Source organism: Sinohyriopsis cumingii, unplaced genomic scaffold (assembly GCF_028554795.1).
Source record: "Sinohyriopsis cumingii isolate HCF-2022 unplaced genomic scaffold, ASM2855479v2 utg001176l, whole genome shotgun sequence".
In the NCBI taxonomy this organism is placed as follows: Eukaryota; Metazoa; Mollusca; class Bivalvia; order Unionida; family Unionidae; genus Sinohyriopsis; species Sinohyriopsis cumingii.
The window spans coordinates 82,714-226,892 of record NW_028315968.1 but is presented as its reverse complement, the minus strand read 5'-3'; the positions used below and the strand labels follow the sequence as shown (position 1 = coordinate 226,892).

The 144,179-nt window shown below is 36.5% G+C and overlaps 1 protein-coding gene across 4 annotated transcripts; it reads left to right on the top strand.

Moving 5' to 3' along the window:
* The first annotated feature begins 25,309 nt into the window (after positions 1-25,309).
* Positions 25,310-137,626, top strand: LOC149772747 (caspase-3-like). 4 transcript variants are annotated; one of them, XM_089947342.1, is made up of 11 exons: positions 25,310-25,429; positions 35,916-36,054; positions 53,071-53,233; positions 58,013-58,129; positions 69,404-69,460; positions 88,714-88,808; positions 111,950-112,123; positions 116,295-116,517; positions 129,446-129,493; positions 130,186-130,295; positions 132,823-137,626. In XM_089947342.1, exons 1-11 carry the CDS (start codon positions 25,419-25,421, stop codon positions 132,949-132,951), a joined length of 1,266 nt encoding a protein of 421 aa, XP_089803468.1. In that variant the 5' UTR covers positions 25,310-25,418; the 3' UTR covers positions 132,952-137,626. The 4 variants fall into 4 exon arrangements, with proteins under 4 accessions (XP_089803468.1, XP_089803467.1, XP_089803464.1 ...); XM_089947341.1 differs by having other exon boundaries at positions 57,659-58,129; positions 130,254-130,295; XM_089947338.1 differs by having other exon boundaries at positions 57,659-58,129.
* The last annotated feature ends 6,553 nt before the right edge of the window (positions 137,627-144,179 follow it).

The following is a 144,179-nucleotide window of genomic DNA, read 5'->3' as shown; positions in this document are numbered from 1 at the left end:
TCTGTCCATTCCATTACTTCTTCCAAAAAACACCTTACTTCTAGCACATTATCCATGGCTTCTTTCAAGTGACCAATCTTTACATATTCTGGATCTATAAAGCCTCTTAGTCTTTTTACTTCTTCTTCTATCATCTCTGCCACCAGATCCATGGCTGATTTTAGGTTTGTCACTTGCCTTCTTACAAAATCCCTGGTTACTTCATACTTCCATTCACGTTCAATCCTTTCCACTGCATAAGCTCCATCCACCATCCAATACCAAATGTCCTTTAACTGGTTAAACAATTCTGTTACAGCTACCATTTTCTTTCCTTTATTCCTTAGAATGGTGCGAACGAATGAATGAATAAAAATTATAGACGCTTACGCAAACTAGTGCTTTTGCGTCTTGTTAATGCCTAATGACTAGGCTACTTAATTGGTCGGTTGTAGGTATTAGAGCCACTACAATCCCGTGTTTACTGTGCGATGACCGCACTTTTTAATTAGTCTGGACTTGGTAAAGTGAAAAAATTGTCCAAGCAAGGTTAGAGAAACCAAATTTGATTAAGACCGCTATTAGTTAAGTGTATAGATTATAATTAATCAAGTTGTTAAATTTTACAATATACAGGTATAGTCTATTGAGTTATATGCCAATCAAAGCCGCTAAATGCAGTTTGTTTTCCCAATTTCAATTCAATTGTTCTCCTGTTAGTTTAATATCCAGCATAGTTAACTACCAATCAGAACCATGTTTACATTCCTGGTTATCCCGCGCAAAGTTGCTAGACCAGTTTTTCAGTTTTCAATCCGTTTTGTTTCAATCCGTTTATCAAGCTTCAATGTAAGAGTTTGCCCTAGGATTGAAATCCAACCGCCAATCAGAATCGAGTTAACAAACATAGCTGTCCCGCGTAAAGTTGCGGGTCCAGTTTTTCCAGTTTCAATCCGTTTTCTAATCTGAGTTATATGAATTACCTTAGGATTGAAATTGTATTTGCTGATACCCAATCAGATCCATGTTGTTAATTCGTCGTCCTTCCCACGTCTTGCTATTGCTGTTGTTTACGCTCCAAAACGCCAGGTCGCATTTATTTATTTATCAAATCAAGTCCAGTTGTGCTAATGGATAAAAATAATTTCCCAATAATGTGTTAGCCACCTCTGTAATTGTGTCGAATTGTTCAAGTTTCAAAATTTTCCTATTTTCTATTTCTTAGGTTTTGCCAATGTTCTAGTACAAAGTGTACGTTACTTTTTCCCTAGAAATTTAGCGTTCTGTCTTAGCGACTTTCAAAGTAAAAATAAGTTAATGAATTTTTGTAGTCATTGTTAGGTAAATTTTGGTTGTATTTAGCAGCGGTGGTAAAGGATCAAATTAGTTCAGCTAGTTGTGTCGAAACGGGGTTCCAAGCCAAAATGAAACCCCTTGGTATTAGGCACTCTTTAAGCCCTTAAAAGGGCTATTTTATTCAGGTCGGCAGCCTGAATGTGTTGCGGTCTTTTTCATAGAATCAGGTTTCTTCCGCTGTGTGAGTCTCTTCATACTCTTGGTAGGGAATGCCTCGTATTCATAGTATTCTGCTAGGGCCGTAGCGTAGTCCACTAGGCTGGTAAGTTGTGTTTCTACGTAGGCTTTGTTGTAGTGATGAGTCAGGATGCGTTGAGCGAAGAGCCATTGTTGTGTGTTTGGTTTTTTCCTTGGTTTAAGCGACCTCCATGCCATATATTTTATCGTGCTGATAAAATTCTTGGCCTTTTTTGGGTCACCTAAAGTTTCTTCTAGTCCCCAGAGTTCGGCGAATTGCTCAATCGTCATTCCTTGTTCTTTTTCCTCATCTGTAATTTCTTCTTCCGATGTTGTCGTGGTAGTGTTAGTAGCTGTTTCATCCAGTGTTTGTTCTTGGATTTTCGTTTCAGTATTAGTTAGGGTGGTGGCATCACTTGCGGGTATCTCCGTTTGTGTTTCCACGTCACTCTGTTGCCGATCGATGGTCTGGGTTGATGTTGTAGCTGTTGTTACTGCTGTTTCAATTCTCAGGGGAGCCTTTGTCGAGTGTTGCTGCTTTTGTATATTGCCTTGGTTAGTAGCAGGTGTATCACAGCGGTTATCTGTTACCTTTTGGTCAGTTTTCCCTCTCTGTTTGTACTTTCTGCTATTTTTCCTTTTGGTCATACAGTAGCTTTGCTCATTTTCGACACATAGGTCCTCACCCTCGTCATTGGTAGTCCAGACCAGTAATAGGGTTGTCATGGTGCGAACGACGAACGTTGTGGGTTCTTATACTTAAAGTGCGGACGTGAAGGAAAACATCCTCCTGAAACAAAATTGATCTTATCTAGATCATGACCAAAAACAACGCGCGGACGTGAAGGAAAACATCCCCCCTACTTTCTCATTTCGTATAATAAAACCCAAACTATACTCTTCACATACGCTAAGAAACAATAAACAAACCCATAATCTACTATTCACACAAACTTACGTGAGCAGTTACAAACACAAACACAAACACACATACACTCACACTATGAAAAAAAAGAGTTAGTGTTTATATTCACACTACTCTACCTACACACATTGGCAAATTGATGTTTATTTCTTTTCTTGAGTATTGGGTAGCCCTTAAAAGGGCTGTTTTTTTAAACTCCAGATGCACCTATCTAATGATGGCACCTTCCTGGCCTGGCGCCACACACGCATCTTCTTCACCAGTCTCCTTTCACCTTTCTTCTGGGGAGCGAAGAGGGAGGATGATTCGCTTCAGCACCCCAATCCTCTGTCTCGAGAATATTGTACGACATCCTCTCTCCTATTTTCTTTTCCTCCTCTTCCCTCTGTCTTCTCTCCTCCTCTTCCTTCTTTATTCTTTCCTCTTCTACTATAGCCTCCGCGGCCAGTTCATTTAACAGGCACCTGACATATTCCAGATGTATCTGGAGTTCAAGAAGTTTGCTTATTCTGCTATTCATTCTTGTGTTGATCAATCAACAAGGGTAGCTAGACTGCCCAGCGAGTTTCAATTTATAGTGAAAGAGCGGACGTGAAGGAAAACATCCCCCTAAAAACATAAAATTGATCTTACCTAGATCATGACCAAAGAAACAACGCGCGGACCTAAAAGAAACACTCACTTACTTTTTTTATGCTACCCATTCCTATTCTAAAATTTTTTTCATTAATCACTTCAATAGACTATCCACATACGCAAAGCAATCCAATCCAACACCCAAATCTACTCTCCCCACACCTCAAACAGCCAAAAAAACAAACAAACATCATATTAATCTACTATCCACACCTACGTACGTGAGCACTTACAAACACACAATCTTATACACCAACACATACCTTCACATTTTTTAAAAAAAGAGTTAGTGTTTATTTTCACACTACTCTACCTACACACATTGGCAAATTGATGGTTATTTCTTTTCTAGAGTATTTGGGTAGCCCTAAAAAGGGCTGTTTTTTGTTTTTTGTTTGCTATGGCAATCTTTTTTTAGTTTCTAAGAATGCGATGTCCTCTGAGGATAGACTTTCTGGCGATAGGTCTGCTTCTTCGGAAAGAGAAGAAGAACTCTTTGGTGTCGATACGACAATCGACAAAGCCTCTGTCAGCTTCAGGTTGCTGCTGCTGTTGTTGTTGCTGCTGTTGCTGCTGTCTCTGAAGTCTGTACTTCTCTGTCCATTCTTCTTTCTCCCTGTTCACTTCTTCTCTGAAGAGCTCTTCTATCAGGTCTTCAGTGACTTTTAACATTCTCACATTCTCTATTTCTTCTGGCTTCGGTATCAGACTGTGTCTGACCCTATGCAAATTCACGTAGGCTTCGTTGAGTTTAGCTAGTTTGGAGCACATCTTCGTAGGAGGATGAGTCGACAATGGATGGTTAGACTGGAAACAACCCCAGTTCTTAAAGTCAAAGCGCGGACGTGAAGGAAAACATCCCCACACGGTTTTCGAGCCGCAACGTTCAATGAGTGTCATGAGAGGAATAGAGAGAAGTCAAAGAGCATCAATGAAACATTCTTATAGCCAAACAAAAGACAAAGGCATTTTTTTCAAACCACAACATTTTTATTCAACAATCACTTAACACTAAACAACAACTCAAACATATTTTAAACAATAATCCAACATGATAACATCAAACATTTTTTCTCAATTTACAGTCTACTTTAAACAAGGCTGACAACGTTGTGAATGAAATTGTGATTTCCACTGTTGGAAATCATTAGGCCATTGATGGACACTACGTTTCCTAGCTTGAGACAAAAGATAAGCATAATGGTCACAAAACCATCGATCTACTTTCACATCATTTCTTGAAGAAGAACGAGGATCAAAATGAGTCATTAAATGTTCTAAGGAATAGCCCAGGCTGCGATGATGCAGAAAATGCACACAATATTGTCCACACACCAAGGAATCTGTGCCTTGTAATTTTACATTATTGAATCGGGTGGTCTGAGCATTTCTTCTCATAAAGTCAATGATATCGTCTTCCAAAGGGGGCAATCCGTACGAATCGAAATATTCCACACATCCTTCTTGAGGAAAGTAAACGGCTACCCAGTGGGTTCCTGGGAGATGACTGTCGTCCGTGTTGATCACGTAAGCTTGATGGTCTTTAGGTTTGCGATGAGGAAGTTCATCTTTAGCACAGACGACAGGATTCCAAGAAGCCGTATACGAACTGTGGTTCAAAAGGTAATAAAGTTCCCAGGTATCCATTTGTGTGTTTTTTTTCTTCACAGGTAATAATACGTCGTCAATTCGATCCTGACTTTTTGCTTGAAAATGTCTGACAAGTAACCGTTTCTTCGTTTCGTCTCCTCACTCTGATTCAGGAGAGCTTCGATACGATGGATCTCTTGAGTGGTTAATAGTGGACAAGAATGTTTACGCAAGTCTTTATACCACTGGTGCAACACGTCTTCGTCCGAGATGAGACTCCAACCTTCGTCCAGATACTCGTCCAATTTTTCTTCTTGACTCAGCATCAGGCATTTATCGTGTTGAATTTGACTGGGATGATCGTTTTGACATCCATAGCAATTTTTCTTGATCAATTCCGTCATTTTTTTGACCAAGTGTTTGGCAAAACAGGAGACTAAATGGGCTTCTTGTTCTGGCCATCTCGACTTCATCATGATCACTTCTTCTTCCACAGTCTCCTCACATTTCATGTCCAAAGTTTCTCCACTAGGTAAAGAGGGACAACAGTCTTCCATGGTTTCTAGTAATCTAGGATGACTTCTCTCAAACTGTTGATTTCTATCGTATTATCGAATTCTGCATACAGGATGACGTTCACCGTTTCATCAGGGTCTCGGTCTTTAAACTGAATTTCCACACGAATCTGGCCGGATTTTATAGGGTGGAAATGTCCCTCGTCGCTGCCTTGGTCTGGAGTGAAATCAAAAGCCCACAAAGCGTAGCCTCCTGCATAATCCTCGTACGTAATACCGTGACTGGTATTGGTTCCTAACTGTCCGGTGGCTTCGTACAGGGACAAGTACGATCTCAAGTAATTCTTCTTGGTAAAGTCAGGTTCAAACGGTCGGGTACACAAGGTTTTGCCATCGCGACTGACTTCGATTTTGGACACGCCAAAGTGTTGAAAGTAGAAAGGATTTTTTTCGGCCGCTCCGTTGAAGGCTGTATTCTCGACGATACCAACGATCAAACGTTTGGGTAACTGTCCTTGGAACAGATGATCTTCGATCATGGATCGCTGTCCCTTGGGAATGGTGAAGGTTTTCACTTCCACGCGTCGTATGGGATACTTGGCGGTCGTTCTGCTCAACGTCTGACTGATGTCGTTTCCCACTTTAGGTAACACTTCCACACGGCGTACGTAGAGTCTGGCTTCTTGGATTTTGGTTTTGTAACCGTCACTATCAGCCAATAAATGGAAAGCGGTACTGCTACGATTCAGTCTCAGGCGGACATCCACCCCGTTCAGCAAATACTTTTCTTGCAACCACATGTCCAAATGCAAACGATCCATCAGTTCTAAACTTGTGTCGACTCCCGTGATTCTCTTTCTTCGTTCTACAAATCCATCATTGTTGTCTTTCTTTTCATCAGTTTCCAATATTTCAAACTTGGTAGGTTCGTCAGCTTCCCATACCACACAGGCATTGAGATGAGTGTTCTTGGCATCTATTCCGTACGTCAAGAGATTTTCCAGGTAGGCACGATAAGGGTAAGTATCCATGCTGCTACTGACCAGTTTGTTATTCAAGTACAAGTCCACTCCACTGAACAAGGAATGCATGAAATTGTTGACGGGAGCTACTGCTTCATCGTCTATAGCACCTCCAGTCTTATCTAGAATTTTGACTTTCAGGTACAAGTAACTGCTATTCAGATCGATGTAATCTTCGGGCTGTCCTTTGATTTCAAACTCGATGGGAGCGGAATCCGTCAAAGAGGAGACGGGGTGAAATTCCACCCACTGGGATTCTTGCATGGTCATCATGGTGGGGGGCATAGCAAACAGATCCAGTTCCGACTTGGAACAAGCGCAAGACTCTCGGTGCATAATTTTTGTGTTCTTTCTCAATAATCGAAAACGTCTCAGTCTCGAACGGTTCTTCTTTTCTTGGCCTTTCTAGCTTGAAGTCTGGTGAAAGGGTGTTTTCTGCCTTGTCCTTGCTGAATGCCTGACTCGGTAGCGTGCAGGACATTTATAGGTGTGTCTCGTCGGCCTAAAATGTCTTTGCCCGTTTGCAGCAAGACATTTTTGCCTGCCCTCATGAAGGCTTCTTTAGGGTTTTGTTTGTCGATGATGACATTTTGGAGAAATTCTTTGCCTTGCGTCAGTGCCGCATCTTTCAAGGCGTGCAATCCGCGTGTCACCATCGGTTTCAACACCGGGGCCACCGAACGAAAGGCCGATTTTAACATATCTCCTAAACCGTGTCCTCGCTGTCGAGCAACCCCTCGGTACACTGGATACATGACTTACGAATCGTGAGAGAACCGTTTTCGAAAATGGAGTTTCACCGTGACTTTTCCTTTGGTAAATGGAATATTTTGTCCCAAATCTCCTTTTATAGTAATGTTGACCGTGTCCAAATACGACTTACTGACAGGCAAATAGTGAGGATGGACAAATTCGCGGTGAACGTGGTAAGTGTTTTCACCCTCCTCGTCAGCCTTCGTGGCAGAATCCGCTTTGAAAGGAATGACACGCAGTAACGGCACAGAGGTGTGTCCCACCACGTTGTACTCCACCACATCGGAATACACGAACATTAAATTCAGTCCTTGATTCAGTTCTACTGGGGTACGAAATAACTTGCTAAAAGACTCGTTGTCGTAAACGATGGGTAATTCGTTTTTCTTCATCATGGCCATTCTCATGTTCATGTCTCCGCCCAACATGTCGTACAATTCAGGACAAAATAAAATGGACATGATTTTACTTCGTTCAAATTTCATCGAGAAGCGACGAGCTGCTTTGTGGTACTCCATGGTGACACTTTTGTTGACATGCTCCAAAGCTTTCAGAAACACGCCATTAAACCTGGTGGCTATGGTGCTGACCAAATGTTGACCACTGAAATAATAGCCTGGGGTAATGAACAAGTGATAGGTGGTGTACTTTTGATTTTGTGTACGGGTTTTCTTGTCATATTTGACATTGCTATCCATCCACTGTTGCAATTGTTCGTCATGAACTTCCACATCAAAAAAATTTTGATTGGGAAGGATATGGAGGACTTGGGTCGGGTGAATGATTTCTACTAAAGCCACTTCCCAATGGGCTTCGTGATCTAAGGGGATGGCCTGAGGTAATTTGGCCGTGTAACAGCACAACGTGTTGTGGGGAAACACCTTCATGGAACTGTCACTGGGTAAGGTTAAGTAAAATTGGTTTTCGTGACTCATAATTCCAGAGTTCTGTGGCTGTCCGAGGGGTTACTGGACGTCAGAGTCGTGTCTCCGCCCAAAGTGGGGTTCTGGTTGTTGTTGTTGGAGTGGTGACTGACACTGGCACTGGACACAAGGTTCCCGTGGTTCCCGTTCGAGAAGAATTTCAGGGAGGGATTGGGAAGCAGGTAACCGATGCAATTGCTCAATAAAATGGTCCACAATTGTTTGTCTCCTTGTTGCAAACTCAAATTGGCAATGGCTGCCCCGATGACACAATACACCACGAAGATTTGGCAGAAAAAGACGATTTGCGTTTTAGGCACACGTTCTCCACACCACACCCACAAGGGTTGTTTTTGTAAATCTTGCACAGAAGAACTGGGTGAAGGAGGAGTGGTCGACGTAGCTGCGTCTGTGTGAAAGGGCATGATGGTCACTTCTTTTTATAGTCGATGACTTGCGAAGCGTCGATCCAAGAATCAAAACTGGGTGGATATCCTTTCCAACGTACATTGACTTCTTTGACACGTCGTTTGCCCACTTTACGGGTTCTGCGTTCGAGAATGCTTTCGATGTCGTACACGTCGTCTTCTTTTTTGGTGACACGTTGTAACTCGGGCAAATAAAACGTTCCTTTGAGCACTTCTCCGTTCATGTCTTCCAATTTATAGACGGCAGGATGACGGCCATGCACTCGTCCAGTGACGCGAAACAATTCGGTCGTCCAGTTAGGTAAGTAACCTTTGTCGAAAGTGCGTTTGGATTTGCCAATGCGCACCCAATCTCCTACAACCAACATTCCACTTTTCTCGGGGACAGCCCTCGTCGGGGACGTACCAAACAGACGCTCAAACACCAACACTTCGTTGTCGGGAGTCACGTCTTGCGGGGCACGTCCGATGCTTCGATGGTAAGATTGGTTGTACGCTTGCACCAGGTGCGGTAAGATGTCGATGTACTTCAGAGTGTGGTGATGCGTAAAATATTTCCACATGCGTTCTTTCAAAGTGCGTTGAAAACGTTCCACGATGCTGGCTTTGGTTTCGGGATTATCGGTGGTAAAAAAATGAATGTCACGTTTCTTTAATTCTTTTTGGAAAGCTTGGTTCAGAAATTCGGTGCCTTTTTTCCGTTTGCCATCGAAGAGGGTGACGACCACTTTGTTTCAACACCCGTTGCAGGGCTCGCACTAACTCGCTGCTCGATTTGGAAGTCAAGGGCACGACCCAGGCAAATTTGGAAAAGACGTCGATGACACAAAACAAATATTTGTAGCCACGATTGTAGCTGGCCAAATGAGAGACATCGGCTAAATCGGCTTGCCATTGATAATCGATGCCTTCCACTCGGGTGCGACTTCTGAAAAACTCGCTTCGAATGGGTTTGTGTAAAGTGTAGGTAGCTTGTTCTTGTAACCATCGTTGCACTTGAGGTAAACGGAGACTTTTCAGTCGCGTTTTAGCAGCACGATACAATTTTTGAACTCCTGCGTAACCTGCAGGATGAGAGGGATCGTAGTAAATGCTGGCTAAGACTTTTTCCATTTTTTTGTGTTGGTTGGTGTGTTAATAAGGCACCCACTCTTGGAAGATGCTACTCTTTTTCTCTTGGGGTACTTTCTTGGATTGCAATGCTTTGCGTGTGCGACCGGCAATAGGTGTTGAAGAGGAGGATATCTGAGCGGGGGATATCGGTTCTTGTTTCACTTCTGTCTTCACTTTCTTTTTCTCTTGTGATGAAGAAGGGGTGGCCATCATCTTTTTAATCCATCCAATTCTGGAGGTAGGTGGTGTTGTTAACTTGCGTACTTTTTCTGGTGGAGTTTGAAACCCTTCTTCTTCTTCTCCTTTTTCTGTCTTGGTCACGGGTAGTGGTGGTACTGGTACTGGTACTGGTGATGGTGCTGGACTTTTCATCAAGGTCTTAAAATCTTTCAGAGTGGGTAGAGCTGTTTCGTCTAAAGCTTTCTGGTGAAAGAGTTGCAGTCGTTGCAAGAGTTGACCGTACTTTTGCGATTTTTCTGTTTCGGACAAATCTTGGCGATCCATCAAGGACTGTAATTCGTGTTGTAACTGGGACATTTCGCTCAAATTGGGATTGGGAGGTAAATGCGGGGTGCGTTGTTCTTGCCATCGATGGTATTCCATCCATCGTTTGTAAGGCACTAAAGCTAGTTTTCGTCCTTCCATGGGGTTGTCAGGGGTCGATTCTGAGATCTTGGGACTTCCGAAGGCCTTTTTATCTTGCTCCCACCAGTCCTCCCAACATGGTTCCCAAGACTCCTTTCAGTTTGGGGCCTAACAAGAGAGGCAAAATGCCTCCACGTTGGACCAACATCTTCTTTTTTTGACGAATGGGAATTTTCTTTCGAACCATTTGGCGAAGAACGTGACGATGTTTGCTTAAGCATTGTTTCTGGTGTTTGGACAAAGGGATCGTGCCTTTCAAGACGTTCAAACAACATTCGCACACGGTATCGATGACCTCTTTGGAGGCCGATTGAATGAGATTTTTTCGTAGAGGTGGAGAAGCTTTGGACAGGACAGATAACATGTCCCCATGTTTGACTAAACGTGGTGGTAGTCCTTTTCTTTTCTTTCCTTGGGGTTTTCTGGAGGGTGACATCTTTGAGTCTTCAGGAGCACCAAAACAACACTGATACCCTACTTGGTCACAGGCCTTTTTTATACTGGAACGCGTCGCCACTGATTGTCTTTACGTCGTATTAGTTTGAGGACAGGCATGACACGTCGTGCAGGGGTACGTAACGGACTAAATCGAGCCAGTTCTTGCTTGGACAAATCCAGTAAACTTTGTAACATGCCCGATCTTTCTTGAACTTTGATTTTGGGAGAAGGTACTTTGTGAGCAGCAGCCACTGCTACTAAATTGGAGGGTCCTGCCACTGGGGAAGTTCTTTTGGGGGTCATCAACGGAGAAGTTCTTGGTGTGATCAACGTCTCCAAGTACTCTTCAGTTCTTGGTGTCATCAACGGAGAAGTGGATAAACGTGAGGCTGCAGGAGACGCAGTCACCGCCGTGGCAGGTCGTGGTTTGCGAGTGTAAGGTTGCGTCCTGGCCGAAGTGCCTCTCTTGCGACTAGTTTTCTTCTGTGGACTTTTCTTTTTCTGGGGACTTTTTTTCTGTTTCTTTTTCTGGGGGCTTCTTTTCTTTTTCCGGGGAGTGAAATGAAGTCGAGGACGGAGACGTGTACAGGACAGGCCCTCCGTCTTGGCACCAGTGGTGAAACAAGTGGGTACGAAATCGCAAATCCTCGGGAGTCGTAGGTTTCAAATCGACGAGTAAATAGGCGTGTGGTGTTTGAGTGGCATCGTCGTACGCCTGAGTCAGCCAAGGCGTTCCTAACTGTTTGGCTAAGACTTGCACTTGCGATTTATCTCGAGGGCTTTTAAACAAGACCACGTAATGCGTATTGAGACTGATGGTGCGATGGGCTTTACTTTGTTGAAACAAATTTTGGGTGATGTAAACGACACTGACATTACGGTGATGCCCTTTGCGCGTGAACCACAATTTAATTTCTTCTTCGTCTTCTCCTAACATGTCGTCGAAAATGACCAAATGGGTTTGACGGGAGTCAGAGACGATGCTGTCGTCTTCTTTAGGAATGCCTTCCACAAACACGATGGAATCGCCTTGACTTTCTCGCAAGAGGTTGTACGCCGATTGCCACTCTTTGTAACACCACACGATCCGTTGAGGTGGCCGATCGATCAAATGATGTTTATGTTCGATCAAACGTTTGACGAATTCGGTTTTGCCTGAACCGCTAGGTCCAGCAATGAGCATGTTAAAGGGATGGCGAAGATACAAAGCCTCCCAACTGGCACGATCTAAGTGTTCGTCGATGACTTTGACAGTAGAGGAAGAGGGAGCAGAGACAGTAGAGGTAGCCATGGTGTGAGAAATGTCACTTGTGACACGAAAACAAACAAGACTAGAGTTTATATACTTTTTCAGAACACGTTTATTGAATGTTTTTTTTCAAACATGAATACGAAAGACAAAAATACATAAAAGCCAAAGGCTTAAGTACAAGAATAAAAGGCACATGATAACCATTAACGTGGAATAAAAACAAGTGTCTGTACAACAACATGTTTTGGGTAATATTCTAACCAGTTCTATAGTAGGGGGTAAGGTCACACAAGTGTCCTCCCGAAAGGGTCTTTCAGGCCTGTCCACGACAGTCCTGTCCTGGGTGACGGGTTCTTCTGGCACCGTCACTAACACGGGTTGAAAAGTAACTTTTTTCCTTGAACAACTCTCGTGCATACTGGGCCACTTCTTGGGTCCAAGCCTCAAAACCCCATTCTTTCCAGGCACGGACATCTGTCTAATGGGGATGTAAGTCACAAGCTACACACACATCGTCATACACGTCTTGGGTAGCTAAAAGTTGACGAATCTTTTTTTCCTGTTGAGGTCGAGAAGTATCCAGATGAAAACGCAAGGCTTTGAGCAAAAGGAGTTTTTCGTGACCATTTAAGGCCATTGAGGTGGTAAGTACTGATCGTAAAGAGTCCACAAAGAATCGGCTGGTAAACGAAATCCCAGAAAACAAGTCACTAAGACACACACCACTTGTCGTCCCAAATTGAATGGATACAGTTCTTGTAATAATCGATGGTAATGATCCACGGTTTGAATATGGTCATTGAGTTCCTTCCACGGAATCTGTTCAATAATATGTGACATAATCCGTGGCATGGCAACTTGATTTTATAGTGACTTTGTTTCGGAAGCAATAAAGGTAATTTCTAACCAAACATGTTCGTTCTCCAGTAGGGAATTTAAATGTTACATACTGTAACTGAAACGTCAGAGTTTGTCTAGATGTTTCGTCTTTTTCTAAGCAGATTCCATGTAACAAATGTTGGTAATCCTTTAACTCGTCTTCCTCAATACGTTGCAGTAAGTGAATCTCGAAGTAACCAAAATTACGAACGTCTAGTCCATCATCATCCCCAAACTGAAAGTGTTCAACAAGGCCTGACCACTGAAAAAATTTCTGACGAATCAGTCCTCTTATACCATTCAGGTACCAGTGGTTAAAGATCTGGTGACGTAACGGATGCAATTGTTCTTTACGTTTGACTTGTATTTTCACCAGCTCTCGGTAAATCCTTTCTCTCAACTCCTCAGGCAAGCCCAAAATGTTCCCTTGTAAAGTATCCATAAGTATATACACTGTTTTTGGAATCGTTGGGTGGTGGCCAATAGCCTCGTTTAACTTTGTGCCTAATGTAATATCCACTCATAATCAGTCTTCTTGTACTTTGGAACAGAGCATAATTTAAAAACGGATGAATCACTTTGAGTTTGCGTTTCACTTGTATTTTGATCAGTTCTCGGTAAATGCGTTCTCTCAACTCCACAGGCAAAGCACGAATGTTCTCTAGCAAAGTATCCATGAATAGGTCATACTAAATCCTCTTTGGTCTGACACAAGAAATGTACTGTTTGCACAAACATGGTTTTACTTCAGTGTCGAATTTAAATCCTTTAGTTACTAATTTGCACATTACAATTCGTTCAGAAGTTTCCTCTTTCACTAAGTTGACATTGTGTTCAAGATGTTGGTAATTCGTTAACTCTTCCTCTGGAATTCGATGCAGTAAGTTTACAATGATGTAGGTAGAATCGTCCATAACAAACCAATCCTTTTTAAAACTAGAGGATCGTTCATCAATGTCTGTCCGATGGAACACTTTCAATTGAATCAATCCTTGTATAGCCTTCAGGTACCAGTGGTTCAAACACCGGTGACGTAACGGATGCAATTGTTCTTTACGTTTCACTTGTATTTTGACCAGCTCTCGGTAAATGCGTTCTCTCAACTCCACAGGCAAAGCACGAATGTTCTCTTGTAAAGTATCCATGAACAGATTATGGTAAGTTACTTCAATGTCTCGGTCCCACTAAGGGTAAGTAATAACAATTCGGTGACCATCGAGCATGTTCAACGTAGGCCGAATCTTGCGGTTCCCAGTTGTGAAGTGACACACCGCAACTGAAGCACTTGACTTTATCTCCTTCGCCCAAGTAGAAAAATCCGGCTCTGGCTAATTCTTCGGGGGTCGGTCCTCCCAGATACTTAGGCCATTTTCCTTTGAACGATTGAAGACGATTTTCAAAGTCGCAGTATTCCGACAAACGCACAGGGAACGAATATTCGTCTTTCACAGGTTCGTTTCGATGAGGGTTGAGTGACATGGGCAGGAGTTTGCTCAGGGCTGGATGACATCCGTAGGGGGGTAGACGTGAAGGTGAACATTCCCCTTTAAACCCAGTAAAGTGTCCAAGAGGACGAGCGGCATCACTTTTGCATCCCGCAGGTTTGACACGCACAGCATCCCTTTCCATGATAGGGGTAGTGACACTAAAGTTCCCATGATGCTTTACGGCATCGCTAAGGTCACAGCGTACAGCATCGATCCCATCGCAAGGCTCACAATCGCATTCCACTTCCGAAGCCTCACACTTGAATTGTGCCAATCTAAACAACTTGTTCTGTGTTTCTCTGAAAGTATTCATCTTGTTCGCTCGGTCTTGGTAGTCACAATGAACTATCGATCTTGACCATAGCCCCCTTTTTAAACTAGTCGCAATGCAGTCTCCAGCTTGTACATCTTTCCTTTTTTACGTTTTTTATGTCTTGTTCTGGAAGGTACCGTCTCTAAGGTACCGTCAACATTGTACCGTAGTGTGATGGGTGGAAAGGCCATAGAAAGGTAAGGGCAGTGCGGAGACCATCGAGTATGTTCCAGAATAGCTGAATCTTTATAGATACATAGATCCATTCGTAACTTCAGTGCGCAAGCGAAACACTGTACCTCGTATCCCAATCCTGACTCAGGTCCCAAGTAGACAAATCCTGTTTTAGCTAAAACATGCGAAGAAGGTAATCCTTCCCTATCCGTAGGCCATTTCTGAAACGTGTCCAATCGACGGGCACAATCACAATAGTCAGGTAAGAAGACTGGAAAATGGTAGGGTTTGAACTTGGAGTTCTCATCGGGTTTCTCACTCGATTCTTGCTGTGGCGAAGTCATCCTTCTAGCGTGTGACTATCCTCTCACAACCAATGTTTTATACCAACGTGTCCATACCGTAAGGTGAAATGATTGGGAAGTCGCACTCGCTTCTGGTACACGATTTGATAGACTTTTTCCAAGGGCCGACTGACGATGTGGTGAGTGGGTAAACGTACAATCTTGTTCGGTTGGTGAGTGGTCACTTTAAAGTTTCCATCCTCTCCCGATTGCAAGGCTTCTTTCAATACCCCAAAGTTGACCACTCGACTGGTACGATAATTCAGAGTCAGTCCTTTCACTTTGCACGTCGTGTGCACTTCTCCTTGTTTGTCCCGGTATTCGTAGCCGTAATTTTTGGGACCTCCACTGACGAAACTTAGAATCTTGTCGTCGGGATGCTCGTCTGTCCAGGCTCCTAAACGGTCTCCTTCGATGTTAGGGTGCTGTTGACTCGGGTGATGGATGTAAATGCAACTGTGTCAAAGTACAGGACGCGTTCCCCTAACAGTTCTAAAGCTTCGTACAATTTTAAGCGAGCATGGGCTGTCACGTAAGCCGCAATGATGACATTTCCAAAAGGGTCGTCTTGTACAAAGTCCAGATCTTCTTCGTAATTGACCAAGATCAAATTCTCTCGAACGACGTCCACGTGTTTCATGTATTTGGTTTTGTCGTGAATCATCTGGAAGTAGCGGGAAGGTTCTGTCAAATATTCCGTCTTGGGTAGACGCGGTCGTTGTGCCATTTTACCCCACAAGCAATTTAACATCACTTTGGCAAACGATCGCCTGCCTTCGTTTTTCTCGATGTGGTCTAAAGAGATGCCTTCTTGTTCATAGTATTTCTCTTTGAATTGTATTTGGTCTTCGGGAGTGTGACACCAGGACGGATAGCCGCTGGCTTCTTGCTTCAGTTTCAAAAAGGCATCCACGTAGTCGGCGAAAATGCCTTTCTGCGTGGGGTCACCCTTGTGGTATTGTTGTGTCTTGGGAAAGTGGCAAATTTCGTACACTTCTAACAGTTGGTATCCCATGTCCAGAGGTTTGAACAATTCTATGCTGACTCATTATCCCGTCAAGGCACGTTCTTCCTGGGTGTGATGGCAAGGCTGGTCTTGGTTGCACGTTTCGGCACAAGTACGGCACAATGGAAACATCAGTATGCCTTGACAATGGTGAGGTAAGACGTGATGGTATAGGTTCGTGGGAGGGAAAACTTTGCACTTGATTAAGCCTTCGTATTGTCGGATGTTTTTCATGTCGATGTGTTCCGTCACCAATTGTGGGTGCCCTACAGGAAAACAACAATATTTGCACACGTAGGGATACAGCGAACACACGTCCAAGTATTTGATTTCTTCTCCTTTCTCTTCGTCGGCTTGGTACAGCAAACAGGTGGCATTGGTCCTTCCTCCGTACAAACTATCCCTCGGGTTCAGCGGGTCCATGAACTGGTAACTTTCCACGAGACGTTTAAACTCGGGATCGGTTTTCATACGGTGATCGTACTCGTGTTCCCACATTTCCACCACTTGGTATCCTTGCTGTTCTAACTTTAGGCGTCGCTGACAAGTGTCCTGGTACAAGTCTTCCATGGTTCGTTGCAGAAACTGATTTTTAGTGCCACGGTCAGGGTAACAGACGGGACATCCGTGAAATAAGCAACCGTTAAACTTGTACACGATCTTGGGGTTTTCTAAGTCCCAGCCATCGACCGAATACGTTCCGATGGTCTTTTCGCCTCCTCCGTTACGGGCATGCTGAATCCACTTGTCTTCCTTGTCGCACAAGTAATGTAACCAACGTAGGCCTTTGACCGAGTATTGACGTTTGACAAAGTGGGTCGTTTGAGGGCTGATGACAGCCACGGTGTTTTCAGGCATGAATCGTTGTCGATACACTAAGGAACACGCTTTGGCAATGGTGCAAGCTTCTTTCAAAGGATCGACCCCTCCGTGTTCCATGAACAGTTCTCGAAATTTTCCACAGCAACGCCGTAAAATGTCCACGTCGGAACGACAATACTTTAGCATTTCTTCCTGAAAGTCGAAAGGGTCGGAGGCGTGAGCCTGGTACCAAGCGTAGAAAGCTTCTCGTTGTTCGGTACGCATGTTGTCGGGGTCGTAATAGTGAGCCTCAGGTAAATGGGGTAGAACGGCGTGTTGATTGGCTTCCGTATTGAAAAAGTGTGGAAAGTACCCTTTAGCCATTTCTGTCATTCCAAACGTTTTAGGCATTCGACTCAAAGGCATGGCCAAGTAGCTTATCGAATCTTTAAACTGTACTTGTCCCACTTGCATGAAAATGATTTTGGCTCCGTTCAAAGTCACTTTAGGACGCTCGGTGCCTTGTTCCGTATAGTATCTGAGAAGAAACTGTCCATCGTATCCGGAGAAATTGTGAGCCATCACCGTGGCATGACGATGACAATCTCCGTAACGTTCGATGTCCTCTTGGCTCCACGTCTTGTCGATGGGGTCTAAGACCCATTGTGCAAAATCGGCTAACGTGTTCGGTCCCCGAAAGATTTTTTCACGCCCTCCAGGAATCTTGCTGCAGTGAGGGCAATGACTGAAAATAGGTTCTTGAATGCACTTCTCGCACGCTCGATGAGCCACGCAGAAATTAGGAATGTGAATGCCGGTCTCTTGCATGCATTCGAAATCGAAAAAGATGAAATTGCCTTTCTTCTTGTGACCGTCCTCTTTCTCTGGTGGGGGTTGGTATTTTTGCACGTAGCATTGGTGTTCCAAGTCCACGATGTGGTGACAAATGTGACATTTTTTCTTTCCTCGACATACGTGTGCCTTGGCAGTATTTTTACTGTGACGTTCTGTCGTATTGGGGTGGGGTTCTCCCAATATAATTTAATTAAATTAAATTGAAAGTTCCACCCTGGCTCGTTAGGTTAGAAAGTTAAATTAGTGATGATGTAGATTTACAGCTCTGAGCCCCAGTCAGCGATGCCGACGGTTAAATTATAGAGAACACGAAGATGAAATTCAATCAATAACAATTAATAAATGTGATAATTTAAAACGATAACTTCCAATCACTGGTCTTTCCCTCGACCAAGTGACAGTCTAATTCATCCCGTGATTTACAGTGTGAGTTCGATTTTCCCCCTGTCATTGCATCTACTCATCTATTTCTTCCCGCTGATTCCTTCCTTCTTTCCGTTCCTCTAACTCCTTCTTTGTCTCTGTTTCCTCTCTAGTATCTCCTCCAGCTTCGCTCCAGACTTCAACTTCTCCTTTCCCTCTCTATTATCTCCTCCTCCAACTCCGCTCCCAGACTTCAACTTCTCCCTCTTCTTCCCTCCTTTCCTCCGTATCTCTATCCGAGACAACGGGACCAAACTTTAACTGGTCTGTCCCTCAAAGCTTCCTGTGAAAAACCACAAGGCGTTAACAAATGTTTTATCGAACCTCACCTCACACTATAACGACAATTAACCATCAGATAGCTGTCACTGTTTCGGCCACGCATGCATACACATCGAAATTCCCACACACTTCTTGCAGGGTAAACAATGGCGTAATAACACAGTATCAGCGAATGGTTATACAGACATCAATACATTGCGTCACGTCAGTATATACACATATATATTTAATCTCATCGTACTACAATCTGACAAAATCAGACGCATGTCTGTACATTACAAATATTCAACAATGGCAAAATCTATAATCATATGAACATATGTGTTAGTCTACTATAAAATACCCACATAGTAAATTACAATATTAACTCTTACGACGGCTGGCAAGCTATATAATTCTTTACAAATATCAACTCATTTCTTCAAAATATGCAAACATATTAACAAAACAAAGTAATTCTTCGTACTACGATTCTAGTACTAATAAAGTGTACATACGACCTACAATTAAAATGCAGTCGCATTCCACAAAGACCGAACAAATATCTACTGACCTTTTGAAGCTTTCTGTACTTAGACCTTTCCGCTCTAAGATTTTCCCGCCAATAACGAATGGCTATTCGGAGTTACGCTAACCTCTTCTCTGGGTAATTTCTCTCAGCGAACTAACTTTTGCCGGAAAACGCAGGGATATCATTCTACCCAAATCAAGGTCTCCCCCATCTCGATTCTGATTGGGTGGCGCTGTGCCCCTGTCCAATCGTCTTAGCGGCCAGTTCAACCTGTCTGTCTGTTTGCAGGGGAAAGAAGTTAGGACACTCCCACTTCTTCAGGCAATTTCTTTTGATCTTGGAAACATTTCGACACCTAGGTGATAATTGGCTGTCTGTGACTTCGCAACTCCAATGTCCGGTCCTTCGATTCTAGCCACAACAATCTTACGTAACGGATTAGTGCTAGTCTTCGGCAGTGTTCGACATCAAACAATGACCCGTCAGAATTGCCTTGATTATACATGTTTCAAACTGGGCTACTCTGGGTCGGGGTAAACATGACAGGTACATATGCCTTGTCCACAGGTAGGGCACAATCTCAGCAGTTGACAAGCACATTTCTTCTGTGAACCTTGTGTCTTCAAATGTTGTTGGTAACAGGCAGGGCTGACAAACGTGCGCTGACAAGTTGAACAAGGCACTGGTTCTTCGCTCAGACAGGGTGGAGAGGCCAAACATCCTGGGCATTTCGATCCACAATGCTTGTGTTGCTCTCGATTGTTATAACCATAATCACGTTTCTCACTATCATAACTGTATCCCAGGAATCCGGTGATACTGGTAATGGTATCGAAATGGTCATCGTGATAATAAACATGAATGTATTTTCCGTCCTTAAAAGTTTGGCCTCGAAACAACAGAGGTCCGCGCATTTCTTGAGGGTGCACTTTTAAGGTGTAGCGTAGAGCTAGGACATCTTGCAATTTTTGCATCTCAGGAATGCCACAGGGTGTGTCTTTGGACAGGCCGGCTTGTTGCAACAGGAGTTATGCTTCGTTTCGTTGTTTGGCTCGATAGGAACGTTGAATAGTGTTCCAAGTTCTTTTCCATTCTGCCGTGTCGTTCTTGTTGGCATAGGTTCGTCCCACCACGATGGCACGGGCTAAACACATCTGGTCATGAGTGTTGTTAATTCGGACGAGACTTGTTTTGGTGCTGCGAAGGTCGTCCACCAATAAGACCTTTTTGCGTCCAGTCCCTTGAGGAAGAGAGACGTGAGCCATTTTCATTGTGGCTTTTCCATCGGTGATGTCAAACTGATCATTAGATTGTTGTACGTGTTGAATCTTGTCCATGACTTTGGAAGGGGTTAGTTCTGCGGGTCTGCTAAACTCGATCCAAACAGGGGATTTCAAGCTGTCGTGATCTATGGATAGTGTCAAGCGATCGTCTTCTTTGGGTTGACATTGTCGCTTGAGTGTGGTGAGCAAAGAATCCCACATCTCGGTGATAAACCCTTCTGCTTTCTCCAATGGTACGTCAGCCTTGAAATCTTTAAACTTCACTGTGTAGGTGTAAGCCGTGGTTCTAAATTTTCTAGAGGAGCGCTTTTCCGTCTCTCGAATGGAACAGTATTTTTCAGGGTTGACTAAGGGTGGCGAACTTGGTTTAGAGGGTTCGGATTCTGGTTCACTCATGTCCTCTTCAAAATCACTGGCATGAATTTGTGCCAAGACTTCAGCTCTGGTAAGAGGCGATAGATCACGTTTCTGTCTCTTACATTCTTCTTATTTCTTCTCAAATGAATAGGATCGTTTCATCTTGAGTGAAAAACGTCAAATGACTCAAGTGTAAACACCATAGACTAATTTATAGTCATGGCAGACCAGCGTATATAAAAAGGGTGTGTGTCTTGTCCTTTTCACTATTCATTTCACTCTCAAGCCGGGCACAACGATGGAAGAGACTAACCAAATCGAACGTTTCGTCAGAGCTTTGCGAGGGGTCATTAGAAAATTCTCTTCAGACCAGCCCACGGACTACTCTCCTTCCTTTCGAGATAAAAGTCAAGATACTTGCTATATCTGTCAGAAGAAAGGGCATTAGTCTTCAGAGTGTCAAGACCGTCAAAAAAGAACAAAAACAGGGGCTAAAAAAGACAAAAGTCAAGATACCTGTTATTATTGTAAAGAAAAAGGACATTGGTCTCCAGATTGCCCAAAAAAGAAACAAGAGGAGTCAGAAGAAAAGAAGGATTCTTCAGAAGAAGAGAGGGATTCTTCGGAAGAAGAGAGGGATTTTTCAGAGGAAGAAAGCAGACAGGTGAAGAAAAAGAAACAGGAGAAGAAAAGAAGAAGGGAAGAAAGTGAGGAGGAAGAAGAGGAAAAGAGTGTGACGGTGAAGAAATTCAAAAAACAGAGAGACTAAACAAGGAGAAAGAACAAGTCAATGAACTTTTGTTTAAAGTGTTCTGTTGTGAATTGTGAATTGGAATGTAACAATGGATAAAAGAATAAATTAATGATATAAGGTAAGTGTCTTTGAGTTATGATTTTAAAATAAGAAGCTACACTCACGCACTCATACAAAGACACGTACTATAGGGGGAAAATGGGTTGGTTTATATTTTTCTGAGTTATTGGCAAATTGAAATTGTATTTCTTTTCGAGAAATGTGGGTGGCCCTGAAAAGGGCCTTTTTATTTTGGTGTAGGGGTGAGTTTAAGCAATCAACTTTAACTGCCTTAAGCCTTTGCCACGGCCAAGGCCTACTTCTGGACTGCGTAATGTTGATGATGATGATTGGGTTGAAATCACTAAGGGTGGTACGGTAGGCTTAGTCACAGGGTTGACGTGTTTAGCTCGGGAAGGTCGTATTCTCGTAATAAAGAAGTCTGATACATTTGTTTCAGACTTCTTAACTCCGCTAAAATGTCCAACAGTACCGTGACCGTTTGATTTTCACCCTCTTGTTTCTTTGCTGCTACTTCTTCTTGCTGTTGTTGCTGTTGTTTTTTTCTTACCTCTTCTTCTTGCTGCTGTTGCTGTAGGAGAAAAGCTTGTTCCGCTTCCTTTTGTCGTTGTATAAATTTCTCCAATTCTTCTTTCTGTCTCTGTCTAAAATTCTCCACTTGCGGTAATGAAGAAGGTAACGAAGGTTCCGGAACAAATTCTTGCGAGGAAAGAAAATCCACAAAATCCCAATTCACCTCTTCTGAAGTAAGTCCGGGTTCCCTTGGGCAGTCTCTCCTGTTGGTGCACCCCAATAGATCGTTTTCTGAATTTCCGTCATGTTGAATCACTGTCGCATAGATTGACTGCACACAAGCGCTAGCGAATCTATATAGACCAACTGACGTCACAGACTACTCTCTTCGGATTGGATGTGGGCTGACTGAATTTTGTAACGCGTGTTTGGATTGGTGAATGAACTCAATCCGTTTGAATCCTACCTCTACCTATAAATAAGCGCAGTTCAGTGCATTGATTCACCTGTTCTCGTCGCTTCAAGATGTGGACCGATGTGCAATCTTCTACGCTTGTGTCTTCCATGATGTTCCGGACGGACATACCCATGTATGTCCGATCCAAGTGGACCGTTGTCCACAGGACAAACACCAGTCTGTGCATACGTAGGATCTACGTAGAAAGACAAGGATGCCTCGAAAGAGTCCTGATTTACGGTCCTACAGTGAGACGCAGCCTAAGGACAAGAAGAAGACCAATGCGGTGCCCTTTATGTTAATGGATACATTAACATAAACCCAAAGGCCCTTTTCAGGGCCACGCATATTTCTCGAAAAGAGAATGACTTTTCAATTGCCTACCCTTTTTTTAAATTTAAAAAAAAATAAAAAAAAATCCCATGTTCTATTCCCCTTGTCCCTAAACAAGCCCAAACTCTATTCCCATGTTAAATTCCCCTTGTACGTAAAGTGGCCCACGATTTATTCCCATGTTAATTCCCCTTGTACGTAGATTTGCCCACGATTTTTCGCCATGTTAAATTTCCATTGTACGTAGATTTGCCCAGGGGGGTCTGTAATGCTAATTCCCATTGTACGTAGGGTGCCCCTATTCACTACTATCAGGTAGTCAAACTCTTCACCGTCCAATGTACGACACAAAACGCACACATAGTCCAGTTCAATATTTCCCCACGTTTTCAATTCATCGTCCGAGATTTCTTGACATTTTCTATGATACCAGTTCTTACACAATGAACATTTAACACAGTCATTTGAACATCTTGATTTGCATCCACCACATGGAAACCTGGCTACGCGTTTCTTACTGAAATCTGCCATGATTCACTTTAAAAATCACAATTGAAAAAAAGAAATGTGCAGTATTTAAGCTTTGTTTCAAAATGAGAGACGAGCTCACGAAACATTAAGATTATATGCTATGTATTTAGTTGCTTGTAATTAATAGTAATGTTTTGTTTAGACTGTCATTTAGTCTATTAATAATGAATAATACAAAAATTGAAACTTACACAAATTCCAAAGAAAACACGCTGGCAATTGTCAGTACTCATTATGCAATGAAAAACAAATCGAGGCTGGTTTCAGCTGGTTGATTGTGAACTAATATGATGTTTAAATTAATTGAGTAACTGAGAACTTGCCGCTTGACCAACTTATTCGGCAGGTTCTTTCATTGGTTTCCTTTTCGTAATCGTCAACAAGAAGCAATTTACCTGTTATTATTCACATTTTCTAACTCTTATAATTAACACCTGGCCTCGATTGCCCAAAGGTCGAGTTATCTTTCTGCTATTCAACTCGCACCAAAAGTTCATAATCCTATAATTGCTAAAAAAACCAAAAAAAAAACATTAAAATTGTAGTATAATTAGCGCATATGTAATATTGCAGTTTTGTTTCTTTTTACATTCTGTTTATTAGAAAACATTAGGGTTTTATTGGTTTTTGATCAGTACAATGTGTCTCTGTCTGTTTGCCTGTTTGTATGTCTCTCTCTCTCTCTCTGTCTCTCTCACACACACACACACACACACACACACACACACCTACATAATTAACTTGATTTGTTATTACATTGATTCAATATTAAGATGGTGAAAAAGAATAATCTGTAAGTACATTTCTTTCTCCAATTGGTCATTTATAATATTTTTTAGTCCGTTCGGATGCTGGCCGTTTCCGCTGGCCTGACTTTTTTCCAACATTTTCGGAATCCTTGAGACACTTAAAGTCTAGGCTGCTGACACTGATATATCTGGATATTGTTGCTGATTTTGCCCAACAGGAATCTTTGCCAATATGATTTGAAAACTGGAAATTGTTTAAAATAGGGTTCCAAATTCTGACATTTTGAATCAAATTCCGTATCATCTGAGACAAATATTATTCCATTTTTTCTAAAATGATTTGGATTATTATTTTACGGACCAGTACACATGCCCCGTTTTCTTGAAGATTTCGTCGTACATTGTTATGAATGTGTTTGATACATAACAAAATATTTGATTTCCTCTTCGTACTTTTCAAAAGGTTTTTGAAATTTTAATATCCAATGTTTTTTTTTTCTTTCTTCAGATTACACGACCTATAGCAGTTGAAGATACATAGATTATATCAATCCGTGTTGTTGAATGGTTGAGCGTGACCTTAGAATAGATATTTTGTTGAACATGTGGCTCTGATTTTGTATAGAAATAGAACAGTGAAGAATTAAAGCATATAATTAAAACTATACAACAGTATATAATATGTGTATGTATCTTATTAAGTACGTCTTCATGCCTGCCTATACGAACGTCTTCCATACTGGTAAATAAGTCATATCAATCTTAAACAACCGCCGAATTTGCCAAATATGATACCAATTTATAGGTTTCTGGTCAGTCTAAATAGACCTAACCCAATAGAACTGTGTAAAACTGCACAATAAAAAAATAATTCGATTTGTGGAAAAAGATTTGTTTTAAATTTTTTTAAAAAAAAATGGGGGGAGGGGAGGTACTGTTGCAATTTAGAGATGAGACGACAGACAAGATGCGATTTGGTGTGGATTTGGGTGGATTTGGGTGTTTCGTAACATAATGGAGAAATCCTGCTAGTCATTAAATATTCATTTATGCAAATAACTTTGGTAGAAACGATGGTTTTCATTGGACATTGTTGTTTTAAAAAAATAACATTGACATTGAGACTTGTGATACTAGAAATTTAGTATTATGTTATCAGACCGGTAGTATATATACTTTAACCGTTACTAATAATTCATTGTACGTTTCATTTCAGCGCTGGTAATTACATTTTATTTTGTTTAATATTACAATTTTTAAAGTGCTATTTAAAATCACAGGTGCTCGACGCGATCTTTATGTTAAGAAAAAAGAACAATTATAATATATAGAGGGTGAGCGGAGTGCAACGCATGGAACATACTAAGCAGAGAACCAGACTAGATAATACACTATATGTGTGGACTGTATATCAAGTCTTTTCAGAGGACCATCTATCTATTCAATGTAACTTTCGAATGTGTGGATAAAACCAGACACGGGATATTTACTTCCTGTTTCGATTTAGAAGTCAAGATTCACCTCCAAAGTTGCCCCTTCGTATGCGCTTCAAAAATGGAACAGTTGTAAGTGTCTTCCTAGCTATTAGCTTTTTCTATACACTGTCCTGATTAGAATAAGAAGACTTAGCTATTTGCGTATGATACATACCTGTTTACTTGCGTCTCATAGGCACTCGTTTATGTCAATGAAATAAGAAAAACTATTGACAACACGAGTCTCATTTATGGTGAAGATCATGCAGATAATGTATGCATTCGGTACAAGCTATGTCAGTAACGGGTGTACTTTTTAAGAATTTGATTACACATACTTTTAAATGGCTTTTATTCACTTTATTTAGATTCTTCCTTTTCCTTTCGAATGTCATTGGTTACACACCCCAATAAACACGTACAGTAAAACTCAATGTTAAAAGTACATGGACATTTTTGGACAAAGCGAACTTAAAGGTGTGATCAAACCAGATTGAATGTCAAGCGCTGTAATGCCACAATGAAAACTACGCATATTGAAAATAATGTCATGTTGACTAGGTGTGAAACAGTTCATTGATATATCGATGCATGAATACTTTTTCTGTAATGATACACGTATTGATACAAGAGACGGATAATCGATACAGAAATGACACTTACCATATGCAAGTTATTTTAGTCTTCAGCAGTCATGAATAATTATTATTAGTTTGCTTTGTTATTTTTGAAAATTAGAATTTATCTGAAACTGCAACTGCAGTCACAGGCACTCATTTTTATTAGTAAAAATGAAAAAAAAAAATACTATTGAGAATACTCACTGCCATCTATAAATTAACACAAAATGACATGGTTCATAATTAGTGCCCCACCCCCCATTCCAGGCTAATTGTCTTAACTCAGCAGCATGTTCAGCAAATACTGTACATTCCAAATATGTTCCACATGTATAATGAAGCACTTTACAGATCATTTAATAACCAGTTTTACACGATTTTTCAGCCTTGAATTATATTATATCTCAGATCTCGGAGATGCTTAATTACGCATATTTGGACAGAATTTATTTTATCTGGATTGCAGAAAATCACCCATGCAGGAGTCCTCCATACGTACCTTTTTTGTTATAACAGAAAACTTTCACAGCACAATAAATATGTTCTAATCACTATGAAAAATGAAACAATATTTTTGTTTAAGTTTGCTGCTGACTTCCTTTGATCAAAGTTAGTTGGCTTGCTTTGATGAGGTGCATGTGTTATTGAAGGCGCAGCTAAAGGCTCTCTTTGAAGGACCAAGCAAATACCTATTTATAACTGCTGTGGCAACTGAGACAGAATTTTTTTTTATTTGCTTGTTTTATTTATCAGTACTTCAAAGTTAAACAGTTTTCTTTGAAGTTGCAGGAAAACTATTTTTTCTGGTACATTTTTTAATAAAATTGCTGTCGTCTGGTTTACTGTAGTCATTTCCTATTCCCACCTTCAGAGATGGTTGATTGTAGCTAGTCAGTTACATGGCTATTTTGGTTGTATTACAGCATACAGTACCAAGGCCAGACATCAGCATAGGCAGATTATGATATAACACTGCAATGTTATGGTGGTTTGTCAATATAAAGCAAGGATTTGTTTATGTAACAATAGATTCCAATGCATTTTTATATCCAAGTTTGCGGGTACCTGTCATTGTGCCTTTGCATTTCTCCACTCCAAATCCAAGACTGTATATACAGTTTTTATCAGCCAAAAATGTTGTCACCAAAAATATCACCAGATAGTATATTTTGTTGCTAATAAGGAAAAAAACATCACAATTTGTGACACTGGCAAAGCCCGGCACAATCCCTGTTACTGTGTTCATTTCTGATTGTAGCCATATAAATATTGCATGTGACCTCAAAATCAAGACACATCGAGAATTGGGCAAAATGCCATTTGCAAATTTGGATAAGTATTTTTCGGATTCAAAGAAAAACTGATGAAGATTTTAATGAGATTCAGAACTGTGCTAAAGTTGAAAGAACTGATATTTTGGATGGGACAGTAACCAAGCGTAAGAAAGTGCATGATGCTTGGCTTAGTGTTTGGAATAAAAAATGTTCCTTGGATTTACAAAATTTATTCTGACTGACAAACAAGAGCTATATGACAGTGGTGTAAAGAATGTGGAAAATTAAACTCGATGGCAACTACTGGTTCTTCTGATCTGCAAAGTTCCACACTTTCTTGGCATGAGACATCTAGAAACCACCTATTTGCTAGGTTATAAGTCATAAAATCATTGAAATTCCCACTGACAGATGCCTGTACAACTCTACTTCAAGAGTACAGAGATCTCCAGACTTTGCAATCTTAGCTGCAAGTGTGTTGGTGTCACCAGTGACATTTGTGGCATGCAAGAGAGGTTTCAGTGTGCGGAACAAAATCAAGACAAAGAGAAGGTCCAGAATAAAATATGAGACCTTAACAAAAATGATGTGAGTCAAAGAAGAGGGACCTAGTGTGGAGGAATAGGATCCAAAGCTAAGCATCAGAAAATTTTGTGAAATGTGACATAGACAAAAGCGAACTTTATTGTAGTTAAAGAATATGATAATTGTACATGATGATATCAACTTTAATGGATATGTTTTTATAGAATAATAAATAATTACAAATATTTAAAACTGACAAAGTTTTTTGTCTGTTTATTCCTGGCATTTTAATGGACATTTAGCCATTTCAACATGCTCCTGGAAAAGGACTGCAACTTTTGCTGGTGGGACTCCTATTTTTACCAAGTTAGGAGTCCTGGACTCCTAGTTTTAAAATCCTAGTGAGACCTCTGATGTCTGCTTGGGCTGAATTGAAAGCTGCACTACCAATTTATCTATCGCAAGGTGAAATCTGTCACAATGAATTCTCATTAGTGGTTATTGCTAGTTCCGGTTTAGGTTAAACAATAACCACCAATCAGAAATTAGTATAGCTTATTCCCTGTGTGACAAGCAGGAAGTATTGGCAAAGCAACAGAAACTATGCGCATAAGTCATTAATTGATATGTAAAGTACTTTAAGCAGAGATGGTGTCAGGGTGTGCGAATACGTGAATCGTGCAAAATTTGAAAGAACTTGTGGACATTGATGTGTGAGAGCTCCCACAAATTAGTTGAAAGCCCTGCACATGAAAATGTGCTCAGTGAAGTATACAGTTTTTGTTTAGGCTAACCATTCTTGTCGGGACATCTGTTTTTTTCGTGTAGGCAACTGTTTATACATCTGGGTTCTTCAAACATGACATAAATGGTTGTTACACTAAATTTGATTGGCATATGGTGCCCAGGAATAAGTATTATTATGGAGTAGTGTGAACCTTTCATGAAGGAAGTTTTACAAATGTGTGTTGAAAATACAGGCTACCTAGAAAACCCAAAATGTCTGATTCCTGGTGTGGTTCATTATGATTTTGTTTGGCAGATACTGGCTGATGGTAGGGATGAAGGCAATAATTTTAAAGCTATGAAGCATATCGGATTATTGGAGCTGAGAAAGTGTTAATGAAGATACCAGTGAGTGATTTTGAACCTGAAAATATTGAACTATGACCATTTCTTCCCCACTACCTCCTTTGTTTCCTCTCACTCTTATTGCTTGACAAAGGGGGAGGTCTCTAAGATAAAATCCTGGCAGTATCTCTCTTTAAATTGTATATGGGGAACCAATTTGGAATTATTTCTCTTTGTATGCAGAGATATTAAACCTGTGAATGAAGGTGTAGATGGAATAAATAAAATTAGCACAGAATCAGTGATGGGGCAGATTTCAAACTGCTCAAGTTTATCACCTTGTGTAAGTTAAAAAAAAATATGAAATAGGACTAGGTGTAATCAGTAGGATTCCTTCTTCACTAGAAATACAAGTAACACTGGCCACAGCAGTCTTTTGCATCTGCATGGAAGTACAATGTGATAGAGTGTGCTGGTTCTCGTCCTCATTCCAATGACTAGGTTTGTTATAGATGAGATTTTCTTTGCACAAGGAAATTGCATTATTTCTTTTGTTTTGAAGATAACATCGTAATGCCTTCCAAGTTTAAGTGAGACATGAAATTGGTAATAAGATATTTTCAAAGCATTCCTGCTGTGCAAAACAATGGGCCTTGTGGCTATAATGAGTTAAAAGGAGCCACCATTAAATGACCTAAAATGTTGAATAAAACTCGCTGACAACTAACAGCTAATCTGTTTTAAAGTATTTTTGTTTTTTCATCAGCGAGAATAGCATATAAATATATGATAACTATATGTCTATCTGTAATCTGCATATTGGAAATACAACCAAAAATGTCAACATACATAAAAGGGCACCACCTACCTTCCAAAGATGGAAAGACTATCAAGTTTATATGTGTATCAGTAGGTATCATATCGCAGGCTGTGTATCGTGAATCGTATCAATATGCGGTACACATGTATCGTTTCACCCCATTCTCTTTTCTTCACCCAGTTGAGCCCCTGGCCACCTGATACTAATATTAGTACCCCTACTTCATGGACAGGGCACTAACAAGAGCATATGTGTATCAACAGTACAGCCGTGTGTGATTTACACCCAGCCTATTTTCAGCCTTCTATCAAAATTTTCAACATGCTCTTCACATATACTGAAAGAAATAGTCTCAGTATGACTAATGTTATGAAAAGTTACAAAAATATTGTGAAAAGTTACAAAATGTTGCAAAAGTTGTGGAAGTTTTCTTAGATGGCGATAAGTTCATTTACAATTATATATATTAATGACTATATATTGATTTTCAGTTTCAATTAATACTTCTATTTCACAAATTAAATTATATTGTATAGTAACTCATTCTGCATTAGATTTTTAACATATCGTTTTTATGTATAAAGAATTATTAAAATGTCCCTTTAGTGAATGGTATCCTTTTCATTAATATGACTTAGCTGTCTGCGAAATGGATCGATTAAATTTTATTATCAGTTGCAATCAATATTTCTATTTCACAAATGAAATTATGATGTGTAATAACTCATTTTCCATAGCATTTAACATATCACTTTAATAAAGATCGTTTAAAGGTCCTTTAAGCTAATGGAGTCCCTTTTGCGAATATGACTTACTGTCTGCAAAAAAAGACCCAACATGCTCTTGTGCAAAGACACATGGACATTATAGTTGGGTTTCCGTTAAAAGATCACCAGGAAGTGCATGATTTTGTGTTTGGCTGAAATGCTTTTGTACTAATAACAGAAATTGACACCATCCAAGAAAGACTTAATCACTTACGTTCAGTCATTGATGACAAAGACTCGCATGCCAGTGAAAGAAAGTTCTGCACCTACGTTGACACAGTAGTATATCCAGTGCTCAAAAAGAACGTCATTGATCCAGTCAACAGCGGCAAAATTGCAAGCACACGGACAAGCAACAAATCACATCCTCAAATCGGTCACAAAATGGAAGCTAGCTGATTTACCAAAATTTGTGAAACTGCTTCAGCAATTAGTGACCATTGAGCAGGTAGAGTCATGCCATTCTCAGAGAAACATGAGCAATTATTGCCTAAGTGAAAGATATTTGCACCACCTGGTTGACATTGATCACTCTGCCAAAATCACAGAAGAACAACAAGATAAGAAAACAAAAAGATTTGTCACTGACTGTGGTAAAGACCACCAAAATATGATTTACTCAATAGATGACAGAAGAACTGCAAACAGAATTCCTTCTATAGGCCCCAAACCTAACCAAATTAGAAGAAAGCAGGCAGAAAAGTTCATAATACCATCAAAAATGCCAAGTGCAAAATGCAAACTCTAAAGTGCAGTCGATATAAGATAGTTATTTTGCCACACCAGGTGCCGACTGTCATCACCTAATACTCTGACAAAATTTAGCTAGTATTTGCATAAAATATCAACAAAATATAAGGTGCATGGATGCTCATAAAAAACTGAACATAACACATCAATACCATTAATAACAATGGAGTTCTCCATTGGCCCAGTGGTTAGAGCATCTGCCTCGGAAGTGGGAGGTTGTGGGTTCGAACCCCGGCCATGTCATGCCAAAGACTTACAAAAATGGTACTAAGAGCTGCCTCGCTAGGCTCTCAGCATTAAGAATTTAGTGTTAGGACTGGTCAGCCTGGTGTCAGGATAATATGACTGTGTGGGACATCATGCTACATGTCTGTGGCTTGATGCTCCAGTGCTAGACATCACTATAAACTGCAACACTGCAGACATCATAGCAATATGACTAATTTTTTATTAAAGCTGTGTTAAAAATCCTAATCACACACACACATTAATAACAATATCCAAAGAAAAAAGAAAATTTAAAACCAAGACAAGAATAAAAAGAACAAAAACGAAAGACAGTATTTTTACATAGTTTTTTAATCACTTATGTTTCAATTTAAAATATATATGCCGTTTGAAAGAAATTGACAAATTAAAGATTTTAGATGCACTGTAACTTTGACAAATTAAAGATTTTACATGCACTTTTTGCACCCATCCTTCAGTGTTTGAAGCCAAATTCAAGCTTTTATAGCAACTTTGAAAAAATATACTTTCACTGATGAAAATGATGATAAATAAGCATCTGTTAGAAAATGAAAAACATGAAAGGCTTGTATGTGTGTCCATAGATAATAATTTATTTATGGAATGATCATATTAATATGCTTTGTAAATCACTGTCATCCAAAATTGCCCTACTCAAGAGAATTAAGAAATATTTACCTATGGAAACTTGCAATCTATACGACAAGTTATATATTCTTCCAACAATGGATTATTGTACAAATGTATGAGGAAACTGTGATAAATCTGAGCTTGACAGGATTTATAAACTTCAGAAATGAGCTTGACAGGATTTATAAACTTCAGAAATGAGCAGGAAGCGTAATTTTAGATGCATCTATTTGATCATGCCTCAAAAGCATTATTTACAGAACTGAAATGGTTCACAATATATGACAGGATCGATTTTCACAAGGCAGTTCTTTTATATAAATGTCTACATGGAACTGCACCAGAGTATCTTCAGGACATATTCAGGTCTTTTTCAACACAATACCAGTTGAGATCAATAGCACATGGAAACCTTCTAGCACCAAAACCAAGAACAGAGCAATTTAAAAAGAGTTTTCAATACTCTGGTACAGTTCTGTGGAATAAGCTTCCACTACATGTAAAATCTGCTGAAAATATTAGAGTATTTAAGAAGAGATATCATGAGCATGCATGTGTTTCTAATAGATAATGGAATTTAGTATTTTAATACTAAACATGTTAAAATAAACACTAATTATTGCTATCTTCATATAATGTGCATTGTTATACTCTCCTTACAAGGGCCTCAGGGGAGAATAGTCCTTGACTAATGAGTCACCCTCTATAAATAAAGCATTATTATTGTTATTATTATTATTGTTATTCAATATAATACATATCATGATAGCATTGCATGTTCTATTATGATAATTATGTTCAACATACAGTGGAACCCCGCCATAACGCGAATTCGGATATAACGCGGTCGTAGCATGGCTCCCGAAATTTCGTATATTCATTCACACATGGAGAAAAAAAATTTGGAGAAAAGTAAAAAAAACAAAACAAGAAATTAACTTCATTTTGGGCATGAGATTAGTTGTGACTTTTAAAATAATATGATCGTGGCATGGTTCCTGAAATTTGAAATTCATTTACGTGTATTTTTATCGGACCGTGAAAATATTTGTTTAACGTACGAGAAATAGTGTGTAAAACGTTTATTATAATTTGGTGGAAGAATTCGCGTATGACTTTTAATAATAAACGATCGGAACTTAACAATTTATCCAGGTTCTTTAAGTGATTTTGGAGAAGTGATCGTGTATGAATTCTAAAATAATACGATATATATAACGTACGAGAAATAGTGTGTACAACGCTTGGCTTCTGAAATTTATCAATTTGAACAGGTTGTGGTGAAGCTCCGTATTCTACTCTAGAAGAGAAAACTGGTTTCATTAGGTTTTTGAATTGTTAAGCCGAAGTAAACATTATCGGAAGTGTTACTTATTACGGATCCATGAGTAAAGCCAGTAAATCGTCTTTGTGATTGTCTTCCATGAATTCTGTATACAGTCGTTGCTCAAACAATAGCCGACATGGGCTTCTTATTTAACTGCAATCACAGCCAAGCAGCAGACAAAGCTGTGGTTGATACAAGAGTCGCACAATTTAATAAACATCAAAGGACGAAAGCCGCCAACATGTATGCTGTGCTTGGCGGTGTGATCAAACAACAAACAGTTGAAAGTAAATAATATCTAATACAGACACCGTATGTAGACCCGGGAATAGCTGCATGCAATGACCGTACGATATCAGACGGCAAGTAAATGGTTTCAATATTTGTTCATCCTATATTTTACACGACGAATTCAGACTATTACAAAATTATTGAATATTTTAAATCTGTACGATTTTCAATGAAATTACATCCATTATGGATGAACTGCATGCCACGACGGCACGGTAGCATACGGTGTTGATACACTTTTCATGATATAGCGATAGTCTGGTATTATCGGTCAATCTGTATTATCGTTCAAACAAATAAAAATTAGTAAATGTTTTTAATGCACAGTAATAACCTATAAATATATTAGCCATCGATTATTTTGAATATATCTTAATTAATGCATTCCAGTTAATATTCATCTGATGATAAGCCGACTTTTGATCATTGTACATGTAATACATACCATGACAGTATTGCATGTTCTATTATGATAATTATGTTCAACATAATACATATCATGACAATATTGCATGTTCTATCATGTTATGTTCAGTATGATACATATCGTGATACTATTGCATGTTCTATTATGATAATTATGTTCAATATAATACATACATGTACATGTATTATGATAGTATTGCATGTTCTATCATGATAATTGTTTTGTATATATTTCTTAAGGATTGAATTCTGTATATGTATCACAGTAATTGCATTTAGTGTGATATCTATCACCATAATTGCATTCAGTGTGATATCCATCACCATAATTGCATTCTATGTGGTATCTATCACCATAATTGCATTCTGTGAAATATCTATGACCATAATTTCATTATATGTAATATCTATCACCATTATTGCATTCTTGTGATATCTATGACCATAATTGCATTCTATGTGATATCTATGACCATAATTGCATTCTATGTGATATCTATGACCATAATTGCATTCTATGTGATATCTATGACCATAATTGCATTCTATGTGATATTATCATGATTATTGTGTTCTAGATGGTATGTATCACAATAAAAGTGTTCTATATGATCTGTATCATGACAGTATTACATACGTGTGCGTGTGTGATTTGGATTTTTAAAATAGCTTTAATTTTTTTTTAGTCATTTGGCTATAGTGCCTGCATTGTGGCAGTTTATTATGATGTCTAGCACTGGGGCATCATGCTGGAGACATGTAACATCATGTCCCACCCATTCATATTATCCTGACACCAGACCACCCAGTCCTAACTCTAACCTCTAATTGCTGAGCACCAAGTGAGGCAGCTGCTAGTACCATTATTATAAGTCTTTGGTATGACTCTGTCAGGGTTCGAAACTGGGACCTTCCGCATCTGAGGTGGATGCTCTAACTGGAGCAGTATGTCACATATATAAACAAAAAAATGTGTCCATTTTTGCACAGTAAGCATCACTTGCATCAGTGTGTAAATCCATTGCTGGATATGTTTGATGTCTGGAACAAATGAAAACTTATGTATTTTCCAATCCTTTCTGTCTTTATTTTAAATGTTTACTAGATACTGATTAGAAGATAAAATGCTTTAGAAACACATTTATTATTACAATGCATTAAAAAGGTGTACCCAGCACATGGTAACAAGAAGTGAAACTGGACCCTAAATATAAGCTCCATTATTCTGTCATCAAAATATTTAACAATTAAAAAAGTTTTCTGTCAATATAAAAATTTAAGCCATTCTGATGATTATATTTAGTATCTGGTACTTTATTTAATGTAATCTTGTTGTATTACAGAAGAAATGTAATCTTGTTGTATTACAGAGGAAATGTAATCTTGTCATATTACAGAGGAAATGTAATCTTGTCATATTACAGAGGAAATGTAATCTTGTCGTATTACAGAGGAAATGTAATTTTGTCGTATTACAGAGGAAATGTAATCTTGTCGTATTACAGAGGAAATGTAATCTTGTCGTATTACAGAGGAAACATAATCTTGTTGTATTACAGAGGAAATTTAATCTTGTTGTATTACAGAGGAAACATGATCTTGTTGTATTACAGAGGAAATTTAATCTTGTATTACAGAGGAAATGTAATCTTGTCGTATTACAGAGGAAATGTAATCTTGTCGTATTACAGAGGAAACATAATCTTGTTGTATTACAGAGGAAATTTAATCTTGTTGTATTACAGAGGAAACATGATCTTGTTGTATTACAGAGGAAATTTAATCTTGTTGTATTACAGAGGAAATGTAATCTTGTTGTATTACAGAGGAATGAATGAACAGGATATAGAGACCTTAAAGAGCAACAGAATCAACTTGAGTGATAACATAGCAGATCCAGATTCAGTCAATGAATTTCTTTTTGTGCGAGATGTATTTACAGAGGCCATGAAAGAAGAAGTTGAGGTAAGACTGTACTTTTTAGCTCCACATTACATTGACTAGATGACCATATGAGATGGCCTATTGTCCATCATCTGTCTGCCATCCATCCATGGGCACAAGTTTGTTATCGCTACCACTCCAATATTATTTACAGGATTGCCATAAAACTTTACAAACATATTCAAGAAAATGTTGCCACTAGGAAATACAATATGGCTACTTCAATTTTTATGCTACTTCTCCCATATGAATTGTCTTATTAAAATGAGATGTTTTGTTAAAGGCTTCTTACAATGTAAAATGGTGAACTTGTCTGCATTTGCAACAAGCACAGTGAAGGAAATAAAGGCATACCGCTGTGTAACTTGTATGTTCTGGTAAACTTGTCTGTATTTGCAACAAGCACAGTGAAGGAAATAAAGGCATACCGCTGTGTAACTTGTATGTACTGGTAAACTTGTCTGCATTTGCAACAAGCACAATGAACGAAATAAAGGCATACCTCTGTGTAACTTGTATGTACTGGTAAACTTGTCTGCATTTGTAACAAGCACAATGAAGGAAATAAAGGCATACCGCTGTGTAACTTGTATGTACTGTGACTGGCATTGCATTATAAGGGGAAAAACACACTGTCTGAAAGATACAACGGATCTGAGTGGCTGCTTCCATGAGCTTAAGAAATGAACTTGAACTAGTCCAAAGCACACTCATTTAAGCAGTTATTAAGACAGGGAAATTAATTTATCTTGATTAAATGATACTAGCCTCCAAATATGCAATAAATGAGTTATAAAATATATATAAAATAAATAGAAGAAAAGATACAGGCTAGTGATTATTTTTCCCAATTTACCTCAGATGTCTAGGAAGTGGAAAGAACAACACAGAGCTAGCAGTCTTTGAAAGGTGCACACATCTGAAGTGAGGCTAATCTGTATACTCTCCAACCCAAGTTGAATCATATACCAGAATAAAAAGGATTAACAACACTTAAGATATACATGGTCTGTGTTTTATTTTTTAAAAGATAACAGGAATACCAGAGGTTAAATTGGGGAAATTCTTTTTCTTTAAAATTCAGATGCAATGCAAACTATGAAACTGTTGAGCATAACCTATTTCTAACCCCCACCCCCACCCCAACGGATGGTCATATCAACATGGGGTTTTCACCAAGTGACTTCTTATGATATCTAATAGGTCCTAAATGAAAATAGTGCCAATCCTACACACTGGCAGCCATCTAGAACAGGGATTCTCAAGCTGTGGTAAGCAGACCATGGATGGTCCACAGGCTCCATTCAGGTGGTCCATGGAAAGGCTGCAATAGTTACCTATCGGGTACACGCAACATAACAGAAGATCATTTAGTAGTCCACCAAGTCTCTAAGCAATGTTCAAGTGATCAGCGAAAATAAAAAACTTAACAACCACTGATCTAGAAAACCATTTTTTCTCTCAAGAATATCAGAGATGGTTTCCAAATACATGTACAGTATTTAGAAGAAAACATTTTGGATTCTTGCAAATTCTTTGCAGTCAGTAGAGCGTCAGCCTGAGTTATCTTCCCAGAAATTTTGTATCTTATCAGGACAAGCACCTGGCTGGTATGATCGTCATATTTCTTCAGAAACATGTGTTATCATCATAGAAGTTAAAGATTTCTAACAACAAAGAAGTACTTACATTTATATTAGTGGTTAAGGCAAAGTTTTGTTGCAAGGTATTCGAGCTGACTCTGTGTCCACGTTTCTTGACAAACTCTCAGTCCTGTTCATTGTAGAAAATTACCTCAAGGTCTGACCCCAGAAAATGGCAGATAATTTATTACTGGATGTTCAAACAGATGCAAAACTAACTGAGTCCTAATTAGGCAGATTGTTGAGGATAGATCATTAAAGAGTCAAAACAGTGATGTGTTTTCAATTAATTTTGATGTAATAACTAATATAGTAAATCCATTAACAATAATATTTCAGTGTGTTTATAATTTTATTTCTTCGTTGAATCAGTGTAAGAGAGCTAAAGGTTTCTTCAAATGTTTAAAGTGGTTTTTTTACCTCCTGTAAACACAGTTGACATCAGTGCAGCATGTTTGTAGGTTGACTGAAGAGGGTACAGTTCCTTATTGTGGTCTATTTTTAGTGGAAAATAACAACAACAATTACAGCTACTGTTACTGCTACTAATGGCTGTCAGAATAAAAAAGGAATTGCTTGCTTGTCCTTTTTAAAGGAATTTTACTAGTAACAATATACTACATGGTTAATTCCAAACCCATGTAGTAACATTACCCTATTTCCAAGCACAGAAGTTTTGTGATCTCGAAACTTAATGTAGTAACAATACTACATAGCATCCCCCCAAACACATGTAGTAAAATTACTCTATCTCCAGGCACTGATTTTGTAATCTCCAAAACCTGATGTAGTAACAATGCTACAACTGATGTACAGTGTAACAATACTACATAGCTCAAATGCTATCCCAAAACCCATGTAGTAACATTACCCTATCTCCAAGCACTGATCTGTAATCTCCAAAACCTGATGTAGTAACAAGACTACAACTGATGTAGTAACAATACTACATAGCTGTAATGTTATCCCCATACCCGTGTAGTAACATTAGCCTATCTCTGACCGCTCCGGTGGCCTAGTGGTTAGAGCGTCCGCCTCGGATGTGGGAGGTCGTGGGTTCGATCCCTGGCCGAGTCATACCAAAGACTTACAAAAATGGTACTAACAGCTGCCTCGCTTGGCACTCACCATTAAGAGGTTAGTGTTAGGACTGGTCGGCCCGGTGTCAGGATAATGTGACTGGGTGGAACATCATGCCACATGTCTGCGGCATGATGCCCCAGTGCTAGACATCACTAAAAACTGCCACACTGCAGACATCGTAGCGATATGACTGAAAAATTGTTAAAGCTACGTAAAAAATCCAAATCACACACACACACACACAGCCTATCTCCAGGCACTGATTAGTGATATCTGAAACCTGATTTAGTAACAATACTACATAGCTCTTCTAATATCCCCGAAACCCATGTAGTAACATTACCCTATTTCAAGGCACTGATATGTGACCTCCAATCTTGATGTAGTAACAATACTACATTATAGCCAGGACCCCCCAAACCCATGTAGTAGCATTACCCTATTTCCAAACACTGATTTTGTGAACTCCAAAACCTGATTTAGTAACAATACTACATAACTACCCCCCCAATCCATGTAGTAACATTACCCTATTTCCAAGCACTGATTTATCATCTCTGAAACCTGATGTAGTAACAATACTAAAACTGATGTAGTAACAATACTACAGAGCTATCCCTCCCAAGCCCATATAGTAACACTACCCTATGTCCAGGCACTGGTTTTGTGATCTCGAAAATCTGATGTAGTAACAACACTATATTGTCCATCACCAAACTAATGTACCAGTAGTAACTTTGCTCTTTTTCAAGGTAAATGGTCATTTTATGATCTTCAAAATCTGTTGAGGTAATAGTACTACATTGATCCCTAAACCCATATGGTAATTGTACCCTATTTCCAGATGACAGTGTATAAATGATTTATTTGTAATCACCAAAACCTGATGTAATAACAATCAGTGTTTCCCTTTATGCACATTTGTGCGTCAGGGACGCACGCTCGAGAAAATTGACGCACACATTTTGTTGCCGTGCGTTTTTTTGACGCAAGGGATTCGAATAATGAGATCAGGATTTATTTAATATCCAATGCGTTGTACGAAGGGTGGCATCATGTCTACTTCAAGCATAGGCATTGACTGGTTTCCCGCTTTGTTTAGTCCCTGTGTTGGGCTCTTCTATTCCTATAGCGGAGTGGAACGCAGGGAACATACAAAATAAGGAACCAGACTAGCATAGGCACTGTTATGACGGAGTAGCTTCCCCTAATCTCGCGAGCTCTCACGTGATTTCCATTGAGCTGAGCAAGATGGACATAGTACACAATTAATTTTACTATATGTTCTCTACATTTGTTTCTCAGTACTGACCTTTCCACTGTGTGACAATCAATGCAAATCATATGTTAATCTAAAATACCTTCAAAGATGACTTCACGGTGAAGTTCTTGTCAAAGGTTGACCTGCTCTTTTTTTAGATCATTGACTCTCAACATAACAGCATGTAACCAGAACACGTATTTCACTTCCGGATCATCACCAAGGCCTTATTACTCACTGTGCACTGTCGCCAAAATACATACAGACAACAACACCCTGAGCTCATATTATCAAGAATAAACAGTTACCTTTAAATCCCTACCAAAACTGCATAAATAAAACTCTTCTATCACCATCAAAATGAGAGAGGAAAAAATGTTCTAAAAATAGACTAGAACTACATTCGTGGGTACTGAACTGGAAGTATTAATTGTGATGTAATTCCTGACAGGCTCCATGTTTTACACCAATTTTAGTCAAACTTTTATATTTGCATGCTATACCTATTTCAACTTTATACATGAAGTCTTTTTGAATTTCCTTGCAAGGAAAACATGTGACACCTGTCAGAAAGTATGTAGTGCTGGTGTTCCACAGGGTGCAAGTTCTGGTCCAAGTGCTCTTGAGAAAGCAAAACTAAATTTGCTATATCTTCCTTAATTATAGGAATTTTTCAATGCAGTAAAAACCTAATTGTGATACAAGATAAGCCCTGTCTGAAAATATGTTTGAAAATTACAAATATTGATAAATTCAGTTTTAATGGCAAATTAAATAAACATTTAAATTTTAAAAACTACATTTTATTGAAAACTTAAATTTTCATACAAGTTTTAAAACACAGTTTGACAAATTTTAGACAGAAAAGTTGACTAATGAATGATATTTAAAACAAATGGTAGTTTGGGTCTGTATAACTGATAACATTTTCCCCAGGGGTAGTGAAGCATCATAGCTCATAGTGATTTTGGCAGCAAACCGCAATATGCCTGTCCAGATGCATATAGGTGTACACACTAAAGAAACACTGACAGGTGCTATGTTCCACATTTATTGTGTCAGGTACTTAGGCAGTTGTTTCCATAACTAATAGCACATTCAGATTTAAAGTTCTAATGGGACCACTACCATGTTTTATAGCAAAAATGCATTCCATTTCAATGTCGATAACAACAAAAGGTGGCAATGGGATAGGAAAATAGTTTCTAGGGAGGTTCTACCTTACTGAAAAATGGTGCTGATCTCTCTCATGAAAACCTAAGCCATGTCTTTGAGGTGCCATGTATCAGTGTGGTGATATGAACTAATCTTGGTCACTTATGGCAGTACACTGCACATGCCCTTATGAAACCATGCTATTACCACCAGACTACTCAGGAGAGCTTCCAAGCTAATCCAACTCTAACACTTTGTTCCAGATACCAGGCTAGACTTGAAAAGATACAGTATGTTTCACTTAATTCTAGAAAACAGTAAGATCTATGTAAATGAAGTTAAAATGTGTTAGATATGGTGATTTCAAATTAACATTAAGGTTGCAAGCATGGGGGAAAATATTAAACTTGACAGAGTGACACTCAGAAATGTGAAGCAATGGCCATGTATTAAAGTGTTAAATTCATCCTAAAAGTATATGAGGTTTCTAGAAGCACATTTAGCCATTTACAAGTTAAATAACTAATCAGGTAGACTATGTATCATAAAGTTTAAGGCAATGTTGGGGCGGTGAGGTTTGATCATTGGTGTAAACATTATTACATACCAGTATACAGGAAAGTCAAGTGACAATATACTAAATTAGAATGTGTTACTATAAGCATTCTTATTCATGAGGGAAATAACAATTTTGGATATTGCAAGTGAATACAGCCAAATGTGGTCATAAAAATCAACTATAAGTACCAATAAATCCTATATCATCGGCTAAATATGAAATTCTCATCCCCAAAACTTGTAAACAAGGATGGAAATTTGCATATGTGGGACATATACAATGTACTTGTTAAGATCAAATGTGCAAACATAATTCAAATTATCTATTTGAACATTTATATGGTATTTTGAAGAGTGTTGGTTACCAATTATTAAGCTCATTGATTGAATGGAATCAGATATCAGCTGATGTTTCAATACCGCACTCTGTCAAAGTACTAAATTGAAATATGTTACCATACATAGGCATATTCATGATGAAAATAACATTTTGGGATATTTTCAGTGCACATAGCCATAAATGTGCTTTACAGGTTCACTATAGGTAAAATGTCAGCCTATATGATGTACTGAATGTGAACTTTTGATCCCAAACATTCTAAAATGGATGGATATTTGTACATGTGGGATATGTAACCATGTACAAAGTTAAATTCAAATAATTTGTTTGAATGCTTCTTATGTAATCTTTAGAGTGTCAATTAACAAATAGTATTAGTAATTAATAATGCATAAATCAAGATGGATCATTAGAATTCCCATAACATCATATAGGCCACAATGCCGCACTACACCAATCAATATCTTAACCTAACTGAACAATAAAATGGAATGCATTTTGTATTCAACTTACATCATTTTGCTTTTTTCTTACATCCAAGGGTAAATATACCTGGGGGAAGCATATTTTATCCCTTTGACCTGTATTTCATTCTCAGACAGTTTAAAATGATTTAGTAGAGAACATGAGTAGGTTCTAGTATAAAGTTTTCATCGCTGTCCTCTCACTAAATACCTTATAACTATGTTTATAAACAATTACTGAAGGCTATACAAGCAGATGTTTGTTACTCAGGAAGTGACCCCATCATAAACACATAAATTAACTGATTGGACCCCTAATAAATAGTCTGAATGGCCAATACAAATTATAATTTTGTCTTCATGTATTTTTAATGAAGGTCTCATTTTGACTACAAAGATATTTTCTCTGACAAAATGTGACAAAAATCCAACATTGGAGCTTTTATATGGTGTAGGAATACATACATGCTGATAACATTTAATATGATTCCCAAAAATATTATATATGTGCATTTTAGGGGTTTTTTAATTTTTTTTTTTAATTTTTATAAATTTTATTAAAATTTTTAAAATAAAAATTAATTTTTTACTTTTAATTTCATTCTTATATTTTAAAAGTCAATATACATGACATATTAAAATTTCATGTGTCTATCTTTAATAATAAAGATTTTATACCAATTTAAACTTTGCTCAAATACTGCCCTTACAGGACATAGTACACAATTAATTTTACTATATGTTCTCTACATTTGTTTCTCAGTACTGACCTTTCCACTGTGTGACAATCAATGCAAATCATATGTTAATCTAAAATACCTTCAAAGATGACTTCACGGTGAAGTTCTTGTCAAAGGTTGACCTGCTCTTTTTTTAGATCATTGACTCTCAACATAACAGCATGTAACCAGAACACGTATTTCACTTCCGGATCATCACCAAGGCCTCATTACTCACTGTGCACTGTCGCCAAAATACATACAGACAACAACACCCTGAGCTCATATTATCAAGAATAAACAGTTACCTTTAAATCCCTACCAAAACTGCATAAATAAAACTCTTCTATCACCATCAAAATGAGAGAGGAAAAAATGTTCTAAAAATAGACTAGAACTACATTCGTGGGTACTGAACTGGAAGTATTAATTGTGATGTAATTCCAGATGTCATCTTGATGTTTAACGTCAATGCTTGTTGCACTAGAAAGTGATTTCCGAATAAAAACGTCATGCACTAAAAATCATTAACGAAGAAAGTGAAGGAAGCAGAACACAAAAGTAACGGTGAATCTAACTTTAATGAAAAATGGAGAAAATAATTCCCTTGACTGGAATACGGCACATCCATTAGGATTACCAGTGTGATTTAGTCCTACATGTAAGACATAGCACATTTTGATTTTGTTGAGGTGCTGTCTTACTATCCAAATAACGGCCTTGTATAGTGTGTTCCGATGTCGTTGACATCGGAATGAGTAATCAAAGTTTCAGGAACATCTCACACATTTGGCAGCCTATATCGACATTTTTCCACTAATTTATGTGTAATTAATATACTTACTGTGCTGTCTTTATCCTGGTGGAATAAAAATATGACACTAGCAAATGGATGCATTTTCACGTTCCGTTGACATACATTTGAATTTGTTGCAATGCGACGGTAGTCGAAGTATGCCGAAGTAAGTTCAAGTAGGTTGATGTTTGGGATATGTTTCTTGAACGAAACGAAACGTTGCTTACAGTTCCAATAGGCATAATATATTTGTTATTCGTTTCGTTAAAAAATAATGTTTCAACTTTATCCGCTTTCGGCATTCTCGGCTTTCATCGCTTTCCAGCCCACTGAAAAGTAGGCCAAAGAAACTTGAAAACGGGTCCATTTCTTTTGTGAGAATTTTGTTGTTGTTGTTGTTGTGGGGTTTAACGCCATTTTTCAGCACGATAGGCTATACATGGCGGCCAGTATTAATGGTGGAGGAAGAACCCGGAAAACCCCGGAAAGAACCACCGACCCACGAGAAGCTACTGGCAAGCTTTCTCACATGCCCACATTGGCTGAATCTTAGACTCGAACCGCCGCAGACAGAGGTGAGATGGCACTGATCCGTAACGAAGAGCGCTTTAGACCACTCGGCCACTCGTGGCCCCCTTTGTGAGAATTTGAATTTATTAGAGAAAAGGCATCATAGTAAGTAAAGTCTGACTAAAAACAATATAACTTTACTTTGTAGAAAAGCGTCATTATTTTAGTTGTCAGTTGTGTGAAATATTCTGAAAATTTTACTTTCGTAACGATGTTAGTCGGCATCAAAAACATACTACACAGCGCCATTAGTTAGGCTGTAAGACCCTGACGCCCACAACATAAATATCAGCGTCGGGTCTCTTACAGGTAGGACTACAGTGTGATTCTGATGATAGCGTGATTGCGAAGACGGCAAAAGTGAATAATCCTTTCATGACAGAGTTTAAGAATTTTAACAAATCTGCCCTCGGTCACAACAAGATATCTGGAGAACACATTATAATCCAAGAAATTCTTTCACAACAAAGAAATCAGTAAACGTCCCGAGACAGATGCGTTAATTTGGATTAAACAGTCAGGGGGTCATTGTAGCTACGATGTCGTAGCCTCAACTTGATTTGTTGTGGTTGAAGCTACGAACTGATCCCATATGTAATGGAGCAAAAAAAATCATCACTAAAGTCAGAAACACAAACAGTGTACAAATCAACTACATAAGTATAATCATGTTGTGAAAGAAGTTTGGCTTATTTTGAATTTATTAAGCCCTTACACGATAAAATAAATTGGCATGGTTACTCTAACCTTATCCTGTCCGCCATAACAGATAACGTGAGACTCTCGCCGTGACCCCATTTCTACCTAAGGCTTGCCAGACCATATTTTGATATTCTACGCTATATTATTATCAATTAAGTGCGAATAATCGCTTCTTGGTGGAATTACAAAGTTGCCGATAAACCGTATTTTCTATTAATGCGCAGAATTTCTGACCCAAATGGCGCCAAATTTTCACTATGATTTGTTTACATTTCCAAATAAGGCGTCAGTATCCTTATATAGCACACAAACAAACGAGGCTGAGAATGGAAGCAATCATTATTTGAAATAACATGGTGGATGATCAAAATGAAAATATCGGCTAAAAAAGGTAAACGAGATTTTACAACTATTTATACAAAGATTTTATATACTTCCGTAATTAAATAAGAGGACTACTCAATTTATTGGATTATATGCAAGGAATTTGTTTAAAGTGTTATTATTAGGCTAAAAGAGCGCCGGGTGTGAATCACACCCGGCTTGCTCCATTAACACATATATGCTGATGTTAGTACCCTGTCCACGAGGTACGAGTAAGGGTACTAATATTAATACTATGGGTCATTGCAGATTTTGTTGGTTTTTAACTTTGCAGCAATAAAAGAAAGACCATAAAGTTCAAGTGCAACTTATTAGAAACAAGATGAATCATTAGCCTCCTTGATTTTTGGATAAATTTGTTCTAGGACGAAGTACAATGAAACCGATGATAGTACACATTTTATGACAGGCAGTAAATTGACTGCCATTTGGTTAAAAAGATTTATTAGGCTTTTTGTATTGGCTTGTATGTAACATGTTGGTCTATAATATTGCTTCAAAAAGATTATAAGGAAACTGTTAAAAGTACGATTTTAAAAGAAAAATGAACTAATAAAATTATTCTTTGAATGGACAATGCATTTGTTTGTTAATTGTGCATGTTGGTTTATTTTTATGTTTAGAGAGAGTATGTTGTGCAAGTTGCAAAATCCTATTTCAAGCTGAAAAAATACGAGTCGGATGAAAATTTGTCGGTATATTTTTGACCCCCACATTTTTTATTTGACCCCCAGTTCTGACACCAAGGTTTTTTTTTTACCCTCAGTTTTACACCCCTGGGGGATACACTGACAATACTAAATAGCTATCCTCCAAACACATGTAGTAACATTATCCAATTTCCAGGTGTCATTGTAAAACTGCTTTTGTGACCACCAAAACCTGATGTAGTAACAATACTTAGCTATCCCCCAAAACTCATGTAGTAATATTATGCTGTTTCCAGGTGACAGTGAAAATATAATTTGCGATCACCAAAATCTGCTTTGGTAACAATACTATCTTGCTATCTCCCAAACCCATGTAGTAATATTACTCTATTTCTAGGTGACAGTGTAAAACTGCTTTTGTGATCACCAAAATCTGTTGTAGTAACAATACTACATTGCTAATTACCAAACCCATTTAAAATAAATTACTCTATTCCCAGGAAACAGTGCTACACTGAGTTTGTGATCTCCAAACCCTGCTGTAGTAAGAACACTACATAATGGTAAACACCAAAATCATGTAGTAATGTTTCCCTATTTCCATGTGAAAATGTACCACTCATTTTGTGGCCTCCAAAATCCTGATGTAGTAACAACACTTCATTGGTAATCACAGAACCCATGTAGTAATATTACCCTGTTTCCAAGGTAACAGTGTATTGCTGATTATGCAATCTCCAAACCTGATGTAGTAATAATACAACATTGACTCAAATCCATGTAGCAGCATGACCCTATAATTTTCCAGGCAAGAGTAGAACACTGATATTGTCTTCACAAAAACCCGATGGAGTAATTTTGCTACAAGGATGAAGTTCAGTGATATGCATTAATGATTTTTGTTAATATAGTAACATGATGACATTGTTACTTCTGAAACCCATCTTGTAGTGATATTTCTTGGTGATGATGCTTTACTACTTTCTTAATATCTAACACTTCCAGCAATATTACCCTATTTCTAAAGTAATAGTTCAATACCATTGTTTTGATCTTCAAAACCATTAGTTGTTACTACATATATTACTACAAGTCCAAAATTTACTGCTTTGCAATAATACTACTTGATAATGTAGCATTTCTACACTGTTAGTCTCAAAATCCTTTTGTAATAATGCTCTGTTTTCAGGGAAAAATAACCAGAAAATTAGAATTTGGTTTTACTCCATTTATGACACTGAAGCAGTGAATGCCACCACATCCATTATCCCCCACCAACAAATCGTGCCACAGCAGATTATTAAAGCCTAGTATTAACGATACTTATAAAAATGAAGTTAAGGATCAAGATTTTTTTTATATACATCAGGACTATGTCAAGGAATAAATGTACACCACATTCAACAACCTTCTCTCTGCTTGACCTTCAGGACATGTTGGAACATCTCATTCATGACCAAATTCAATGCACTGCTCCAGTGGTCTAGTGGTTAGAGCATCCACCTCAGATGCGGGGGTCATGGGTTCGAACCCTGGCCAAGTCATACCAAAGACTTACAAAAATGGTACTTACAGCTACCTCGCTTGGCGCTCAGCATTAAGAGGTTAGCGTTAGGACTGGTCAGCCTGGTGTCATGATAATGTGACTTGGTGGGACATCATGCTATGTGTCTGTGGCATGATGCCCCAGTGCTAGACATCACTATAAACTGTCACACTGCAGACATCATAGCGATATGACTGAATAATTGCTAAAGCTACGTTAAAAATTTTAATCACACACACACACACACACCAAATTCAATTCACTAGAGATATGCTTGACAACACAATTTCAATTGATTCGATGTCACCATACAGTTGTGACAAAGAATATACACAGCAGCCTTTAACATCATTTGAATCTGTCTCTATGGAGTTGGTACATACAGGTGAGCCAAAAAGACATATGTGCTGCATCTAGGTAGGTAGTTTTGTTTTAAAACAATCTTTATGTATATATATATATATATATTGATTAGTATCAATAATGTACATAGTATTTCAAGTATTAGGCTAAACCACTTCAATTAGATACACAAATCAGTTTTGTGAATTTTAAAAAAATTATTTTCTTGTTTTTAAACATTATAAATATTATAATGATTAGTATATATAACATTCTAAGCACTTCATGTACTGGGCTAAACCAGCTCACTTAGATGCATCAATGATTCTCAGGATTTTTTGGGTGAAAATGTAAAAAAATATTATATATATATATATATATATATATATATATATATATATATATATAATTATTTGTTTGTTAGTTTAATTTTTTTATTATTTCATTACATGCTATTGTAATGTAACTTTGCTTACTGGATTTGGCATTGTCCAGTAATTCAGTTCAGTTCTGTTTGACCAGACTGTTATTTTTTATTTTTTTTTTGATAAACAACTAATAATAGAAAAATTGTATCTAGTTGCTGACCTTAAAATCCGTGACAGTTTTGGTAAACAACTTTTTTATTTTTTTTAATTCTTTCTTAGAGTAAGAATCATTTAGTTGAGTCAAGGTCAAACCTGGATTACATGATGTGAGGCATGTGTTAATTCATAAACAAACATATTTTTTACAGAAGGATGAACTCTTGACCCCCATCCAGGAATCTGTTTTGCATTTTAGTTTGTCTTATAACTGATGTTATGATAAGAATTCTATCAGTCATGTCTTATCACTTGAGACAACAAGTTGTTTTATGTTGTGTCTACTTTGGGTCTGAAATTTTATTTTTCTTCGCACTGTTGAATTCAAGTGATTGTTTTCCCTGGAAATACTAAAGTGCTCTGATAAGTCTTGGACAAAGACATTTAGATAATTTTTGGACAAAGGCATTTACCGGAATTTATTCGGAATTAAAAAACTGGAATAATATTTTCTGTGATTCAACAAGAGACTTTTGACACATCAGTACAATGCTGACTATTGCATACATCATTGCCTTCCATTTTTGATTTTCATCAGGATTTGAACTGTGATTCATTTAGAACTTTTCATTGATAGGACCTTTTTATTATTGGATTATTTTTGGATTTAATTTATAAAACCATAAGTTCATTTTTCTCATTTTTCACTTTGTATTCTTGGGAAATAATTTATTTGTTAAATTTTACAAAGCTTGTTGTCTTCACTCATTTCTGTTAATTATTTTAAGAGCATAGACTCGTAACAATAGTATAATGATTAGTATATGTAATGTAGTTAGCACTTCAAACGCTGGGACAGACCAACTTAATTAGATGCACAAATCAATTTTGGGAAACTTTCTTTTTATCCCAGGGAGGGGAGGAGGAAAGTGCTAGTGTCAGCAATGAATAACAGGTACAGTCACCCAACCGGAAACATATATTTATTTCTAGGCCTTGAAATGAAGAGCACGCCAAATCCTTGTGATGGAGAGGGCCTCAAAGTCATGTGAACTCAGACTCTTGACATCACTGATGCTTGAGTGCTTAGATTCAAATTTGCCTTCAGTAACTGCTTTTATCAATACTTCTCTCTCATCTAGGAAATTCTCATCAGTTTTCAAAACTCCCATTGTAAAACCTCTGTTAAAAAATTGACACTTAACCCTAATGATTTAAAGAACCACTACCATGTTTCTAACCTCTCATTCATTTAAAAAAAATCTCAGAAAAAGTTGTTCTATCCCAGCATGTATCTCATTTGAATTACCATAATCAATTATGATATTATCATTATACCAGATTGACTCGAACAGTACTTGAGATCAATGTATTCTTGTCCTTTTGAAGAATTTTTGACCAAGCCATTACAAAATTTTGCAAAAAGTTATTTTTAAAATATTCTTGCCAGGTCAATGTTTTATCCCAACTTGTATCTCATCTGAATGCAAACTGTCTTTTTAGCAATGTACAATCTGCATATTGCCCTCACTATAGTACTGAAACTTCACCTCTGAGAGTAGTTAATGACCTTCTTTCTGCTCTGGATAGTGGAAAGGTTACAATGAGTCCTCATCCTCCTTGACTTTTCTGCAACGCAATAGACTATGATATATTACTTCACTATCTCCAGCCAAGTGGTCTAAAGTGCTATCCGTTACGGATCACTGCCATCTAACCTTTGTCTGCGTGGGGTCGAGTCTCGGATTCGGCCAATGTGGGTATGTCACAGAAAGCTTGCCAGTAGCTTCTCATGGGTCGGTGGTTCTTTCTGGGGTTTTCCCGGGTTCTTCCTCCACACTGGCCACAATGTATAGCATATCGTGTGCTGAAAAATGGAACCATAAGTTTCATGACTGTTTTCCATGGAATTGCACAATTCATCAATATCAAAGAAACAGTGAGCACCAATCATGATAAAAGGCTACCATTACATGATCTATGACACGCTAAGTCATCATGGAAGATAGGATATGAAACAAGACCTATCCGATCTGCTGTCAAATTTTAAGTTCACACATAAAAGGCATTGGCTTTGTACCCAAAGTGGAATCTATCATGCGTGCTGACCTGGTTGCGTAGGACACTTTTTGAACTGCTCTAGAGGGCTTCATTGGTTCACCTCTCATGTAAAACCTGCTTCCTACTCGCACTATTGAGGGCAGGCAGAATTAGCAAGCTGACCTGGGGTAGGGGCACGTAACTCCCAACACCACTTACCTATTTCTCCATAGGTACATTGATCGTATAATGTATTAAAAGATGAAACCAATTATGTTTGCAAAATATATTTCTTTAGTAATACATAGTACATAGTACATACACCCTTCCTGCCTTACTGCAGTTATATCCATATGGAGAGATTAACTGACACTCCAATAGTAACTGAAGTAGTCACAGGATTTGACGCCAGTCCCTGTATGAAGGGTAGATCACCCTAACTCTCACCTAGGTGGATAGATAGCTTTTAGCTTTTTACCTGAAAAGGTTTAGCCTGGGTAGGCTGGATTTCAAGGTAGTAGTAGTTTTTCTAAGGTATTTTCATCAGGTATTATTTACTGAACATATTTTACTGGGGAAAAAAATGGTTTCTTGTAATGTTTTGAAACTAAACTAAAATGGTGCTGATCTGACAGCCATCATATAGTGGTCTTGAAAATCATATTTAAATGAAAAGTCTTCTTGACATGGAGGTTTTCATCAGAAGAGTTTTATGGTGTCTGCTTGGTCCTAAAGGAAAATGACTAACCCTCAATATGGTTACTGTAGTGGTTATCTTGAAAATATTTTTATCTGTCTCTGCTCCTTTAAAATGGATGGCTATATCAACATATTTTAGTTGATCCTAAATGAAAATGGTGCTGGTTGTACAACCATTTTGGCCACCACAGTAGTTCATCTTGAAAATCTTATTGCCATTACTCCTGCTGAACGGATGATCAGTTTTCACCAAAAGACTCCTAGTGATGTCTGCTGTATCCTAATTATATGAGAAAGGTACCAGACTCTATCCTAATTATATGAAAATGGTACCAAGCTGTATCCTAATTATATGAAAATGGTACCAAGCTGTATCCTAATTATATGAAAATGGTACCAAGCTGTATCCTAATTATATAAAAATGGTACCAAGCTGTATCCTAATTATATGAAAATGGTACCAAGCTGTATCCTAAATATATGAAAATGGTACCAAGCTGTATCCTAATTATATGAAAATGGTACCAAGCTGTATCCTAAATATATGAAAATGGTACCAAGCTGTATCCTAATTATATGAAAATGGTACCAAGCTGTATCCTAAATATATGAAATAGTACCAAGCTGGTCAGATCCAGTATGTGCAGTAAAGCAGCTAGTATGAAAATCTTGTTATTGCTGAAGTGATGGTTTCAACACTCAGCAGTAAAAAGGAAGAAGTGATCTTATCTTGATTTCTTGGAAATTCCTATTGCCAAGTAGAATATCAGTCCATTTGAGGCACTCATGTTTTTGCATTCAAGGCAAATTTGCCCCAAATAATGCCAGTTCTACAATATTGTCTGTTATAGAAACAAGAGCAATACACTGGCTTGTATTGTAAATCTTCTCCTTGTAGCTCTTCAGCAAATGCCAGTCTTGTTTGTTTTGACAGACAATACATGACAAACATTATAGCAGTAACTTTCTTGACAGTAGCATATCTATCACAGGCATTATAGCAGTCACTTTATTGACAGTAGCATCCTTGCTGCCAAAGGAAATAAAGTTTTGGTCAGTCTTTCAAATTTCTAGAGAAATGGGACTTGGAGGGAAACAGTAGTAACAATTAGGGTTGAATTTGGATGATAATACATGTAGCAAAAGTTTTTTTTTACTGCACACAAGGGTCTTGTATATATGATTCAGTAACAAGATGGAGGCACAAGAGTGAAATTGATGTGCATTGAATTAACCTTCATATGATAATGTCTGTTTCAGTGAAAAATTAAATTGCTTCAAATGACATTGAAGAATTTTAGGATGTTCATTGGAAAATGATAGGATTTTTCTTGGTTGATCATTCATTTTTCTTCTTCAGAAATGAGACTTCTTCCAGACTGGAATATCATGAACTTGAAACATTTACACATAACATGATTGCATGTAAATATCTTATTTGTGTCCAGATATTGTGATTGCATCAGGCATTATTTGTTCATGGTATTGTTGTTTATCTGTAACTTTTTTTATCATTTGGGAATGAATGATATTATCTTACTGATTTTTCTTGCTTCTTTAGGCAGAGCCGACTAATACTAAGAAGATATGGAAAATACTGGATCTTATTCCCAAGCGAGGCAGAGAAGCCTTTGACAAGTTTTACCAGATTTTAATAGACACGAAAAATGATGATGCAGCTGCTTTTCTGAGACCAACCCCAACTGCTGAGGAACTTCCACTTGGTAGATTGATTTCTAAATTGTATACACTCACCATAAGGCAGAATATATTTTGTTATGATATTGTTCACCTGTTCACTACTAATTTTATTTCTTAACATCAATCTGAGTTGTATGAACCTTTAGTATTCTCACTCCATCCTGTTTCTTTGTACCCCAAATGAGTTTAAACAACAGAAGGCATCATGGATATAAATGATGCACAGAACTTAGTCATTTTATTCATTGATTTATAAGTTCTAACCCGATTGTTGCCAGTGGGTCCCAGACTCTGTCAACTTCTTGGCATTCTGAATCCAATGGGAGATCTTTAGCAACAGTCATCATATCTGCATGGGTCAGTCTGTGTTTTCAAGCAACAGATGTGATGTAATTCACAATCTTTGAAAATCTCAATAATTCCATAAATTTTGGATTTATATTTCTTTGAATGCATGTGCACAAGAGTTCATCCTATTTATCTGTTCAATTTGTTTAAGAAGTATTAAAACTTGACATTGCAAATATTGGACACAGACGACACCCTTTTAACCGAAATAAACTATTCTGGAAACAAGAAATAAACAGTCTGTTTGCTTGTTTACTTCAAGAGCTTCTGTTTGTGTTGAAAGTCCAATAATATGACATTGTTAGGAACCCCTTGGCGATAATCTGGTTAGAAATTATAAACCAGTGAATGAAAGGACTAAGTTTTATGCATTTTTATATCCTCGATGCTTTCATTTTTAAAATCGGTAAAGGTGTGGGAATACTATTCCAAAATTTGTATATGGCATGCACTTGGTGTAAGGAAGAATCCTAAACATTGTTTAGTCAAAAGGTCAATGATCAAAGTCACCTTGGCTGAAAAAAGAAAATCTGTTTCCAAAACAATAACATGAGTTGTTCATAACCTATAGTTACCAATCGCTGAGTAAGAAGAAAGCTGTTAATTTGGGGGTTCTAAAGGTCAAAGGACAAACTGAAAGAATGTTCTCATAACAACTCAAGTTCTCCACCAGTGTTGCACCTGGGAACAGCAAACTAGGAACAGTGTCTCCCGTTGTCCGCAAATCAGGTATGCAAAAACATTTAAAGAAATATATCATTTTTTTCATTACAAGTAATGATAAAAAGTGCAATGTGAGGAACATACCAACCTCATGTTGATACAACCTTAGCTGGAAACCATGTTCTACCATTTACATGTACCATACTCTATGGATGACTTACCACATGGATTAGTAAGGAACCCTATCAGTTCTGGGTGAAAATGTCAAAGGTTAAATTCACTGTAGCAGAAAGAAGAACTGTTTTGCACAGTAACTTGGGTAAGGTACCATTGAAAGTTACCAGAATTCAAAAGTCAAGAAAGAAAAAAAATGGTTTCTGTACACATGACATTTGTACAATTTGCAAGACACCCTTCATGTTAAATGCCTTCCTGTAATCTTTCCCTGTGATGTTCCATTCATTTGTTTGCTTCAACAATTCGTTTAAAACTGACCATAGATAATATGATTTGAAAGCCCTTATGACACCCTGATCCATTGGTTGCAAAAGGAATATGGTATTTGGTGGAAAATGTATGAATTTAATGTTTTCAGAATAGTCTTCAATAGTATTGAGACATTGTCTAAACTTAATAAGATTTTGAATGGAATGCCTTCACTCTGGCAATACTTTCTCAACTCACAATGCAGGTCTTTTGCTTGAACAATACACTGGTCATCCAAACTTTCTTATTAGCATGCCAGTAGATGGGCAGCTCCCATCATTCATACCCCTTTAAGGCCCTGGGATTTTCAGAACGATAAATTAAGAGAGGCTTCAACTTGAAGTCACTTAGTGCGTTGCCTCCCAGGAGAAGTGTTAAGCTGTCTTTAGCAGCTTTAAAACGGTGCAGTCTTCTCTTATAATGAAATGTAGGTGCGGTCAGGCATTTTCTTCCAGTATAGGCCAGTTTCATCAACATTAAAAATCTGCTTTGCTCAGTTATCACCACATTCAGTAAACTCCTGCAGTCTGGTGGGAAAATCTCTTGCTGATTCTTCATTAGTTAATGAAGCGTCACCATTTGTTTTAACATTTTTAAGGCCAAAATGTGCGTTAAACTTATGCAACTACCCAATACTGGCACTAAAATCGTTTTGGTCACCTTCAGATATACTGAGAAATTCATACAGGTTAGAGGCTTTAGCACACACAGTGGCTTGGCTAAGAGGAATTTTCTTCTTATGCTGATCATCAAGCTACTTTTTGCCAACATCCTTTCTGTCCTGTTGATTATACTGGGGCAGGTATAGCAGCTTTTCTGGTTCAAAAGGGAGTTTCAAGCTTTCACACTTGCTTTTATTTTTTTTGCACTGTCACTTGTTCCACATGTACTTTCACTAAGATTCAATATCCTTCCTTGCTCTCTCTGGACTGTCACTTGCTTGTCTTTCATATGCCATCACTAATAATGTAAAAGAATTTGAACAGACATTTTCTTTGTAACGAGCGATTTGTGCATATACATATGCATGCAACATGGAGGCCACAATACACAAAATGGTGGGTACGTAAGAGCTGGGGATTGTGAGTAACATCTGTGTGCGACACTTGCACCATCTACATGTATGCTAGAGTTATCTCAGTTATAGTGATCATTTTCTGATTTTTCCCATCTTGCATTATTTCGAATTCACATAGATCTCATGAATCACAATCACACTCTATTTATACAAACCATTTCTTTTCTTAAAAACACTAAAGAATTTCACCCAACAACAGTACGTGTATTTTATTCTACTCTACTGGTTTTTTTTAAAACTTAAAACTTAATGATTTAATTGGACACAAGCAGATATGTATAAAAACATGTAAGACCTTGCTGTTATCAAGAAGCATTGACAGTAAAGTCTGATGGTGAAATTTTGTTTGGACAGGCCCTGGTTTCCAAAACATTCTCAATGTTTCCTCAGATTGATATTTTGCATTATTATGCTTAAGATTTCAGACAGTATCTTTGCTCGAGGTAGTGATAGCGGAAAGGAAAAAAAATTACATTTGGTTGTTCAATTACACATACGAAAATCTATTATTCTTGAAAAAAGATTTGAGGATTTCATCAGATTAGAGGAAATCCTTAACATGCCCCCCTGAAATAAGGCAAAACTCTGTCAAGGAAAATGGAGGGTATGGAATTGGGTTGTTTAATGACTTCAGTCCTCGTTTTACAATCACATTGATCATAATTATTAATAACGCACTTTTTCTAATGAAATTGTTCGTTTTTCTGTGTAAATAACATTTATTTTCAAAATGTTCAACATGTGAAAGATCATTCCAACTGGTTTCAACAACCGTGTGTATGCAAAAACACGTCTTACGTCACTGCTTTTTGTTTTGTTGATTAGTCTGGTTCCAGAGTTATTTTATAGTATAATGCCAAGTCGGGAGTCAGAGCTGCAGGGAACTCGACTAACTGTCGATACACCACCAAACTAGATTCCTTTTAAAAAAATAGTGACATTTATTTCATGAGACAATCGTCTACGTAGAAACTCAGTTTTTGTATTTTTGAATTAATACAATATTGATGTCATGATTCATTGAAAGTAATATAGTGAAACTTCATATCATTCGTGAGGATATCTCTAAGTGCCAGTTCAGGGAAGGAAATTCTGTCAAGAGGCCTACAAAGAAGTCCAGCAGCTAGTAGAAGCAGCTAACTACAATTTACGCTACACAGCTACCATTTCCCTGAAATTACCTGAGAGGAAAAAGGACTGTGGAGAAATGTAAAGAAGCAGAAGAAAAACGGGGAACTTCTGCTAAAAAAAGCACTTCTAGAGTTAGTTTCTTTACCAAATTTTTAGGATGGCTTGCACTTAGGGTAGGAAAGAAACATATAGATTCTTGGGTCTAAAGATCAGTTAAAATAGATCTAATAAGAAAGCAGTGGCATCTGCACACAACTTTAGTGCATTAAGTGCCTTTGCAAGGACTATTATTAGGGCAGATACGTAATGTGTAGGTAGATGAGGTGGTTTGGTAGATGAGTAGGTAAGTGGGTGGTTTGGTATATGAGTAGTGGGTAGGTAGGTAGATGAGTGAGTAGGTAGGTAGGTGGTTTGGTAGATGAGTGGGTAGGTGCTTTGATAGATGAGTGGGTAGGTAGGTGGGAAGGTAGATGAGTGGGTATGTAGGTAGGTGGTTTCACAGTATGTCATCACAGAACTGCCTATGTAATGCCAATTAAAATTTCAACACTTCTGATTTTAAAATGATATCAAAGTTCCAAAGTAAAGATAAATGACTGCAAAAATATCTTTAGTTAGGAAAGGGTTAAATTATTTTAGTCAGAATTTATCTTATGCATAATATTACTTACAATAGTAATTAGAGACTTGTGAAAGTGGAGGTGAGTTATATACTTGTTGATTACACTCTTGGTGTTGACAGGGACAACTGAAGATAAGACTGAAAAGATAGAGCTCAGAAGTATTCCTCTTCTACCGGAAGGTAAAGTGTACCATGTGTTCTTTGTGTACCGGACAGTATCACCGGACAAGGACTGGGTAATTAATGTTGTTAAGCGACTTGAAAATGAGGGATTTAAATGTGGTTTTCATGAGCGAGACTTCATGCCTGGAGAGAAAATATTGTCAAATATTGAAGACTCTTTTAGAAAGTCTTTAAAAGTGATATTAACACTCAGTCCAGACTTTCTTCAGAGTGAGTGGACAATAGATGAGACAGAACTTGCTAAAGGGTTGAGTTTGGAGAAGTCAGCTGCCAGATTATCTCTGATTCCAGTCCTCCTTCGTCCTTGCAAAGTTCCTGCTTGTCTGCAGACCCTAACCTATCTGGATGTGCAGGAGGAAGAAAACAAGTGGTGGCCAAGACTAAAGAAAGCCATTACAAACGTTCCAGGTAAAAACATTTTTCCTTTCTTTTCCTGCTTTATATAACCTTAATCATTCATCACACAAGGCACCTGTTCTTATTATTGACAAAAAAAAGGTAATTTGGAGACCTTACAGGTATTTGATTGACGTATTATCATGATCTATTTCTTAAATTTAGTATTCTTGAAGCATGATAACAGTTTAACTTGTAGTATCTCAGTCTCTTAAAATTTGTTCAGTCCCCCTATCATACTTTTTATTAACATGCCCATACGTGAATGTTGCAAATTTCGACATTAGGGATTAAAGCAAAGAATGTAGGTACTGTAGATGATTTATTTTAATTGTCCATGCTGAATTATGTTATGTCATAGAATGTGTTGAAGCTCTACCACTCCCTTGATAACTCGCACCCTGATAATTCACGAACCCGCTTATGACCCGGGATCAGTCGTAGATCCCAATTTTTTTACTAGAAAGTACCAAAAATTTGACTCCTATTTGTTGAACATGATGAAAGTTGCAATCAAAATTGGTAACTGAAACCTTGATATATTGCTCAAATTATCAAATAGTTGATATAAATTGGAAATATGAATCAACATTATGAAATTATCAACTTTTAATAAGAAGTCATGTATTTTGTTAAACATTTTTTATGAACAACATTCTTAATACACTGTAAATAACAGTATTCAATGAAATTTTGATCAATGAAAACCCCTTGTTGCTATAGCCATAGTGCTTGGCTGAGATCTTGGGTCCTAAAAGTGTTACATATATGCCAGAAATTGAATATATGTAAACAACATCTTTTATGCACTGGTTGCATACCTTTGAGCTTATATTAATGAATATTTATGACACTGACCTCGGAGATTCTATTTTGACTTAAACATGACGAGAAAAACATCACATTGAAAAAATGGTGCATATAACTTGGTGTCCTCTTTTTGCACAAATTACAAGTGGATATAGGCACAAACAAGTATAATAATACAGAATATTTCATTTCACAGCCTTTTTAATTGAAATTTTACGTGAAACTTGACATAAAGGAGTAACTTGATATATAACGAGCATATATAATTGGATATTGTTATCTACGGAACATACACAAGACTAACTTTTTCCTACTTAAACATTCTGAAAACATTTCATTATTTAATCTGATCTGTGCTATTTGCCAGTATTCAGTGGTAAGGTATACACATATGGAAAACAATATATGTTAATTAACCAAATTTTGTTTAAAATCTACATTTGTTTAGCACATAACTCAGACACCAAATCCCAGCTAATATGGCAAATAACCAATAAGTATTCAAATGAATTAAAATAAAACATTACATGTAATGTTGGAAAATCCATAAATCCATAACTTCATAAAAAATGTTAAATAGAAGCAAAATAAATAAATGGGTGGAGAGAAAATATGTATTTATGTCAAACGGTTCCACAAATAACATGAGATAACATAGAGATAATGTATTTTTGTGTCTTAGTTATTAGCATAACCGAAACGATAATCCAGAAGATATAGTCAAAGCAGCATAGTACTTGCTGCACTTGGATAAATTCTGCTGCATTAAGGACAAAAGCCATTACTAAATCCTAAGTTAAATGCAACTTTCATAATGCAAAAATAGTAATATGGTATGTTGGTCAAGAAACGCAGCTGCCATGTTTCCACTTTTTTTTACAGGTTCAACCATGCCTACATAAATCTACAGTGAAAGAAATTCTTTCTTCAAAAACACCAATTCTGACATTAAAATTACCAAAACCAATGGTCAAATTTAGCTATGTTACCTTTGATTCAAATGAAAATTTGATTACCTCAACAAAATTGGTGCTCCTCTGAATGTAGAACACATTTAGTTCTGCATATAACAACTTTTGGAACTCTGCAGACATGAACAATGTGCAAGTGCTTGTGGTCAGATGGCAATATCTGCACATTCTTTAATGATGTAAATTAGTGTCATCTGTTCCAAATACAGCATGACCCCGCTATAACACGGTAGTTGGGGTCCATAGAACCTGACTGTGTTATAGACCGAACCATGTTATAACAGACCAAATCTGTAACTTCAAGAAAATGAGGCATTTACCTAAGATATGGCCCTGGAGGGAGGGGTAATAAAAGCAGACAAAAAAATACTTGATATGATTAAATGAAGATAAACTAGTCAGAAAAACACTCACATATTGATAACTAACATTTGTGCAGTACAATCCATATTCCGTTATGTACTGTACATGTATATAAGAATCCCTGGATTTGAGTATAGATCACATGTTACATAATTCATGTATGAATCACATCCCATTATAAAACAAATAACACACATAAAAACATTGGTAGTCCTTGTTTTGATCTTTATCCAATTGTTACTAAACAATTCACTACAACCGTCACAAATAGCATGTGGCTTTAGTTCTTTACGTACTACATGTACATGCATTTAAATTGCCCTGTCATCTTGCCGAGGCTACCTATTGTATGAGGCTATTCATAAGGAAATGAAAACATGAACAAATTAAAAAGTTTAACAAACGTCTTTCCAAGATACCCCATCAGTGTTTCCCTTTACCATCACTTGTGCTTAAGAGACCCCCAAATTTCTAATTTGACCCCCAGTTTTGATACCAAAATTTGTTTTTTACTCAGTCTGACTCCCAGTTTTGACACCAAGGAGAGTTTTGACTCCCAGTCTTGTATCCCTAGGGATGATTGGTGCTTCAAAAGTAATCAGTTTTCTTTGCAGTTTCTGCGAAACTTTATTTTATGTGTAGATTATTTGGTTGATTGTAGGAGTTAATGTTCCTGCCTTCAAAAGTTGGTCATTTGTAGCTAGTCCCAGTGCATGACTGTTGGATAGACTAACAAGTAATTCTTTTTTATTTTAAATATTTTTAGAAACATTTCTGGTAGCGAAGTGATGCTGCCTTCCATGCATGCATCAGAAATTTGTTTAAATAAAACGCCAACAGGTGTTCTGTTCTGACAGGGATAACTACAGAAAATATGAATGTTCTGAAGGATCTAATTCTGCAAGTAAAATAAAGAGGAATTTTACTTACTGTCCACATACAAAGATCAGTCTAACCAAATATATTAATTACTTGTGAGATGCCGAAAGTCTGACACTATTTGATCTGAGAGATCCATTACGAGATAGTGCTTCATCCAGTTGATCAACGCTACCAGAAATGTCAAAAGCTAAAAGTATATATAAAAAGAAAATTGATAAAAATATGGAGGTCTCACAGCATACAGTACTCAGGCCAGATGGCAGAATAAGCAGATTATGATATAACATTGCACTGTTAAGATGGTTTGTCAATATGAACAGAATTTATTTGTCTAACAGTAAATAAATTCCAGTGAATTTTATATCAAGTCGGAGTTATCTGTTCATGGTGCCTCTAAATTTCATTACGTCAAACCCGAGGTTGTATATACAACTTTAAACGGCCAACAATGTAACAAAAACGCTAGCTAAATGGTAGATTTTGTTGCCAGTAAGGAAAATAAATTGCAATTTGCGACATTGGTGAAGCCAATGTGATCACTGAATAAACTATATTTTTCAAACTTTTAAGAAGAAAAAACTTTGTTCTGTGTATGAGAAAAATACATGTAAACTAAAATTGCACAAGCCACGCCACAATCATTTTGTTGTTGAATTCATACACAATGTCTTCTGCAAAATGAAAATAAACTTTTTTCACCTTACTTTACGTACTTTTAAGAAAGGAAACAAAAATTGTCATGTATGAGAAAAACACGTGTATTAAATTTCAGGAGCCATCCCAAAATCATGTTATATCTGAATTAGTGTTATAACGGAGCATGCTATGGTGGGGTCACACTGTATGATGTGTAAAGAACTATTTGAGTGCCACAATAAAAGGTCCCCATGTTAACCAATGGATTTCACATATAACACATTGTGGATGTAAAATTCAGTATGACTCGTTGTTTCAATATATGAACCTTTATTACGGAATGCAGCTGTATAATGATATTTATAATAGGGTTCAAATGGTCAACTGGAATGAGTTGATCTGATACACTATCATGACAGGTAGCTCTTATATGGGCAGGATTTGCCACCTAGTGGGAACATGGGGATGTGATCTGTTTGAGTTACTCCTCTCTATTCCTTTTTATCTCTTTCTTTATTCTACCACCATGTTGATTTGATGCAAAATGCATTATTGACTTGATAATAAAAAGCATTTATACTTTTAGTTGATCGTAACAATAAAACAAACACATCTGCAAATCAGAGATCAAAACACAATTGGCATTTAATTAGGTTCTTGTAAATGCTTGTGGACATAGCTAAGAAAGTAGATTTACACTTTTAACATTTGAATATAAGAGGGCATATCAAATTTGTGATGATTAACTTAAACATAATTGAAAAATAGAACTAAAATACAAATTTCACCTGACAAAACTTATTTAAGTTGTATATATTTCCAAAAGTGCTGCAACTAGTGGCCATTATGGATGCTTTCAAGAATTAAAATAGTTGAATATTGTTACATGTATTTACAGTGTATTCAGAATTTTTTGTAAAGAACATTTAGCAAAATATATTTCATCTTATTAAACATTGCAAATTTCATTATGTTGACTTCAGGTTTCACTAACTGCTGTTTTCAGTGATAAAACAAGTGATATATCAAGTTTCATTTACCAGTTTTCATAGGAAAAGGTTGAAGAAATCCTTCAAGCTGATTTTAAAAAATAGGGACTAAATATATATAGAATCCATAACAAGCCCATAAAAGGATTAAATTGTATGTGGACATTAACACCCATTTCTGAAGTAATTTTTTTCATGAACCCTTCTTTGAGATTTTGTATCTAGGGATGACTTCGACTCCCAGAAGAAGCATTGACAAATTAGACAAGTGGAATCCGACAAGTAAGGGGTGTAGGCCTTACAAGTACTGGCTATATAAAACAGGTACATTGTGGATTGATCAATAGTTGTTGCACAAATTCAACACTCTGTAACAAGATAACCGATTTGGATTTCAGATTTATAACAACACTTTTGATGGTGACAAAAATTCAGTGTTTATTGGTGAATGACTTAAATGAAAAAAAGAATTATAATTAATACGTGCGTGTATAAGATCCAAATATTGGACAAATTATAATGTAACATAAATGTGAATACAAGTAAATGACCTTACATAGTACAAGGACAAAGGTTAATGATTCACAGTAATTTCACACGACGAAAAGAATGATGTGTTTTACTCAAATAGTAAAAATGATTCACGGTAATTTCACTTGACAAAATGAATGATGTGTTTTACTCAAATAGTAAAAATGAGGTACTTTACTCAGATAGTAAAATGATGAAATGATGGGACAGATATCATACAAAATATCTTTACAGTCCCAAAACACTGGGTATAACAAACCCCAAAATTAGCCCATGGCTAAATGATTACATGCATGGAGTTACACAAAAGACTCCGTCACTAGCATACTTGGCTACCAGTCACACTGGTCAATCAAGCATTCAGCATTACAAGTAGTCACTGACCACCATTCAATTCCTTGGTCAATCAAGCAATCAGCACCCACCAATCAGTCAGCAATGCCTGATCACCGGCTTCTCAACCAGCAACACACTGTTCTATCAGCTGTATGGCTGCCATTCAACCCGCTCTGTCACCAGCTCCATGGCCACTATGGTCAGCACCACAGCCATCATGGTCAGCTTCTATGGTCAGCTCTACAGCTGGTACCCCATCAACCCTGACCAGCTGAAAATAAATCTAACACTGTGTACTAAGAATGACGTGGGCATATACAATAATACGCAATGACGTTATATATGGTAAGCTATACAAATTACATTATCGGCACAACATTACAAAGCAATTAACGGGTTCAGAAGTGAACCTGCATGTGTCTGATAAGAATCTTAAGGTACTAAATGTTTCTTAATATAATGCAACTTTATTGCTAATATAAATCTCCTGTTAAGTCACATACAAGAATAGAAAATATTTGCATAATACTACGCAAGCCGAAGCTACATAGAAAATATACAAAATATAAATGTGGTAGTACAGTAGTTATAACCTATAATATAAGAAATTAATAAATAACTCAAATACCTCTACAGCTGAAGATGTGCAAGTCCTTAAGTAGACTGCTCACTGACAAGATGTTCTGTAATGTAAAGATTTCATCCTATGGTGAGGCATTTATACACAGACAATGTAGCTCTACATCGTCTGTCCGCTTGATGAATATCAGTTTTTCCCATCGAAAGCACTTCACAAGAGCGGCATAGGATGAACCGAGCTCACTGTTTCAAAATATTGTACAAAAAACGAGACCCTAGTATATGTATTTAATAAATAAAGGGATTTATATAATTCGGTGACACCACTTCTTTGAAGATTTTCATTTCAACGCTACTTCAGTAGTTTCTAGTTAGGGACCTGATCCAAGAATAGGAAAAGTTTAGAGAAAATTCATCCAACCTATTTCAGGAAATAGGAGTTGAATTGGTTCAAGCTACAAAAGGTTAAATGCAAGAAAAATACACATAAAACGATCACTTACAGATTGTTCAAAAATTTTAATGAAGAACAATTTCTCAATCACCTATATAAAGTTCCATGGAATATGATCCAAAATTGGGATGACATAGATGAAGCCATGAGGGTGTGGACTGACTTATTCATGGATGTAGTATCTAAGCAAGCACCACTGAAAGTACATCGAGTAAAGACTGAAATTCAACCTAATTGGCTTACTACTGAAATCCTAGATGCTATGAAAACATGAGACAAATTCAAGGCTATGGAAAACCATGCACAATATAAAGTATGGAGAAATAAAATAACAAGTATGATTAAAAAAGCTAAAAAAAAACTTATTATCAATCATTGCTTGAAAACAAAAAGAGCAACACAAACTCCATTTGGAAAGTCTTCAATGAAGTCACTGGAGGAACGCACAAAAAACAGACAAATAAAATTCACTCACTTCTGGTAAATGACACCATAGTCACTGATGAAACTGACATTGCAAATGTTTTCAATGATTTTTTCATCAACATTACCACAAAGTTAAAAGAACCAGTGATAGAAAACAAATTTAATGAACTGAAAATGTTCTGCAGCAGCAAAATCTCTAAGGAGGTATGTTTTTCTATCCCACCAGTGTCAAAAAACTTTGTTAAAAAATGTCTCAGTGAACTTGATACCAAGAAAGCTACAGGACTTGATCAGATTGGTCCACGACTCATTAAATCTTCTGCCTTTGCTATTGTAGATAGCATAACATTCATAATTAATTTAAGTATTGCAACGTCATCTGTCCCCAAAAATATGGAAAACTGCAAAAGTAACTCCTGTTCACAAATCTGGTTCTAAGGATGATGCTGATAACTACCGACCAATCTCAATACTACCAAACTTGTCAAGATTGATTGAAAAACATGTCCTTGACTCATTCATGTCATATTTAACCAAACACTTACTGTTACACCCTAATCAATCAGGCTTTAGACAGAACCATTCCTGTGAGACTGCCTTGATCTCCCTAACTGATAAATGGCTTCAAGCACTTGACCAAGGTAGAATAATAGGAACTGTATTTGTAGATTTCAGGAAAGCTTTTGACATGGTGGATCATGAAATCCTTTTGAAGAAACTGAAAATCTACCAGTGTGATGAAAGAACAATTAGATGGTTTACTTTGTACTTAAATGAGAGAACACAGCATGTTTACATAAATAATGTTCTGTCTGAACCTGAAACAGTTAGATATGGAGTACCACAAGGCTCAATTCTAGGTCCATTACTATTCATTTTATTTATTAATGACCTACCACTTTTACTAATCGACTCAATATCATCTACAGATCTCTATGCAGATGACACAACATTGTCAGACATCCAAAACACAAAGCATGAGCTCGAAATTTCTTTCCAGAATGCACTAAACAAACTGGAAAACTGGTGCACATGTAATGGCATGATGGTAAATACTGGTAAAACTAAAATATTACTTATCTCAACACGGCAAAGAAGGACAAATCTTGATAGTGATGAACTATGTCTGACACGGAAGGATACAAATCTGCAAATGGTCTGTCATGATAGACTACTTGGTGTTCTGGTAGATAATAACCTATCATGGACTGAACATATCAAACATATCAGTAAAAAAGTCAATTCAAGTTTATGGCTTCTCAGTAGGATAAGACATTTTCTCCCTGAAAGGCACAGAAACTATTTTATAACAGTTACATACAACCCTATTTGGACTACTGTAGTACAGTATGGGGTAATTCAAATGATAAAAACATAGCAAAGCTGGCACGTCTTCAAAAAAGAGCATTTGGGCTAATATCAATCCACAAAAAAGCAAGAAATGTTTAGCAGGTAGGTTAAAAATATTACCTATTAAAGACTGAATCTGTTTGGGAAAAGCCAAATTAATGTACAGGATATCTCATAATAGTGCTCCTGAATATTTACAATCACTATTCCAGTATAGGCTACCTGGTAATACTCCCCACCTGCGATCCATGTCTACCAAACAGTATAAAATTCCCAAACCAAATAAGGAGTTATTTAAAAAAAGTTTCCAGTACTCTGGAACTCTGCTCTGGAATAGTATTCCAGTTGAGATTAGAAATGCCCACTCTATTTCCTTCTTCCAAACCCAATATATCCAGTGGCTTCAGAGATGCAGCTTAAATAAATGAATTCCTTTGTATGAGGGCCTCAAGGTAGATTAGTTTTTAGCTAATTGTGTTACCCTCTTTAAATAAGGTCATTATTATTATTATTATTACAAAATCTTGAGTGACATCTCTAATGTTTTCTAATTTTAATATATATATATATATATATATATATATATATATATATATATATATATATATATATATATATATATATGACTTATCTACACATTGTGACTTCATGAATCCTATAAAATATGAAATTCAGTTCATATGTGAATTCTTGTATTTTTGTGGCTGTACATTTTATAATTGTAAAATAATCTCACAGTCTGGTATTACATCTCTGTGGTCTTAAAACAAGTAATAGAAAAGAGCCTGGACCAACAAACTTTGTAAAATGCAACAAACAATTTATTTCCCTGGAATACAAAATGAAATTTAAAAAAATAAGAGCTTATGATATTGCGAATTTATTCCCAAATAATCCTAGAAATACAGACATAAGTCCTAGTGATTAAAGTTCTGAATAAACTTTATTGGAAATCCAAATTAAATCCAGCGCTGGAAATGTTGATATGCCTGTGGTGGTCCATGTAATGGTGATGTTCCAACAGTATTTTGTTCAATCACAATAATACAATCCAAGAATATATCCTTATTTGAAATTTCACTATAAATTCATAAATAAATAAAATTCCAGCCCAAATGAACTACTGGACAGAACAATAATACAATTGATTCTGCTCAGATCTTAAAGCAAAAATAAATAATTTCTAGAAAAACAAGATTATATAGTCTTCTGCTTGACCTCAGGTCACAATTAACATTTTCTAATAAAAACTATTACCTAATGGAAAATGACCTTCCAGAAGGTTCCTAATGTTTACTGGATAAAATTGAATGCTTCGAAGGCCTAAGTGGTTAGAGCGTCTGCCTCGGGTACAGGAGTTTGCGGGTTCCAACCCCAGCAGAGTCATACCAAAGACTTATAAAAATGGTACTAGCAACTGCCTCACTTGATGCTCAGCATTAAGAGGTTTAGTGTTAGGACTGGTCTGCCTGGTGTCAGGATAATGTGACTGGATGTAACATGATGCTTCATGTCTGTGGCATGATGCCCCAGTGCTAAACATCACCATAAACTGTCACACTGCAGACATTGTAGCAATATGGCTGAAAAATTGTTAAAGCTATGTTAAAAATCCAAATCACACACACAGACACACACACGATAAAGTCTCAGTTATAATTAGAATATAAATTGTGGTAACACACAATTTCCTCAACATAATAATAATCCTACTTAACATACTCATAAAGAAAATATTTAGCTATGTTTTAGTTGTTTACAGAATTAAAAAGTCAATGATTCAGGTCAAGTCATCTTCGCTAGCCAAGGTTCTGATATGTTAACCTTATTTACACCTTGGCAGATCAGGCAGATATTTCTTTGCTTTATGTGTGTGAATTTCACTGGATGCGGTGCCATGGCACCGCATCCAGTCAAAATTAAGTTTTTCAAATCTGAACACTGTTCCTACATGATCGAGAACACACAATTTGCATTGACACATAAATAAGCAAACACACCTATAATGGCTTCTCTCTGGTACATAGTCATAGTTTCAATGTTAAACTTAAAAAGTATCCTTTTGAAGTCAATTGCCTCCACCATTTTCAGATGATAAACAATGCACCGCTGTTACACACTATTTGTTAGTTGGTATTACATACTAAGGGAGGCAACTCATGAAATCCAATGGATGCCACTAGGGCAAAGCACTAAGATATCTGCTCGATCTGCCAGGGTGTAGATTATGAGGGTTAACATATCGAAACCTTGGCTAGCGAAGATGAGGTCAAGTAGAAAATGAACTTGATTTTGCGCAAGGTAAAGTCCAACATACAAATGGAAAATGAAATTGATTTTGCACAATGTTGTTGTTGTTGTTGTAGGGTTTAACGCCATTTTTCAGCACACGATAGGCTATACATGGCGGCCAGTATTAATGGTGGAGGAAGAACCCGGGAAAACGCCGGAAAGAACCACTGACCCACGAGAAGCTACTGGCAAGCTTTCTCACATACCCACGTTGGCTGAATCCGAGACTCGAACCCACGCACACAGAGGTGAGATGGCAGTGATCCGTAATGGAGAGTGCTTTAGACCACTCGGCCACTCGGGGGCCCCTTTTGCACAAGGTAAAGTCCAACATACAATGTTACATTGCAGTAGCATATAATGAAATAAAAAGAAAAAACCCCAAAAAACTAACTAACAATGCAAAGTAAATACACATGACACTGGTTGGTGCTCAAACTGGTGTGTTGAGGGTGGAAGATTGGTTTGTAGCAACTGCCAATTCTATACAAATGGTACCAGTGAAATATTGCGATTTTCCTGGTGGCAGTAATTGGTACTATTTTCTTCGTTGCTATCATTTATCTCAATGATATTAATCTTTTTAATTAGAATTTTATCTTTTCAGAATTTGAGAAAAAATTCCTTGGTTATCTGGTATCAATGGTTCTTATTGAAAATTTTGCAGATTGTCAGGATGAACAAATAAATGACGTTGTTGAAACCCAGATATCATTCCCAAAAAGTAAGTCATTTTTTACCCCCAATTTTGAAAGAAGACTTTATATTTAATTATTATTATCTATTTTTCCCTTTGTCCTTCCATCCATCTTTTATGTCCAGACTGTAACTCTTGTATTTTTTTCAACCAATTGACACCAGACTTTTATGCATGTTGTCAAGCATAAAAACTGTGGTGGTGTTAGATACCTTCCATGGTTATTCAGCATTACTATTAGATGCTTTGGTGGCCTAAGTGGTTAGAGCATCTGCCTCAGATGTGGGTTTGAACCCTGGCCAAGTCATGGCAAAGACTTGTAAAAATGATAATAGCAGCTTCCTCGCTTGGCGTTCAGCATTAAGATGTTAGTGTTAGGACTGGTCAATCTGGTGCCAGGATGATATGACTGGGTAGGACATGATGCCACATGTCTGTCTTTCAGCATGGTACCCCAGTGCTAGACACCACAGTAAACTGTCAAACTACAGATATTGTAGTGATATGACTCAAATTTTTAAAGCTTCATTAAAAATCCAAAAACATGCACACACACACACACACACACACATACTAGATAATTTCCATGGTTATTCATCATTTCTGAAAGACATTTTCTGAGTGCTAATTCCAATACCATTTTAGCTACTGCTTTTAATGGTACATTAATGGTGGACGTGTGATCTGGACGAGTTGTGTACTAAAACTGGGCCACCTCAAACTGCTTTTCAGGTTTATTCAGCATAGTTTTTTTAATCTTATTCAGGTTCTAATTAGAACCTCTGAATGTGGGAGGTTGTGAGTTCGTGCAAAAGACTTATACAAATTGTACTAGCAACTGCCTCACTTGGTGCTCAGCATTAAGAGGTTTGTGTTAGGACCGGTCTGCCTGGTGTCAGGATAATGTGACTGGGTGGGACATGATGCTACTATCTGTGGCATGATGCCCCTGTGCTAGACATTGCTGTAAAAACTGTCACACTGCAGACATTGTAGCAATATGTTTGAATTTTTTTTAAAGCTATGTTAAAAATCCAGATCACTCACACACACACTCAACTACTTCCACAGATGTTGTGCTGTGATTCTAGGTGTTATGTTTGAAAACTCTGTGTATTTGACCTGTTACATCTTGACATTGCTTACAAATGTATCCTTTAGTCTCATACCCTAGAAGTAGAGATATTGTGTAACAATTATAGTTCATACTTACGTAAGAGCTTGCTGTAGTGTCTCTAGATATATCTTTTGCTGCATTAGTTTAAGGTTTGAAAGCTTTCAAATTAGCTTGCATTCTTGACTAAAAGTAATGTAATAAGACCTATAAAAATGTAACATTAGCTTAAAATATATCATTTAAAGGAAGTAGCTGGTGATTGCTCCAAATGTAAGTGATGTTCATTTCCACCATTCGATAACAATGTAATTGACCTAAATCTTATAAATTTGATCCACAATGTTGGAAAATATATGGTTAAGTACAGTAGCTCCTCACTATAGATCCCATTAAATTGGCTGAAGTTTGTGTCTGATACTTGCTTTGTTTCACCTACTGTACTACTTGCTTATATGTACTGTCCAACTACAAAGTGCACAGACCAAGATCTACCGTCACATAATGAGATAGGGACCTAAATATATGGTGGGTATAACAAAGCCCATAATGAGTTTACAACTTAGAAAATCCTTTGAGCAGATTTTGAAGGGCTTAACATATGGATCAAATTATACATGGACCCTAACAACCCCTCCAATAATTTTGAGATAGAATTTTTGAGATTTATTATCTAAGGATATGTTTAATCCCCAGAAGACGTATTAACAAAATTACTTGTGCAGAATCAGAGAAGTAAGAGGGAACTTGTGAGTACTGGCTATGTACAGCAGAAGTACATTGTAGATTGATTCTATCATTATTTTTGCACAAATTGAACCTGTACTTTGAGGAAAGCTATTTCAATCCCCGTTTGACAGTTTCTAGTTTGAGACTGCTCCATGAATAGAAAAAGTTTTGAGAAAAATTTATCTGACTAATTTTGAGAAATAGTTTTTTTTGTATCAAACCAAGAAATCTTTAATGGTATCCCTGATATGTATTGATTTTAATGTATGTAATTAATTTACTGAAAGGATCATTGTTGTGGAAAAGCTTAATGTCAGGTGAATAGGATTGTTTCATCTATACCTAAGTCAAAAATAGTCGTAATGCTTATACAAATTCTCAGAAAATGTGAAAGTAGAGTCTCGGGTATCACACTCCTCAGAGTACCTAATATGGGTTATATCTAGTCCAGAGTTCTTTAGTAGCTTGGCAGCCTTTCTGGCTGAGTTGCATATTAAGCAGTTACTATGTCTTTTGGTGTACAAATATCCAAGCATGGAAAGAGCATTTTACATAATGATGCACAGTGATATGGTTAACCACATGGTGAGCATATCATGTACTTATAGTACTCATAGTATTAACATAATACATGGAATCTGAGACACATCTAAGCACAAATTATTACAGCTTATTCATAGATTCTTTTTATCTTCTTTTTTCTTCTACAAGCCTGTGTTAATGTAAACTCCCAAATAGCATAAATGACAACAACCTGTAAGACATGTAAATTATCTTAGTTTTAGTAGTGAGAGGAAATGCATTCATTATTTGACACATTAGGGAATGGCTGTCCAAAAAAGAACAGACACCCCCCTTTCAGTTCAGCCCCAGGTCTTTGTATCGAGGTATATGATTCATACCTGTTTCTGGTTAAAACTCCCACTTTGGATGCTGAAGCCATTCAGGTGGGTATTTCCATGAAATCCTGAGCCGGCCTTGCAGGTAAAACATTTTGAAACTTTATGATTAAAGTTTAGGACTCTAGTAACCATAACCAAGTATGCTGATCACTTTTCAGCAGCATTGTCCAACCTGCTGTAGGTGGAATCTCTGTTGCTAATTGCCTTTTATCATTTGTTGGAAACAGCAACAAACCATCTTGGCATGTGTTAGCCTTGTCCATGCCTTGTTAGTGGAGCTTCTCCACTTTCACATCTATGTTGCTTTGGACACATCCAGAGAAGCAAAATCATCCAGACTGATGACAGGGTCCATCAGTGAAGTTCATTAAAGCCATGCAACCCCAGTCCAAGCAACAACCCCATTTCAGTAGGACAAGCATTGACAGCCCAGGAGATTTTGCTCCTTCTCCTGCAAGGTGTTGCTCTTCCATTGGTTTTTATAGATGCCTGATTAGACCTCTTTTCAGAAGCTTGGTCTGGCATAATGGACTGGGTCCTTTCTATTGTAAGGTGGATACCAGCTTTGGTCTCTAGATCTTCCTTCACTGTTTGGGTCCCCTGTGTTCTTCCACTAGTTGAATCTTGATTAAAAAGGAAGAGGTGCACTCCCTTCTTCATCAATGTACTTTATGGAGTTTATTTAGCCTGTTTGAGGTCATTAGGTATCCCAATTCATCTTTTCTGATGATGAGTTGATCCACACTGGCTAGAGTCCCTCAGACTAGATTTGTCTCTGTTGGTCCATAATGATAAGGCTGGGTCATTTGCCAGCCCAGAGAAATTTGAGCTTATTGCAGTCGTAAGAATTAGTCTGTTGAGGTATTAATTTCCTCACAAATACGACTAGTCCGTGTCCCTTAGGACAGAGTAGGCAAGATCCTGTACCTGTTGGAGGCACTAAAAGCGGAATTTCTACTCTGCAGCTGATATAGTTCCACCAGGCAGACTGTACATGGTTCAGTTTCTCCTTTTTGTAAACTGAAAACCACTCAGGGACCTTCTGATGCTCAAATTTCTCTAAGACTGGTTTTCCAACATTATCTAATTTGGTGGACATAACAGGACTGGTTTCTGCCCTCAGAATCCACTCCTATTAGTTTGTAGTAGCATTCAGATTCAGGGTGCAGCGCTTATTGGAGATGAAAGGACTGATTTGTGTTCTGAGAAGAATCAAATCTCCACATCAGCAATTGGTAATGAGGGCAGTATTCTTCACACTTCAGAGTCGCATAAATAGAATAAGACTGCTGCATAACAGTCTCCTCTGATGGCATATTAGTGGTAGAATACCTTAGGAGACAATGAAGCACATTATGTCCCATCTTCTGTGTATAGGTTTGGAGCCTCCTTTGGAGGAGCATAGGTGATTACTTTCATTGTAGAAAGATATTCCAGTGGACATTCTGTCAAGGAAAGGGAAGATTGTCCTTGTGGAATGGTCTCTACACCAGTCCATAGTAAATACCCTGTTTCAACTTTGGTGGACACCATTAGTGGACTTCTTTAAAGGATAAACAACAAGCCCCCATTTTTTTTTTCTCTAGTCATCATACAAAGGACATGGGCAATGGACAGCCTGAAGTTACATCGTTTGTTGATTACAATTACTCATCTTTCAGGATCATCTCTCAAGTACTTCACAAGAGAGGAACTCCACTGCTCAGTTCATTTTGTTAGCCCCTCTGTGGCCCCAACGATTGTGGCTCAGTAATTTCAACCGTTCATTTCCTTTGGCTCATCTCAAATGGTTAAGTTCATTATTTAGTTCAGGAGACAACAATCTCTAAGGTCTATGATTCCAGTTAGAAAATCTGTGGGGATTGATGCAATAGGAAACATGTCAACCCTAGCTGTCCTTCCTTATGTGCATTGTTTGATTTTCTTCTCTTCCCTTTTGAAGAAAAATAATGCTCAAGACTATTGTTTTGGCCGCAATGCCTGGACAGAATCTCTCTTACATCTTGTGGTCCCAAACTAAGTCCCTATGAACCATTGGGGAAGATTTCTTCAAGAACGTTACCCTGAAGCCTGTTTTCTTGCTTACCAGGGCATCCACACAACAAAGGATCAAGCTCCATGGCATATTCTTAGAGCCAGGATGCATAGTGTTCAATGAAAATATGAGCCGACTGCTCTCATAGACCAACCAGGTTTTCAGCAAACACTAGCTTCTATTGGCTGCTCCACTTTTGATTGAAATTCCCAGTCTGAGTCATATCTGTGCTGGTGATGACCCATTTATGTCGAGGTGGAAAAAACGGTATGAAATGTCTTTTCCTTCCCTTAATTGTTCAGCTGATCTTTCAGCTTTTGCCATATGAGACGGACTGCTTTTTCTGTCAGGATAGCTTGGCAGTCCCATACAGAGAGAGACCTTTCATTCATAAAATTAAGCTCATCAGGTTTGAGCCAATGCTGCCTCGTAGCCTTCTGTATTTCACTAGTGTCTGGAGGATGCAATGAAGCAGTTATTTTGTGATCTCCATCTTTCTACTTCTACATTTGCTCATTAGCCCACAAAAGCAAAGGTATATTTTCCTTGGGTCCAATTGCAATAGCTCAAAGGTAACCCATATGGATACCATCTGGTAGTAGTTTTCTATTCTACAGGCCAGCAGTGCAGTGCAGTAGCAAGTGGTTTTGTATTACTGATAATAAAATGTAGTTTTATGAGGTGAAACTAATTTAATTATGTAATACTTACCAGTTGATATTGCTAGATTCCCTCCTCCCAGCCTGCACTGATGTCCCACTGTTTTAGTCTGTATCCTAAAACTAATGAAGGAAAGTGCACATGAGCAAGGTGTTTTAGAATCTTCTGGTTCACTCTAATGGGAGGATGAATTCTTGTCATTCAACCAGGGTATTTTCTCGCCATAAAAGTACCAGCTATGTAATATCAACAGGAACAGGTAAACCTGGAATCATGAAACTTAGTGAGGGGTGTACCTTCACAAGTGCTTCATGACTTTGGTTAAATTTTTTTATTTAAGATTTTCTCCTCAAGCTCTGTTCATGATAGAATCATCAAACTATAGTCAAACCTGTCACCTATGTCACTCATGGCATGAGACAAAACTGGCTATTGCACACAGTTGACATCTGTATACAGTTTTACCTTTTAAAATTGTTTTTAAAAAAAAAAAATTTAAAAGGTGAAACTGTACTGTTGTCACCTGTTGAATTACATTATCAAATTTGTTTCATGTGCACTTTACAACAAAACCAAGTTAGGCATATATGTTGTTCTGTCCTTAAAAAAATTTCTGCACAAGATTACTGTATACTACTCACTTTAATCCATCATGTAAGTGAAATCTTCACCAACTTGAAAATATACACCGATCTTAGGTTTGTTCATGCTTTAAAAACAGTATATAGATTAATCAGCTGCTCCACTTGCTCCAAAGGACAGTCATGGTAAGTGAGAACCCTGTGATGAACATTAGATGAAAATAAGCAGGATATTGCTATTTGTTGTGACCTACGAACCCTACAGTTTTGAATATTGAATGACCCTTGACCCTAATGAAAGAGATGTAACTTGCATCTTTCTCAAAAACAAATTTTTTATTCAGAAATAGCGTTTGTTCACAGGTAAATAGATGACATTTAACAAAATGTCACATTATTGCAAAAGGCAACTTTAATTTCTGTTGCAATAACACAACTACTTTTCCCATCATCCAGGAAACAAATTGCTTTGACCTACCTGATGAAAAAAACTGCCTCACATTTGAATTTTATATATTGACACCTTTGAGTTAAATTGTCAGCGTGACTGGAGTTAAAAGTATAAGCAAGATAAAAAAAATGTTTGCAAATCAATTCACATGATATTCCTTAATGTAAACACTGCCTTCCTCATGAAGCAGAAATTCAGTTTGCATAAACTGAACAGTCAATATAAATACACTCTCTAGAGACTGCTTAAGGCAGGGAGAAACCATTGTTTGGTTAGGAAACTTTGGCCTCTGACTGTGGAAGACAGGTGACTGTTACATACAGGACATTTATATTGGTAATTTGCTTGGGGAGAATTAGAATGACCACTGTGAACAGATGACCTTTGAATAATTTGTGACTGTTACAACAGATTTAACTATATGATTGTATATATCTCTATTAGTACAACAACCTTTCCACAGTGCAGGGTCACTGTGACCTTCATTTCACAGTTCACTGGCTAAAGTTTTTGCATTTAGGTAATGATCTACTAGGTTATCTGCACCCTGTATGTATATATAGTAAAAGTCATACATGTCATGTATGCAAATTTATTCAAATATAAATTGTTGTTTTAAAATTTAATTGTAATTTTGCTTAACCAAAGTCTAATCAATCCTGATTACTGAATGCTCTGCACCATAACAGCCATCAAGAAACTTCCAGACGAAAATTATCGATCACAATAGACTTTTAGAATGGTGCTCACGCACTCAACTGAGTCAAGAAAAGAGCATGTCGAATCTAATTGTCACAATATAGGGTAATGCAAATTCATTTATCAACATATGTAGCTTTCGTTGTGACATCACAGCATGCAATATTCAATCCGGATCATTTTCAACATATATACAGTATGCTACAAATGTGGTATTGTGCAAGTGATCACCAAAATTGCCAGAATGGGCTATATTGTTTCAGAAAATGATTTATTTTGGGTTAAGTAACAAAATGTGCAGTTTGAACGTGACAGGTTGCTCCTCTTGTCAACTGAATTAGATAGCAAAGCCATTGCTGAGGGTTTATATAATGTATTTTTAATATTGGATTGATACATATGAGCGGATTGATGATGTATGAGTTCTAGTTTTAAAAGAAGAAACTTGCAGAAATAAGTAATTTAGGATTCATTCAATATGTAACTTTGAAGAGGAAATAATAGAAGATGAAAATGATGGATGAAGACTGAAATTAAACGAGGAAAGACTTAAGTTGAATAATGACAAGTTCAGAAACAGAAAATTTGAGCATTTTTTTCTTCTGGATAACCAAATAATTGAATATTTAGATAATTTTCTTGGGAAAACAATTTGCACATAAATTGAAAAATTATTGTGGCAAATAGAACAATGAATAAAAAATAAAATACTTGACAAGTACAGTAATTGTGGGTACCTTTGCTTTTTTATACCAGTTAAAATTTTACTTTCAACAGCAGGCCTTTTTGCACAGACCTGTTATGAGAGCCTGCTATTTTGACTTGGGCCACATTTTGGGGGCAGAAGAGGTAGTACTGGTTATACTGTACAACTGTAGCATTTTGTAGCTAAACAATGAGTGAGTGATGGTAATCCTGATCTAGGATTGGGACTCCAGTTTTATTTAAATACATGTATCTTGAACTCTGATATCAAGGCATTATATGAAAATCAAGAAAGAGGGATAAGAAGAAGACAGTACATAAGGGAAAGGAGACAACTTGATGTTGATTATTTCAAATTTATCTTTGTTACACAAATGATAAATATATCATTAATCTGTTACTATCTTTGTAATTTTCTCAACCATTCAATGCAACAAAAATTAGGAAACTTTTTTTCCATTGAAATGATTTGGCCAGTTAATGAAAACAAAAACTCATTTTTTGAAGTCCTTTTGACCTTCATTTCCCTGAATTAACAGACATAAAATAAGTACAATTCAGATCAATAAAAATGGTGTCAGCAAGGTTATGGCTTGGGTACAGACTCAGGGATATGCTGTATTACCAATACTGATTTTGACCCTTTTACAAAAACACAGTACAAGCATCATGGATTTCAGAAAATCCACACCACCACAGTGGATATTTAATCCATTTATGCTGTGTCCACCGTGGGCCTAGAGTAGTCATCATGAGTGTCCATGTTGTGGCATGTAGTGGATGGGTTAAGTTTTATTGTTCCAACTGGAAAAATGACAGGAAAAAAGTATTGTTATAATGGTCTTCCACTACCTCACATGGAACTTAACATGCTGACTGACCTTAAGCAATCTTCAGACTCACATTTATCCATTTTATTTTGCCTTACAATTCATTTAACTCGCCCTGCCTTTGTGGTAAAGTGTTCTATATTTATATTTTGTAAGGAGGTTGCATACCACTTTTGGTTCATTTATGCCATGATAAGTTATTGAACTCAGGTGCTTAACTCTTTAGCTTTGGGTAGCCTTACTTTCCTTAATATTAGCTATCATAACCTACTGGATTTTTTTGCTAATTTCTATAGTCCCCAGCTTTTGTTTAGGCTGGTTAACTAGTTTATTTTACAAATTTACTTTTGTTAGCTTAGTATTGCTTTCTTTTTAGCAATTAACTTAGTGAGAACAACCCAAGTTGCCTAGAGTTAGTGGACCCCCACCCAAGGTAAGTTATAAGCTGGTGGAGAGTGAGTTGCACCCTCCTGTTAGGGAGGAGCAGCACCCTCCATTCCATAATGGCAGAGAGGTATAGCCTCCCATGAGGGAGGAGCAGCACCTTTGCTTTTCCACTGGGAAGGACAGTAAGTCATTCCTTCCCATCCAGCTCTCTTATTTCCTCATTCATTCTCAAAGGCTTGCCAAGATCCATTGCTCTGCTAGACATTGTAAGGGGTGGTCTGTTTCCCCCAGCTACCCTAGTGTGCTATAAATAGAGCACCTGTTACCATTTTGGCTCCATATACATGTACATAGGCCTGCCTGTTGACTGTTATAGCAGTATAGTATATGTTTCATTCAATGTCAATTTTAACCATTTTACATTTTTTGTACACATTTATTATGTATAGATAGGAGCAAAATCTGATCATTATAGCTGTATAATTATTTTTCACAGAAGAATTTTTCATGTGAGAACATGTTCATCGTCAAGCCAGTGAAGCCGTGTGACCAACCAGCACTGCCATTTCTCATACTCGAAGTACTTTGTCTGCATTTACATCACTAAATCATCTGCATTTGATAAATTAGTAGTGTTGTCTACATTAATATCAGAACCTTTACCAATGTTATTGAAGCTCTCATAGTAGTGATTCTAATCATGCGAACTCCAGTAAAGTAATGAACAAAATCCACAGCCTCCATTTTGGAGAGTGGAAAATCCAACCTCGTTACTTTAAATAGCAGATTACTACTAGAGTTTAAATAGCGACCATGTGATCTGATGTAATGGTCATTCAAGTCAATGAATGTAGTACCTAATAGGGGATTTCCCCCGAAAGTGGCTCTATGAAAACCAGCTCAAAATAGCTGATGTTTACAGCGGGTGTCCAAAGGCACTTGCGTGAGAATGGTGTAGAGGCATCCAAAGGTGCTTCCATGCAAAGCGGGTAGAGACATTCAAAGGCGCTTCTGTGAGAATCGGGTAGAGGTGTCAAAAGGCGTTTACTTGTGGTAAAGTATTAAAAGACTTATCTACAGCTTTCTACTTCTGGATTTTCCTGGTTATCAAGAAATTATAGACCTTTCCTTGCTAAGCAATTTCTTCTCTCTCAGCTTGAGGAACCTTTGAGGATGGAGACCATAGCCTCAGTCAGGAATGCATTAAATCCCGACAGATGGGCAGTCTCCATCAATCTTAATGATGTGTACCTTCACAACAGTAACTTTCCTCGACACAGAAAGTACAAGGGTTTTGCTTGGATGGTGAGGTCTTCCAATTTCAAGCTTTGTTCCAGCCCAATTAAGATCACCTTTATCCCAATCTGCCGATATTTTGATGATTGGTTGATTCACAATAGCCAGTTCGAGTTCCTCAGACTGGATCTGTCTAGCTGTTGCTCTGTAGTGACCAGGATAGATCTTCTGCCAACGTTGGAGAAATCTGAGCTCACTCAGTCTCAAGACCTTGTCTACATGGGGATGAATTTCCAGACCAGCAAAGGATTAGTCCATGTTCCTCAGGACAGAGTAGACAAGATCCTGTCCCTGCTGGAGGTGCTGAGAATAAAGAACATGTTATTAGCTCATCATTTTCTCTCACTGGTGGGGACCTTGAACTCCAAAGCAGTCCAGGTTCCCCTAGGCAGACTACATACATGCCCTGTCAGTGTCTCCTTTTAGTGGCTTGCAAAAAGGGATCCCTTGAATGCTCCAGTTTCTCAGGGTTGGGATTTCCACCAGTCTGATCTGGTGGACAAATCAGGACCAGTTTCTGGCTGGAGTTCACAAGCACCCCCAAACCCTACTCTTACCTTTTCACAGATGTATCATATTCAGGGTGGGACACCCTTTCAGAGTTGGAGGGGCTAATTCTTCCGTGTTAATGATCCTGGGAAGAATCTTCCCTCCACATCAACAATTTGGAAATGAGGGCTGTGTTCAACGGATTTAAGAATTGTGTCGACCATTTAAGAGGCCACTGCATGATGATCTCCTCTGACAACATATCAGTGGTAGTGTTCCTCGGGAGACAATGAGGCATACATGTATCTTCCCTCTGCATGCAGGTTTGGAACCTACTAAAGAAAGAATTACCCTCTGAGTTCGTTACATTCCCAATATGAAGAATATTTTGGCGGACAGCCTGTCAAGGAAAGAGATGATGGTAATCACAGAATAGTTGCTCCAACAATCCATAGCAGACTCCCTTTTCAAATTTAGGGGAACTCCCTTGGTGGACTTGTTTGCCACTTAATAACAAGCTCCAGTTTTACATTTCCCCAGAGAGCCTTGTCAGTGGATGCTTTCAGCCTGAAGTGGGATCGTGTGTTCACCTATGCCTTCTTACCTTTCAGTATGATCCCACAGGTCCTACACAAAGTCAGGCATTCCACTGCTCAGTTCATCTTGATTGCCTCTGTGGCCCCAGCAATCATGGTTCAACACTCTTCTGTACCTGCAGGTGTACCACCTCCAGAACTTTACCTCAGAGGTAGGATGTCACAGCACAGGGTGTCCAGCAAAACAGCCCCCAGATTTTCCACCTTCATGCTTGGCTCATCTCAAGCAGTCTCACCACAAAGAACAGTTTTTGATCAACGTTGCCAAGTGCATCATTCTGTTCATGAGAAAATCGAGGTCTAAGGCATATGACGCCTATTGAACAAGAAATGGGCATGCCTCAGGTCAGTATTCTATGTTATGCTTTTAAATATCAAAATTGATAACATCACAAGTGTTTGACTCCTGATGTGGATTGCTCCCGATATGTTGATGATTTCCTAATATGATATCAATCCAAACATATGCATACAGTTGAAAGACAATTACAGCAAAATAAAAACAGGATTCAGAATTTGGTGACTGCCAATGGTTTTAAATTCTCAAAATCAAAAATGGCATGTATGCATTTCTGTCAGCTATAAAGACAGCACGATGATCCTAAACTCACACTGGATATTACACTACACTAGCTGTTGAGGAAACATATTTTTTTGTATTGTCTTCAACAGAAAACTCATCTTCAATTCCATATATTAAGAAATTGAAATTTAAATGCTTGAAAGCCCTTGATGTACTCAAAGTAGTGGTGTACAATGACTGGATTGCTGATCGAAAAGTTGTTCTTAACCTATATAGAACCTTATTAGATATAAACTTGAATAAACTGTCGTTTATGGTTCAGCCCAAAAGTCATATTTTCAAGATGCTTGACCCAATTTGCTATCAAGCAATACAGCTTGCTTTTGGGACATTTATGATATCTCCAAGTGAAAGCCTTTTGCTGATGCAATTGGGACACCTCTATCACATCACAAAGAAACACTATCTTTACAGAATGCCCTACATTTGAGATCCAGCCCATCAAACCCTCTTTTGCATCTGTTTTTTTTCAACCCAACTACAAAACTTTATATGAAAATAAACCATGTCATTCCTACCTTTTGCATTAGGATATCTTCCAGCCATGACAATACAGAAAATTGACTATTCAAATATCCAAAAGTCATTTGTTTCTGTAACACCTCCTTGTTTTCTAAAGCAACCCAAAGTACTTTTCATACCTCGTGAAGGAAAAAGTCAGAGACGAGTCCTTCCATTATTCAAAACTTATAAGGAACTGATCTCCTAAGGTAAGAATTACTCAAGAATTTATACTGATTGCTTGAAGAATGTTAAAAGGCTGCTGATGTTTTTATTAACAGGAATCACACTACCAAACTCTGTCAGATGTTGCAGCAATATTTTCAGCAGAAATCAGGTAAGTTGACCTGCCCTGAAATATATTGAAAACAAAAATATTTTAAACTTTATCATCTTTTCAGTTTTCACTATCAGTAATCCAGTCACTTCACAATAGGAAGTTGGAAAACCCACTATTGACCAATACTTTCATAAAAGATTTTGAGCTGTGTACCTATCACAATACAATATATAGTACAGCTCACACGATTTTTCTAAACCCCATGCATCACAGCGGGGGCACTTTCAGTTTCATTTTCACTCTGCAACAGAGCGATAAATACAAATTACTGCCACCATGCTGATAGCAACTCTACCTTGGAGGGGCTAGTTGACATTACTAATTGACAATTGAACAGCCAATGAATGAAGACCACCCATGGAAATACTGTGATGTCATGAGTGATTACAATCATACCATTTCAAGAATTAAGTGATCTTTATTTTGTTAATATATTTGGACAATAAAGGAAATAAAAATTTCAAAATGTCTTGTATATTCTGTATATTTAGTACAGGTTGATCGACTTCTTTTGCCGTATGTTTAAGCTTTTCTTTTATTCAAAGAAATCTGAGCAAACTTACATACCGAGTTGACGAGAAGTACATGTACACCTTGTTGAACTTAACTTGAACAGTGTAATCTTGCTGTTTAAACATGAAAAGTAATCCTCTGGGGTATGGACACTTAAATTCTTGATGACAGCTGCTTTTGTTTTAAAACACAACCAAGACAACCGAAAATACTGAATTTCCACGTAAATGTGAATCGTGTAATTACCCAGTCATAAGGCTGAATATACATGTACACAGCTTTGAACTAGTTCAATTCTGACTACATGTGTACGGTAAGGGACTGGCCATTTAATTTATATGGCTAGATAGTTCTTTCCGACTGGAATATATTTTGTTCTTTCATTCCTCATAATATAAATTTATTTCAAGCAATAAAAGAATAGCATCGTGTCCTTTGTATAATACAAATGTTTTCAGGCTTGTATACCCCCAACCCCCCAACCATAGAAAATTAGATGGCCTCTCCTTAATAAAAACTTGACTTCAGCAGGTGTTAGGAAGAATCAAAACCATTGTTAACACTGTCATATAATATTAGCATCAGAAGATGATGTCAATTTGAGCTTATGAAAGGTACATTTCTATCACACGAAGACAGCTGACTTGATAGCTCCAGTTATGATGTTGTCATTAACAGTGGAAGTTTGGTAATTGTTCCTAATTAATCTAACTACGATGTATTGTTGAAAATAACAATAAAGGTGGAAAATTTTAAAATCTTACATGTTCAGAGATTTTAATATCCAGCAAATTTAGGACATTCTTCATGGATGTATCCATGTGTATCATATTATTTGTTCATTCTTTTAAGGGGAAAATAGAAAAACAAAACATTCAGCATTAAATAAAACCATGCAAGTAATCTGTCAATAACCTGATCATAGATCTAATTCTTATCATTATTTTGATGCAGATATTAAAGTATGCAGTTTTTTGTTTGTGACTGTTGGAGCATTGTGCTATTGAGACAACAACAAAAAAGTATGCTTACTAATATCTTTGAATAGTATATGGCATGTAGTATACTGCTTTGCTGCTAGTTACTGTGACCGAGTAGACAAATTGTTGTTGTTGTAGGGTTTAACGCCATTTTTCAGCACACGATAGGCTATACATGGCGGCCAGTATTAATGGTGGAGGAAGAACCCGGGAAAACCCCGGAAAGAACCACCGACCCACGAGAAGCTACTGGCAAGCTTTCTCACTTATCCACATTGGCTAAATCCGAGACTCGAACCCACGCAGACAGAGGTGAGATGGCAGTGATCCGTAACCACTCGGCCACTCGGGACCCCGACCAATTGTGCGACACACACCTGACTTTGGAACACAATGTTTTGAGTTTGTGCCCAGTGGCAGGAATATTCATTCTTTGTTTTTCCTCCATGACGCTATGGTTAGTATGGTTACTGTAATAATTTTCTTGCCACTTAGTAGGGATAGTCCTGGTTTTTAAAAAGTCGCAACAAATAATCACCAACCTCAATATTTTGTCGCCAATTTTCAAAATATTTCGCCAGAGCAAGTAGTGAATATTTTTCTAGGTCTATTAATGTAATAGGCAATGAAAATTGAAAAAAATGGGATAGTTATTACTTTATTGACAACAAGCAATACAGCTATAATATTACAAAATAAATCATTACATGACTGTTTTGCACTACTTCCATGATTTTTGCATCCTGCATCACTGTTAGTGCATAGGTATGAATGTTGTCACCTGAAATAAATGCATTCTCAAATGTGTGTGTGTGTGTGTGTGTGTGAAATTTGGATGTTTAATGTAGCTTTAACAATTTTTCCGTCATATCACTACAGTGTCTGCAATGTGACAGTTTATAGTCATGTCTAGCACTGGGACATCATGCCGCAGACACGTAGCATGGTGTCCCACCCAGTCACATTATCCTGACACCAGGGCGACCAGTCCTAAAATATGTGACGTATAATGTGATCGTTGATTTAATGTATTCAGGAATCAAATGCCCCCCCCCCCTTTTATGGTTAACTTCACAAAGTACATCTCTGTCAACCAGGAGTTCAGAAGTTTGGGGGGAGGGGGGGTAATAACGCACTCCACAGGGAGAAATGGTGTGTCTTTTGAGAATTTCACATGTATTGGACCCAAAAAATTGGTGAATATTTAGTGAAAACGATGCTTAAATATGCCACAAAAAAACTTCCCGATGGTAGGTCCCAATCTGCATGTTTTCTGATTCAATCTCTCACCTTGGTTTTTGAAAAGATTTAATTTTGCATGACATGCTAGAATAACTGTACTATTAACTAAATTTATTCAATGACTATTTGAATTCTTTGGAAATCTTTCTGTACATTTGAAACTTCAACACAGAATGGGCATTTTTTGTTTGAACTTATTCAGATTTCTTGGAACTATTGGAATTGAAAGGACTTGTACAAAATAGAATTCAAAAGTAAAAGATCAATGAGCAAAATTAACATACATTACTTACACCGCCTGAATTCATGTTTAGTGACACACTCCTTCAAAATATCACAACCAGTTGTAAATGAATTGACGACTTGTGCCTTGATACATATATCACAGAACATCTGCTTTAACTTTGTATCATATCTCGGCCACAGAAGCCCAACCTTCCAGCTGTTGAGAAATTTTTGTGAACTTTTGACTCGTTCATCATGATGTGGTGTTGTACATGAAGTATTACTACCATCACTACATGTAGATGATGCTGGACTGTCAGGTATAACATCAAGTTCAGTGACTGTGTTGTCTGATGAATTTGCACTAAATCCAAATGCTGTTAATTTGTTTAACTTACTCTTAGGATGAGACGATGAACACGCAATGTCTAACTTATGTTTACCCATGATAAAGTTGCACTGTTGACAGTATATAATTCTGATTGCGATTTTTTCCATTTGCTTTGTATTTATACAGAGCAATTGGTACTTCAAAAATAATCAGTTTTCTCTGAAGTATCTGCAAAACTATTTTATTGGTACATTTAAAAAAACAACAGAATGATTAGCCGTCGTTCATTTAATTGTAGCTATTTCTGTTCATATCTTCAGAGGTCGGTCGATTGTAGGCATAGTCCGGTACCATGACTGAGTGTATCCCAGCATACAGTACTCAGACCAGACATCAACATAAACGGATTATGATGTAACCATGCACTGTAAAGATGGGTTTGTCAATACGAACAAAAGATTTGTTTATGTAACATAGATTCCGATACATTGTGTATCCAAGTTTGTGGCTTCCTTTCATGGTCCCTTTGAATGTCTCCACTCCAAAATCCATGATTGTATGTACAAAATAAACAGCCAAAAAGTTTGTCGCCAAAAAAATCGCCAGATGGTATATTTTGTCGCCAATAAGGGGAAAAAAATCGCAATTTGCAACATTGGTGAAGTCCAGGGCGATCTCTGGACTTCTGAAATTGTCTAAATTTATACTTGGTCAAATTGAAGATTGCCTAAAATGTCAGTATGTTATGCATAAGAAAAGTAAAGTTTGGTTAACATTAATAAGCATTATATCATTCATTTTGAAACTAACATTGATGAAAAAAAATTCTAAACCTTATCAGAATCATTAAAATATTTCATGGCTGAAACATCTTTTGGGGGCGGGGTGTCTTGAGTGGCCTGTGGCCGAGTGGTCGAAAGTGCTTGCCTTTAGTGATCATTGCCATCTCACCTGTCTGCCTGGGTTTGAGTCTCAGGTTTGGTCAATGTGGGTATGTGAGAAAGTTACCAGTAGCTTCCCGTTGGTTCGTGGTTCTTGCCAGGTTTTTTCCGAGTTCTTCCTCCACCAGTTATAAAGGCCCCATATATAGCTTATATTGTGCTGAGAAATGGAGATAAACCCCAAACCAACATCTTTTCGCTTTTTTTTGAATGTTGATGTTGCTAACTGCAGAAAGCTTGGCAGTCAGGGAATTCTTAAACTGTTTCAAAAACATGTTCAAATTTTTGTAATGTTAAGTGTAACTGATTATAATAAGTTGCACATTTGGATTCCATATTTTGTGTGTATGAGAGAGAGAGAGCTGATGCCTTCTCTCTCTCACTCTTACTCTCTCTCTCTCTCTCAAAATATTGAATCCAAATCACTACTGCGCAAGATATCATAATCACTTGCACTTATTAGAAACCTTTTTTGTACCTGCTTCGGTAACAGTACAAGTATTTTCTGCTTGCCAAGCTTTTAGCAGCTAGTGACCTCATCGTTGATTAGTTTAAAAAAATAATGCTAAAATGATTATTAATGCTAACCAAATATTACTTTTTCTATGCATAGCATGTTGACATTTAACCTATTTTAAATCTACACGTACAAAAACTGAACTTTGGTAAAACTATTTTTTTCTTCATTGTGCCTATAATGGGTTGACCATTGGGTCAGAGAACCATCCCAGGGTTACCATACGTCTGACATAGTCTAGGGACAATAAATGTAGTATAGGAAAAAATAATGCACACACAAACACACACATGCAAGCACACATGCACAGTCTCATCTTAGACAATTACAAATATATAGCGTCCAGGTGACATTGACTTTGTTATATTATAGTCCTTGGTTCCAGTTTACCATCAAATCAAACTCGGAAATATTCTTGGGTTAGCTATTAGCTTATAATACAAACACAATAACACATTGTACACTAAAACACGATGCTATTAAACATGCATTTGTATTATATCACATCATTCTTAGTTACTGGTTTAAATAGGTTGTTCATATATTCCATATCTACTTGTATCTTCCCAATATAACAGTTTTTGCACTTGGCAAATAATAATAATAATAATAATAATAATAGTTGTTGTTGCTGCTGCTGCTGCTGCTTTGGCAGGGGCGGCTGTTGTTTTTTTTGCTGCTGTTGTTGTTGATGTCCTAAATAGCAAACAATTTTAAAAGAAAGCTATTCAAATACTGTAACAGTAAAATAAATAATATGTACCCACTGATATGAGCTACATCTTTTTCTTCTTCTCCCCTTCCTTTAACTATTATCCATGATCTAAAGACAATTTGAAAACCAAACCAAAACCTATGTCATATAGAGATTACACTTTTTACAGCCAAATTACACTTTTTTTGCCACTTATAATAGCAACAATTACACTTACACTTCTCAGGGTTGAGGGTTGGCATGTATGGAACACGGAAAGCTATGCTGCAATTAAAGGATGAATGTTAATACTAAGCCTGTTAACAATTCCACACAGCTCTGCACACAGTGAAAACATTGTCAGCTGTGTGAGACAAAGATATATCTGAGAGCCTCCCTTGGTGTGGAATGCTGGAGGCCCTTACTGTAGTGATATTTACATCAAGAAACAGTTCATACTGCGAAAAAGAACCGAAGAGGCTGAAGTCATGCTACCGGCTTGCACTAAAGAAGAGACTGCAAAACAAGTTAAATTTATGTGTGTAAATAACAAAACAGTGATGTAAAAAAGAACAAATTTCATGTTTTTGTGATGTATATATTGTGCAAATAGGAACGAGGAAATATAGGATATAAAGTCAAGTACTGGTTAATGTTGGTAAGTTTATAATTTTAATTATTGTCTTGTATTTAAAATATTACTTTGCATGTACCTGTAATGTGTCCCTTAAAGTTAATGATTGTTCATGAAAACTGAACCAAATGTTCCTGACTGAATATTTTTGTGGTAAGCATATGGGGGGGAGGGGGGAATTAATTTTAATGATTGATTACACTCTTGATAATTTTAGCTTGCACTTGCTGATGAGCTCTATGATCAGTTGCTAAATAACATAGAGGGATTATATTTTAATGAAAGCTGTTGGCTTTTTTTTTCAGACTGGCCAGATGAAAAAGCAATGATTGAGGAAATAAAAGTGATTCCTTGTAGTCGCTCTTCGATGGTTTTCATGCAAAACTGGAACAGTCCAGTGGTAAAAATCTAAATATTTTAATCAGCCTGTAGTAAAAACTAGATCATTTGTAATAATCCAAAGGTAAAAAAATTTCAGTTGTTATCATCTAGTGGTTAAAATGTAAAACATTCTCTCAAATCATCCAGTAGTTAAAATTTGTCAACTGTCATATCCATTAGTTAAATTTTATCATTTCTAATAATCCAGTCTTAATATATTGTAACTATCCATTGGTAACAATGTATTGTAATCATCCAATGGTAATTATATTGCAGTTATCCATTGGTAACAATATATTGTAATCATCCAATGGTAACTATATTGCAATTATCAAGTGGTAACAATATATTGTAATCATCCAGTGGTAACTATATTGCAATTATCAAGTGGTAACAATATATTGTAATCATCCAATGGTAACTATATTGCAATTATCAAGTGGTAACAATGTATTGTAATCATCCAATGGTAACTATATTGTAATTATCCAGGGGTAACAATATATTGTAATCGTACAGTATTTAGTATTTACAAAATGTGATCATTCAAAGGTTAAAATCATTTGTTATCATGCATGGTAAAAATCTGTCATATTTTCCAGTGGTTAAAATCTATAAATTATGATCATACAGTTATAAAAATCAATCAGTTATAAACATCCATTGGTAAAAATCTATAAATTGTAATCATTCATTGTAAATATTTATCAGTTGTAATCATCCACAGGTAATAATATGTCATTCACAGTTATGCTGAATATAAAAATCTGTAAACTGCAGTATTAAACAATGGTAAAAATGTATCTATTGTAATTATTCAGAGGTTTCAATCTGTCAGTTGTAATCATCTGAAGTTAAAAATCTGTTAGTTGTAATCATCCAGTTGCAGATTTATAAAATTTTAATCATCCTTTGGTTAAATCCTGTTATTTGCAGTCATTCAGTGGTGAAATATCTATCAGTTGTAATCATCCATTAGTTAAGAGATCTATAAACTGTAATCATCAGATGGTGAAAATGTTTTAATTGTTGTTGTCTGGTGGTTAAAATTTCTAAATTGTATAATCCATTGGTTAAAGTCTGTCACTTTTATTCATTCAGTGGTTAAAATCTATAAATTGAAATCAACCTGTGCTTAAAATATGTCAGTTATAATCATCCAGTGGTTATAATCTATAATCTGAAATCCTCCAATGGGTAAAACCTGTTGTAATCATGCAGTAGTTCAAATCTAAAATTGTAATATCCCAGTGGTGAAAAGTATCTGTTGTGAACATTCAGTGGTATAAATCTCCCACTTGTTATCATCCACTGGTAAATAGGGGCCATTCATTTAGTAAGTATGCAAAAACCTGGCAAAACTTGACCCCTCTCCCCCTCCCTGTACACATGCATACTTTTTTACACACCCCACCTGCATACATACACTTGACGCACCACCACCCCTGAATTCTATAGAATGTCCTGTATTTAATCCACGCAGAAACGATCAAGGATTAATAATATTAATGTGTTTAATAAAACAGATAGTCCACAGATGTTGATTGTCTGGCTGCATCAAAGAAATAAGCTGTGTAACTTTAAAAAGTTTGTCTAGTGTCTGCTAGTATCCAAATGCTGACTGAACCCAGTCAAACAGGTTACGTATTAGACAAATTATTATTGAGGTTTCACCCCATCCCACCCCCACCCCATTTCCTAAGCATACATATATTATCAGTGGCCTCCCCCCATGCAAGCATATGCATTTGGGTTAAAACCCCCTTCCCCCCTCTATGTGTACGTACTAAATGGACGATCCCATATCACTTTGTTCAGGCATAAAATTTTACATAAATTCTTTGTAACCAGAAAGACTTGATAGATTGAATAATGTACTTGTCCTGTTGAATTTGCACTAGTCTTTCTTCACTAGCTGACTGGCAACATGTGAAAAATTACTAGCCATCATATTGTTGTTATGAAAGCTAATAATCAGAGAGGAAAGGTACTAGTCTTAGGATACCACACTTCACTTCTCCCTCAGTAATTTGCACAATGGGGTCCAAAAACATAGACCACATTATAAGTGAGGCATAAGTTCCAGGGGGACCTACAAAAATGAATCAGATACTATCCCCACTGGGTATTACAAAAATCACAGGGTGGGGAGGTGGTTAATGAGGTTGTTTCATGGCTCAATACTAGTTTTATAATAGTGTTGGGAATAATTGTCTGTAAACAATTTTTTCTAATGAAATTGTTTGCTTTTTTGTATAAGGGACTAGGGACTCTATAGGTCTGTAACGGCCTCAGAAAATGTCCAAACTTTATTTTCTTTATTCCCCCAGTCATAAAATTACATGAAACTTTCAACAAGTTTTTCTTATTGGATAGGCTGAAATTTCTTAAATTTTATGTTGTTTCACTCATGCAGGCTACTCTAATATCACAGTTATTATCCCCTAACGAATGAGTAAAAGCATGAAGATAAATGCAGTTTTACTTTATCAGACACACATATTCTTTAGAAATTATGGAATCTGTTCAAACTTGAAATTAATTCCAGGAGGTGTTGATTTGCAGATAATTTGTCTTATAATGATACAGACAATAATAATAATAATAATAATAATGATGAGGACTTTGTATAGCGCCTAATCTTTCGAAGCTCTAAGTGCTTTACAACATTAGACAACACCTATAAGATAAAAAACATATAATGATATGATTACAAAAACAAACACCATGAAATTAGAAGAAAGAAAAAAAACATGCTGAGAATATTTAAGGGAGGAAACATTATTAGGTCTTTAAGTTTGTTCTTGCAGTCGAAATAAGTGAGTTTTGAGAGCACTCTTGAATGGGATCACTGTGTCTTTGTGTCTAAGTTCAGTGGGCAATTCATTCCACGCTGCTGGGCAAAAGAACGCTGTCCATATGACTTTGTTTTTCATAGTGGGAATGATGAGTATATGATTGTCAGAAGAGGAGCATAAGTATCTTGCTGGTGTGTACACATGGGTGAGGTCAGATAGGTATGTTGGACTAGAGTCCGACAGTGAAATGTAGCACAGAGAACAAATTTTGTGTTTGATTCTGGATCGAATGGATAGCCAGTATAGGGTACAGAGCAGAGTGGAGGTGTGCTCTGATCGTGGTACTCTAAGTATGATCCGAGCAGCTGTGTTGTGAAGTTTCTGGAGCAGATATTGAGATGAACCAGACAGAATTGAGTTACAATAGTCCAGTCTTGAAAGTACTAATGAACACACAAGTGTTTTAGAGGCATCAGCTAAAAGATATTTGCGAATTGAGCTGATGCGTCTCAGCTCAAGATATGCAGCCTTGCATATGTTCATGACATGTTTGTGCAATGTGAGGGTACTGTCCAGAGTAACACCTAGGTTTCGTACTGATTGTGTGAATTTAATGTTGGTGTTGCTGATATTTATTGTTTGAGGTAAAGGATGTGAATGAGAAAGTCTTTGTGTTGTGGTCAGAATGGCCTCAGTTTTATCATCATTCATCTGCAGCTTGTTACATGTCATCCATGATTTCACATCAGAAATGCACCTCTCTACACCTTGAATGGTAGCATCAACTTCAGTTGGGTGGCTAGATTTGTATATTTGGGTGTCATCAGCGTACAATTGGTGAGACACTGGATGATGATCTATGACACTTGAAAGTGACTGAGTGTATAGAATGAAGAGAACAGATCCAAGAACAGACCCCTGTGGAACACCACACCATAGATCAACTGGGCGGGAGTGTATTCCATTTGCAGACACAATTTGTGTCCTTTTGACCAAGTAGGACTTGAACCACAGTAAGGCTGTATCATGAATGCCAAATACATGCTGGAGATGGTGAAGTAATATATCATGGTCTATTGTGTCAAATACTGCAGACAAATCAAGGAGGGTAAGGACTGTAATCTTTCTGCTATCCAATGCAGAGAGAATGTCATTAACTACTTTTAGAAGAGTAGTTTCAGTACTGTGGCAAGGGCGATATGCAGATTGTACAGTGCTAAAAAGACTGTTTGAATTCAGGTGAGATACAAGCTGGGATAGAACAACCTGTTCTAAGATTTTTATATGAATGGGAGATTAGAAACTGGGCGGTAGTTCTTTAAATCATTATGGTCTAGTGTTGGTATCTTCAGCAGAGGCTTTACAGTGGCAGTTTTGAAAACTGATGGGAATTCCCTGGATGAGAGAGAGGTATTAATAACATCAGTTAGTGAAGGCAATACGGATCTAAGCACTCAAGCAGCAGTGATGTTGGAATTGGATCAATTTCACATGACTTTGGTGCACTCTTCATCAGGATTGTACGTACAAAATTCATAGAGACAGTTTCAAATGCTGCTAATGGTTGCTGCTCAAATTCTGTATCCCATCTGTATGGTGACGACGAGTCAGTTGAAATTGTGGTGTCAAGCTTATCTCTAATGGTTTGTACTTTTTCACGGAAGAAATTTGCAAACATGTCTGAAAGGTCGACTGGAGAGAGGGTAGTTGGAAGTGGTGTATATTTGTTCCTTGACATTAGCTTGTTAGTAATCTTGAAGAGCTCTTTGCAGCTGGAACTTTCCATGGTCTTAGTACTGTAGTGGGCTGATTTCGCTGCATGGACTATATTTGTGACAGTCTTCTTAGTGGCTTCATATATTTGCTTATGAATAGTGAGTCTGGTGGAAAGCCAAAGCCTCTCAGCTTTACGGCGGTCTGTTTTAGCAATGTGAAGCTGGTCCCTAACACTCTTATACCATGGAGAACACTTTTGAATTGATACTCTGTACTTGGTAGCTGGTGCATGTTTGTCAAGCAGTGAACGCAGGCAGTTATAGAGTTGTTCTGCGGTAGGAGGTAAGCAAGTTGTTAGGTTAGGTTAGATGTCGTGCATTAGTTTGGTTCTGTTTATCATACGGAGGTTTCTCTTAGTAACAGATAAAGGTGGAGGGTTAGAGACTGATACGTCAAGATGGCATATAATGCAGAGGTGATCTGATGCAAGGTTATGGGATACCAAGGAGGACCGTAGAATGTTATCATCAGGTCTATGAAGAATCCAGTCTAAAATGTGACCATGTTTATGGGTGGATTGATTAACTGACTGTTTGAGGTTGAAAACATTAATGGAATCTATGAGTTTTGATGTGTTTGGGTTTCCGGGACAGTCAAAGTGAAAGTTGAAATCTCCAAGAACAATTAGGTTGCGACTATCGAATTTCCATAGTCCAGATTCGGAAACTGCTCCAAAAAGAGAGAGTCAGCCAGCTTGTTTTTTTCTACTAGGAGGAGGGCGGTATAGGCAGAAAAAATGGACTGATCTTTGCTCCAGTGTGAGTGTGGTTTGGACTAGTTCAAACGATGTGTGGTCGAAATTGAATGTTATCGTGTGTTTAAGACGTTTTATCATGGAGTACTTTGTGATGACAGCAATTCCACCTGCGTGAGAATTACGGGGGAACGACTTGATGGAGTAACTAGTGGGTGTTAGTTCTTGATACTCTGTACTTGGTAGATGGGGCATGTTTGTCGAGCAATGAACGCAGGCAGTTATCGAGTTGTTCTGCTGTAGGAGGTAAGCAAGGTGTTAGGTTAGCTTGGATGTCGTGCATTAGTTTGGTTCTATTTATCATACGGAGGTTTCTCTTAGTAGCAGATAAAGGTGGAGGGTTAGGGCCTGATAGGTCAAGATGGCATATAATGCATAGGTGATATGATGCAAGGTCATGTGATACCAGGGAGGACTGTTTGGTTTATGAGATATTTACATCCGTCTTGTATTATTGACAAATATAGCTGTATAAGAGCATTATTTACATTCGAATGCAATATTGTGGAACTGTTTTTAATTCACCTAGAGTTTTAATGATAAAAAAATCTAATAGTGTAAAGCAATCGACATACATGTACATTAGATGCTACTGTATCGAGGGTCCGAAGCATTTGCCGCATAGATCCAGTTAGGCCTACCACACATCCATCACTGATTCAAGACTCTATGCAGTACAGTTTGAGACGGCCAAATTAATAACCAACATTCAGTATGAAGTATATTTTGTCTTGGTAACAAACAAAAATATAGCATGAGATAGTGTGGTTACTGGTGACTTAAATCACTAGTAGCTGGGTCAGAACCACTGTTTTTAGAACTCGAATAGTTAGTGAGGAAATGAACCTTGAAAAGAATATTTAGATTGATTTTTGCAAGCAAGGAAAAATCCATATCTGATATAACTTGCTGATTATCAGAAATATTAAACAGAAGAAAATCCTAGTGGCTGCTACAGACTATAATAAGCTTTGTATCTACAGATCTTATAATGCAGCATAATTTTTTGAACGGTATTGTGATCTAAAGGCATAATGTCCAGCAACCAACATAGATGTACAGGGTTCAGTTCACAGATGGGGAGAATTTCTTTCCTCCGTTTTCTTTTTGTTTTCTTCTTTCAACTGAATGAATATAGTAACCCATATAAATTTCATTTCCCATATTGATATGAAAAATCTTAAGTCTCTACTTATGTATATTTTTTGGTAAATAATTATAACACTAAGTAAAAATAGTAACATGTAATAATTGTATTTTTCCAGATGGATATGAACAATATTAATGGTCACCACTAATTTAATGGTCACTATTTCTTTCTTTCTTTCTTTATAAATAAGTGAACATACATGTATATTATTGTCATGTTTCATTTTCAGCATTCAATTTGACAATGTAATGACAAAAATTACCAGTATGGAGATAATGTGACGGTGCAGGAAAAGATGGCTGACTCAAAAAGCATATACTTAAAGAAGAAAGTTTAGTATTTTTCATGTTCAAATTGAATTGCTTCATAGAAATATATTGCAGAAAAGGTCAGCTTGTTACAGGTACATATGCTGAATAAACATTGCAATTACAGTTACTGGATAAACATATATAGACTGCAATATTGTGATGAAATCTATTTGATGTCACTATTTCTAAATAGGATATTAAATTGAATATTCAAATTAATAAATAGCATCTGGTACTTCATCATCGATTGATGATGATAAAAGATCACTAATTTCAGGAGACTCTGTTATCACACTTCAGCTTTAAATACAGTCAGACTACAATTCATTAACAGCGTAATTAGATTCAATTTTGAGGTTGAGATTTGGTGATTATGTTTCTGTAATTTCTTTAACTTGTTAACTTTAACATGTAAGCATTTTGTAACATAAATTTACTTTGTGATTCCAACCTAACTTAATTATTCTGTATCTAGAATATCCAACTGTACATTTGCTCCGTCTTTTGACCAGCCTTGACTATCATATGTTGGCTACCGTCAGTTCCCTTCAAATGAACCCAGAAGTTACTGATGTATTTTCTGCTGAAAATGAACTATGCTCAGTGAACATCTGATTCAGTTCGAGAATATACTAGACAAAATGTCTTAGATTTATACCTAGATAGAACAGTATGTATATATATATATATATATATATATATATATATATATATATATATATATATATATATATATAGTTTGCTTTGTTTGTTAGTCTTTTTAAAATTTTCTTTCATTACATGCTATTGTAATATAACATTGTATGTTGGACTTGACCTTGTCCAAAACTGAGTTCATTTCTGCTTGACCCAAATTGACTTTTTATTGTATTCATTATAAACAACTAATACATAGCTAAATTATTCTCTATATGAATGGGTTTAAAATCATTATTATTATTAAAAAAGTAAATATGTTTATTTGGGTCAGTGTTTTGGAATTTCCTAAGTGAATTATACATAATCAAGATTATTGTTTTGTAAACATCAGGATCATTCTAGAAGGTTATTTTCCATTAGGTAATGTTTTGATTTTTTAATAGAAAATGCTAATTGTGACCTGAGGTCAAGTAGAGAACTACATATAGTGTAACTGGGATGATTTTATCAGTTGCTTTAAGATCTAGCACCTTGAAATTGTATTATATGTTGTGTCCAGTTGGGCTGAATTTTATTTCTTCAAATTATTGAATTCAAGTGATTATTTCCTCTGGACAGAGACATTCACTGGAATTTATAGTGTATTCAAACCTGGAATTATATTTTTGTGATTCAATGAAAGATTGTTGACGTATCAACATGCTAGGAGCTATAACAGACACATCATTGCTGTCAGTTTTTAGATTTATTCTGGACTTGTACTGAGTTTTATTCAGGACTTTACATTGTTAGGACTTTTGTCTGTAATTCTTGGATTATTTTGGGATTTAATTTGCAAAACCATGAGTTCTTTGTGCTCATTTTTACTTTGTATTGTAGGGAAATAAATTATTTCACTCTTTTCTGTCACTTTTTTTTAAGAACATAGACTCATAGCAATATATATATGGACCTGCTATGTAACTTTCACGGGAGTGGGGAGTGGTGAAGAGGGTGTGATCCAGGGATTTTTTTAAAGTAGAGAATTTATAACTATGGTGTGTATCTTGTTATTCATAAAGGATCAACTTTAATTTCCTAGACATTAAATATAAAATTACATAGAATTTATATAAGGTCAAAAAAATCATGGAAGTGTGTTAAATACGGCAATAATTCTTCAAAACCAAATTCATTTGATAATTATATTGAATTAGTAACAAATTATGGTATAATGTAATCTTCCCCCACTGTTACATGTACAAAACTGTTTTTGTCAGCGATGTTCTGAAAATTTGGGTTTTTTTAAAAAAAATTTAATGCTGTAGCAACATCTAATGAACAAAAATGTCTTCTTGGCTTATTTTTGATCATTTATTTTCAAGGAATACATCAGTTGCTGTCTTCAGGCAGTTCTGTTGGGAACTTGATATGCATGCTAGTCCTAAATGTAAACATAAAGAAAAGTTTTGAAGGATAATGAAAATATGTGTCAAAGGTAATCAACCACAATTAACATTAGTATATACACACCATTTAAGTGATGTTATAAAACAAAAAGCATGACTTGTACATAAAATAATTGAATAATATGCATATTGTATGCAAATGCACAATCTTAGATGTATACCTTTTGGCCATCAGCTTAAACTGGCTTCATAGGTATAATATATATAGTCCACAAAAATAGGTGCCGTAACTGAGGAGAAAACCTCTGACTTTTTTATTATCACTTTTCTTTATTAGACAGTCATGGATAAGAATTGAATACATATTTAACAAAGAGAGTGGAACCTCTTTTGTCTGTACAATTTTCATCTGAAACTGATTTGGGGCCAAAATCGACCCTTGTCAAACCTTGTCCTTACCTTTATTTTCAAGACACTCAACCACTGAAAGATCAATAACAACATTACTCCTTACAATCATCACATGTACGCATAAACACTGTATTACATCTCAGAGCTTTTTGTTGTCATTGATTCCCAATGAAACAAAATTTAAAAAAAAATAACTAGGGACATTAATTTTGTAAAACAACCATCAATGTCAAAAACCCAGTTTTTATTTTATTTTATTAGTAAAATATTGATGCTGTGATTTCATCACAAGTAACAATGAAACTTCTCATTCTTGAAGAAATTTCTCAGTGCTAATTTAGGAATTTTAAGTTTACTATGAACTCTAGAACTCACATCTCCATGATGAACTGTATCTGTGAAACAAACCCTTTTATTCCTCAAGTACTCATTTCACCTTGTTATCTTTAATCACGTTTGTGAATGAATAGGCTAACTTATGGTAGTTTAGTTATGTACTAATATTTCTAAATGTGTACGATTGATCAGTTGAAATGAGTTGACCTGACACATGACCGTGACAGCTAGCTGTTATGCATGTAGGATATGCATGCCCTTAACTGTTTGATTTTGATTAACTGTTTGATTTTCTTCATGTTTAACAGATAGGGGTCAATTTTGGGCGATTTTTTTATCTAGTGAAAAAAATGGGATTCACACCTGACCCCATGTTATAACTGCATTTGCAAGTTATCTGGATGTGAATTATCGAGAGAAATGTGTACCACTAATTTAGAGGCCTGCAAATAGATAAAAAATGAAACTACTGCTATAATTCAGTGGCTAAAAATCTTCAGCTGTAATTATCCATTGGTTAAAATCTATAAATTGTATTGATCGATTAGTTAAAATCAATAGTTTGTCATCCAGTTGTAAAAAGATATAATGAATTAATGTCATAACTACTCATAATAACTATTCATAATAGGAAAAATGCTCTTTCTGGAGTCATTTCCACTTGTGCCTCTTCATGAGTTGAGTATGGCATTTTCAAACAGTTATACTACTCTGTCTTAGATGACAAATTCATACTTCACTTGTCCAACTTCATCTTACAATATACATGTTAATGCCATTTTAATTACCTGCTGTAATGTCTATATTACTTTAGTTTATCCCAGTGCTCATCTTGGTATACAAATTCTGTCAAACATTCTGCTATTATAACCATAATTATTGCTATGTTTCATATAATGCGCATCGTTATATTCTCCTTAAGAGGGCCTCAAGGGAGAATAGTCCTTGACTAATGAATCACCCTCTTTGAATAAAGTATTATTATTAATAATATTAAATTAATATTATTATTATTATATTACATATGGTCATTCATGTAATTATTTTAGCTGTGTGTTTGTCATCAGCATCCTCTTCATGTGATGCATGATCGGTTTATCTGTATATGCCATTGTTTAGTTCTCATAATTACAGGTGTTGACAACCGCTCTGGTGTCCTAGTGGTTAGAGCTTTTGCCTCGGATGCAAGAGGTCGCTGGTTTGAACCCTGGCCAAGTCATACCAAAGACTTATAAAAATGGTACTAACAGCTGCCTCGCTTGGCAGTCAGCATTAAGAAGTTAGTATTAGGACTGGTTGGTCTGGTGTCTGGATAATGTTAATGGGTTGTCCATCTTACCACATGTCTGCGGCTTGATGCCCCAGTGCTAGACATCACTATAAACTGCCCCACTGCAGACATCATCATGATATGGCTGAAAAATTCTTTATTGCTACATTAAAAATCCATATCTCTCACACACAGACATAGGGTGCAAATAGAAGAAGATAATCATGTCACCAGTCTCAGTTGTTTGAGGTGCAGTGCAGGTCATACACGCAACATCATATACACATGATGGGCATTTGTCTTGGCCAAACAGATTAACTGAGCAGGGGAGAAAACACTAGCAAAGATGCATGCTCCATCAGCATGGCCACCAAAATTGATTTAGTTAACAGATTTTATTGTCATTAACCTTGAAAGGTAGACCTCTCCGATTCATAAAAAAATTAGGCAGACCATATCATAGATTTCACATACAGTGCAAGTCCTGCCCATGCCTCTACAACAGTTCCTTTTATTACATTTTGTATTCTTGGGAAAAAATTATTTGTTGAAATTTACAAAGTTCTTTGCTTCTCACTCTTTCATATTATTTTAAGACCATAGAGTCGTAAAAGAAAATTGAGTGCTTGTCGTTGTGATACAAATTTCTCTGGTTTTCTTCAGAAAACTCTGCTTTTAAACTTCAAATTCACCTTGTTTTGGAATTTTCTAAGTCCTAGTTTTTTTCATGTTTTAGAAATCTTTAGTGAAACTAGCAAGCTTTTACAAAGTCATTGAAAGTGGAGATCTTTATTTCAAATCCTACTCAGGAAGAGTTAGACTCCTTGAAAAAGGATGAATTGGTTCAGCTTGCCAGAAAATATGATTTCTCTGAGGGCAAAGCAAGAAAAAAAAATGGTCCAGTATTTGGTGAAAAAGAATTTTTGGGGATGAAAGTGTTTTGGATTTGATTAGTGAGTTTCCATCTATCTCTAACAAAAATGTTATGGAATTGAAATTAAAATGCAAGAATCAAATGAAGTTCAGAAAGCTTGAGCTTCAGAAAGAAGGACAAATGCAGTTGCAGAAAGAGGAAAGAGGGAGAGAAAGAGAAGATCGGCTAATGCAAATTCAATATGAAAAGGAAGAAAAAAATGCAGAGAGAAAAGGAAGAAGGGGAATTTAAATTTACATGAAAAGAATTAGAGCTGTTAAGTGGAAATCACTCTCCCACTTTACACAGAAATTCAGGTTTAATGTTGCTAAAAATATTAGGTTATATAACCCCTTTTTAAGAAAAGTAGATAAATATTTTCCTCATGTTGAAACAATTGCTGAAACTTTGAAATTGCTGAAACTTTGAAATGGCCAAGAGAGCACTGGACTCTGTTATTACAGAGTGCACTCTTTGGCAAAGCTCGTGATATTACCACTTCCCTGTCAGTACAGCGAAGAAGTGATTATGATTTAAAGGGTTATGAGTTGGTACCTGAGGCTTCTCGACGAACGTTTAGGAACTATGAAAAAGAAACTGGCCAAACTCATGTCAAATTTGCAGGAGAAAAATTGCAGTTATTTGATAGGAGGTGCTTAGCCATGAAAGGTTACGGAAATCTCTGACAACTCATAGTAGTTGAAGAAGACTTCAAGAATTGTGTCCAAAGTGATGTTGCGTCTTACTTTGACCATAACATCAAAACTTTAGAAAATACTGCTTGTACAGCTGATGAGTATCCGTTATCTCATAGTTTCTTTTGTCAGTAAATCTTCCATTCAGCAGTCTTCTAGTAAAAAGCTATTTCAGTCTAATACAAGCACTTCCAAATCTCAGACGAGCACAACTTTTAGAAATCAAGTTTCTGATAAGATTGAGCAGAAATCCTTTTCTCTTCCTATTGAAAGAAGAAAAGGCACATTATCTCTGATTGCTGTAAATTGAAAAATAAGCAGAAGAATTAAGATGGACCTATCCCAAATGCTTTTATTTATACGAGATCAAGGTCACGGTCTTGTATTGAAAGCAATACATTTGTTGGATCAAACAAACCCTAGTCTGATCTTATTATGGAGAATTATGCACCATTCATATTGAAAATTTCTTTATCAATCATCAATGATTCTGCCAGTCCTGAACCTATCAACATTTTAAAGGACACAGGAGCTTCTCAGAATTTTTTTATTATCAGGTACTTTGCCTTTTTCTGAGAAGTCTTCTTCTAATGAGAGTGTTCTTATTCAGGGAGTAGAGGTTGTCTTTGTTAATATTCCTTTCCATTGTGTAAATTTGTCACTGACTTAGTCTCAGGACCCATGACAGTCATGTCTTTAACCATCGAGGGTATTCATTTACATGTATTACTAGGCAATGACCTAGCTGGAGATCAGGTTGAGGTTAATCAACTTGTAACTGACAAACCTTGTTTGGATCAGAAAGTTGATACTACTGAAAAAGAAATTCCTGATTCATACCCAGCTTGTGCAGTTGCTAGAACTATGGCAAAGAAGACTCTTGAGAATGATGTTGATCAGGAAATTATTCCTTCAGCTGGCACACATATTGGTCAGGCTTTTGATGAGGTCACTTTTTTTCTCTTGTTTGGGTCATTAAAGGTATTGATCACAGTGATCTTTTGACTACTCATTCTCTTTATTCTAATCAGGGTTACAAATGACAATAACTTGTCGTTGAACAGGAAAAAGATCCTGATATCTCCTGCTTGCTTCAGAGGGCTAGTAGCGAAACTGAAGCCACATAAGTACCTATTTGTTATTTTGTTAACAATGGGGTCCTTACGAGAAAATAAAGACAACCTGAGATACGCTTTGGTGACAAGTGGTCACTGAGCTATCAGATTGTTGTTCCAAAGTCATATAGATGGGAAATTCTTAGTTTAGCGAATAAAACTCCTTTGGCTGGTCATTTAGGATAAGACATGTTACAAGATCTTGAATCACTTCTATTGGCCATAAATTAAAGGTGATGTTTGTAAATACTATAGATCTTGTCACACTTGTCAAAATGTTGGAAACCCCAATCATGAGATGCCTAAGGCTCATCTGCAACCTATTGGTGCATTTGATGAACCAGTTAGTAGAATAATGGTAGGGTGTGTTGATCCCTTACTTAAAATAAGTCGGGCAACCAATACTTGTTGAGCATAATGTTTGCACCCACAAGATTCACATAGGCAATTCCTTTGAAAAATATTAAAACTAAAACATAGTAAAGCATTGATAAAGTTTTTTAAACTCAATTTGGCCTTCCCAAATCAGTCCAATCTGATCAATGGTGAAATTTATGTCTTGAAATTTCCAGCCAATTGTGAGTGAGTTATGCATCCTGCAGTTTATATCTTCTGCCTATCACCCTGAAAGCCAAGTGACTTTAGAAAGATTTCATCAGATTTTGAAAAATATGATTCTGTCATATTGTTTTGATACTGGAAAAGATTGGGATGAAGATGTTCATTTACTGTTGTTTTTTGTTAGGTAATTAGTTCAGCAGTGTTTAGGATTCAGTCCCTTTGAACATACTGTGCATGGTCTATTGAAGTTGTTAAATGAGAAACTTCCTTTAAATGAAGATAGAAATATTAATCTTCTCGATTATGTTTCAAATTTTAAATACAATCTGTCAAAGGCTTGTGAGGTTGCAATAACTAATCTGCATTCTACTCTGTCAAAAATGAAATTAAGGTATGACAAAAATACAAATGAAAGGAGTTTTCATCCTGGTGACAGAGTTCTGGCTCTATCGCCCCTATATCAAAATGCTCTTCAAGCTAAGTATTATGGTCCTTACATAGTTGAACATAAAGTAAGCGATTTAAATTATATCATCAATATTATTATATGCTCATTTTTTTCTCCGTTAACTTTACATTGTCAGAATTGTTCAGTATTTTACAGTATTTCACACCTTCATATTGCATTCATGTACATAAAGGAACTACTTTCTATATAAAAAAAAAACTCGGCACTTTTGATTTGTAAACAAATCATGTACACTGGCTTAGTAGGTGCTTTATGTTTTGGTTGATGAAATTTGTTTCTGAATGAAGTAAGGCAAATGTTTCTTGGACTGCCACATACCTGTTGCTTTGGCACATTCCGCGTTAACTTTTTTGATATAATGTTTGTGATTTAGGCTAGCTATACAGTAGATGCCAGACAGGGTCCTTACAAATAACATGCATGTGACAAGGCATAAACTTGTCTCCTTTAGCTGGTAATAAGAATGCAAAAAATTATACTTACGTTTTACATCCTGAATTTCCTCAAAATGTACTTTCTTAGTTCTGCAAATCCGAATTACATGTGCCATGTCATGAGTTCTCAAGATTGATTACACATTTCGAAACTGTACTGTAATTTTGACTATGTTCCAAGTGCAGTTACTTACTCCTTACTGCACTCAAAATGAAATAAACATTAAATTCAATAGCGTCTTTTTGATAATTGCAATTGAAAGACTTCATATTTTTCCCACATTATGATTTCAAATAATCAATGACAGGACAAACACACTTGTAGATGTCACCACGCTTCTACCACGCTGCTTCAATCCGATGTATTTCATGTACAATTTGCACAGTTGAATCCAGTCCATAATCACAATTTTTTTTAGAATTGACAAAAATACCAATATTCATTCCAGATCAAATGGAAAACTTGTTGCAATGTGCATTCATTCACAATATGACCCCAAATTTCAGTTTAAAGTAAACAAAATGGCATTTTCTTTCGAAACTTTTGTCTAGCGCGTGACAAGTTCAAATTTATCTGGGCAGAGTTATTTGCGCATTAATAATGTTGTCGTGTAATGACGAATCTGCGCTTGTGTATTTAGTTTGGAATACGGCATACATTCATTTAATTTGTTTCTTGTATTGTATTTTGTTTATATAATTAAGCCTTAGGTAGAATAAGAAAATGAGCATATAATAAAAAAGGTTACTGCATTTGTATGGGAAAATATGAACTCATTTTGTTGGATGAATATATGCACTTCCAAGGTCATGAAGTTTTCCATCCGAAAAACTCATTCATATTTTCCCATACAAATGCAGTATCCTATAACCCTTGGGAGGTGAAAACAAAAACAACTTTATGATTTAAATATGTTATAGGAGAATGTTTGGTAGAAATAGCCAGGTTAATCATGCAGTCATTTTAGTTGTACATGTTACATGCAGCGAGGATTTAAGCAGTGCAATGCAATCGGACTATAGTGACTTTGGAGTAACCAATCTTTGGAATTCAGAAATTATGAATAATCTGGACAAGAAATTTTCACATCCACAATAACAAGAAAAGAATGAACTAAAACAGCTATTCTTTGAATATGAGCACTTGTTTTCCGATGTTCCTACACAAACAAATAAAATGTACCATGACGTTGAAATTGTAAATTCCACACCTGTACAATGACACCTGGAAAGATCACTTTGAGACAGTTACAAAATTCTTGAACAGACTCACTAAAGCAGGTTTGACAATTAATTTATCCAAAAGTTTTGCCATTACATTTTTAGGACATATTGTGGGACATGGACAAGTTAAATCTATAGATGCTAAGGTAAAGGCTATCTCTGAAGTCCCATTGCCTATCACTGAAAAGTAACTGATGTGATTTTTTAGTATGGGGCTCGATACTATTGGAAATTTTGCTCAGTTTTTCCATAATTACTTTACTCCTGACAAATTTGTTAAGCAGGCAAATGTAGTTGCATTGGTCTGAAAACTGTCAGGAGACTTTTGATAAGTTAAAGGTCATACTTAATAGTACACCTCTTCTTTCAGCTCCAAATTTCAGTCATTCATTTAAAATGTCTGTTGATGCAAGTGATGATGTTGTTGGTACACTATTCAAGAGAACAAAAATGGTGTAGATCATCCAGTGTGATATTTTTCTAAGAAATTAAATAAGCACCAAAGAAATTATTCCACAGTTAAAAAGGAATGTTTGGTTTTGATATTTGCAAAACTGTGAAGTATATATTAGTGCAGTTCTTTCTCTGATTATGGTATTTAGTGATCACAACCCCATAACATTCATTGGCAAGATGAAAAATAAAAATCAGGGATTATTAGTGTGGAGTTTGATCATGCAGGAAGGTGATATTGACATAAGGCATGTCAAGGGAATAGACTTGTCTAATAGGAGATGCACTTTCACATGTATAGAAATATATTGTTTCATGTATAATGTGTGCTATAATATTTAATCTGATGTATATTTGACTCACATGTATATTTAACTCATAGTAAAAAGAAAGCTTTGTTGCATAAATCTTTTGTTTTCTTTATAAGGGGAGTTGTTAAGGATATTTAATTTGCACTGTTTGTTAGTTTTTTAAATTCTTTTTGTTTTATTTCATTTATGTTGGTAATATAACATTTTATGTTGGACATGACTTTGTCCACAGTAAGTTCATTTTTCGCTTGACCTGAATCATTGATTTTTAAAAAATTCTATAAATAACTAATACAGTGCTAAATAGTTTCACTGTGAGCATGTTTAACTATTAGGATTATTATTTGTGCCTGAGTCAAGGGCATTATTGTTACCACATTTTATATTCTAATTATAACTATCTTATAAACATTAAGAACCTTCTAGAAGGTTATTTTCTGTTATTTTATCAGAAAATGTTAATTTTGCCCTGAGGTCAAGTAGAGGACAATATAATCTTGTTTATCTAGTAATGATTCATTTGTGCTTTAAGATCTGAGCAGAATCAATTGTATTATTGTTGTTTCCAGTAGTTCATTTGGGTTGGAATTTTATTTATTCAAATTATTTATTCAGTGAAAATACAATGTAATCATCAAAAATAACATTCTTGAAAATAGGGACTTGAATTAGTAGTGATATTTCAAATAAGGATATATTCTTGGATTGTATTATTGTGATTTAACAAAAGACTGTTGGAACATCGCCATTACATGGGCCACCACAGGCATATCAACACTTCCAGCACTGGATTTTATTTGGATTTCCAATAAAGTTTATTCAGAGCTTTAATCATTAGAACTTGTGTCTCTAATTCTAGGATTATTTGGGATTTAATTCACAATACCATATGTTCCTTGTTTTTTTTACATTTTCACTTTGTATTCTAGAGAAATTAATTATTTGTTGAATTTTACAAAGCTTGTTGCTTCTAACTCTATCTTATTACTTATTTCAAGACCTTTGAGTCATAATACTAGGGACATTACATATAATGCAGACAAAAAGAAAAGACACATATACACATTCATATAGCAAACTGTTTCCTTAGACGTACAAGTTACAGAGATTGACACATGTATGTAGTGTACAGGTGACAGACTTCACAATATTACAGTATTGGTTCCTGTTTACTGTATTGCACAAGTTGCATATTCATGAGAGAGGCCCATTTTTGAAGAAATTGGTCCTCTTTTTTTTTGTTTAACTTAGCAGTATATTTTTCAGTGTTCTTGTGCACTTCAACTATTTACTTAAAATGATAAACAGAAGGATTTTGCATGTTTCATCTGCAAGTATAAATATAATATTTAGCCAAAATAAGCAAGAGATTACACAAAATGTCCAATTGTTTACTTCCAAAAAATATTTCTTTTTTGGACAAATGCATACTATTTGGACAACAAGGTGCAAAAAGTTTAGTAACACAGTACCAAAACTTTGAAATAATATTGCAGTCATAGAATAGATGTTCATTACTTTCATTCTCACTCTTAGAGAAAGTATTTGATATCATCTAATATGTTGATTCTTTTCAAAATATTATTAATGACAATCATTCTTTGAATTAATTTAAAATTTAAAATAGATTAACTTTTTATCGTTAGCACAAAGTTACACCTGGCTCTCTTAGACCACTCTTCACTACTAAAGTTGTATTTAATAATTGTATCCACATTGCATGCTTATCAGTTTATTGCCTCCATATTTCTGAATATAATTGTATTGACTAGGTTCAGCAATGCTCTGTCCTCGTTGTTCAGTAATCTTTTAACCCATCTTTTTATACCTAATGAATAAACAATTTTGTGTCATATTTAATCCTCCCCCATTCTCCATGGTATACTAGTATTTCATGTTTAATTCTCTTTACTTTTCCATCCCATACAAACTTAAAGAAGATTGATTTAGTTCTTCTTCAGTTTTTCCTGATGGATTTGGAAGTGATGAAATAACTTGTATGAAATATGGGCAAAAAAATAGTTTTTACAACAGTTACTTTACGTACTACTGAAAGATGTCTTTGTCTCTAGCTTGCCAGAATTATTTTTGTCGTTGTTAGTTTCTTTCTATAATTAATTTCCAAACTTTGTTGTTAGTCTAGAGAAAAACCAATGTCAAGGAGTGTCAGTTAGAAGAAAACTATCAGTAGTTAAGTTCCATATCAGGACTTATTCTTTCATTAGAAAATGTCTTATTTCTAATCCAAATAGCATTTGTTTTTGTTGTGTTATATTTAAGTCTGAATAATAGAAAAAAGTGACTGCTCCGGTGGTCTTGTGGTTAGAGCATCTGCCTCGGAAGTGGGAGGTTGTGGGTTTGAACCCCGGCCAAGTCATAACAAAGACTTACAAAAATGGTACTAACAGCTGCCTTGCTTGGCGCTCAGCATTAAGAGGTTAGTGTTAGGACTGGTCGGCCTGGTGTAATGATAATGTTACTGGGTGAGACATGTTGCTACTTGTCTGCGGCATGATGCCCCAGTGCTAGACATCACTATAAACTGCCACACTGCAGACATCATAATGATATGACTGAAAAATTATTAAAAGCTACATTAAAAATCCTAATCACACACACAAATAGAAAAAAGCCTTCCAAGATATTCATTTTTGCTTTAAGAAAATGTTGAAATCCATCGAGAAGAATAAAATTGTCACTGGCATACTCAGTTTATACTCGCTGACATCAAAGATGAGTTCCTGTACATCCACATTTTGCTTAAATTTATAGCTAAAATCTCCACACTGATAATAAACAATTAAGGTGCAAGAAGATCCCCATGACAACATCCTTTTTCAAGTGTAAAAATGATGAAATATTTCCATTATTTATAACACAACTTTTAGAGTTTCCAAAACAGCTTAAACCACTTGCAAACAGAATCACAAAAGTTAAAGATTTTACTGGTAAAGCTTTTTCCACAAAGTTCCAGGTGGTTGAGTCGAAGGCTTTTTCAGAGTTTATTAGCAATACTAAACCATATCTATTTTCATTCTCTGTTTGATCCATGATATTATATCATAGCCTGGTCTTTTCTCCTATGAATTTATCTTTCATATCTCCTTGTTGAGTATCGTTGATTATTGATGGAATAACTTTTTTAATCCTAGCTGCAATGGGTCCCGAAGCTATCTTATAGTCAATATTTAGGAGTGTTGTAGGTCTCCAGTTTTTTAAATATCTTGTCTTTGTCTTCCTTTGGTAGACATGTGATGACTTCTTAAGTTTAAAAATCTGAAAGTTTTTCTATAGTATATCCATAATTTATTGATCTGCATAGAAATCCCCCAGTAGTCTTCCAAAAGAATTTACAGAACTCTGCAGTAAATCCATCTGAGCAAGGACTTTTCCCATTTTCTATTTGTTTTAGAGATGTGCTGTATTCATTCATTGTAAGTAGACCCTCGCATGATTCTCTTTCCTCTTGACTGAGTTGAATATTGTGAATAAAAAATCTTTTTTGAGTTTCTTGAATATCATGAACATCAGGCTGAGCAATTCTACAATTCCAAGTAGAACTGTTTTTTTGGCTTCTTTGATATCTATTTGGTCTGATATATTTGTCACATCATCTAAAATGATTTTCTTTATTGTCTTGCTGATATAACTTCTTTTTTTGAAGATTTAAAAAAGTATTTTATAATTTTGTTTCTCCCAACTCATAACATCAAGCTTTGGATCATAATTTAACACCTGTGTATTTTTTCCTAGATTACTCTAGTTCTGCTTTCTTCTTTTCTAAATTTTCCAGTTGCCCTATCTATGTTATCCAACAATCCCCTGTGAATTTCTGTTATTTCCTCTTCAGTTTTCTTTAATATGTCCCATTTTCTGTTTTGTTTTCCTAATAAAAAAATCTATAGTTTCAGATCTTCGTTTCATTTTCAAAATTTCAAAGAACATTTGAACATTACAGGAAAGAGAAACATGAAGAGAGTCCTCTTTGTTTATTCATTTTCAGTGTCATGTATACATGTTTTGACCAATATAATTATTATCCCTCAACAGTTGAGCATTAAATTTCCAATATCCTTTCCCCTTGGACAATTTGAAAAAAGGCATACTCAAAACAATAGCTGAATGATCAGTCCTTTAACCTGGCAAGAAAAGTGATCTGCTCTATTCATATAAATATCATTAGAGTTAAGAAATTGCTTTAATCTAATATACTTTGTTTCAAAGGAGATTTTTACCTCCAGGTTTACATCTTTAAGTTCATGGCGGGAATTTTTCCAGGGTTTGATTAATTCCAGTTTGCTTTTAAGGTCTTGGATTGCTGCTCTAGACTGTTTGTATTTGTCAAGTAAAATGTTATAAGTAGCCAGAGCTAGGTCTTGAACAGTATTCCAGTCTCTACACATTATATTTGATGAGTTCTTAAATACTAAAAAAAAATTCCTTTAGATTTCTAAAAAGGCTAGGGCTATCATCATACAAATTTACTAGGTTTATTCTGTTTCCATTAATTGTAATATCTCAGATAATAAATCTCCCTTGACTGTCACATCTTTATGGATAGCAAATTCAAAAGTATTACTAGTCCAATGTCTAAATATACATTTGTATCTCCATTCAGCAGCCCAATATTTGTCATAGGTCTTTGTACTTTGATTTTATTGCATGCATACAATATATACATTCTTTTTTATCCATTGGAAAATGTCCCTTTGTTTAAAGACTAAACCTTGCAGGCCTCTAACATTCATAGATAAAATTTGTTATTATTCATGAAACAGCAGAAATTTTACATGTACATAATCTTGTGCAGGAATATATGAAGTAAGTGTCAACTCGAATTTATCACACTCGTGGCATTCACACTTACACAAAATACAAACGTCCATCATAAAACCATCCATGGTGTTTCAGTACATATTGTAGATTTGTCAGAGTTGTATTCTTGATCAAGACATGAAATTCTTTGCTTCGTTTCAGCTGCACCATGAATTCTTTGTCAGCAAGAACAAGTTTCTTATTGTTCCATCCAATTTTCCACTTTTGTCCTAAGCAGTCCCAGTTAAAGGATGCATGAAGTCCCATTTCAGCAAACTATAGAACCTCATCTGGCTTATGATGGGTATTTTAGTGCAGATTTGGCATCAGTGATTTTAATATCTGCAAGGGTGCAGAATGCAGACGGGTGTATACCTCCTGCCTTCATTTGGGAAGTCATTGGGGTTGTGACCCTGACTGGAGCATTCAGTGTGTATCAGTCCATTAGAGATGAAGGTCATAATGAATGCAAATTCAATTGTGACAGGAGATGTTGTCTAGAAAAGGTATTCTGCTCATATCTGACAACTCTGATGTGGTAAATTACATCAAAAGGTGGGATTGGGAGCAAATAGCCAGAATTATGCCTCATGGTTTGGGATTTTTCAGGTGGCATCATTATCAGTAATTCTATATCTTTGTCTGCAATCCCTTTCAGGCTCGGTGTCCTTGCCCCAACTGATTGGTAGGTTCACCCCTCAGGTTTGACCACATGTGGGAAAATTCATGGACAGATTATCTGTTTGTGGGATAAATCATGTACAAATTATTTATTTAAATAACTGAGGAGTGGAATTTTGATGGAAAATTGTCTTTCATCACTTTCTCAAGCAGTAGCGAAGGCAGGTTTTTCATTTGCACCAGGAATTGTTGAACATGCACACCTTACCCATATCAAGCAAGCACACTATGGGAAATAATTCTCATAAAACAAGCAGTGATGTTGCACCACAACTTTGAGATCATACAAGGAAAGTGGAGAGTTTTCTGTCAAGGTGTGAGTAACATGCATCATACCTTTGAAAATCACAATGACTCCTCAGATACTCAACTTTCTACTTTGGCTTTTTAAAGAGAAGAAGAGTAAAATGTTTCTTATAATATTCTCAGTGTAACTCTTGCAGCCTCCCTCAGGTTACATTTTAAAACCTTACAGGGTGTGTATGTAGTTCAGTAATTACTGAAGTATGGTAATTGGCAGTGATTCCTCGGTCGTATGGGAGATCGCTCTGACTGCCACCAATGTAGGCAGATGACTTTCAGCAATTTGCTGCTAAAAACTAGCTTGCTTGGGCTGGAATTGTATTATATTACACTAAACATTTGTTCTTTTACAGACATACAGCATGAAAAAGAAAATAAGAGGAAGAGCAGTCATTATCTGTAATGAACATTTTGATGACAGATTTTTGTGTGAACGATATGGCACAGAGCATGATAGAAACAGATTGAAAGAACTGTTTAAACAGCTTCACTTTGAGGTTACTGTACATGATGATCTCAAAGAACAGGTTGGTATTGGCTCTTGTTAATATTCCTGTTTTGTATTCATAAATTGGTATTTTTGTTATATTTGTTATTTGCCTAATGATTATTTTAGGTCTTATAAACTTGTCAGAAGAATATGTTTGATCATAATCCTACATGTAATCATTATTGGTTACTGCTTTTGTATAGGAAAATATGAACGAGTTTTTCTAATGGAATACTGCATGACTTTGGGAGTGCAGTACATCCAACAAAATGAGTTCATATTTTCCCATACAAATGCAGTAACCTTTTTATTATATGCTCATTTTCTTATTCTTCCTTAGGCTTAATTATATAAACAAAATACACTACAAGAAACAAAGTAAATGTATGCTGTATTCCAGACTAAATACACAAGCGCAGATTCATCATTATACAACAACAACATTATTAATGCGCACATAACTCCGCCCAGATAAATTTGAACTTAGTCACACGCTAGACATAAAATGGCATTTTCGTTTACTTAAAATTGAAATTTGGAGTCGTGTTGTGAATGAATGCACATTGCAACAAGTCTTCCATTTGTTCTGGAATGAATATATTTTGGTATTTTTGTAGATTCTATGAAATTTTGTGATTATGGACTGGATTCAACTGTGCAAATTGTACATGAAATACATTGGATTGAAGCAGAGCGGTAGAAGCGTGTTGACATGTGCAAGTGTGTTTGATCTGTCATTGATTATTTGAAATCATAATGTGGGAAAAAAATGAAGTCTTTCAATTGCAATTATCAAAAAGACGCTATTGAATTTAATGTTTATTTCATTTTGGGTGCAGTAAGGAGGATGTAATTGCACTTGGAATATAGTTGAAATTACAGTACAGTTTTGAAATGTGTAATCAATCTTGAAAACTCATGACATGGTTCATGTAATTCGGATTTGCAGAACTAAGAAAGTAGATTTTGAGGAAATTCAGAATGTAAAACGTAATTATATTTTTTGCCATTCTTATAACACCACTCCCTCGATAACTCGTGCACATCGCTGTCCAGAAACATTGACCGCACTATAAGTGAGGTGCGAGTTATCGAGGGACCTATAAAATAAGCCCAGAACCAATAAAGTGATCGACGACATAAAGAAAAACTACATAGCCAATATTGTGCCAACATGCCATTAAATTACATACATACATACATACATACCCTCATACATACATACATACATACATACATATTCAGCAATACTCAGGAGATGTCAGCAAAGTTTGGCATAGGATGGAAAAATGTGTATGATCTTTATATTATAAATTTTGAGTGAGAGCATACTTTTAAAGAGGAGAATTTTAGTGTAAACTGATTAATAAAGTTATTGGAGGTATAAAGTAAATTTGAAAATTTGTTTCTCCTTCAAACAGGTTTCCCAATCACTTCAGTTTCAGGATCATTGGATGTTTCTATTCCCTCAGACTGATTGGGTGATCCAGTTCATTTCAGAGGGGCTTCAGATTTCATTTATCCTACTCTCTCCCCTTTGCTCTCCTCTTTTCATGGATGTACTGTCAGATCGGGAGAAGGATGCCTTTCTATGACAGGAGATGCAGTCTCTCATTAAAAAACAGTTGGTTTAGATTGTGCAGAGACCACAATCACCACTTTTATTCAAGGCTGTTTGTTATTTGGTAGGTGAATGGCAATTTGAGGCCAATCATCTGCCTGTGTCACCTCAACCAGTTCATTTCACCAATTTAAGATGGAGATGGCGAGATCAACCCGTCTCTATCCAACGGGATAAATATGCCATCAGACTCTATCTCACTGATGCATATTTTCTCATCCCTTTCCACATCATATCACGGAAATCTCTGTTTTGCTTACTGCGACTTAGTTTATGAGTTCAAAGTCCTACCCTTTGGTATCAACATCAGCTCCTTGTTTTGTTTTTTTCCCGACGGTTATGGATTGTATCATCACCCAGCTCTGATCAACTTCATCTTCCACAATGGCTGTTTACCTGGACGATATCATCTAGAAACATTTGGTAAGTTCTACTTTGCTCCAAGGCATAAAAAATCTCTCACTTTTAGATCATATAGGCCTTCTAGTGAACTTGGAAAAGTCCAGCCTCCATCCTTCCCAGCTTGGGTCCATCTCGGTATGGAGTTTATCACCAACCTAAATGTGGTATGACTTCCTTGTGTTCACATAATCAGGATCATTGCCCACCTTTGTCTCTCCAGTTTCAGATCCAGAAGCTTGGGCCATGAACACCCTGTCAATCAGTTTGGAGGGATTTGGGCATTTGCCCACACACACACACACACACACACACACACACTCCCCGCCCACAAGTCTGGATACCAACAATAAATCAGAAGGGGTCAGAAATGCAAGATGATTCTGATAGCCCATCTCAGATGGGACAAGACCTGGGTTGCCGATCTACTCAATCTATTGATAGGTCTGCACAGGAAGATTTCAGCCAATATGAATCTTTTCAAACAGCTATGGTCTTCATGCTTGGCTCTTGTCCAAACAGCCTTGAGAGACAATTTAAATCTTTGGTTGTGGAGAGAATCTCAAGAGCAAGAAGGCCCTCCACTCTGAAAGCTCATGAGGGATAGTGGAATGCTTTTAGGGACTGCTGCCATATCATTAACATCACCCCTCTGAGTGCCTCAATCCCTCAACTAGCCTTCTTTTTTTTTTTATCTGGCTCTTCAAAGAGAAACAGTTGGCTCCATGATATTGGACACATTCCAGCATCATCATAGATATGATATCAGGCATGATAAAGATCTATTAGATTTTTTGCCAATTTTGATCTCATTCAACCAAATTCCTCACCCTGTTTCCAAAATCAAATCTGCTCTGAATTTTAACATGGCTCAACTCAAATAAATTTGAGCCTACAGCCTACACTTAGCTAAAGTTACAATCATAGAAAACATGTTTAGCTTCGGCATAGTGAATGAGCTCCATACCCTTTCCATCGACCTGATCTTCAGTTCAGATTGGATGGTCTGGTGGTCCTCTTGACACAACCAGGCTTTGTAGCCAAAAATAGGTTACCATCTGTTGGTACTCAAAGAGTTGTCATTTGCTTGCTGCCTTCCTTAGATAGGTCGAGAACAGCAGTCATGCAAGATCCTGTTCATGCACTCAAGCACTGCTTGAAACACATGCACAAACGTCACTTTCTTGTGGTGAAAATCTGGAAACAGGATATCACCCCTCAGGCCCTTGGTTCATGGCTGAAATGGGTTATATGCTCAGTGTACTTGGAAGTCTCACAAGATCCGAGTTGCCTCATGAAGATTACCACTCATGAGATTAGAGAAATCTCTGCTTGCCAAGCTTCATGTTTGAATGTAATGTGTCAATCCAAATAGTAGTAGAAGCTGTTGGCTGGCATGCAGTCAACCGTCAGGAGATTTTATCCCCAAAGATTTAGCTTGTCAGAGGCAAACTTTGAATCTAGTAGGCCTGGTGGTGGCAGCCCAGTTGACCATCACAGCCTATCAGCTTCACAGGATTCATAATTTTGTAAGTAAGAAGATTTCAATAATTATCTTCTTAACCATATGTAAGGGTTACAGATTAAGTGACTCAAGGCTGTGTTGCTTATGTAATTTGGAGAATGTGCTATCATTCACATGCAGAATCCAGCCATCATTCCCTAGAAGGATACCTGAGGTAGAGGTTGGATGCTCAGCATTCCCAAATCATATTACCTATTCTCCTAACGTAATATGATTGGGGAACGTAGTTGACGAAAAAAAACAATTTTTTAAAATAAACTGCATTTTCTGAGAATACCCGATCACAGTGCTTAAAAACCCTCCCAACCACCCTGCCCATGCAAGTAACCTCATTTAGTGTATTGCAGGCTAAAAATCTAGTGACATCTGGTGGTGGCAAGAGGAAGTAATGAGCAAGACTTATTGCACTTTGTCTCTATGAGATACGAAAATATGATATTCATCTTTTAGTAGTGCTGGATTCGCAAGATAGCAGGCTAATATTCCTAACTTAATGTGATTGGGTAAGTATTCTCGGAGAAAGACAATTTATTTAAAAATATGCTTTTCAAGTTGATGAATGATTTGTAGGAAATGTGTAACTTTCATTTTCATCTTGAGATTTGTTTGGCACAACTTCATTAAGGCACTATTAGAATAAATTGTAATTCCCCAATTTTTCAGGATATTAGGATGGTTCTGTCAAGGGAAATATGTGATCCTTATCATAAAACAGTGGACTGCTTCATCCTGGTGATTCTCAGTCATGAGGATGAACATGGTGGAGTCTATGGCACTGATGGAAGAGTTGTTTCTCTAAAAGAGATTACTGAATCGTTTGCACCTGAGTCATGTCCAAACCTGGCAAATAAACCTAAGATCTTCTTTTTCTTAATGCAACAAGGAGGTACTGAAAGAACATTTTATTGAACTGATAACTCTAGCAAATATTTAATTATTGCTCGGTGCATGTATTGTATGTCTGCTGAGAAAGTAATCATTATTATAGCAATACAGGATTTTATTATTTACATATAGCATAGTCCATAAGCATGATTATAACCTGAAACATACAATTGAAGATCCTTAGTTTGTACAAAAATTAGTTTGTAAAAATAGCATTCATTTTTAAAATTGATAATATCCTGGAGAGGGCTTGTCCTTTTGGAAATTCTGAGCTAAATATAATGATGTTTGCATCACTGTCATCCTCCATTAAATGATTGAGAACAGTAAAGTCTGCATAAACAGAAGATGCTATTCAGTTCAACTGTCAGATGGATTTTTAAAGGAAAAAACTGTGCATTATTTATATTTAATATCTATGTGATTGTGATTGTGTCTTTGTTTCTATGTGTGTGTGTTTGTGTGGTGATGATGTCTGCCAATGCTAATGAGCCATCCATTTAATGGGGAAGGGGGGGGGCAAATATGTTTTTAAGAAAAGATGTCTGGACTACAAACAATTTAAAACATATTCCTGCTTTGAGTTGTAGAAGAGAAGAACAAATTAGATCCATCATATTAACAAAATATATGCTGAAGTAAAAGAAGAAAATAAGAAAAGAAATCCCAGTGCCCCTAACTTTACTAAATAATTTATTTTGAAAATGTATTAAATGCTTCCAAGAAAACAGATATTTGATTTGCTTTTATTCAGATTTAATTTCTTTTTCTTTCTATGAGTAGATAGCTTATTTTCAATTGTACAAAGACAAATTTTGGGTCACAGGCACTGACACTCCCACTCCCCCTCCCGCCAATTGGAACCTCAAAACATACTTTTTTAGTCTGATATAAAAAACATAACACTGTCTGGGAGGCTGGTAGATATGGTTTGAAGGTGATGCAAGCATCATAAGTATTCATCATGCAATGCTCACCCTTGCTGCTGTGCTTCACATAGTAAAACTTCGTCAAGCAGAAATTCTAAAGTTTAGTTTTGCTTTGCTCGCTTTGCAAATGGCTGATCCATTTCTGAATCACAGCTGCATTTGGACATCTGATATGAAAAATGAATCACACCTCCACACTACTGGAACTACTAAAATAATCATGTTTTGAGTTTTTTTTATTGGGAGCAAAAACTCGGATTTCAATTAGATGTTGCTGCTGATTGTTAAGTAACGAGTAATCTCTAGTATATTAGTGTATTAGGTTTCCTAACTTCAGATTAGTCTAAACAGTTCTCATACAGCAATGTTCAGAACAAAGTTAGCTATTGTTAGTCAGTTTAGTTATTTGTCCAATAATGTTTGTTTATCACAGACTGCCTTTATTTTTTGTTTGTCTCATTGAAAATAAACTGTATGGACTCTCATGTGCTGATAGTTTTCCATGAACATTAAACAGAGCTTGACAACTAGGCCACTTGACTTCAGTTTTGATATTTGGAGGAAAACATTATCCCTGCCAACAATGTCCAAGCATATCTTGGTTCAAACTCCAGCCCATATGTCTCCTTGCTGTTCTGGTAAAACATAATTGGAACCCTTGGAAGGCATTTGCAATGTGAAGTTGTTGCCCAATGATTTGGTTTGGAATTTTGTATCATTTTCATATGATCTCTTTGAGTATTCAGAATACCATGGCATATATGTTTAAATAAGGTCATCTGGTTTTAGTTTTGTTTTATGTCCAGCCAAAATGATAAAAAGGTACCAGCAAGCAAAAGTCACTGTCCCGGATGTAAGAGCAAAATGTAAACAACCTGTTAAAAATACTTTGGCATTTAACAGAGTCTCTGTTGACACTTTTTTTTAAAGGCTTTTATATTGGTAGTTAATGTCACATAATGGTAGCATTCAAGTTCACTTCTTCTACTTCTTCCCCATGACTTTACATTTGTTTATTGTTCTAGATGAATAACCCTTCAATCTGCACGTAGAACACACTGGATGAACATTTGCCAACTGATTCTTCTCTTCTTAATTAACATTTTCATATTCTGGAGAACCACATACATAATAAATCATTGGAAAAGACTGGTGAGCTGATGGGTATGTAACCCTGTGATCAGGTCCACCGTCTGTGTATAGGATGCAGATTGGCTGATTTATGACCCCAGTTATTCCCAAAAGACTTTGAACCTCTGTAGCATGTCTGAATAGGGAAGATGGCTGAAAAACTGTGTTCTTAAGTTTAGTGCATACTTGACATCTGTAAAATGAACCAGTAATGCTGTCTGGAATGTCACAAATGAGTAGACTGGATGAGGTAATAGTTAATTTGATATCAGTATCATCATCTACAATCATTAGTGGAGAACGTGTCTGAACACCTTTTCTATTCCCCCACCCCCAGCAACAGATGCCATTGGAACACCTTGTTCTCCAGTAGGAATATTTGCTTTATCATCAATAAAAAGCAACTCAGAATAATTCCTATGTCTAACAGCACAGTTTTTGATGTACTTAAAAACTACAGCTGCATAATCACCATCAGGATGATCACTATTGTACTGATGTGTCTGAACTTTCAATTTTTAGGTTAACCTTCCAGTGTATTCTATTGCCAAATGAAAGCACCTATTCCTAGGGGCAAACTGAGCATATACCCACTGCTATGAAGGAACTAAAATGTCAGGACCAACTCGATCATTCACCTGATTAATCAAATCAGGAACAGAAATAGCTGTGTTGCTATAACATATTTTTTCAAGTCACCTGTGCTGCATATTCATTGAGGAACTGATATACAGCTTCCCAATACACCCGAAATTTCTGAGGTCTACCTTCAGTATTATGATGCATATTAAAAAAATATCAAGAGATGGGCTTTCAAACAACAGCTTTACTCTATTTTGAACATCCAGTGACAACATGTTTAGAGTAAAATATTACAAACAACAGTCATGATGGAACCACCATCTCTGACTGGCAACCATTTGATTGATTGTGATCCTTTTTCTTAATACTAAGGTACAAAATGATGCAAGCATCAAAAGTCCAAAAAATGTGTGTGTGTGTGTGCGTGCATGTGCATGTGAGTGTGATTTGGATTTTTAGCATAGCTTGAATAATTTTTCAGTCATATCACTACAATGTCTGCAGTGTGGCAGTTTATAGTGATGTCCAGCACTGGGGCATCATGTTGCAGAGATGTAGCATCATGTCCTACCCAGTCACGTTATCCTGACACAAGGCCCACCAGTCCTAACACTAACCTCTTAATGCTGAACACCTCACAGGGAAGCTGTTAGTGCCATTTTTATAAAGTCTTTGATATGACTCGGCTGAGGTTTGAACCCGTGACCTGCATCCAAGGTGGACGCTCTAACCACTAGGCTACTGGAGGGGTCTCCAGAAAATCAAGAAAGTTACTTGTGTGTGTGTTTTGGGATAGATCACATCAAAACCCATACACAGATGTAAAACAGAAATAAACACAGAAGTGGCATAACTGCCTTTCCTGGGTACCATGTATGCTTAAAATTAACAGACACACAGAGATTTAAAGCAGGTTCATGTACATTAGAGGACCACGTTAATAGGATGTAACTCCTATTACCTCGTACCTATCATTCTTCAAACTCAGGTCTGTATCTCTCAGAAAGATTTCAAGCTGCATTATATATATTAGATAATCAGAGTTTCCCAGGGTTAAGTAGATGTAACTCCTTCCACCTCTTTCATATTCTTGTTGTATATTAGGATTGAGTATGTACTTGAAGAATAAAATTCTTCAATAAAATGTGTTTCCTCAGTAATACTTGCCCAATCATAATATGGTCACACTCTCTGAACCTCTGCAGAGTTACATATGAAAACTTAACAGGAAATGTCATTTGTAACTAAAGTATGGACAGGATATGGCACCTGTCCCTTGAAACAAGAAAAATCACTTGTCTGACCTAAGTGGGCACATGATCTTTGGCACATTTGTTGCTAAAAGTCAGTTTGATAGAGAGCTGGATTTGTGTTTTATTAGTGAACATACTACTAATGTTGTTAGATTTATTAATCGCAGGCACAGGAACAACTGGTTCTTCATCAAATACGCAACACAATCACATTAACCTTAGGTAATAAATTCATCTACCTCATGAATCCATCCCCATTAAAAAGTAGAATAAAAAATTGTCTTTCCTGTTCATATCATTATTATTATATCCCCTTGCCACTGTTAGGTGGCTCTTTACGTATGTTTTCCAATTTAAGAACTTGGCACAGGTAACATCATACCAGGATACTTTTTGAAATTAATTGGATTTCACTTGAATTTTCAGGCATATATTGGAATTGTTTAGCTGTATTAAAGCTATAGAAGTATAATACATTTTATGTTTTGTTTGCATCAGTTGTTTTTGCATTATTCAGCCCATCATGGACTTATTGATTGACCCGACCGTCTTTCTTTTTTGATGATTGCTTGATGAGATGACATCATATAGTAGGCACTGTCGAGTTTCAGTACATTTTCTTAAGTTTTAACTTTGGTGCAATAATTGCTTTACAGCTTGTACCACTGTCTGGTTCATTGCATGATTCATTATTGTTGCAGGTACACAAAATGTATAAGGTTAATGATTTCAGAAGACACTCATGCTTTTGGAGTAATAAATGCACTTCATCTAGAACTTGCAGTGCATACCTGGCAACATACCAGACAGTGTTGAGGGAGGGGGAGTACTTAAGCACAAAAGGTGTCTTGAGGTCCTTTAGAGGGGGAAGAGGGTCGCTGTGCATGACCCCAAAGGGTGACATCGTTCAAATGAGAATAAGTTATCTACTCTTATAAGCTTAAAGAAAATAACCAGAATTTCGGATATGAAAAAAAGAAATTAGAATCCATTTTCTTTAAAAGCATCTAATGCTTAAAAAACAAAAATAGTTGCCAGACTTAGCATTGCCATATATCATTCTACACACATGTCCATGTGTATATACCATACTACTGCACCGGTGGCCTAGTTATTAGAGCATCCTCTTCAGATGTGGGAGGTCACGGGTTTGAACCCTGTCTGAGTCATACCAAAGACTTATAAAAATGGTACTAACAACTGCCTCGCATTAAGTTAGGACTGGTCGGCCTGATGTCAGGATAATGTGACAGAGTGGGACATCATGCTACATGTCTGCAACATGATGCCTCAGTGCTAGACCACTTTAAACTGCCACACTGCAGATATCATAGTGATATGACTCAAAAATTGTTAAAGCTTTGTTAAAAATCCAAATTACACTTACAAATACATAACATACTATATTTTCTCACTAATAAATAGACTTTTTTATTGAAAATTTGATTCATGTAGACTAGTGGTCATCTTATAAGCAAAATATACAAAAATCTAAATCTAGGGCTAATGTTAGATAGTCTGGATGTTTGCAGTACACAAAAATATTCAAATATTTATGTTTTCATGCCACTGTTCCCATGAAGAAATGTGTATATGGTATGGACTGTGTTTATTCATATTATGACTGTATTCATTGCACAATAATTGCTACAGTTATTTGGATTTAAATTGTAAAAAAATTATTTCAGGTGAATCAAATACTACTGTAAAGTTAAATGTCTGTAAGCCATGGGTATTTTCTAACAAGTATATTGCTTCCAGTTTGGTACAAGTTTTAACAACCTGTATTTGTAATAATGTTATGTTTTGTTGCATAAACACTGTGCTTGATGCAATATAAGTTTTGATTTAATTTGTATTTTCCTTTTCCATAAGTTAGATTTAATTCCCAAGTGATGTTGCCAAAGTTTTCTGCCAGTGCATATGACCTACCTTGCCACTGGCTTGTAAAGGCAGCACTCACTCTGTTTTCAAGTTGACAATTCTTTTGATTCAGCAGTGAATTTAATGTATGTAATTGTTGAGTGCCAAATAGAGTCAAACACCTTCCAGTGAATGTCTGACCTCAATTCCTTAGCTTGCAAAGACAGCACCCTGTTTCCCCCATGACAACCCTTTGATCAATCTGTGAGTTTGATACTTGCTCATTTCCAGTCAGTAGAGGGTGGTTGTTTTAACTCTCTGTGATATTGTTGCACAGTTGACACATGATCAGTTGTAGATTTCACAGACAGTATTATCAATGCGTCACTTGCTGACCCCAATGTCAGTCTCTACATTAGGACCTACATAGGACAGGGAAGCCATGGAAATGTCAGATGTTATTTATGATGCTAGATGATAATGGAGGATTTCAGAATTTATCAGACATTGAGGATTAATTCTTGGACTTTGTAATATAATACATCAGATAGTAACATTTATAGGATAATGTGAATAACAAAAATGTTAAAAGTCTTTGTTTATATGTAAGATAAGTTTATTATGTATATTTATTTTGTATTTTTTATCTTTTCTTAATGACTGTGTTATGATTGTTTGTAATTTATGATTGGCCTTAGTTCAAAATCATGTTCATTGTGTACCTGACTAGGGCCATTTTTTCAACAACATAATACATGGTTAAAATTTTCTCTATGATTGTGGATTAAATATTCAGATCATTATTAATGATAAACATATTTATAGTCTTGATTAAGGCTATAGTAACATCTAGAATGGAAAATTCCACTAAGTTGATAGAAAATTTCCAGAAAATGGTAATTGTGCCCAAGGTCAAGTAGAGGGTTATATAGTCTTGTTTACTTGAAAAATTACTAATTCTTGACTTAACCTGTTGCAGCAGTAGCATTCTGATTGCTCAGTTTTTGATTTGGGTGGAATTATTTGTTCAGTTTATTGTCTGGAATTACAAAGTGCTCAATAATATTATTGGACAGAAACATTAATTTGGAGTTATGGTGAATTCAGACAAAAACATATAGAATTATATTATTGCGATACATCAAAAGACTGTTGTCACATCACCACACTCCATACCAAACATTAGCACATTTGAGACTGCAGGCATGTCTGTCAGCACATTCACTTGATTGGAATACTACTGAAATTCAATTGAACGTTATTCGTTTGGACGTGTGACAAAACTTTCAGGACAGTTTGGGATTCACAATACTGTTAAGTTCTTTTTAAATTTTCACTATGTATTCTAGGGAAATAAATTGTTTGTTGAATTTTACAAAACTTGTTGGCTTTTGCCCTTTTCAGTTACTTTGTTTAAGACTATAGAGTCAGAACATGTTGAATTAACATATTCCAGGATATTGTGAATTGGATCATTCTGAACTATTTTTATACTGGTAAGTGACCTATAATTGAATTCATAGATTTAAAATGTCAACTATTATGGTCTTTAATCGTTTTGATTATAACATATTGTAAGTTGTCAATTTATTTGTGTCATATTCCTCAATAATATAATTGTATTTGACACTGGTATTGTCATTATTTGTCTATCCAGTTGAGCTTGTTTATTTTTCCAAAGTGAGTGATGTCATGTCACCCCATTATATGGATCTGACTTGCAAAATACAATCCTACTTATAGAAGGGTCAAGGAGAAATTGACGTTTTTTAGCCTGAAAATTGGTTGGTCGATTTATAGTTTAACATCAACTTATAAGCAGGTAATCAGAGCCACACAGACAAAAATAAATTTAAATAATGATGTCCTAAGTTCTTATCTTTAAAAATCATTAGGCCGTGGAATACTATCTTAAAAATGCAGTCTTTGCAGCTATGAATAGTTCAATAGGGTTTTTTAGGAGGTGACCAATAGTGATTTGTGCTCATTTTTACACTTATTAGAAACCGGAATGTTGTTCATATGTCCATGAAGATCTTGTTGAATTTTTCTCAGCATAGATCTTCTGCATCTGCCTCACAGTGAGGGAACATTAAACATGCAGGTCTGAAATATTATCTGCAAGTGCAAATGGCAATTTGTCCTTTGCAATGACCACCTCAGATGTGGGAGGTCATGGGTTTGATCCCCGACCAAGTCATACCAAAGACTTCAAAAAATGGTACTAACAGCTGCCTCGCTCAGTGCTCAGGATGAAGAGCTTAGTGTTAGGACTGGTCAGCCTGGTGTCAGAATAATGTGACTGGGTGGGACATCATGCTACATGTCTGCAGCACGATGCCCCAGTGCTAGACATCACTATAAACTGCCACATTGTAGACATTGTAGCAATATGACTGAAAATTTTTTAAAGCTACGTTAAAAATCCAAATCACATTACATCACATCCTTTGCAATGAAATTACAGAAACAGTTCTTCAACTCTTGTGATATGGTCTGTCAGTGATTTAAACAGTTGTTACATGTTACTTTTGGGATTGAGCTCTGCATTCATGCATTATCCCAATACTGGGTGGTGTTACCATACTCTCGAAAATGACTTACCTCAGTATATGGTGTTTGCAGTATGTGCAAAGAATAAACTGCTCTCCGTTGCCGCTGTGCTTTACAAGGTCACTCCATCAACCAGGATTTCTAAAATTTATTTGTGCTGGGTGTCTTTGCAGCTAACTTGTTCTGCCCAGAAATCAAAGCTGGATTTTGACATTTTGCCCTTAAATATTAATCACACTTGCACAATATTCTGACTATTGAAATAATAATGTTAGATATTTTATATAGGAACTAAAGCCAACTTAAATGAAACATTGCTGTTCATAATGAACTTGCCAATACACTTTAATAAACATGGCATAAACATTCTTATTCAAGGTAATGATGTCAGATAACTTTTGTTCTTAAACATGCATGTCTTTGATTTTCCTAACTTGCTTCAACCTGAAATGAAAAATGTTGTCTTTAACTACATGCAGTGTTTGCAAGTTTTGTTTGGAGAACACCTGGTTCATAATGCTACTATGAGGGCTACATAAGAAAAAGAGATGCATCAAGTTAAAGGGAAAGGACTGCAGTGCTGTAAATATACATCCAAAGAGGTCATTATTACTAGCCAATGTAATGAGAGATGTGTAAAATACCTACATCAACTGTTACATTCAGTCAGCTTCAAATGGAGAAAAGGGGGTTGCGAACTTGCCACCTACAATTGTTTAACACATGTGGCAACTAGTACAAGAGGAAACAACACAGGGGACTGTCCTCCATTTCCTTGCTCCTCAGTGGGTACAAGTTCCTATGTGCCCTAGGTCCTGTAATTCAGAGAGCTGACTCAGAGGCTATGTTTGGGATTTGCATGAACCATTTGGCCATCTGTCCAAATTGTATAATACTGTTCTATCTGCCATCTAGCATGTGCAGCTTCCACGTTCTGATGTACTGCACAAACAGCGACTAGTACATACTCTATGGTCTTAAAATAAGTAATAGAAAAGAGTGAGAAGCAACAAGCTTTGTAAAATTTATTTCCCAGGAATACAAAGTGAAAATGTAGGAAAAAGAAATGATGGTGTTGTGAATTAAATTAAAAAAATCCTAAAATTACCAACACAAGTCCTAATAATTAAAGTTCTGAATAAACTTGAGTGAAAATCCAAATTAAATTCAATGTTCAAGGTGTTGATGTGCCTTTGGTGGCCTGTATATTTTTGTTTTACCAACAGTCTTTTGCTGAATCACAGTAATATAATTCCAGGTTTAAAGTCATTATAAATCCCAGTTAATGTCTCTGTCCAAGAATTTTATATTTTTATGAGCACTCTTTATTTCCAGAGAAAAATCACTTAAATTAAATAATTTGAAGAAATAAATTCCAGCCCAAATGAAATAATGGACACAAAATATTAAAACTGATTCTGCCTTAAGACCTTATAACTTGAATGAATAATTATTCCGGTAGCAAGATTATATAATACTCTACTTTCCCTCAGGTCGCAACTGGCATTTTCTAGCAAAAACTATTATCTAATGGAAAAATTAAATCTGGAATTTTCTAAATGTTTACAAAGTAAAATGTTAGTTATAATTAGAAGGCCTATTACTAAAAGTACAATATAAAACCTGGAATATGTCCGTTACTCCAAGGGAATCCCAATAACCTAGACCCAGAACCAAATAAACATGTTTACTTCTGTTAATAATGATCCTAATATTAAACCCATACACACAGAGAATGTTTTAGGTATGTATTAGCTGTTTACAGAATAAAAAACATTTCAATAATTCAGGTCTAGTAGAAAATAAACTCGATTGTGGACAAGGTTAAGTCCAATGTACAATGTTATGTTTCAGTGGCATATAATGAAATTAATTTTTTTATAAAAAATACTAACAATGCAGATTAAATATACATAACACTGTGAATCGGTCACTTTGTTAAGGTTTGCTATATACCATGCAGCCTCTTCTTAGTATGTGAGCTATACTTAATGATCCAGTTAGTCAATCTATTCATTTTGCTACACGGACTAACAAGGCAGTTACCCAACCAGACATTAAGCCAACAGCTGGGTTGTCTGTTCAGCCAAAAGCTGATTTGCTCCCCAGCTATCCGTCCTGATGATAGCTGAACAAAGTGGCCAACACAATTAATGGCATTTAACACCAGCAAGACAAACTGGCAATTACCCAGTTGCCAGTGCAACCACCATCTCATGTTTATGGCTTATCACTTGGGGAGATATCAAAACAGTACAAAGGATGATGGTATGGCATCATCCCTGCCCCCAGGTGTTGTATTCTGATGTTGATGTTGTACCCAATGAGAATAATTCACACAATGAATGTAGGATAATCTTGGTGATTTACCATATTCTGATCCTTTAATGGAGGAAATATACAGAGTTCTGCCAATTTACAAGTTCCCAGCCACGTCAGTTGCATGCCAGCCCTATAAGATTATAGCTTTAGTGGGTTGGATGACAAAGATGAACAGTCATTCTTCCATCTTCTGCAATCAGCAAAAAGAAATCTCTGGCTGCATGACTGATTAAATAAGGGACTTGGTCAATTCCAAGACTTTTTTTTTCTTCCCATTTCAGAAAGCCAGCTACCAGCCTCATTCTCTCCACACTGGTATCATACACATTTGCTGACATTCAACATTGAGTTGCCATCCTTGGATAAAAACATCAGTATGACCAAGCCTCTGGTGCATAAGGTGGACAAGCTAGTGCTTGCTACTTTCTCAGTTCTAGATTTAAGTCTTTGCTAGTGATATTTCAACTGGCCAAAAAAAAAACGGTAGTGATCATGAGTGGGAATCCATGACCCACATTGCCAAGGTAATGAATAGAGCAGCACGGCACACGATGGTTAATGCCGTGATAGCATTGGCTAAGCTAAATTGTGTGAGATGAGATGCCTGTCAGTTCTTGTCTTCTTCAGGCAGCATCATGCTTCACTCTGCATTCAGCACTTTGAATTCCTTTGCTCTTTGTCAAAAATAGTTAAGGAAGTTCAGGTTGAACCAGTTTTAGCTGAAGCAAAAAAGAAACAATTGCCAGCCAAAGAATAAGAGGCAGAATAACACTTGGAGGCAACAGTTTTGTCCCCAATCCAAATCAGAGGTGAAATGAAACAAAGTTTCTCCTACTCCTTTCCATCACTGCAGACTGTCAGACTACATCTTTTTAGCTAAATGGAATCAGTCTATTTTTCCTAGAATGAGCAGGCATTACAGATTGTTTCATAGTTGCTTCATTTATCCAACCCTTCCCCATTTAACTTTCTGTTTGTTAATGGACTTTAAGTCCAATCTGGAGAAGACAGGAATTTTACAGAAGATCTGGTTACTACTCATAGTGGGCAGTGGAGAAGCTGGAGCATACTGATGTGTGTTTCTGGTACCCAAGACCAATGGGAAGCTCAGACCAGTCATAGACCTCAGCAGGCTCAACAAATACATAGCCACACCAAGGTTGTTTTTAGTTTAGTCTATCGATGCATACTTTCATATCCATATACACAAAGGCCTTGCACAATTTCCTTTGGTTTGGTTTGGTTTCTTAGGAACCATTTACCAGTTTTGCTCTCCTGTTCAGCCTCGATATCGGCCTATGGGCTTAAACCAGGATCATCAGCTGTATCATCTTTCTCTTGTGGTTGACCTCTTCAGCATGAACAGCAGCATACCTTGATGACATCCACCAAAAACACAAAATCTTTGATCAAATTCAGAAATGATCTTTTGCTGCTCAATCAGTGGGCAGTGGAGATAGTTTGCAAGATGAGCTATACAGAGTTCTGCTCCATGTTGTTCTAGTCATAGACCTCAGCAGACTCAACAAGTTTCACTATAGAGATGGCAAGACCAGTCAGACTTTTGGTAAAGGGGATGAATTTGCTGTCAGTTTAGACATAACTGTTGTATACTTGCACATCCCTATGCAAACAGCCCTGACCATGTTTCTTTGGTTTGGTTTCCAAGGAACCATTTAACCAATTTAGTAAGTTTATCTTTTGTCAAGATCAGATTTTCTATCCCTTTCAAGTCAGTTTTTATCAATTGGTACAAATCAGACCTCATTCCATCCCATCATTTTGTCCACTTACAGAAGAAAAAAACCTTACTAGTCCAGGGTCCTATGTTGAAAATCAGTTTCGAGAGTAATGTTTAACATCTGTTGCTAAGTTAATATTATAGTGTTTCTGATTTTTGTTGTATTTTGGGTAACATAATATGGTCATATTTGTTGTAAGAAATGGATTTTATGTCAGCATTTTCAAGAATGAACAGATCAAAAACATAAAAAATTGGCCATCACTGAGCTGATGCCAGTAACTTTTAAAATTTGACTTGTCCTGACCAGTGTTTTTCTTGTGCCAATGAAAATTTTGAATCTGAAAATAATTTTTATTTTCTAGTGTCTAATAATAATGATAATAATCTTTTTTTTGCAGAATTTGTAAATATATGGGTGAGACCATATTATACTCTATTACTAAAATTATGTCTGCAGTGTGTAATGTATTTATATCATTAAGTGATGTGCCATCATATGTGCAATTTCTATCTCTAGAATGACCATTAAACCTATTTATTTTTCTATTCTAGTTGTCTCTAGAGCAAAGGACATGTTGATTGCCTTTTCTTCATATGAAGGTATGTGTTGTAGTCAAATTTATCCATTTCATTGTACTCTATATTTACACGTTAGAAAATAACGTCCACAAAGATATTTTAATGACAAAAAGCAAAGATATAAGTTGTCCCTTCCCAGGATTCAGAATTTGTGGAATATAAGAATCATATACAGTTTTACTTGTTTCAGATATTTGTTAGCACACAAGGGAAGAGTTTGAGACCAAAAGATATGGTCTGTTAAAGGGTTCAGATTCTGTCTAGAGTATTCCAACAAAAAAATTCTGTTTAAACACAAAGAGGATGAGCTTGAGACCAAAAGCAGTGTCATACTGTATAGTGTTCAGTGTTCTGTACAGTACTGTAACTGTACAGTGTTCTAAAAATTATTTGATTGCTGTTATTTGATTAATCTTAGAAGGTGAAATATAAGTTTATGAATATCTAACACTTTTACATATAAGTTGGTTTACATATAAGTTTGGTTTTTGCATTGTATCATTAAGATAACATGATGTATACATTTATGAATATCTAGCACTTTCCTTTTACAATTAAATTTGTTTTTTTACATTGTATCATTAAATAAGATAATATGAAGTGTAAATTTATGAATATTTAACACTTCATTTTACATATAAGCTGTGTTGTTATATTGTATCATTAATTATGACAAGATGAAATATAGCTATATAATACTCTTGGACTTGTAGGTTTCTATTCCATGCGGAATACAAAGTATGGAACCTGGTTTATACAAGCTGTAATATGGGTGTTTCAGAGATATTCCCATCAGGAGGAATTATCCAGTCTCTTGAAGAGGGTCAGTAGAGTTCTGTAAAACCAGAATAACAAGTGCATTACAATAACTGTATATGGCAAATAAGAGCTTGTCTATGCATGTGCATGTGTGTGTGTGAAAGAAAAACAGACTCTACACACTTCAGATCATTATTCTGTTTCTTATTAAATGATCAAATAATTTTTAAAATGATGTAACCTATTCTTCCTTCCTTTCTTTAATTAATCATCTTTATGTAAAATGTTTTTCATTGATTGTCAAATCATAATACACTTTACAAATAGTCATATTCATACTACTGTGAAGGGCTGTTCTATTAAAACATACAGGGGCCCCAGGGAAGGCACATTTAAAGTAGGGTACTCACCCATAGATGCAATTTAGAAATTTCTTATCATTTTAATAAAAAATTATGTGAAATCAAAGTACCGATTCATATATTTTTTAAAAACTGCCTTCCTTGGGTACCATGTACGTTTAAATGGAACAGCCCTAACTATTTTTCATGTGGATTTCATGGTTGCTACTATCCATGAATTTAAAGACACCCTCACTCCACCCACCCCAAATAATTGGTTTTTTATACTGTATGACCCCTTTCCCAATCATGAAACAGTGCTGAACAAATTCACTTGACAGACATCAGGACAAGCTCAAATTCAGCCCCGGCAAGCTTAAGTTTGTAGACTGCAGTGAATTATTGCAAAGCAGACAGAAGTAGTGTTGAATTTATAATGTTATGTTCTGCAAGTTCTATATTCTATGAACTCATGAATATACTTATATCAGCACCTTTATTTGTTTGTGCGACCACTCCAGTGGCCTAGTGGTTAGAGCATCTGCCTTGGATGCGGGAGGTCGTGGGTTCGATCCCCGGCCGAGTCATACCAAAGACTTACAGAAATGGTACTAACAGCTGCCTCGCTTGGCGCTCAGCATTAAGAGGCTAGTGTTAGGACTGGTCGGCCTGGTGTCAGGATAATGTGCCTGGGTGGGACATCATGCTACATGTCTGTGGCATGATGCTGCAGTGCTAGACATCACTATAAACTGCCAAAATGCAGACATCGTAGCAATATGACTGAAAAATTGTTAAAGCTACGTTAAAAATCCAAATCACATCACACACAACACATTTGTTTGTGCTGGATACTTCTTGTTACATAAATGTCCACAATTTCACAATGATATGCTGTCCGAGTCTTTTGCTTCAATATTGTAGTCATTGTTAAGGTCAGTCTCACATGTTATCATACATACATAGTAATTTGAATGTTTAATATTTCTAATGATTAGCAACCAGAATTTCTTTAAAACTTGAGTGGTTTTTATCATTATGGTACCACATTTAAATTGGTTCTAAATAAGGATGCAGATATGACATCCTAAAATGCATCCCACAGTAATTATCATGTATATCTTGCTGTAACTAATCCTCCTGAATGGATGATCATATTATCATGGTGTTTACACTGAAATGTTTTTGTGCCATATATGATTAGTTTTATATTAATGCTGATTTATTATCCAAGATGGCTGCCATTGTTGCCATCTTGAAAGTAATCTTGTGACTACTTATGTTGAATGTATATATTTATATTGACATGGACTTTTCACAAAAACGCTATGAAACCATAGTCATTTAAAAAAAACTTGTCACTAGTTGTTTGGAACAATGGTGGCACTGACATGAGGTTTCACTAAAACATGTCTTGCAATATGCAATTGATTTGACTGAAAATGGTGCAGATCTGACAACCAACATGTCTATGCTATGGTGGACAAGTTTGAAAATCAAACCTACTTGATCCTGAATCAAGTTAGAGGTCACTGCTTGCAGCTCATGAACACAGTTGACATGAATATATAGAAATGAAATTTAACTATATATATATTTTTTGTATTGAATTGCTTTTCAGTAAACAAGTTGATAATAAATACTGACATTGAATTAATGTGAAATGATGTTGTCACCCAGATTTTTAGCTGTGATGGTTGGTAAGCATACTAAGTTGGAATTGATGTGTTATCAAACCCAGTTTGCAAGTTTACAGAAAAATATATCTGAACCCATTTCAACAACTTATTTTGTGTTGGGTTTTTTATTGTTTTGTTTCTTCTTCTTCTTAAACCAAACGTGGCATGTGGGTATTTCTTGACTGTTTAACCCGAGTTCACATATATTAGGCTTAGTGTCAAAGGCACTGACAAAGTATGTTTTACTGCACTAATATGATGAACATAAGAAAATATATTTTGATACCAAATTTGGTACAGTGGATATTGGACTTTCTCAAGATTAATGGAGATAATATCAGTACTCTGCAGGTAAAAAATAAAGGAATCGAATTCTCACGCATTGCTGCAAATTTACTTTGGCCTTAGAACATTAGTCCCTTTGAGAGACTTAAAATTCAGCTTATTTGCAATATTAAAATTTGCAGGCTATATATTTCTGCCATGACTTTTAATACCATTTTCAGATTTAATTGTATTCTTGAAGATTGTGACTACCCTAATTACATTTTTTTCTCCTCTGTTCTTGCAGGTAAATCATCTTCTGTCTAAAGGAAAGGTCATGAACCCATTACTAGATGTCTGTAAAAGTGGTCAAGCATCATGTTACTCAGACCATTTGACCAAAACGTTCTACTTTTTCCCTGGATGTTATGAATGAATACATACATGTAACATCTTTATCTAAATGTTGTAAACCCCTCAGACAGATTTTGTCTTTAGATCTTTGAGCTAAGACTATTGTATATTTATAATGGTAAGTACAGTTCCTGCCTCCAAGGAGTGGAAACATTTCATATATACACACACACTGCAGTATTGCTATGCTACACTTTCTCTATGATCATAAGAGTTTTAGTAGTATGCAGCCATTTTGAGATGACCCATGGTATATCAAAATGCTTGTTACCCTTTCATATCTTCTGTAAACAATGCAATTTTTTCAAATTACCTGCACAGATAGTCAAAGATTACATCCGTATATTCGGGGACATTTATCATTACAGATGACATCTCATATATGAATTGCAATGATTTTGGATCATTGTATTGTTGTGTCTGTATTCCTACAGCAGAGTTCGTTTGGACTTGCTGATCAATTAAATGTCTCACTATTCCATTCTTTGTTTACCAGAATATTTACACATGCCACAGAGTTAACGATTTGGTAGAAGTAGGATCATAATGATTTGATAATTTGAAGAAATAACATGCTGAAAAAAATCTGATAAAAAATGACACTGACATCATGGCATATAGCATTCAAATTTTATTAGTAAAATGTTTTTATTGTCTTGAAAATCTAATAGAGAAGAGAGTTGATCATCTTGAGGAACAGGTTTGGAAATGAAATACACATTTTAGTTTGGAAGACATAAAAATAGGGTTCGCATGCTACAGGAAAATCGGGAAAAAGTCTGGAGAAATGATAATTTTTTTCCTGACCGTGAAAAGTCCTTGAACTTTGCAAATATTGATGAAAATCAGGGGAAAACCCGGGAATTTTGTGTAAGCACTTGACGCCAGAAACAGTTACATAATTGAGTTGTAACTGAACTGATCATGATTTAAATTTATCGAGTTCTGACTGGAATATTCAGAAGTATGGATCATTTAGGCACTTGGCATAAACATATTCATTGAGCCAATCCAAACACTGGATTAGGTTCGCAGAGTAAACTGGTTGTTTCACAGACATCTAAATTTGAAAACCAGTCTATCATCACTAGAAGCTGACATGCTGGCAGCAAAGCTGAGTCATTTACCAAATGTTCTATAAAACCTAAACGTTGTTACATCAAGTCTTACCTGCATGAAATCGATATGAAAATTATTTATTTTCTCAGATTACGAGTTTTAAGTTGTTAAGGGCTGTTCCAGTAAAACATATACCCCCCGGGGGGAAGGCACTTTCAAATTCAACCAACCCACAACAGAAGCAATTTAAAAAGATTATGATCCACCATCAGATGTGTTTTAATCGAGAAACACTGCCCCCTACAGAAGTACATTTTTTAACATAATTTCTGGCTATGGGTTAATGGGCGGTAGAAGCGATTTTAATATTGGGTTGGGGACAGAAGCGATTTAAATGACAGCTGGCTGGAGGTAATCTACTGAATTCATATACATCATATAATCTGCTGCATATTTTTATTTGTATTCATTCATTATAATCAGTCTTTTGTCCTTTTATTTGTTTGTCTGTCAGCCAAGTATGTCTCTGATACTGTGAAATCAGATTTTCATGGTGGCTTATTATTTGTAGATGTCATTGATCAGTCCCTTAATACCTACTAATTTAACATCCATGAATGCAGATTTTATAATAGATATTTCTATTCTAATACAGAAATCATGAATTTGTATCCTTACTAAACTCTGTGTTTCCTAAAGTGATCAGTATGTCTTGCTATTTTTCTTTGTTCTCAGGCATGCTGCTTTTGATTAGAATAATAGTTAAATCTTGTATTGCTTTAAATGTGTGGTCAGATTCTATGATTCATTGTTATTATTTTTTCCAATAAATGTTTTGGTAAACTTATATGATTTGTCAGGAAAAAAAAACAATGATGCCTGTGGAAGTGATGTTGCATCATTTGTCTACTTTTACACTATATCATTTCTTGTAAGAACATCTTTTTCAGTTACCGATGTCTTATTTTTACGCCTTGTTGCAAGACTAATATAAAGTTATTAAAAAATATAGCAAGTCAAACATTTGTATATCATAGATTTACAAAAGTGGATGAAAGTCAAAGAATCATTTTTCCCAGAGCACTCATAAAATCAATGTCATTGCAGTTAACTGTATTGTCAACAGCATCATAATCATCACTGATGGCCTAGCAGCAACGTTCTGCACTTTCAATCCAGTTGTCACAGGTTCTATCTCTCACTTCTAGTCTTTCATATGAGACTTATACCTATGGCCTGAGGGGCTTTCATGGCAGAGTGGTATAAGATGCTTGTCTTGTGATACAGATCTGAGGGGCTCCCATGGCAGTGGTACAAGATGCTTGTCATGTGATTACTTGCCTCCAATATGTAAATGAGAATGTTGCCAGTTACTTGCGGAAGGTCAGTGGTTCTACATAAGTGGTGTTTGGTGTCTCAAAAGGACTTGGATTTTCTTCAGCAGTAAAACTGGCTGCCATACATAGATTCTCTTCATCTGAAAATGGTGTAAAGGCCATAATGATCTACTGAAACCCCGGAGATCTCGTGTCTAAATGACTTCAGCTGTTGGAGATAAACATTAAATCAACAGAGGCTCCATGTGCCCAAGTGTACTAAGGTGCTTGCTTTTACATCACTTAAACATCTCACAGAGTGAGTTTGTGTCACAGATCAGCCAATTTAGGTTGGTGGTCTTTTGGTGTTCTTCCTCCACCTAATATATTATTTTAAAAAAATCACCAAAAAAACCCAAATCAAACCACACTGAATCTACCAACTAATCAACCGTGGCCACAGCAGCAAAGGTACTAGTCTGTCATTTTTGCCACAACTGTTTATAACTTTTGACTAAAGTAATTTTTGCAGACCTTAAAATATCGTCAATTATGCCTTTCTGACAGTTACCTAAAAGTCATCATCAGTAGGTGCAAATGGATTTTTCATGGTGAGCATATGAGATGGAAAAGTCTTGAGCAATCCTACATCACACACTGCAGAAAGGTTTACATTTTAGCTCACATAGATTTTCTCTTAACAATGTTCATTGTTCCAACTAGAACTGTTATAACTTAATCAAGCTATATTCACCAATATCTGATGATATGCATCTGTAATAAATATTTGTAACAAAGTATGGGAATGCATCAATGTTTTTCAGTGATGAATTTGAACTGAGCAACAACCACAATCAAAAAACCAAGAAATAAAATTATTCACACTCTCTCAGGCAGAAGTAGGGTATAATCATAATCTGCCGAAAGTTTTTTAATTTTTTAAATTTGCCAAATATTTTTTCCAACCATACTGATTCAGTGGACATATCACCAGAATGGACAGAAACAGACCAGAAGGTTAAAATCAATTTGATACAGCTTTTAAGTAGCTAAATTCACATTGGTTTAGTAAACTGTACACCCTTTATTGTCTTTCTTTTGATGAAATTTCTTACTGAAGCCAAGAAAATAATGTTGCACATTATACTTCTCCATTCCAGCCTGTTCTTATGATCTTCTTCCCCCACATACTGTTTGTCTTGTTTATGATATGTATCTAAATTTCTCATTTTTCCTACTAATTACTATACAAATGTTCTGTGAATATGCATATCAGTGTGAAACACAATGGGGAGACTAAATCCAAGATTGAAAACCTCTACATTTCTGGATGTATTCTGCTTGGATTCCATATTTCTGCACAAAACTCAAGAGTTCAGGACTCTGCACTAATTCAGTTCCCACTGTAAATTTGTGCAAACACCATGATATTAAAATTTAGTAACTTTAAATTTTGAGTGATCATGATCAAATTTATGTCAGTATAGACACATCTATGACAACAGCTTTTGTGAAGAAGAAAAAAACATAACAGCCCCACCATTTTCTGGATCCATACAAATTTGAAATGTGTGCTTTCAATGCTGCACCAAAGAGTCAACTGCTGATTTCAGTAATGAGTCGTCCAAACTCGGGTCTGTAAAGGGATGGAAATTATGTTAATAAAACAATGTCCCTCACTTTTTTCAGTTACAAGTAGGACAAGCTCTCAAAAGATTGCTTTTACTAAAACTTACTTTCATTATCAACCAATCAGGGACAGTCAAACACATATATACTCTATTTCATCTTCACTGATTCTTAGTATGGTTCTCGTTCTTTCACATCTGTAGTGATGCGAGTCCTTGAACAACTCTCAATGGTTGTAATCCTTTTTCGACCATGCTGAATGGACACACTGTAAGATAATGTTCAAGTAACAGAAATACCATCGGATAACCAGAGACCAATAAAATTGAATAGTCAAATTATCTCCTCTGCAGGGATGCTGACAGGATTTCAGGATGTACTCTAAGTTTTGTGTGTGTGTGATCTCCAATGAGGAAGTGGTGGTGGTGGGAATAGCCATTGTTAAATATCTCCCTAACACTTAAATATCTGTCACTCTTTCTTACTGTTCCACTCTGTTACAACTCTACTGAAATCAAAATTCTCAAAGAGATGTCTCTAGTTGTATAGCGATTATTACTGTGATGTCATTGGGCATGGTCATGTGGTTGTGGTGGGGTCTTGGTTGGGATGGCATAAAGACTATAGGTTTACTCCATATTTGACAGCTAATTATGATGTTGTCAAAAGAATTAAAAAATTTCTAGCAATTCAGTTGGACTTGGATACTTGATTCATAGTCAATGAACAGGTTCTAAAATTGATGCATTTATTTTGGAGCTCATAATGTTCCTCCATCACATTCAAGTTTTGGATATACCAAAGGTGAAATTGGTACAGTTGCATCCTAAACTACTATCGTGGCTACTTAAAATGTTATTTCATGTGAGACTTTAATGCAAGAAGTCATAGCTTCAATTAATTTCTTCTCAAACAACTCAATTTGGTGCAGATTACATTGTTTTTTAATGATACGGTGAGAATTCTTGATGTGTAAAAATTGCACAAGAAATGATCATCAGATCAGAAAATTACTACCACTGGGAAAATACTGATAGGAATATAAAGAAATAATGATATAATTAAGTAGAATATGTGGTGACAATACGAGCACTAGTTCTACAACTTTGTGCAAAATACATCTTGTACAACTATTCTGTTGTTTCTAACAGCACTGTAATATGGTAGTAATTTCTGTCCACTTTTTACTTTAGTCCCTTGCTAATTAATAGTTTTAGATTTTACAACACTAAGCACATTTTACCTTTTGACAATAACACATCATTACAAATATTTAGATTGCAAGAAAATAGAAGTTACAATTTTATTAAAAGCACTGGTACCAGTAAGACTAAAGGAGATGGTAAAACAAAAAGAATCAGGATGAACAGATTAGTAGTGTAGTAAAGAATCCATATATCAGAATGACATCAAGTATTTTTTCATCAATTTCATCATCAGTTAATGATACTGCTTAAAAATGCATTGTAATAGATAATATACATTTTTAGTTATCCATTTTGCAATACAAATACCAAATGATGGCTTGGAACTAAGTGCCAGAAGGTCTGCAGAAAATACCACCATGATCAAAATATACGTAGGAAGAACCGAACACAAACAGGACAAATTTTTATCCATCTTGCTTCAAGTTCACACAGATCAGTCAGTCTCTTATGTTTAATGTCATTTAATTTTTGCACATAGAGAGCATGTACATCATTTGGTCATACATCTGCAAGATACAAAAGTTTGTCTTTCTCTTCTTTTGTTGCTCAGTGGTTCTGCCAACTTGAAATCTACACAAACTTAATTATGTTGTATGGGGATTCTCTGATGTTCCCTACGAGCATAAATCTGTTAATTGTTTCTGAATTTAATATGATCCTCCTCTTCGGTGTACAAATATTATTCTGTGCTGTGAACTCCTTTCATTGCCTGCTGTCTGAAACGCATATGCATAACTAGCTTGAACAAGTTACTGTTCTTTATGATTGTGCAATTTTCAACATCTCACATGTATGGCCCCATGGGTATTCTCTCTTGGATATCTCTGTCCCAAAAAGAAAAGTTTTGAACGAGAGGTCTCGTTAGGATTTTAAAACTAAGAGTCCATGGCTCCCATTTTGGTTTAGAGTTTAATTTCTACATTCTTTAAAACACTGACATAGCTCTTGCTTGTCCATCAGAGTGAGTCTGAATTTTTTCGATCCAAGGAAGGCCTTATTCAAAGCACTAAGCTAGGCATCACACACTAGCAACTTTAGTCCTCTCCTGAATCTCACAATCTTCGTCAGTTTGGCGTTGAACCCCAAAATACTCATTGAAGTCTATGTCTCAACATGTCATGATTCCGAGGTCACGTGCACTGCTTATTGCGTTACACTCGGAAATGAACACAAGAATGAAAGCTAAAATTGTTTTTTTGATGTACTGTTATAAATGACCACATGTACATCTCTGGGTATTTCTGCCTCTGAATTCAAGCACTGTAAATATCAGTAGATTTTCCCACCCAGCTGCCAGTCAAAGCCTTTGATCTCGCCGCTTAGCTATTGCAGCATGTTCTTTTGATGTACTCTTATAATGGTGACGACGAGGGGGGGGGGCGGCTTTCAACCACTAAATTCTGTCATTGTAAATATCATCACAGTTAACTGATCAACACATTTTCCCACTATACAGGTAACTGAAGCAGGACTGGCAAAACTTTGAATTTTACCGCCCACCTAAATAAAAAAAATTGGCGTCCAAATACGCGTGATTAAAAGCGTTTCCGAGACCTCTGTCAGTTTTCACTAACATGAACCCTGCCAAAGATTCACTTCCTTGAATCAGTGTTTTGCTGCCTCTTATGCCAGATTTTTCTCTTCCATAATGCTGTATTAGGGTTTTAAGTCCAACATTCCTATAGTCTGCTTGTTTAGACATGGGTATATTTAATAAATGTAACCGGTATATTGTCCATCCAACACGTACATCGGAGTCGCACTCAACATCAATTTTACGCTCAAAATCACACACTGGTATTTCCAGTGACATTTTTCCAATGTCCAACAGACCGATATACATGAAATTCATTGTCATCATAGCTGTCACCAGACAGTATTTGCCGAAGACATACCGTGTTGTTATTCAACGATTTTGGTTTCCTGTGTGGCTCTTATTGGAAACACGTATTTGTAAAACTTCCACGATGAAAGTAAGGCTAAAGCGTCATAAAATGCTTGTTCCTGGGCCAAAGAACAAATCAAATTTAGTTTAACAGCCATTCATGTCGAACCGAAGTATCCAAATATCTGGATGTCGCATCAAGTGATGTGAGACAGGTGCGGCAGCGCCAATTACGTCGCGAAATGCACCTTTAAAGTTGAATTTTAAAGTTTAATAAAAATTGCATACTGCGCAAAGCACTTTTTTTTTATATCCGCGGCGTTGACGTAATTTGCCGAACGCGTATCACTGCTTTAAAAGTACGCAAATTCGTACAAATTACGTGCAATCGCGTGTACTGGCATCATTTTCTGACCCAATGTTTTATTCACGTTAGACCGCTAGGAGAGGGTAGATGCCATTTTAAATATATAGTCGTTTTTTTTATTATCTTCTTTCTGACAACCCCACCAGCGATTTCTCATTTTGTTAGCACAACCCACAACAGAAGTTATGTTCCTAACCAACCTTCCACTGTCAGAATCAAAATAGATCGAAACACATCCTCCTACAGAAGTTTTTTTAAAGTGACGTCCCCGGGGGGTGGGTGGGATATATGTTTTACTGGAACAGCCCTAAGTCTTTAATCTGCTGAAAGATGAGATGAAACTATGGTTTGATGAAATGTAACCTGGTATTCACGATTTGCATTGCTTGTTGCACGAGTACACAAATCGCGCAATCCACATGTTCAAGACATGAAAGATCAATAATCACATGATAGTAACCCATTTCAAATGTTGCAGAAACAAATAAAAATATTAAATGAATGTTGTATCCTGTTTGTAAAAATGAAGAACAAAAATGAGAAGAACATAAAATTCTTTATATATTTATTCCTAGAACAGCCACATAGGTTTTATTGTATTGTGTGATTAACACATTGACTCTTCAGCTTGCTTCTACAGCGACATGTTTCTGGATGTTGTTCTTGAAATAAATATTTTGAGAATTATGGGTTCTTTCTGGTTCTATAAAAGGTATCTGACTTTCATTTAATATATTTGAACTTTTCTGCAACAACATTAAAAGTTTGCTGTTGCTTACGATGTCGTAGATTTGTTTAGTCATGTGACTAGTAATGCGAATGGTGAGTACCGGGTCAGGTTTCATCTATACCATAGTTTTGTCCAGGCTGTCAGCAGATTACAGACATATTGATCAATATATTTGCCATTTCTGATAAATAAACCCTTTTTGTCTATAGATTTCATACAGGTATGACTCGATGTAACATCATTCAAGTTTGCTAGGCCTGCTGGTAAGTTTACCATATGCCGCTACCGCACCATAGTGGCAAATTCAAATTTTTCAATAGGCAGTTGCTGGACCCAATATCCCATCCTTAATATTGAAATGTGAAAAATGTGGGAATATTTGTAGGAAACCCAGATTAGAAAATAGACTACCATTTAAGTCAGATATTCATAGTCTAAAATGTCGAATCTCTGAGCTGAACTTGGTGTTAAACTATTACTCTCTGATATGTACAGTACAAGTCACACGGGAGCAGCAGGGAAGTTGTACAGACCAGTGGTTCCAGACCAAATAAAGCTTCCTACGAGAACTTTCTCCGTAGAAGCCTCAGATTTCAAAAATAAGCCTTCCTACGAAAATTAATTTGCGTAAATTCACTCCCGACTGCAATTTTTTGTGTGCAAATTCAATGATTCTAGACAAGGAAAAAAAGGGGGGGGGGAATTTATTCCGTCGATGAAGTTTGCAAAGTTTGGCTGCTGATCCTAATTTTACCTCGCATTAAAACAATATAGTTGAAAATAATATGAGTCCGAAAGCTAGTACAGTTGGAGAGCCTCATTCTGCCAGATTAGCGCGAGAGCAATTAGCGGCATTAAAGAAGCTTATCCCGACAAAACAATTATTCAAGAGAAATGTTCGTGGTTACGAAGATGTACAACATGGAATTGCCGAGGAATCATCGAAATGGTTGAAGCCAGTTACCGGAACAATCGAGCAAGTTGTATTTGGCGACGAAAAAGATCCGGATACTAAGAAAAAGGGAATCTTTCCCATGTTGAAAGGTATTGAGGAACAATCACGAACATTACCCGAGCGATTAGCAATAGCAGCACAACAGGGAGGGCAGCCTGCAATTGCTTATAAAATAGGTAGTAAGGGAAAACCTGGAGTAGGAAAACCTAGAGTAGGAAAATCGGGAGTAAAAAAAGGGAAATTTAATATCGATGATTTAAGAGAAAATTTTACCGATGAGGGATGGAATATAATATCACAACCGTTATCTACGATATATAGTTTAGATCAATTTGGTCAACTTGTGGAAGATATGTTTAGTATTCGAAATGAATATTTGACTGATATAGGAAGAGGAAGATATCGAAGTCGTAATATTTGGTTTAGTACGTTATATAGAGTTTATGCGGGAAAAACACAGGCGAGTGAAAGGGATCCATCTTTTAGGAGGTTTTTAACAGCAGCAGACGATAGATATAATTATAATAAACAAATGGCGGAAGAAAGAAAACAGCAAGAGAAAGAAAGAAAAGAACAGGAAAAGAAAGAAAAAACTAAAACACGAGGAAAAAAGGTAATACCACAGGAAGATATTCAACCACAGGAAGGAGATATTCAACCACAGGAATTAGGAGCTAGACCAAAAGAAAGAAAATCGAAAAAGAAAAAAGATCAGAGTGACCCGGAACCAATAGTTGTGTCCGAATATAAATCATCACCGGCTAGTAGTTCGTTTAAAATTGATCCTAGTATATCAGCGGATAATTATTTGGATAAAAATAAGTTGTATTTAATCAATAACGATCAATCAAGGATTATGATGGCTGCGGACGATTCTTCGGACAATAAAAGATTCTTTTTGCGAAAAGATATTGATGTTGATAAAATTAAATTACTTGATTGGTATGCGATGATTTATTTTGGTAGTTTAGGAAAACCAATAAGATATTCTGATGAAGATTTTGCGAAATTTTCATCGGATGTTGGTAATTACAAAATAGCGTTATCAGAGGGAAAAGCAAGAGCATCAATTTCAACACTTACAAAGGATATTCCTGCATCAGCATACTCCTACCTCTATCCATTACCAGATATTTCTACTTTATTACAACCTCTCCCTCCTCGCCCCACTCCCCTTTCATTACTTTTAGGTGAGGAAAGTTCGCCACCTAAAAGTAAGGGTTCGCCACCTAAAAGTAAAAGTTCATCACCTAAAAGTAAGGGTTCGTCACCCAAAAGTGATAGTCCTGAATCATTCTCCCTTGATCTTCGCCATCCTCCTCTCTCTCCTACATTATATCCAAGGAGTCCTCCTACAACGCGTCCCCTTTGGGCCGGCTTCCCACCTCCAGAACCAACATCGACAAACTATAAACCACAGGAACTTTCACCCAAAGAAAGACGGGATATCCCGAGAGATGAGCACCCTGCTGCTAGAAGCCGCGATCCTCAACAATTACCATATTCGCCAATGACGTCGCCACCGACGTCGTCAGGGACATCACCAGGGTCATCTTCAACGCCGTCAGACGAAGTATTCCGCGTAACGCCATTGCAATCTCCAGAACCAAAAACAGGAAGCGGATATACCGTTTGCCCTGACAGTGTTGTCAACGATGTATCTCGCCTCGAGGTATTAATCGGAGGAAAACGAGCCGGAAATAACTCCCGTGAAGTAATTAACGAGGCTTCAGATATTTGTCAGCGATTATTCCGCGGTGGCATCATTAATTCTCACATTTACAAGAAACTCGTCGATGAGCTCATCGATTAAAACAACACAATTGAAATAACATGATTGTTCACAAACATCAGCGCAGACCCAAACAGGTCCGCATAGTAAACTCTAGATTGCCCGTGTACAAATATATCCACGGCAATGGATTCGGTGATATCATTGGAAGTCTCGTTACGCGAGTAATACCTAAAATCGGACCCACGATCAAACAATTCGCGTCAAAAGCAATAGGAAAAATCGGCGAGACTGCCATTTCTGGTATCGGTAATTTGGCCAGTAAAGGCTTCAATGCTGTCAAAAGTAAAATATTAAATTTAGTGCGCA

Excerpts from the sequence above, each read along its gene's own strand:
- LOC149772747 (XM_089947338.1), top strand. Across the intron at positions 36,055-53,070 it reads CCATGAAAGAAGAAGTTGAG|GCAGAGCCGACTAATACTAA; the intron begins GTAAGACTGTAC and ends TTGCTTCTTTAG. Across the intron at positions 129,494-130,185 it reads TGCCTTTTCTTCATATGAAG|GTTTCTATTCCATGCGGAAT; the intron begins GTATGTGTTGTA and ends TTGGACTTGTAG.